This window comes from Gopherus flavomarginatus, chromosome 7, assembly GCF_025201925.1.
Source record: "Gopherus flavomarginatus isolate rGopFla2 chromosome 7, rGopFla2.mat.asm, whole genome shotgun sequence".
Classification (NCBI taxonomy): domain Eukaryota; kingdom Metazoa; phylum Chordata; order Testudines; family Testudinidae; genus Gopherus; species Gopherus flavomarginatus.
In genome coordinates, this window is record NC_066623.1 from 19,890,688 (window position 1) to 20,034,866 (window position 144,179).

The 144,179-nt window shown below is 42.5% G+C and overlaps 3 protein-coding genes and 1 long non-coding RNA gene across 7 annotated transcripts in view; 1 reads left to right on the top strand and 3 right to left on the bottom strand.

Annotated features, from left to right (window-relative positions):
* Positions 1–46,469: 46,469 nt before the first annotated feature.
* NSG2 (neuronal vesicle trafficking associated 2) lies at positions 46,470–92,050 on the bottom strand. The gene is made up of 5 exons (XM_050962870.1): positions 91,854–92,050; positions 90,893–91,043; positions 80,255–80,374; positions 49,992–50,102; positions 46,470–48,425 (listed from the first exon to the last, which is right to left on the bottom strand). Exons 2-5 carry the CDS (start codon positions 91,019–91,021, stop codon positions 48,234–48,236), a joined length of 552 nt encoding a protein of 183 aa, XP_050818827.1. The 5' UTR covers positions 91,022–91,043; positions 91,854–92,050; the 3' UTR covers positions 46,470–48,233.
* A 22,504-nt stretch (positions 92,051–114,554) lies between these two features.
* On the bottom strand, positions 114,555–123,527 carry C7H5orf47 (chromosome 7 C5orf47 homolog). The gene is made up of 5 exons (XM_050962838.1): positions 123,089–123,527; positions 121,546–121,634; positions 119,421–119,523; positions 116,676–116,725; positions 114,555–114,998 (listed from the first exon to the last, which is right to left on the bottom strand). The coding sequence occupies exons 1-5, from the start codon at positions 123,525–123,527 to the stop codon at positions 114,972–114,974; spliced, it is 708 nt and encodes a 235-aa protein (XP_050818795.1). The 3' UTR covers positions 114,555–114,971.
* Positions 123,528–133,909: 10,382 nt separating this feature from the next.
* CPEB4 (cytoplasmic polyadenylation element binding protein 4) overlaps positions 133,910–144,179 on the bottom strand; it is a 193,873-nt gene continuing 183,603 nt past the window's right edge. For all 3 annotated transcript variants that reach the window (XM_050962650.1, XM_050962649.1, XM_050962648.1), the window contains 5 exons: positions 143,209–143,298; positions 142,719–142,837; positions 141,922–142,036; positions 141,434–141,615; positions 133,910–138,332 (listed from right to left, as the gene is read on the bottom strand). In XM_050962650.1, the coding sequence (XP_050818607.1) occupies positions 138,105–138,332; positions 141,434–141,615; positions 141,922–142,036; positions 142,719–142,837; positions 143,209–143,298 (734 nt within the window). In that variant the 3' untranslated portion in view covers positions 133,910–138,104. The remainder of the gene's footprint in view (positions 138,333–141,433; positions 141,616–141,921; positions 142,037–142,718; positions 142,838–143,208; positions 143,299–144,179) is intronic.
* The window catches only part of LOC127055685 (uncharacterized), a 17,588-nt gene continuing 16,700 nt past the window's right edge, over positions 143,292–144,179 (top strand). For both annotated transcript variants that reach the window (XR_007775554.1, XR_007775555.1), the window contains exon 1: positions 143,292–143,387. This is a non-coding gene — a long non-coding RNA (uncharacterized LOC127055685). The remainder of the gene's footprint in view (positions 143,388–144,179) is intronic.

Genomic DNA, 144,179 nt, shown 5'->3' on the forward strand with positions numbered 1-144,179 from the left:
TCAAGAAATGAGATAAGGGAGGGTTCATGGATCTCCACAAAAGGATATAGGAAAAAAGGAAGCCCCCTGACACTACCACCCCCCATAAGCAAGGTGTTCAGATGAGATATAGGCTTTATCAGATTAATACATTCTTATGCATGTACTATGTCAGTAGGCTATTTCTTTCCCCTCCCTTTTGAATGCAGTAAATGTGTCACCTACATCATATAAAATACAGTAGTGCCTCAGTATGCAGTGATGCTGCAGGAGCAATCTACTCTTAAGCTTGCTGGAAAATTGCTGCTTCCTGTAACGTTACCCAGGGGAGCAGTGCTCACTAATATTTGTTTAAGACAAACTGGTGAACATAAAGTAATGACCATGTCCACTTTGTGCATCACAGGATGCTCACTACAATGTTGGGTAAAATAGATTCTCCGCTACAGAATTAAAGATCATAATATAGTTAAAAAGGAGAGATGAACAAAAACGGATATGTTAAATCAGAGTAGACTCGGCTACTCTATCAGCAGTCAGTACCCCTCTGGGATGGAGCATGGCTTCCTGCTGCTTTATATAGATGTTTACATAAATCTTGTCAGTCTAAACAGAGCCTTTTTTTAAAGAAAGAAACATGATCATATGTTAATTTCAGAAAAGGGGTGTGTGCAAGCAGGGACGCAGTCATATGAAATACCAAGTGATTTCAGCTCCCAATAATGTCAACACGGGTTGAAGGCACTTAGCACTTTGGAGATCAACATCTAGATGCCCCTTGGAGAAAGTCCAGAAAGAACTAAGGACACAAGAAAACCCAGGGGAATGAGCTAGCGGCATTGGCAGTCAAGCCTGATATAAAGAGCCACCAGCTGACTTGTCTGGCTCATAACTGTGGCTGTATTAATACAGCAGGAAAAAAATCCTCAGTACCTAGTAACATCTCCTGTAGTGCTGAAATATCACTAGGAGCCTGGCTTTCATTGTCTGTCTTCTGGTTCACAAAAGTGCATTTGGTGAAGGTGATATGTCACATGTGTAGGCAATTTATACTCTTCCACGGAAATTGCCCAAACACTTGTCTCTTGTTTTATACAGCAAACCAAGAGTACTAGTCTATGTAAACAAAGAAAGTGACCTTCAGCAAACTTATTTCTTTTGTTACAGAGAAAAATGACAAGAATTTCCAGAAGAGGAAGTTTATGTGATCTCATTAGCGCTGCTTTGGCGTTTTCCCATTTTTTCTGATATTTATGTGTCAATGCCCAACTCCTGTTCTGCATCAAATTTCAACTCCAGTGGTACCGTGTCACTCAAGGATGAGTTTTCTGAACATATGTCATCCATATTGCATTGTGAAAGCTTCCAGAAGGCAGCATAATAGGGTCTGACCAAAGTTATTTGCCACAATACCCACACTAAGTTACATCAGATCACCCAGAACACTAAGATTTCACAGAGATAGATTTTCTGGTGTCGGCTGGGATTTAGAGGGTTTGGCCTGCTAGTTATAGTAGGGATGGTGGCAGCCACAGCCACCCTTCTTCTAGGAACAGAAGAGACTGGTCTGCTAAATGGCCTGTATTTTTGCCTTGATAGCCACAATTAAATACTGTTTCCAGCCAGGCAAAAATACTGGTAATTTACACAATTCCCATTTCTCAAGCACTCCGAACCAGTCTCCACCATCTTAATGCAAAAAATGGGGCAATCCTGAAATTCTTATTCATAGTTAATATCTGTCACTGACTCATATTATGTTGCACCTTATACTGTAAGTAGCCCCGGATCAATTTCAATGAGAGTAACCTACTACTCAGTGTGAGCAATGGTGGCAAAAATCCAGCCCTTGGAAATTACTCCTGCAAAGTAAAAACTGAGTAAGAACTTCAATGTTTTGAAATCCTAGACTGGAAGGTACTTTGCAGTGAAACAGTTAATATCCTGCCTGGGTCCTTGCAACATTGCTGCTGGTAGCCATGTGACAATGAGTGTCTCTTCCCCTCCCACACTCCACATTTTTCTGTAAAAAGTATGGCTTGCTGGACCCTAGATTATCTGAGTTCAGTTGTAAGGAATATTTTCACTTGCAGCAGGGGTGAAGAAGTATAGTAGAATACAATATAGAATTTTTTGTCACTTGCTTTATATTTATCATTCGCCAGCCACAGTCTGGAGATACAGGGAAAAAATTAAAATCACTCTCCTTGAAAAAGGTGTTGGTTGAAATAATTGGGTATTGTAATTCCCAGAACACATTATTATGTTTATTGTTATCAAAATGGTTCCATGAAACTGCCATGCATATATGCTGCCTTTATATTGGACTTTAATTTCTTGACTGTAATTATTTGGGTTGAATATTTCTCTGTGTCACAATGAATAAAGAAAATCATCTTTAAGCATCTCTCTTTCTCTCCCCTCCCCCTTGAATATTGCAAGAAAGCTTGGATCCAGAAATTCCTTTCATGCTTCACATCGCTTTCATGGATTGTAAGCATCCAATGCTGTACCCATAGGCCATTTGGTGCATGATAGAATTGGATTTTATTAATTTTTATCTTCTGTAACAGAGTCAACAAAACCAACCCCTTGTGGAATTGTCATATTGCTCTGCATTTCTATAGCACCTTCCTAATTAAGATCTCAAAACTACCATTAAAGAGTGAAGCTTTGCCACCCTCCTTTGAGGTAAATAAGTATTATCCCTATTTTACAGATGGGAAAACTGAGACCTAGTTAAGTGGCTTGCCAAAAATCGCATAGGAATTTTCTTGAAGTGGCAGGAATAAAATGAAATCAGTATAACCCAGATGTCCTGATTCTCAGTCCACTGGTTTAACCACAAAGCCCTCTCTCCTTCCCATAGACAGATGCATTGCTGACTGATCTCTTTTTTTCCCCTGTGCCATGTGAACAATGTAAGGGCCATAAGCTGTCCCCAAACCATGCACTGGTAACCCATATGTTGGAGCTCACCCTGGGGGAACTATGTAGCTGCAAAAATGGATCTTCTGTACTTGGCAAAAGCACATTTTTGTAATGTAAGGAAAACCTAATCAGATTTAATTTGTTTACTTTATTTATTTAAGGAGCTGCTCTACCTTTGCTGCCCTGGAGATCTCAGCCACTAGAAAGTAATGACTCTCTGTCAGGCCAATGGAGACTGTTATTCCAACTCTATGTAATTAAGAGCTTGTTTATTTCACTGCAACTGGACTCAATCTATTGGACTTTAATTTCAAAGATCTTTCTTATATGTCCACTTCTTGCTACTCTTTAATTAAGTCTTTATGCTCACTCTTGCAGGCTCTATAATTGACCATGATTTTAGTCTGTTATGTGGCCCAAACCAAAGGCGAGGGTGCATGACTGTGCTGTCAAGGTCAATTATCTTGTGCTAGAGTTCTCCAGCTAAATGAGTCATTGCTGTTAGAACATGCCATTAAACAAGAGCTTATTCCCAGCTAACATTGTTTTAGCTGCACTTTTTCTGAAAGCAGCAATAACAGATGATCAGCATCAAAAGGACCGCAGGATTGCAAACATACAGTAAAGATAGCCAAACCTCTTAGCAGGTACCCAATAAAAATTCAGCAGAAACATACTTATTGAGGGACTTCGTTTTTATCATCACAAATAGCCCTTCTATAGTACCTTTAATCCAAAGATCTCACCATTTTGCAATATTTAATTAAGTCTCCCAACATCCTACTGAACTATTATATCCATTTCCCTGGTAGGTAAACTGAGACATGGAGCAGTTAAGTGACTTGCCCATGTCCAACTAAAAAGTCAGTGGCAAAGGGTCATGAAAATTAGAGATGGGAAAATGTCTGGGACCACTCAGTCCATCTCCCCACCAATGCAAAATTGTTCCCTAAAGTCAATTATCCAGAATCTGTACAGTATATTTTTTTAATCCCAAGTATTAGGGTAATTTTAGTATGATGGCAAATGAGAAGCCAAATCATTAGTGTTGAATTATATCTAAAAGGCACTAGAAAAATAAACGATTTCTATAAACAAGGGAAATTAAGGAACATTTTGATCTGAGAAAGAAATTCTACATGCTACAAAACATTAGAGCTTTCCACAGCTGACAAAAGGGATCCTGAATTTTGTATGGTTTTAAACAGCTCAGGTTTGTCAGAGCTGGCAATCTGCAGTGAACCTTTCAGTTAACACATTCCTAAACGAGATGCATTCCACACTTGCTTTCAGCCTGTCATCTCTCTTTCTGTGACCAGAAAATGTACACAGGATACAACATTTAACGGTGGGCCTGACCAAAACTCCAGATCTGAATATCCCTGATCTTTCAAGATGGTTATAATCTGAACCTACGCCCAAATTTTGTGAGAAGGCCCCTAATCCCTAGAATAGGGGTAACCAAAGCCCCAGATCTAAATATATGGGGCATTCAAATATGGATTTTGATGGACATGAATGAATCAGTACCTACTAATGCACTGACTTTCATTTGGAGTTGGGTGCATAACTCCCCTCATCATTATCAGGGCAAATTCCAAAAGGATCAAGTGCCACACGGATGAATCTCTGGCTAGGTTCTTAAGATGGTCTGGCTGTATATTCAGTTTATGGCCCATCACTAGCAATTTTATCACACCACCGAAGCTTTTGGTGCCCGTGTGACTGCCAGTCACGTAGCAGTATTCCTTAATACAGACTTTGGAGTTCATTAACCTTCCATTCTAATAGTATGTCCATACCAAGAAAGTTGCCAAAACCAACCCTGTGTTGATGGAGGTGGTCACTGGGTTCATCTTAAAAAATCCTTATTTCTGATCTTGTCCTTCACTGGATATGGAGCCTCTGACAAATTAAACAAGAACCAGAAACATCGATCCAGGGTTCTTCAGCCTTCCTCAGCATCCATGTTTCACTTCTCTGTACAAAAGTTGATATAAATGTGATTCTATAGAACTGTAGCTATGTAGCACACTTGATATCACAAAGTCTCCACAGAAGCCACTGAAAGGCCTGAAACGTGGCAGCAGCTCCTGCTATAAAAGCATCCACCTCTTTCAAGCATGCTCCAGCACCGTCTAGGATGATGCCCAGATATTTGACAGTTGCCATCTGTTCAATGTCCCATCTGGATGGGTTAATATTAAGCTGGCTGTACTCTGGAACTGGAGGCTGCTTGATGGTAATGGCCAGGGTTTAGTTTTATCCTGATTAATAACCAAACCAATGCATGCTGTTTCTTGCCCAGCCACATTGGCCATCAGCTCCAGCGATCCACGAAACTGAGCCAACATGACAATGCCACCGGTGCATTAGAGACTTCAAAGCCGCATGGTGTTCAGCTCAATGCCACCAACAGCTGCCTCCTTAAGCCTATCCATCAACCAATCAATGCCAATATTTAACAGTGGTTGCAGAACACAGCCTGGCCAAACTCCCATGGAAATAGGAAACCATCTTGTGTATCTGCCATCAACTCCAACTCAGCTTTCAGTTCCGTTACAGGGCTGGAGTGTCATGAAATGCTCTTCCCATCGACACAACTGATCTTGCAGATGCTGGCTGATGCTGCCATCCCAATTCTTTACTGGAGAAGCTGGTGCCACCTTTCCCTAAAAACACAAAGTTGAATAAGAGACAGAGAACCTGCTTGCCAGCAGCCTTTTCTAAATTGACTGGCTGAGTCAACCACCAGGATTCCTTTTATTAATTATTATTATTAAACAAAACGACTTCATGATGTTCCAAAGTCAAACCCATTCAGCCTTTACTTTTGCTCCCAGTAAACACATCTTTGAAGACTCAAACTGTAGCCTTGTTTTGTTCTTAGTTCCATTACTGAGAATCTCTTCTCATTGATCCATGAATGGCATTTGAAGGGCTGAGGTCCCATCTCTGAGCTGGCTGTGGTCAGCTCTCATTACTTGAAACAATGCCGATCCACACCAGAGTCTGAGGGAGTGAGACTTAAGCCTCTAATGGTTTGATGGCCTTAAGCAATTTATGGAAAGCTCACTGATGGCTTTCTTGTTCCAGCTCATTAACTGGCTCTCTTCAAAGTTATAGGTGCACTTTTGTCAGGAAAAGAAGGTAGTCAATGTCAAGTTCAGCACTTCTTGGAACTGTATAACTGTTTGTAGTGTTATAGATGCTTCTGTTACATATTAACAATTAACTATTCACATATGCTACATTGTTGTGTGTGCCCAAGGAATACTGCTGGATATCTGTTTGGAGCACTTGCACAATACAAATGTGTTTCACGTTCAGCAGCATTTTGCTGTCCTCTGAAATATTACTTGGACTTTTAATAAATCACATGCATAAAAAGCCACCACTGGAAAATGTGTCTGTTCTCATTTACATTGTATAATACAGTCACATTTTAAAGGCGAGATAAAGAAATTGTACTAGTGTGTCAAGACTGAACCCGGTAATGGAATCAGAAAATAATCACCATTTAAGAGAGAAATAGTTCAAATTTCAGGTGAAAATGGGTTCCTGATTATGAGCTGAAAGTCAATCCATTCTCTGGAATCTGCCGAGGATTCAATGGGAAAGCTGTCGTTGCATTTCCTTTATACTTGCTGACATTCAATTTCACTTTGGATGCTTGCTTGACGTTAATACATGGATGTTTACATCACTACTATACACAGATGCCAGAACTGGTAATGGGAAGAGAGTAAAATGCAACTAACATCAAAATTAGGAGGAAAAAAAAAGTCCTTGAGGAGATTTATAGCTCCCAATTACTCGCTGATGTGGTGTTGTTTTCTACTGTCTGGGAATTCAATCTTACTTTTAAACAGCTCTGAACAGAGAGTGATCTGATTTAGATCTTGATTAAAAAATATTCAGCCTGTCCTTTTCTTTTTCATTTCCCTGAAGTAAATATTTGTGTTTGGGAGAGGTCAGGGATTGGTAATGCTAGGAAGTGGCATCCTTCAATCAAAGACAGCGTTTTTGACATGGTGAAGCCATTTTCTTTTAAGGAGATGAAGGGTAATTCAGTTTCTGTACAAACTGGATTCAAACTTTCCTCTAGTTCTCAAACTGCCCACCAGCCATAATGGAGCATGATAGCTCCACAATCAAGATAAAGTCCCCTGCTGACTGAACTCGACCAAATTCATTTTATTTATAACCTCAGGTTGGATTCCAAATTGAGTCCCAAAGGGATAAAGCCAACTCTTTCTTAATGCATAGCAACGATGAATTTAAAGAGGACAGTCTCTACCATTGCATGGATAGGTACTGGGAGATACTATTAGTCAATACTCACAAAAGGTACTGAGAGAAAGTGTAAAACACTGCAACAGTGACTTGAAAACTGTCATCATGATACCTGGATTTCTGGATCCTGACTTGTGCCAACATGCTCTCCCCCGTGCTCTGAGACTGTCAAAATAGAGTAAATACAAAAAGAATGCTCTGATGCTTGGGTGAAGATACTTCACACCTTCATCTTTCAACTGGCCTCCTCCATAACCTCTCTGAGGGGGCTGACTAATGTGCAGAGCAGACCTTTTCACACCTCAGACTCTCCTGGCAGAGAAGAGAGGAAAAGATGATGGCAGAAGTCCATTTCCTAAATTCTAACATCCCATTGAACGACCTACATAGATAATGCTGAGGTGTCTTAAGCCTGAGAGGGCTAGCACACAAATAAGAGAGGGAACCTGAAACCTTCAACCTTCTATGTACACTGCGGTTTCCCTGGTTTCATTAGTACCAATCCATTCTCCAAAGAAATCTAACAAAGAAGAATTCAACAAGTCTTTTAGGTTTATTTGTTTCCAGTCTTCCAGCACACCCATAGGTCAGCCATTACAATAGCCAAATTAAAAACAGATTTATGAAGGCATTGATTTTAGGGATGGAAGGGACCATAAGAATCTAATTTCCCCTCCTGCATAGGACAGGCCATAGAATTTCACCCCGGACTTGTGTATAGATCCCAGCTATTTGTGGTTGAATAGTATTATTGTTGTTTGTTTATTTGTATTGTGGCAACCCCTGGGGGGGAGGAGCATTCATGGGTCAGGGTTCCTCTGTGTTAGACACTGTAAGAACAAATAACAAAAAGATGGCTCCAACGAGTTTATAATCTAAGAGTAAGATGAGAAAGAACACGAATATAGTGAGGGGTTTTTTGTTGGTTTGTTTTATAGAACATAATCTGGATTTAAAGACTCCAAATGATGGAGAATTTATCACATCCCTTTATAACTTGTTCCAAACGTAAATTATCCTTGCTGTTAAAAAAAGTATCTTATTTCTAATTACATCTTTGCTGAATTAAACTTCCAGCTATGTTATGCCTCTAGTATTAAGAATCCTCTAGTATCAAATCTTCTCCCTATATAGGCACTTATAGATCATGATTAAATTGCCTCTTTACCTTCTTTTCCATAAGCTTAACTGAAAATCATAACATCAATGGAGGTTCAAAAAGTGCCATTTCCTGGTGACACTTATTTTCCATAGAATCTTGTTTTCACAGGAACAAATTAAGTGCCCCGTTCACTTGCTTCCTTTGACTCCTTCCCATTTTTTCTAAGGAAAATGTATTTTAAAGAAAATGCTCTGCGCCTTCTTAGGAGAAGCTTGTATTCAAGCAAGGTTGGTTTCATGATAAATCAGAACACTTGAAAGTACTTAAAAAGGTGCATCACAAAACCCTTGGGACTGAACTCAAAACAAATCTGGTTAATGACAAATGAAATAAAACTAGGGATATATGGATTACAAGATACCTTACATACTATAGAGGAAGGATGATCCTGTGGTTGAAGCACAAGACTGGGAGATCTGGATCCAATCTTTAACTGCTGCAGATTTAGTGTGTGATAATGAAAAATTCATTTAAACATTCTGTACTTCAGTTTACCCATTTGGAAATTGGAGATAAAATCCTCCTCGAATGAATGCTGTGAGGATGAATTAATTAATTAGTGTTGGCAAAGTACTTTGAGATCTTAAAGTGGAAGGTGCTATAAAAAAATAGTTACTACGTTGATCCATAATAGATAGCTCTATCCACCCATCCTGCTGTCATCGCTCACAAAGTTCTCTCTTCTTCCTTCCCTTCAGCTTGCCATTTCCTGCTAGCAGGAGCTTATCAGACTCTCCTTCAATACAACGGGCCAGATTCTGATCTCTCATACAACAGTTTTACCCTGGCCGAGTTCTCCCAACATAAGTAAGATGGGTCAGAATCAGGGCCAATGTCCTAGAGGAGAATGCTGAGCTTTACAATATGACAGAGCTAATACCTGATACTTTATCTCCCCTTTCTGATACTGAGTCAGGCACTGGAAAGTACTTAAGCTGTTTTGCCTGTTGAGAATTCTGCAAAACCTCCTTTTTTGTTCTCATTAAGGGCAATGCCAGGCCATTAAACACTAGATACTCTTGCCTCTGTGGAATCCCTCTAAGTGTGCAGCACCATCTTGGTGTTCACCCACAGTTATTCCTCATGGCTCAATGAAAAAGCTTCCATTTCCAAGACAACTAAAAGCCCAGAACACTGCTTTTCCCCCTGAGATGATCCATCTGCTCTAAAACCTAGAATATATTTTATTAGCATCTTAGAGATATTGGAGTTAACTGGCAGCTACTTACTGAGTCATTCCACTGGCAGTCCTACATCTCATTGACCAAATAGTCCATGACAACTAACACTACAAGAAGAGTCCTTAGCTTGAATGTAGGACAATATAAGCATCAACATTTTGTTTCTTACGTCCCTCTGACTGCCTAAAATGTCCTATTGATGTTACCTTAGTCATTTTCTACTAAAGGCTCTTACCTCAATAAGTGCAACGCCAAAGAAACTTATGCAATAGTTTTAGCAGCAGATCGAGGACCAAGTCACCATTGATTGTCCTGCACTATGTATAGTCATCTACTCCAGCGTGAATGAATGCAAGGTGGGTGTAAAATGCCATCAAATTATTTAATCTGCACCATTGTAAATGACTACACCAGGTGCAGTGGAATGGTGGATTAGACCAGGGAGTCAGGGTCTATTCCCTTATCTGCCATCAACTTCCTCTGTGAACCTGGGGCAAGTCATTGTTAAAGTACATGCATAAAAGTATGCATCCCTCAGTGCCATTCACTGCATGTCTGAGGGGCACATTTGCTGTGCAGATTTGCGCATGTACACGTCAAGATATGCACAGCACAGAATTAAACATCTGTGTTAGGCACTTAGCCGAGTGGAAGAGGTCTCAGGGGAATCCCTCAACACTTAGCATACTCAGTTCCAGCATGAACGCTTTTAAATATATAATCAACTTTATTGTGCCTCAGTCTTCCTATCCGTAAAATGGGGATAACAATGGCCCCTCTAAAAGGCAAAGGGCTGTGAGATTTAAATAATTGGGAAGGGTCTTCCAAAGCCTAGGTGCTGTCATAATACAAACAAAGCCTTCTGTATTTAATTTTCATGAGGTTCCTACAGCTTTTATGAGATAAACAGGAATTTAGATAAAAAAGAGTCCACAGTCTGATCAGAAATAGATAGTCTCTGGGAATACAGCTATATTTGGGTTTTTTTTTTAAAAAAAAAAACAGCATTTTTTCCTATTATTCTTTCAACTCTAGTCAGAGGCATGATATGAAATGAAATCTAGATAATAACTCTGAATAGGTGGAGAATATCAATTTCAGTGTCTCAGGCACAGTAGCTGTTGAGCCTAATCATATTCCCAATGGCTATGTGTCATGATTTCTAGAGTTGGTACTAAATCCCCTCATTAAGTGCTCAATGTAAACTTACAGGCGTTCTCAGATTTTGTGTTCCTAGCTCTGCAGATAATTACTTAAAGTAATTTGTTCACTGTATTTATTGGTTGGTTGGTTTTCCTTTGACTTCCCAACATTAAGTCTCTAACACAAATTCCTCCAAAAAAGACCAAACAAATCTCTCTTGATCCACCACTGTCATTATCATGCACTGCCACAGGGCAAGCTGCAGGCCCCTGATGAAATAATACATGAATTTCAAGTATATATTTTCAATGCAAAAGTCACAGAAATCTACCTCTTGGTGAAGACTGCAGAACTTCATATTTTCCTGTCCTTAGATCAGTGGTTCTCAAACTTTTGTGCTGGTGACCCCTTTCACATAGCAAGCCTCTGAGTGCAACTTACTCCTTATAAACTAAAAACACTTTTTATATATTTAACACCATTATAAATCCTGGAGGCAAAATGGGATTTGGGGTGGTAATTGACAGCTCATGACCCCCCCCACACACATAATAACCTCTCAGCCCCCTGAGGGGTCCCAACCCCCAGTTTGAGAATCCCTGCCTTATATAGAAAGGAGCTTCGATTGATTAACCAGAGAATTTACACACACACACCAGAATATACTGGCATGTATTACTTCTGCAGCTGTGGCTTATCTTTAGTATTTAGCAAATGTGTAACTAAGTAGCTCAACTAACCAATTACTCAAGTGCTTAAAATTATGCACATGCGTAAGTAATTTACTGGATCCAGGCATGAACTGGGAAGACCTGAAGACAGCTATAAACATTTGACAAATTCTTAGAATAATCTAAGACGGCTTAAAACAAGTTCTAGGAACTTCTGGTCACTCAGCACTGGTTCCCTTCTATTCTTGCTAATGTGTTCCTTGCTGAGTACACCGTTTATGATTAATAGACACAGCGGGGTAAAAATCATTGTTTGCAGGAGTTCTATATAGACATCTATAAGTATAGAACTGGAAACTTAGTTCAGTTCTGTATTTCAGCTATTTCCCATACTCTAGCAGCCAACTAGACATCCCTGGAAAATGTCACTATTAACACCAACAATAACCACCAACTTTTATCTAGAGCTTTTCACCAGTACATCTCACAGCAAAGCCAGTATCATTATCCCCATTTTACAGATGGGGAAACTGTGGAACAAAATGGTGAAGGGACTTGCCCAAAGTGTCCCAGCAGGCCAGTAGCAGAGCTGGGAATAGAGCCCAGGTCTTCAGAGTCCAGTGCTGTATTAGCCAGTCTGCTCCGTAAAGTTTTTACCAGTCTCTCTGTTTTCTATAATCTTTAATTTGTTCATGTTGTGCCTCACTGGACTGTTGAACCTGGCAGGAGACTGTTAAGACTTTGCCACTTAGCTTCATTTAGGACGGATTATTTATATCACATCTGTCTTAAAAAGGAGAGAGAAGCAGTATCACCAGTAGAATGGCTGAAACTGGTCTGGCCCATTACTGCAATGCACAAGGGCTCCCATTCAGACAAGCACTTAATCAAATGCTTAAATCCATTCCTAGTCAGGAGAAGCAAAAGGTTTACTTTGAAGTCAGTGGGAATTACACACATATTTAAAGTTAAGCATGTGCTTAAGTGTTTTGCTGAATAGGAATGATTTCCAGAATTGCAGCCCAGAGCTTTTGGGAGTCTCTGCAGGAAGGGAAGCTGGGAGGAAAGCTAACAACAGTGAGAAGTCTGCAAAAGAGAGAGTCTAGGGAATAAATAGGGCAAGGAATGCATGCAAAGCTGAAAGCAGGCATGAAAAGACCTATATTTAAAGAGGGAGAAAGTGTCTGGGGATTGCAGAATTAAAATTAAGACATGAGCCCTGTAAAATGGAGAGAGGGGATTGGGGCATGAAAAGCAAAGGCTTTATTTTTTCTTTTTCTTAAGTGTGAGTTAATTCCCCAATCAGTCAAAACAGGCTTGTAATCTACAACCTGCTTCTTGTTTCCCTAACTTGCAAATGGAAATGAGTTTTTATTAATTATTATTATTATTATGTAGCAGAAGTAACTGTTCTTTGTGGGAGCACAAGCCTCTTCTCCTCTTATCGCTTCTCCTTCATGCTCTGCCATGTGTGATGAATGCTAATGAGATCAGACTTTTTCAAACCCCATGCAGCCATGCTTTTGGCATCACAACAGTACACCCAAGCTGTAGCTCTTTGGAATACTATACTAAGTGGGATATCTCATTATCCATAGTGTATTTTGATAGCATCAAGTCAGGTATCAACACCCATCTACGTCTAATATGCAGCATTCATGGATGGGCAGTATGTGTTCCATTCTGAGTCTGTGCATCTCCTGTTCTTTCAAATCAACATAGAGGTTAAGAAAAAATAGTATCAGACAGGAAGTATTCATGCCCTGTAACACGTTACAGGGTTCATATATTCCATGCCAGAACATATTGGGGTAGCTATTTCATACCATACCTATATTGTTGCAGGAATGATACATTCACATGTGTTAATAAAAGTTACAGGAATAGCAAATGTAATACAACAACACATGCTACGGGGTTAATATATTTTATGCTATAATACATTTCAAGGTAGTCTATTGCATGGGGCAATGAAAATTGCAGGGAGAGTACTTTCTATGCTATAGCAGCCGACAGAGATAGTACATTCCATCCCATACTGAAGCATGCTTTTCACCTGTCCTTCATTACAAGGAGTAACTGCAATTTACAGCTTAAATTCTCCACACACATGCTCTATTCATTCAATTTTTATTACTGTAGGTTTCTGACATCAGAAACATTAAGTGAGGATAGGGAAAAATTATTTATGGTAAAATAAATAAACCCTGCCAGCCTTCCATGTTTCCTACACTGGTAATATGCATTTTCTTCTAGCTGCTTCTCATATTTAAAGTCCATGGCTGCTAGACTGTCCTCTCCAGGGGATTTAACACCTCTAGCTACTTTAAAAACTCAAAAGGCAACATATTTACTGGTCAAGTGATCCACAGATGCTGATTAGCACATTTCCTTTATCCCTGTGAATAGTCCTGAGGAGAAGGATGTTCCTGGACACAACAGATGAAATTGACCCTGTGCTGAGAGCTGAAGAGTGAGAACAGGGTCTTGCTGACTGAGTGGAGGAAGCAGAAAATGGGGGCCCCTCAAAAGAGCACAGAGCAGAGCATGTTTCAGGGAGCCTTCACAGGCTGAGCAAATTACAGGTTAGTTGTGAGGTTTGGCATGAAATAGAGGCAGTTCTCTGCAGACGGGGAGTAATGTATGAGCTTCTATTGATAGGCTGAAGGCTGGAGAGCACAGGTAGTGTAACAGCAAGGGAGCTAAGTCTAATCAGTTATTAGTCAAAGACCCCTGCAGCAGAGCAGACTGCAGTGCTGCAGTCAGTGAGCTGCCAGCAGAAAACAGAGGGGAGTGAGAGCTGGGACATGGCAGGGTATCCAAGAAAAACACTGAACTCCCGAGAAGTCTGAAAGAACAGGGTACCTTAATATTTGATGATGAGCTGCGCATTTGTGTTCTAAAGAGCAAAACCCAATCAGCAAATGGGAGTTGGCAGGGGGGCCACAATAAACAAGGAGACTTTCCCAAAGGGATCCTGGTCTCTGTGTCTCTCCACCTCTTATACCTCAAAATCTTGATGTGGGCTGCCTGGCTCCCCCAACAACCACTGCCAGGGAAGGAGCGGAGAAGACCAAGGAACAGTGTTTCTCTAAAACATGTCAATCAGCAGCCAAGAATTTAATTACTTGCCTTATCAAGAGTCTGTTTCACATTTTGTTCCCTTTGATTTCTTCCCTCATTTAAAAGAATCAGTTTCACCTTGTTTGCATTTGTTAACTCCCTTAGATGCCCATGTGCCTTGCTCAAATTGTCCCTTTCTGGAAGGTTCCCCCAGTACTGGTCACACAGGCTCATCTCCCCCAGCTACAGCATTGCATTCTGCTACGATGTCATTGCATTCCAACAGCACACGTTTTATATACAGAAGAATCCTGATGATTGAAATCACTCAGATGACACCAAGTCTGGGTGACTCATTAAGCAATTGGCTAAGTGGGAGTTAAGCAACAGGGCTATACCAGAAAAGACAATGGGATAGCTTATTAGAAAAGGGGGTTCCGATCACTGGGAATCTATCGGAGCATCTTTCTTACCACAGTATCCACTAACTGTGGGTGAAACCTTGCGCTTAACACAGAAAGTCATGCATAGTGGTACCATCCATTCATGTGAACAGGAGTCACCCTGCCAGAGCTGCTTATGACAGATCAGGACAAGCCAGGGGAATAGCACCACCAAATGCATTTTGTGCCTCCTTAATAAAAGGAGATCCCAGCCTTCCCCTGCTGTCTCATAACACATCCTGTACATAACCTATATGTGCGTGTCAACACAGAATATCTTCTAATGCCACTGATCTCGCCATTAAGGTTTTGCACTATAGTTCGAGGGAGATGAATGTGTTGTGTGCAGTGTTTCCTTCTCCACTGGAGACAGAAGGACATACCTTGGAGAGGCCCACAGTTTCCCACGGACTATGGAAATGTGCTGACAGTGATTGAGCGTATGGTTAAGAGACAGCCCTTAATTTGGCATTTCCTTGCTTGGCAGGATTTGCACTGTGGGAACATCACCTTTAAACAACTTCAGCTGGTTTCAAACGAAGTTTTTTGCTAATGGAAATATACATGTGAATGCTCTTGGTAACAGCTGCTGTAATGGGACTTGGCCTTTGTTTTTGGTAGCACTGACAGGCTTTGACTTTTATTGTACAGCTCAAAGGACGCAGAGGGTACAGTGGCAGCAGCTAGGAAGAGGGAGCATTGGCTGCCCTGCCTTTGGCATTTTACACTAAATTTCTCCTCCCTCACTGTGCAGCAGGAAGAAGCATGAAGGCCTTTGCCGGTTACCAGCCCCCTTGGTCTCTCTTTAACCTGCTGTGCTAAGCTACCGTGACTGAGCATTTTGCTCTCTAACAGGCTCTTTCCTGGCTAATCAAACATGTAGCTTGGCCCTGAACCCTGTTTGTGTTCCAAACGGTGAGAGCTGGGAAATAGAATAATTACATGAATAGACAAGAACATGTCTGAAAAGCTGGCCTGGTTCTTTGATGGAATAGTTAGTTGCAGACTAGATGGAAATGGCTGCAGAGATCTGCTGGAGGCCAGAATAGTTGTTTCCTGGTTCATTATGTCAGGATTCCTTGACTACCCACCCTTGAGACAGACGATTGCAAGGGGAGGAGTCAATGTGGCTCATCCAGTGGCTCATGTGGGCTGCCTGTGGATCGGTGGTCCATACTGAGCACCTGCTACATTCAACACAGAGCTTGTTGGTTGTCAGCCCCCACCAGATCTGACAGCAATTCCAATGAGGGGCGCTAAAAGTTCCAGAAGCATGATACAGGCACTGATTAAACATCCAGCTCCAAAAGCATGGTGCACACAGCCAGTGAAGCCATTGTAAAGGGATGGGAATAATACTCCCCAATAACAGCTCTCTTCTTTTCTTGTTCTCTTTTTTGCTGTCTCCCTACTTGTGTGTTGTACTTAAAAGTCCAAAAAGGGGGTGAGAGATTCATGATTATTGTAGTGACTAGTGCATGACTGATGAACTCAAGACTGTAGCATGTGCATGACATAGAAGGGTGCACAGAGATTAAATAGAATTGCACTATTCCAGGGGATTGGCCTGCGGCACAGACGCTGGTTCTGAATCTGTACTTCCCCTAATTTAGGGTTCCATTACATAGATTGGACTAGGCTGTAAAGCTCAGATCAAAAACTGAGTTTTCCTAAAGTTCAGGGGTCATCAAAAGGGTTTGGATTCAGTGTTCTGGTCGTAATATTAATCTCTGGATCAGGGTTTGAACACCCCTAAAGTTCAAGGGAAGTTGGGTTTGAGATTCTGGCTGTTTTCAAACATTTATTTGATTGCAGTAAATGTAGTGGGTTTGATTCAGAAGCCCTCCTGGGAAGGCTTTTTTTGGGGGGCTTTGACCCATGTGGAGTTTTCATCCTGTGAGTTTCGTTTTGAGCTTTAAATGAACCCAAATAAGCAAAATGCAATTCAGCCAAAATGGCCACATTTGTCCTGGTTTCTGGTTGAAACTAGAAACTTCTTACACCCCAACATTTGGGGATGATCAGCCCCAGGGTTTTAGTTAAAGAAATGAGCCATTTTCAAAATTCAGATCTAGAGCGTAATTTGTATTGTGAACTCCTCCCCAGCTGTGGCTTAATCTGAAGTTTTGATTTGGCCTCTTATGTAGTTGACAGTACTATGCAAAATCAGTTTAGTCTTGCATATTATCCACTGGACCTGAACCCACGAATTATCCCAAATTCACTGTAAATTCACCCCAGTGTCATTCAAAATGCAGCCTTCATTCACCACTTTCCTTTAGTTTCAGGCTTCTAATGAATTCCAAAAAGTAAGGACAGGGTACAAAGATGACATGCATGTCTGAGGGTGTGTACGTGACCCCTTCATCTCTCACAGCACTTAGATTTTCAAGTGTTGTTCAGCATCCTTCATATGGGGCTAATGCATTCCACGAGCACACAAAAATAAAATAATTGAATAGCCACTTCTTTAAAGCCGTACCAAATTCATCACTTAATGTCACGTTTCATCATAATCTAACCACCACAGAGCAAGGAAAATCATCATACGGGAATGTGCTTGTCTCCATCAATAAGCCAGTGATTATTCAGACAATAACTAGGTTTATTCTCTTCATTTCTTAAAATGTTTGGAGTCTTATGAAGATACTCTACAGAAGGGATTATTTATATTGGCTTCTGGATACTAAAATAAATGATGGAAGCATTAGAAAAGCCTAAGAGATGTTCATTTGAAAAATATAAAACTCTTAATGATTTTCATACTGCAGAAGGAAATGGAAATGTTAGGTTATTTATCAGATTAAATGTGCATTGCTCATTCCATCTTGTTACATCCAGGTCCTGTATGTAATGCCATAGCTGGAACTTAAATACCAAGACAGTAAAAATAAAAATCAAAGCAAAAATTTTGAAGTTGGTTGTAGAGGGGCAATGCTAACTGGCCATTATTTCATTGCTCATTCTTGGAAACTCAGTTCCATACATAGAACCAGATCCTTAGATGGTGTAAATCAGAGTAGCTCCACTGACTCTAACAAAGCAATATCAGCTGATACCAGCTGAGGATCTGGCCCTGAATCTCTAGTAAAATATATATAGTTCATCCTCACATGTATGACAAAATGTCCATTAATGGAGAGACAGAGTAAATCCAAATGACACCTGCGTGCACTCACATTCCAGGAGACAAGTGCGTGCTGTAGCATTTCATGCAAACAGATGTCTTCACTGAATGCACCAAGGTTGCCAGAGCATCTGATAAGAAAACAGAGATGTCAGGAAAGAAAACTAATTTCCTCTATGATCCAGTTGCCCTCCTAGTTATTCATCACACCTCCAGATTTAAGTGTACATGTGTAAAGACCACTCATGCAGCAGAGGTTCTGGCTGTGTGAGGATAAAGTGATTCTGCGGAGTAACAGAAAAATATTTCCATGGCACAAACAATTCAACATTTATGAATTACTGATAACAAAAATGCAGGGCCAAGTCTTTCTCACCTCACTCTGGTGAAACTGCCATTGACATCAATGGGGAGTTTTGCCCAGACGCTCTGACCTATAATTATGATGGAGGCATAGTAATGACTTCATAATTAGTCCCAAATAGAGATCTTGGTGCTGTGGAGCTGAATCCCCTTTGAAATACAGGGGAGTCCAGATTAAGAATTTCATAACTTGCACCTATTTTAGCAATGAGTGTGGGGGACAATGGGATGAAATCAGGGAAGGACAAGATGCCCTTTTGCTTAAGACCCTGGATTAGGAGTCAGGAGATCTGGCTTCAATTCTTGTCTCTATCACAAAGTTCCTGCATGACTTGGAACAAATCACTTAAGTTCTTTGTGCTTGAGTTCACCATTTGCAAAATGGGGATAATATCTCCTTTCCTCTGCCCTTTGTCTGTCTCCTTTGTTTAGACTGTAAGCTTATTGGCTTATCATAGAATCATAGAATATCAGGGTTGGAAGGGACCTCAGAAGGTCATCTAGCCCAACCCCCTGCTCAAAGCAGGACCAATTCCCAACTAAATCAGACTTGTGTCTTTGTACTGCACTACCTAACACAAAAGAGCTTGACTGGAGTTTCTAAAGGCTACTGTAATATAAATAAAATAAAAATAAATAAATTAAATAAATTAATAACAACCACCAATTTTAGTAGAGTTGCTGTATTTTCTGCTAAAGCCTCATTTAATATTCCATAATCAGCCCTGGCTTTTTTTATTGTCTTTAAGAGAGGTCCTAGCAGAAACTTAACTCCTTACTTGCTGTAAAACACGCAGAGCCTCTGGACCTTTTCAAAAGACTGAACCAGAACATCCTAAAAACTTTGGGGAAAGTCGTAATTTGGATACAGGTCAGGATCTGAACTTCAGGACTTGGATCCATGGCTGCCAGAGAGACTGCCTAAGAAAAATCCTTTAGCCCACTTTAAAACATTGACAACAAATCTCCTTTTGGCTTGACATTTTTGTAATAGGTTGTTGCAAAATGTCCCCATAACAGCTGCAGGCAGCTTGTGCCATCTCAGTGACCTTGTGCAGCAACGGTGCAAAAACTCTGAATGCCTGGAATGATTCTACTTTCTTACAGTGTGGTTGGTAGGAAGGCATATGGGGGAAATATCAGCAAGAGGCAATACAAAGTAAAGTGGGGTGGGGGAAGGAGATTGGGGAACTAGCTTGGGGAAAGGATAAATAAGGGGCAATCCCTACTTGCATGGCGGGAGGCAAAATATATAGTAATACGCCAGGCCGCCCTGGGAACCTGGTGGCATATGGACTCACGCCCTGCTTTCCTGTTTGTGCTCAAACACATTGCTATGGGTAGATCAGGGCAGTTCTCCTCTAGGGCTTGTGGAAATAGACTATAGTGTTGCTACAGGGTGCCTGTGCACTAGAATAGCACCTACCTCAGCCACTGAGTAGCTAGAAATGCCACATCACTTATCTGCATAGGGTACCATGATATCATCAGAATCCCTCAGGTGGAACTATGGCTATGTGTTGCAATGCAAAGTTGGGCTCCTTTACAATTTCAACAAGCTACTTTTATTGCAAAATAACGAAAATTATTATTATTACAATAATGCCAAGAAGGCCCAATGGAGATCAGAGCTCTGTTGGGCTGCACACTGTACATTCACATAGTAAGAGAGGTCCCCACCCAATCTAAATAAGGCAGGACAAAGGATGGGAGAATTTCTCTTTTCTCTTTCAATATTTTCATGCACAGTGAGCCTAGCATAAATTTAAGTTTTCTAGTGAACAATCAAAATCAGAGAAAGCCAGCAGATGCTTTCTTCCTGCCCTGTGCAGTTATTCTATTCAAGTATTTTAAACAGCATATATGAAATACTTCCAAAAGGTTTCCTGGCACATTGCACATCCTAGACTTATTTGGACTTGGTAGGAACCAAACAATCAAAAAGAAAGAAAAATCTCTAGGTTAATAAGATTTCTGAAGGTAGGGAAAAAAGATTGCACAGAGGTATTGTGTGAGAGACTGTAAACCCATTTGCTATTCTCAGTTCTTATTTTAATGCACCAGATTTATGTTAGACATGGCTGAATTTAGAGCCCTTTGGCCTATCAGGTACTTTGAGCTTTTAATTCGTAAGAGGTCCTATGATCTGTCAATTACCTTGTAAGGCTATTTCTCTATAAGAATTCTATAAAATGTCAAAATTAGTACTATGGAACCTCATTATGTGTGTTTTAGCATCTCCTCTGCTTCTACCAGCTTCACTGGAAGTTTAAGACCCTCAGTTCCTAGCAGAATGCACTCAGCACCTCACAGGATTGGGTGTTCTAAAGAAAACAGTCAAAGTGACCATGAGATAAACACATATGCTCCTAGTTCAGCATCCTGAAAGCTTCAGGGGAATGGTTTACATTTTCATTTTGAAATTCCAAGCTCCTCTCTTAACTTTGATGCTTAGTGTCTTTGCAAGTACAATCCTGGTGCTTGGCTCTGATAGGCTGAACAGATTGTAACGACTGAACTGAGGAGGGAAAAGATCGTATTGTTTCTTTCTAACACATGGAAATTGTCATGGGCAGGAAGAGGGTTAGAGTGAATTATATTTCACCGAGGGAAGATATTGTTCAAAGGCCCTGTCCACACCAGCTGAAAAGGCACCACAACAAACTATTGCTTAGAGTGCTTTGAGCTTACAATGCTTGTACAATAACTTCTCTTCATACAGCAACTGTCCAGACTATTTTATAAGCACTGGTTGGCTGCAATGAAGCCTTCCGCTCAAGTCTTTCTGAGATGTTCATCTCAAGTCTTGCTATGCTCTCCTATACTGTAGACCAGAAGCCACAAGCATGGCAGCTCCTCTGGTTCAGACAGTATTCCTTCTTCCTAAGTTCATCCCAGCATGGGATGTCTCAAATTTAGAATCTATCCAAAAGCCCCTATTCATTAAACAATGGTGGGCATCTGCTCCCAGAGTCTCTGGGTGCATGGCTGCAAAGGGTGCCAGCTATGGACACAGCAAAATGGCTCTGCCAGAAAAATTGTTTCTACATGGATGAAATCAACCATTTCAAGGACAATATGACAATCATTTCCTCAGTGGTAACAATTTTTCAATATGACACTCAGGTGTTCTAAGCAGTGAGTTGTGCCGCCTGACTGATGGAGAGATGGGACACCCTAAATGTCAACTATGTCTGCTAATTTTGTTTCAGATCCTCTCCACTTTTGTTACAGCTGTGTTAATAGCTCTGTTACTTAATTATTAGGCTTGATAGTCAGGAAACTTGAGTTCTATTCCCAGTTCTGCCTTTGTCCTGCTGTGACACGTTGGGCAAGTTACTTAAACTGTCTCAGTTTCCCTCTCCATCTTGTATGTTTAGACTGAGCACTTTGGAGCAGGGAATCTCTACTACTGTGTGTTTGCACAGCACCTAGGCCATTGGGACCTCGAACCTGTTTGGGGCCTCTAGATGCTGCCATAATACAAACAAGCACAAATATCAGTGTGGACATTCCCTGCATACTTATGGATCTCAGTCACCTCTGGGTTTTTACTGATTTCAGTTAACATAAATAACTTTTTGTTACTCTGTTGCTTTTGCTTGCATTTCATGCTGCCCATGGCTGCAGATGGGAAATATGGAGTAAAGAAAGACTTCTGCAGGGGCGTTCTTTGGGGTAGCTTATCTGCGCATCCTGTGCAACTTTCTTCCCAGTCACCAAACAAGCAGGCCCTTATAGACAAGTCTGGACTGTTTCCTGGGCTCCCCTTTGCATCATCCGCGAATGGCATGACACTGTTGCTCTGAAACATTCTGCTGCTTCCCAGATCTCTGCTTCACTTCTGGTCCCACAATGCTTTCCTGATTGCATGGCTCTGCCCTGTATTTAATCATGCAAGGTGAGGCTCAACACAGCACTACCCAAGTGGTTTGCCTCAGGTCTGGAGCTCTATCTCAGCTCCCATTTCCTTACAGCAGTGTTTCTCAAACCTGGGACATCGCTTGTGTAGGGAAAGTCCCTGGAGGGCCAGGCCGGTTTGTTTACCTGCCACATCCGCAGGTCCGGCCAATTGCGGATCACTGCTCCAGGCCAATGGGGGCTGCAGGAAGCAGCACAGGCCTAGGGACATGCTGGCCGTCACTAGAAACTACGCCCCCCCCCCCCCAGGCCTCTGAGTAATTATATTCTGTGCATCAGTATCGCCTTCCCTGTGCAGAGCTCAAAGCATTTTACAAATTATACTTAACTAATCCCCAAAGAACCCTTCTTAAGTTAGGAGAACTCACTTATGTCATCTGAATTAGGGGACCGATTCTGCAAAGCATTTAAACGTGTTAAATGGACTCCAGGATGATGTAAGCACATGGTTAATGCTTTGTTGAATCGGGGCCAAAAGAGGACACCTTTTTAAAAAATGATCATTTTATTTAAATAGTGAAAAAATGACTGAGTAAATTACATAATATTTTATATAGGAACAAAAATAATCCCACATTTCATCTTAATTTCTTAGTCCTTTAAAAATCAGCCTGGAGATCTGTCGCTCAGCTTTTGGAGTGGGTGGGCTACTCTGACTTATTTTTAACATTTTGTGTGGTGTTGTTTATTGTATAGTGCTTAGATGCCACATGACAGGCATCCAAAAATGATGTGAAATAAGTGTGAGAATCTGTGCCTTGGTCCTTTATTTAACAAGTGGCTAAACACCATTTAAACAACATGGCACTATCCAAATATGTCCTTGCAAAGTGGAATTTGTTAGTGGTGTCCAAAGAGCATAACGCTCATTACCATTCACAATTATTTAGGCTAAATCAGTTCCCAGAGAAAATCCTAATGAAGAGGCCAGCTCTGTTAAGCCATGTATACATTATCAGATTACAAATGGGTAAAGAAAGGCACAGGCAGTTTGAGTGGTTTGGTAATGTTCACACTGCAAATCAGTGGCAGAGATTGAAATGAAATCAGGATTCCTGGGTTCTCAGCCCCTAGTTCTAATCACTAGATGCACTGCCATGAAATGCATGTACATACGCTTTCTTATTTTTGTTATCTTATTATGGTGTTCATTACACTAGCCCCCATGCCAATCACTTAAAAGTGTATTCATCCAAGACTATTTGGGAACTATTTAAATGGTGCAATTATTATGAATGGGCCGGGGGAGGGGGGGAAGAGAGTCTTTTTGTTCTCCATAAAATAAAAATATAATAATTCTGCTTTATGGTTATGTAATATTAATGTTATAGATTTGAATCAGAAGAAATCAGGAAAAGCAAATATGCAGGTCTCATGGGAATAATAATTTTCCCGTGTTGCCAATTTATGATAATCCCACTTTCTAATGCCTGATTTTCAAAGGCCAGAAGGCCAGTGCCATGCTCAAAAACGCACATCGCACTTGCTAGTGCAATTAGTGCAGCACACGTCCAAATCCATATTTAGCAGCCATTAGATGTGAACAAATACCTGATTTATAACTATAGGTCCAATAACAGTGCATGCAAATTAGATGAACAGTGTCAGTGCCTGTCCACATGTGTCCCAGACTTCCCAACCAAAGGCATTTTCATTCTGAAAAGTAACTACACAAATGGGTCCTTGCATAAGTTAGGAGATGTACAGAGAATATTGAGGATAAATATAAGGGTTTTATCTACACACAGACACTCAGGAAAATCTAAATTAACTAAAGGTGAATTAATCCAAATTAATCAAAGTGAATTAAACTAAACCAAAGTAAGGTCACTTTAATTTTGAATGAGTGTCCACACTGGGACTTAATGGAGTTTAAGTAATCCACTTCAAATTCACATCTTTACTTAATTCAGATTTACTTTCCTAAGTATCCCTGCATAGAGAAGCCCTAAATATTGACCAGCTACCTCATTTACTGTGCACCATCTAGCCTGCACACTGAAAGAGATCGGGGGCGGTAGAGGGGAATAAAATGCACTCAAAGGTTGTATTGTTCTGCATAGGCAGTAAGTAGAGGCTGTGCAGGATCTTGTCTTGGGCACTTCCTGGTTTTTGAGGGCTTTACTTAGCATCCTTATTGCACTTCCACACAGCTGTGTCATATTGACTGCAGGATATAGCATGTGCAGTGCTGGTGTTTGACTACAGCACGGAGGAGTAGGATGGTCCTGTGGCTAAGGTACTAGTCTGAGACAAAGAGACTGTGTTCAGTTCATGCCTTTGCTACAGGCTTTCTACATAACTTTGCAAAAGTCACTTAACCTCTCTGTCTCTCCGCTTCCCATCTTAAAATGGTTATAACAGGACTTCCTTTGTCTGTCTATTAAGACTGTAAGCCCTTTGGGTCAGTTGCTTTGTGCGTGTGTGTGCGCGCACTGTGAGGATATGATCTCAGTCAGGGCATAGATGCTGGAACTAGGGGTGCAAGAGTGGTTTCCCATCACATACAGCGTTTACAGGTTGGTTCAAAGGTTCTCAGCACCCGCACTATATAAATTCTTCCAGCATCACTGAGTCAGGGTCTCTAGCTGCTACCATAATGTAATCATTTTTTCATTTCCTGGGGTGGGTTCTGAGTGTGTTTTTCCATAGCTGTACGTCATGGATATATTTTGTCCCTTGTATGTATGAGACAAATCTTTCAATTTCACATGAGCGATTTGGAGGATTAGATGCGAGTTGTGGCACACTTCCTCTTCTCTCCTTTAAGTTCCAACTCCCGTGGCCATTTTATTGTAGCATGTGTTGCGACACCCCCATTGCTTTTCCATGGGGTGATTCAAGTATGGATGGGCTACAATAGCACCCCAGAGACAAGGCCACTTGAAGCCAACTTCTTTGTCAGCCTCAAAGGCAGAGCCAGTCTTGGGCAGGAAGTCCCTTGCTTTCTTTGGCAAGAATTGATAGTGAAGAGGGCAACGGATACAGCATGGCTGCCTTTTCTAGTCCTCTGCTGCACCAGCCTCACAGCACAGAGCTCAATGGAATGGGCTTCCTTACTCCATAACCTTTGTGACCCACTGAATCAGTTGGCTATCCTGGAATAGAAATACTGTATGCACATAGTTTCTCTTGAGTCTAATTGGAAAAGACAGCGGCCCGAGTGCATTTGGAGCCTCCTGCAGTTAACAGCAGCACAAATGGTCTTTCATATCCTGTATATCATTTTGATTAACAGCTGGAAGATATTAAGTCTTATATCAGTCATGTGGCACACCAACTAAGAACAAAGGCAACAAAAAAAAAAAAATCTTTCACTCTTTTCTAAACCCCTCCGGGGGTGGGTGGAAGTGTTAAACTTTTCTGAACTTGGAAAAAGTGATGTGAAAAGGATACTGTCAAAGCAGCTTCCTTAATTTTAAAATCCTATTTTTCCTCCACTGTTCATACTGATCTTTAGGAAGCTTCAGACTGAAAATGAAAGCTTCTTACCCAAAGGTGTCTTCCATCTCACAGTTATTATAGCTATGCTAGGGAAGGCTAAGCTGCACACAGTTTTGTTAATGTAGGACTGTTCACGAATGCTTGGCTACTTGAACTGGGATTATCCTCCCTCAGGAATCAAGTATCAGAGGGGTAGCCGTGTTAGTCTGGATCTGTAAAAGCAGCAAAGAATCCTGTGGCACCTTATAGACTAACAGACGTTTTGGAGCATGAGCTTTCATGGGTGAATACCCACTTCTTCAGATGCATGTGGTGGAAATTTCCAGGATATATATGCTAGCAAGCAAGCTAGAGATAACAAGGTCAGTTCAATCAGGGAGGATGAGGCCCTGTTCTAGCAGTTGAGGTGTGAAAACCAAGAGAGGAGAAACTGGTTCTGTAGTTGGCAAGCCATTCACAGTCTTTGTTCAATCCTGAGCTGATGGTGTCAAATTTGCAGATGAACTGAAGCTCAGCAGTTTCTCTTTGAAGTCTGGTCCTGAAGTTTTTTTGCTGCAGGATGGTCACCTTAAGGTCTGCAATAGTGTGGCCAGGGAGGTTGAAGTGCTCTCCTACAGGTTTTTAGGAATGGCAATATACAAAAACCTGTAGGAGAGCACTTCAACCTCCCTGGCCACACTATAGCAGACCTTAAGGTGGCCATCCTGCAGCAAAAAAACTTCAGGACCAGACTTCAAAGAGAAACTGCTGAGCTTCAGTTCATCTGCAAATTTGACACCATCAGCTCAGGATTGAACAAAGACTGTGAATGGCTTGCCAACTACAGAACCAGTTTCTCCTCTCTTGGTTTTCACACCTCAACTGCTAGAACAGGGCCTCATCCTCCCTGATTGAACTGACCTCGTTATCTCTAGCTTGCTTGCTAGCATATATATCCTGGAAATTTCCACCACATGCATCTGAAGAAGTGGGTATTCACCCATGAAAGCTCATGCTCCAAAACGTCTGTTAGTCTATAAGGTGCCACAGGATTCTTTGCTGCTCCCTCAGGAATGAAACTTGGGATGGTGGACTCAAAAGTCACGTGAACTTAGCAAACAGATACAAGATCAGGGGAAACAAGATCATTTTTCAGGCCTCATCAATGTTCCTTTAATCCATTCTAATCTTTAGAGCATCACAGATTTAAACTTAAACATTAGAATAATTGGCAGGGGATAAAAATGTCCATTCCAGTATCTCTCATGGATATTTGGACAAAATTTAAATACTGGCAGCAGAAAAATATATTAATGGACACTAGAAATACAGTTACTCTGTATTCTATGCCTCACTAAATTATATCATTTTCTTTCAGTTTGCTCAGCTGCCAGAGTGGGAAAATTGCTGAAAATGGACAAGACTATTAATGAGTTTTATAACTGGCATAAACAGTTCCCGTTCTCTCCAAGAAAGAAATACAATAGAGTAGCATTAAAATAATAGCTCTTACTACAGTCTAGTGAAGAAATTGTTCAGAGTTTACACTGTAATTTGAGAAACCTGCAGGCGACTATAAGAATGCAGAGTCAATGTAAGAAACAAAACATAACATAGTGATGTGAATTATTAAAACATATAGGGCCAGATCCTCCATTAATGCCTGGCCTATTATGCCTGTGTGATGCAGATCGTTATAGATATGGTGGGAGAGACAAATAGATATGCAAGGTGGTACAAAAGTTTATCACCATGAATGGGTGTATTACTCAGTACGGGTGAGAAGGGAGTTATTCAAAACTTAGGCTGATGATACCTTTACACCACCTTACTCTATCATGTATCTTGGATATGCTACCCATTTTACAGAAAAACAAATCTGAAAAATGTATTCGAGAGTTAAAAATATTCTTGGTACTATTTATTTTTATCCCTGTATCTGTAAAGCCAGGTTTCTTAGTTACCACAAGCACAGTCTCACAGGACTCAGAGGGAGCCATTGAGACATCTAATAATGATTTAAAATAAACTCTGTTCTAAAGACATCATGAGTGAAATGGTGACTTGTCACCGAGTTCAGTGGGGCCAGGACTTCACCCCGACAAAAGATCATGATTTAGGGCCCTTCCAGGGTTAGACGGGAACGCCATGTGTTCCACGGGGAAGCTGAGAATATTCTCTTTCCAGTGGGATAGAGCTACTGGGCTTGATTTTCAAAAGAGCTCAGCTCCCATATAGAACCTGACCCCATTATTGGATGCTGACCCCTTTTGAAAATCTGGCCACTGATTTCCAAACCCAGTAGAGCTGAGAAATCATGAGCTTTAAAGCCAGGAGGATTTTTTTCTGTATCACAAAGGTGCCATTGGTACAGGGCTAAGCCCTGCCCAAGTTCTCCTTGCAGCCTTGCTCATGAAGGTAAATCGATTTGAGCAGGCCTGTAAATGGGATTATACTGAGTGTGAAATGAACGTCCTTCCCAAACTAGTTATAGAGAAACACACTAGCTGTATCCAGGAGTCCTGTGGCACCTTATAGACTAACAGACATATTGGAGCATAAGTTTTCGCGTCTGACGAAGTGGGTATTTACCCACAAAAGCCTATGCTCCAATAAGTCTGTTAGTCTATAAGGTGCCACAGGACTCTTAGTTGCTTTTTACAGATCCAGACTAACATGGCTACCCCTCTGATACTAGCTGTATCTGTTCATCTCAGGAAACTTTATGTGCTAATTCCATATGCAGCATGAGGCAGCAAACAGCTGATCTGAAATGCTTTTCTTTCAACCCTCCTAGAAACTGCCAAACCAAATTTAAGGTTGCAAAAAGGAGAACAGCACCAGCTGATGACATATGGCATGGGTGTTGTCTCTTCAGAGCACTGGATACCAGAGCTCCGGATACCAGAGCTCCATTCCCTTCTGTATTCCTGACCAGTCCTAATTTTCCATTACAGCAGTCTCAGGTAGGATTACTTTTGGAGAAATCTGATAGCCTTGGTGTGCCCTGCATTAAGGGGATCAGACACTAACATCCTTTTATTTCTGAATACAGCCATTTGTCAGCAGATGCTCACAGTCATTCTGAGTTATATAGTAGCTGGTGCTTTTTATAGTACAGATTCAGTCAACTAATCCAATAATGTCCATACATCTCCTGTTATCTCACAGTAACATGGAACCTGAGCAGTGAACGGGGAAGTTTGTTAACCATACATTGTCTTTATAGTTGCCACAAAAGCTTCAGTGAACGTCACTACGTTTCTTTCCAACCAAATCTGGATTTAAACTAGGGGTGAAATTCTAAGTGGTCAAATAAAAAGAAATGGCCCTTTTATTAGGAAGATGGGTTTTGTAACTCCTCCTCCTGCAGGTGGCATTACCAGAAATATAGAATCCAAGAGAGAGATTGCTTCTTTGGAGAAGATCTCCTCCAATGAGAGCATAAACTCCATCCCCTCCCTTTTTATCCTAAGGTGGGAGCAGAGTTGGGACTCCAGGACCTCTAGCCAGGAGATGGACCAGTGCAAACATATGGAAAAAGACCTACAGAAATCCTGTTTGATTTGAGGGCTGGAAAACTGCTAATAAAAGGTAACCTGCATGGAACTTAGAATGCAGCCTACATGTCTCAATCAAGGTACTGAAAATAAACATTAGGCTGGGTCCTAGGCCCAGCACTGAGTGAGATCTTTGCACAGAGACATTATAGGCCAGATCCTCAGCTGGTAAAATTGGAATAGCTCCATCTGGCCCTATGTAAGCTGACGAGCATGCTCCCCTTCCAGGTGAGGGTGCTCAGCACCTCTCAAGATCATTTGTCCCAGAGGTGGAAGGACTTTTTTTCTCCACAGATTCCAGGCTTTTGCTTCCTCATTTCCATATCTCTGAAGGAATCCGCAATTGGCTGGAGTGTCTGTTTGCTTTTGAAATGTTATTTGCCTTGAGCTCCTTGTGTTATTACAAAACACCAACACAGAAAAAGAAAATAAAGAACAGACCTTAGAAACAAGTGGAAATGGTTTCTGCCTGGGCAAATGAACACATGCTGTAAACAGAAAAAAGGACTATTTCATCTCAATTACAATGCTCTTCTCTCTAGTGGAAGCTGAATCTAATGGCTTTCAAACAGTCCAGAGATGAGAATTCAAACTGAAATTTTATATCACGCGCTAGCACCCTGCAGGCAATACGCTATAGACGCTGTAGTAAAAATAACACAGACCCTCTACCAGCAGTGAGAGACACTCTGCACATGCCCCTTTCCCCACACCCATTGCAACTGACTAGGTTCATGGAGTTCATATCGGCACATTGCTGAGTATGTCCTGCAGCCCCCCTGGAAATAAGCAATGCTCCCTCAGAGGGTCACCTTTCATTTCCATTTCCTTTTCCACCCCAGATGTCCTTTTTTCATCAGACCACAGTAAAGCATGTGGCATCAGACTGTCACTGAAGTGACTGTGACACCTTTTATTCACACAGCATGTATATCCCTGACACAAAATATGTTACATACACAAATAATCATGAATCCTCATCCAGCACTTTAACAACAAGATCAAACTCTCCTCCCCAATCCTTCTACTCAATTATGTGCTGAAAAAGGCTCTCTCTGCAAGTAATGAGGCTGTTTTCATTTAGTCCCTATACAAGTTGTTATGGATTGACTCTCACTATTGAAAATAACAGTAATACCTGCAGCAGATAAATCCAACATGAAAGGGCGGCCCTGATACAATAGTATCATAACTGAAGATTTTGTTTTCGCCTTCTGGTTTTAAATGCACGCCAGACAGTAAATTGACTTGTTTTAAATGCCTAAGTCCATCCTGCAGAAACTTTCCTTATTCATTACATTTTATACAGTAGAAGGAAAGGTGCAACTGACATTAAGCAATCAAAAATTTGCCAGTTAAATATCAATGTTATTTTCCAGTCAAGGAACTTTGAAAAATTTTAAATTGTTTTGAGGAAGATTTTGTTCACACTTGGAGGTGTGATAAATCAGATAACTGGCATTCCCTGGCAATGCAACAATCTTAAGACATCATCTTCACCAGTCATACTTGAGCTGTCACACATGAGTTTCTTCCCATCACTAATTCATATTTTTGACTCATGAATTCATACCAGGTTAGGGAGATCAATCAACAAACCCATTTTTGAAAGATTATGAATGTATAACCCCTCTGCCACCTGTTGTCGGCAGCAAAAAGTGCCAAGTTCAATTATCTATGGGTTCCTTCTGAAAACACCAACAGCTTGTGCCCCATCCAGAAACCTGGGAAAACTAACTTACCTCTCCTACACACACTTGCTAGGCAATGCTTTCCCCTCACAAGCACTGAGTCCAAAACAAATAACTTCATGGGGGGAAGGGTTAAGATAGAGAAGGCACAGAATAAACTTGGGAAAGCCAGCAATTAATAAACCAACAATATCTATTACAGAAGGTCTCCCCCCCCCCACCACGGGTGTCTTATCAATAGTCTTCACTTCCACCCCTCTCTCATGGCTGTGAGCGGCTACTGAAGCAATGCAGTCTCACATTAGCCATTTCTTCCACCCCTACTCCCCACTCACAGTTTGTTGTCCAGGATTGACAGAGTCCAAACTTCAGGCAGGCCCATCTCCTGCCCCTAAGGGAAGTGTTGCTTAGCTTGCTCCAGGAATTCTTATCACCTGACCCAGTTCAAGTGATTTCATTGTTGGTCCTGTTGGTAAGGAAGGTCCTCACCAGAGTTCTTCAAGCTAGGCAGCTGCTACTGCTACTGCTTCAGCCCAAACCACCTCAGCACTATTACTCAGCTTGAAACCCTCTCTTTGTTATATATCACTTCACTCTATCCCCTACCATGCTCCCCTGACTCTTCAAAGAGAAATTAATACCATATCTAAACCTCAGCAATATTATTGCCTGTAGAGAAACTCTTCCTACAGCCAACAACCACCACTTTTTACCTCTTTCTAGCATTACCCAGGCTTTTCTACCCATTTGAGCCAGACAGTGGTTTTGCTCAGAGCGACCTCTCACCCTGGGCATGTTAGGTACAGTTCTTTTATCCTTTCATTACCCAGCAGAGATAATAATGTTTTACTGCTCCCAAACTTAAAACTTAACTGAATTTTCACCAGAATTCCCCAAACTGTCACATCACAGATATGCAAATGAGGCTTGGCCCATTCAGCTATTTCCATTTGCCCAATAACAGATGGCAACAGACAGCTCCCTTCCCTATGGGCCCCTCTCCACCTGAGTTCTCAAGCAGCTCTGTGCTGTTCTTCTCACTGTCCACCAACAGGTGTCACTAGGAGCTCCTTATGCTCAGGCTTCAAGCCACAGGGCTTATGTAGCCAAAGAACCTCTGTCAGGCTGCTCTTACTTATGGTTCTTGTCAGTATCCCCAAGGGTAACAGGGACACAGCCGTAATGGCAATTTGGGCTCTCCAGGGAGTGGGGGAACACCAACCACAGTCCCTGCACTCACACAGGAGCACTGGGAAGGGCCTCCAGGGGCTGGGGAGCCAGCTCTGGGGCGCCAGCTCTGGGGCATCTTAGTTCTGGTGAAGCGGTGCACAGCTGCCTTAATATGAGATGGGTCTAGCCCTAAAGATGTGTCATTTAGGAACTGAAATGTGGACTTGGGCATCCTGATTTAAGTTCTCAAATCTGAAAGCTGGCCCCTCAGGGAACTGAAATTGGAACAAAAACAGCACCGTGAAATACAAACAGCAGCCAGATAGGCCTGCACCCAGTGTATCAGGCTATTCCTTTGCCTTGTATAACTATAAGATTCAGTATATTTATTCCTGACTTGGGACTGCTACACATACACACACACACTTACAGAATCAATAGAGCGTTAACTACCCAAGGTTTACCGATAGCAGCAGCATTTCCGGCTTTGTAGCGGTAAAGGTTTGTGTGTAATTGTTTCTAAGTAAGCGCAGTAAAGAGACCATTTGTTTTGTTGAACTAGAATTCTCAGTAGACTGGTTCTGCTTCTTTTTCAATTGCTTTCTCTCCCTCTCTCTCTCCCCCTTCCTTCTTCCCCAACTACCCAAATTCACCCTCTTTGTCTCAAGGCAGTTTTAAGGTGCTATCTCTGCAGTCGTTTTATTGTATGCAGCAGCAGGCAGGAAGATTTATATACACTTGGGTAGGGGTTAAAACAACGAGGAGTACTTGTGGAACCGTAGAGACTAACAAATTTATTTGGGCATGAGGTTTCGTAGGCTAAAACCCACCTCATCGGATGCATGGAGTGGAAAATACAGTAGGAAGATATATATATATACATAGTACATGAAAAGATGGGAGATTCCCTTACCAATTCTAAGGAGACAATTCAATTAAAGTGGGATATTATCAGCAGAAGGAAAAATCACTTTTGTAGTGGTAATCTTGGTGGCACATTTCAAACAGTTGACAAGAAGGTGCGAGTAACAATAGGGGGAAAAATTAACATGGGGAAATTAGTTTTTAGTTTGTGTAATGACCCATCCACTCCCAGTCTTTATTCAGGCCTAATTTGATGGTGTCCAGTTTGCAAATTAATTCCAGTTCTGCAGTTTCTCGTTGGACTCTGTTTTGGAAGTTTTTTTTGTTGAAGAATTGCCACTTCTAAGTCTGTTACTAAGTTTCCAGGGAGATTGAAGTGTCTCCTACTTGTTTTTGAATGTTATAATTCTTGATGTCTGATTTGTCTCCATCTATTCTTTTGCATAGAGACTGTCCGGTTTGGCCAATGTACATGGCAGAGAGGCATTGCTGGCACATGATGGTATATATCACATTGGTAGATGTGCAGGTGAATGAGCCCCTGATGGTGTGACTGATGTGGTTAGGTCCTATGATGAGGTCCCTTGAATAGATATGTGGACAGAGTTGGCAATGAGGTTTGTTGCAGGGATAGGTTCCTGAGTTAGTGTTTTTGTTGTGTGGTGTGCAGTTGCTGGTGAGTATTTGCTTCAGGTTGGGAAGTTGTCTGTAAGTGAGGACTGGCCTGTCTCCCAAGGTCTGTATGAGTGAGGGATCGTCCTTCAGGATAGGTTATAGATCCTTGATGATGCACTGGAGAGGTTTTAGTTGGGGGCTGAAGGTGACAGATAGTGGCATTCTGTTACTTTCTTTGTTGGGCCTGTCCTGTAGTAGGAGACTTCCGGGTACTCTTCTGGCTCTGTCAATCTGTTTTTTCACTTCAGCATGTGGGTATTGTACTTTTAAGACTGCTTGATAGAGATCCTGTAGGTATTTGTCTCTGTCTGTGGGATTGGAGCAAGTGCAGTTGTATTACAGCTTGGCTGTAGACAGTGGATCGTGTGATGTGGTCTGGAGAAAAGCTGGAGGCATGTAGGAAAGTATAGTGATCAGTAGGTTTCAGGTATAGGGTGGTGTTTATGTAATAATCACTTATTTGTACTGTAGTGCCCAGGAAATGGATCTGTTGTGTGGACTGGTCCAGGCTGAGGTTGATGGTGGGATGGAAATTGTTGAAATTCTAGTGGAATTCCCCAAGGGCCTCCTTCCCATGGGTCCAGATGATGAAGATGTCATCAACGTAGCGCAAGTAGAGTAGGAGCGCTAGGGGACGAGAGCTGAGGAAGCATTGTTCTATGTCAGCCAACAAATGTTGGCATACTGTGGGGCCATACGGGTACCCATAGCAGTGTCACTGACTTAAAGATATACATTGTCCCCAAATGTGAAATAGTTGTGGGTGAGGAAAAAGTCCAGCCACCAGATTGGGTAATATGAGCGACAACCCCTAACAGTCTTCCACAGGACTGGCAGGGTTGTTTGCACAGGTTTCCCTAATGACACAGGTTTGTTTGGTTTTTTGGTGGGGGAGGGGAGATAACTGTGGGTTACTGTCTTAGGCAACATAGGACTCCAGATTCTTAGCACTTCCGGTTTGTAATGCCTACAGACCCCAGTCATTGCTGGGTGGTATCGAACCTGGGGCTTCTGCAATGTAGTGCATGAGCCTCTACTGCATGAGCTAAAAGCCATATGGCCCTTAGCGAAGGCTGTAGAGCAGATTCATTAATCTCTCTCTAAGTGGTCTCAGTGCCACTAGATGGGACAGAACACCACTCCCAGGAGGAGTGTGGGTTACACATTGTCCTTGTCATAGAACCTTAGAAATTAGAGTGTGGGGTGGAGGGGAGGAGAACATTATGTTAGCTCAGCCAGATCATGCAGAGTTGTTCCTCAGAATCTCTCTCTTGCACACACAGACAACCCCTCACTTCACTGTGTGTCACTGTGAGTTCATGGTATGTTTCTTTTCGGACGGCTGTTACCATGTTATATGTACTACAAGACAGAAGACAGGTTTAGCAGATCCTCCAATCATTGGGCTCCAGCCCTTGGTGGGATCCCAATAAACAGCTACTAGTAAAGGGGCAATCTTCACTAGGGCTAGGAAACAAAGGGTAATATTACCCTAGGAAAAAAGATTGAGTGGGTAGTTATTGAACGTACAGAATAATTCCTCATTAAGCCCCTAGATAGGATACCCAATAGGAAAGTACAAAGTTGCCATTGTCCTTAAGGGTGCCACTTCAAGTTCACTCCTCTTGGGCGGTGGGGAGGGGAGGAAACATTAAGCCCTAGGCATGAGCTTGGATCTGCCTCTGGCATCATGGGTCTCCCTATTGTCTGTCAGCCTCCCCTTTGCCTTATGGGCCTACATCCGCTGCTATACAGCCTGTGCTGCTTCTTAGGTCACAAACCAGAAGCCCCTGTCCCCTAGGCCCAGTGTCTTGCCAAGTATAGCTGTGTAGCTCACAGGTTGCTGCCCCCATCCTGCTGCTTACATACCTTACCCTCTGTCAATTCCCCCTATGAAAAAGTCCTGTAGAACTGAACAGGGAACAAAACAATTAGCTTAAATGAAAGTTACAATACAAACCTACTCAACTAAATAAATAATCTCTTCTGTCTATACATTTTTGAGCCACCCTACAAAACCCTGTGTGAGGAGATATAATTTTCGGTTACATTCTATAGGATGGTCCAAAACACCTGTAGAAAAGGGTTTTTTTCTTATATTCTATAGAACTTTCCTATACAAATGTGTGTCCCATTGTGCACACTTCTGGGCATGCAATAATCTGGTCCCTGACCCTGCTAAAATGACCTATGTCCCAGTTATTTCATTCCACCTTAAGGTGGCATCCAGTGAAGTGCTACCAAGCTCACTACACTACATTTTCTGTTTTTTTATTCATCTTCATAACATTTTATATATTTATTAACCCTTCTTATGAATCCTATGTGGAAGATGAGAATAGTTATCTTGATACTTCACGTAACTGAGGCAGAGAAGTTAAAGATAACATGAGGATTGAGTGTCATAACCAGGATTAGAACTCAGAAGTTCCTGGATGCAGTCCTGGGGTCTGGCCACCACACCAGGCCTCTCTCCTTAGCCCTGTTTGGTTTTAAGTCTCACAACAGAATTTTTATTTGTCAGAAGAAAAAAACCCTCATAGCTGTATTTAGATTCTCCCTCATTATTGTTGAGAGTGGGGGGAATGCATCTTGTTGTTAATTACTGTAATGTTGAGTGATGTTCTGCTGTTGAGGACTGGCTGCAACACCAGAGTACATGTGCAATACAGGCTTGCTGGTTGTCAGACAGTAGCATACCAAAACAATTCCCAGCAACTCAGAACCAATTAACAGGCTACTCCATCTCCTCTGTCCTCTTTTATTTATTTACTTTAATAAACAAAGCAATTGTTACAGGTAATTAAGCTCTATGTATTCTAATCAGGTGGAATATTGGTTGGGATAAGTGGGAGTAAGCAGCAAGGTAAAATGTTTCAGAATGTCATCTACCTTCTGAACTGATGCATCAGTTCAGTTATTGTAAAGGCCTTGTTCTGACCTTAGTTACATTATGTTTATGCTCCATTGACTTCAATGGAGCTTACTTCTGATTTACCATGCAGTGACATTGCAGTCAAGTGCAAGCTGTTTTAAGGAGAAGGCAGCAGAATATTGGATCCCCAATTATACAAAGGACTAAAGCAAAATAACTCTCTCAGCCATGTTTTCTGGGATATATTCTACCTGCTAGCCCCCAGGTAAGGAGGTCCCCAGACTTAGAGAAATGGGTACAGTTCCTCCTTATGCAGAAAGACAAGGGATGGATTTGGGGAGGATGCTCAGTCAATCAGCAATGTTTGCTTCCATCACCCTAGCATTCTACATTACTCCACCAGCCACTACCTTGAGCAGAGCGGGAAGATGCAGGCACCAATCCCTTCCATGACAGTCTGGTTCAATCCAGGATTTAGGAAGACCCTATATGGGAACATTAATCAGCCCAGGCCATCAGTCAGGGAACTAGCAAACCACAGTCCAGCAGCCTCAGTGAAGGAAACCCCTTATTATTCATTTCAACCAAGTCCTATGTCTACCACAGGAGACACTGTTCTAGCAGACAGGGAGAAGATCAAGGAGCAAGAGTCTTCCTTCCAGTCTCACAGAGAACCCTGGCATCCCACCTGGCTATTGGAGCTGATTTCCAAGATTCAGCCTTTTCTGAATAATCCACATTATTAATGGAGAACATTCTGAGCATCTAAATGCCAGAAGCGAGATTCTCACCCCTGCTCTGGCCCTTTTACACTGAGTAAAAAAGGCTGGAGAGGAGCCAAGGGGCCCTAAAAGCTGTGGTTCCAGATGGGGGAGGATTCCCCTGCACGTGCACTCCAGGGACAGCCATATGGCTGTTGTCCAAGAAGGACCCCGCTTTCCAGGCCCTGGGCTGGGCTGGAGCACAAAATGCTTTGGAAATTACAGGCAGCCTCCAAGGCTGTCCTACCCAAGGAGGCTCTGCAGCCTTTTGAACAATCCTGGCTCGGAAGGGCACAAAGGTGGCTTGAAGCCGCCACAGCCTCCCTTCTGAGTTCTGGGCTTAGAGGCACAGCACAGCATTCCACCCCGACATCCTCTTACAGCAAACAGGGAGATAATGAAGCCATTTCTACTCCTGCCATTCTGCCTCCTTCTGGCCGGTTCCTAAGCGCACAGCAAAGAACATATACATCAACAAAGGGACAACTCCAGCATCGTCACGCATCATTAGCACAGGGGTGAGCTGCACTTTGAAACAGATTTGCTGGCACAAAGCCCAGCCTCCCATGATGGTTCAAAAGATGAACTGACAGGGCATCTGCACATTCAGCACCATGGCTCAGCTGGGGGCATTCCCGCCTGTGGAAGAGAATAACAATACTTAGCACTTTTCATCCTCAAAGCCCTTTAAGTCTGCTAATAAATGAACCCTCTCTACCTCTACCCCCCCCCCCCACAGTCCCGAAAGGCAGAGGGATGTTGCGAGACTTGTTTTACAGCTGGGGGGGAGGTGGAAACACATTTGCCCAAAGCCCCACAGCAAATCAGTTGGCAAAGGAAGGCTTATAACTCATGGGCCTGATGCTGATCATACTCACACCAGCATAGTAATTACTGAGCTCTGTGTGTTATTCCATTGTAGAAATGGTAAGAGATGAGAAACAGGCCCATGGATTCCTAACCCCATGTAAACCACATTGGCTTTTGTGTTCAAGTGCCACTAAAGACTCAGGCACATATTCCCTGCACACATTCCATAACAAAACATATGGGGAATAGGTGTTTGGATACCAAGGTAATTGGGCAGTTAAATAGCTCATAGATACCTATTTCTTGTTTAAACAGTCGTATACTTTAGAGAGGCAGTGTTTTCTAGTGGATAGATTTGTGAACTACAACTGCAGGCTTCTATTCCTGACTCTGCCACTACCCTGGCGTATGACCTTGAGCAATCATGTCCCCTTCTTGTGCCTCAGTTTCCCCTCATACAGCTGTCTTGTCTATTTCGAATGTCAGCTCCTTGGGGCAGGGATCTCTCTTACAATGTGTTTGTATAGCACCTAGCACAGTGGGGCCCACCCTGATCTCAGCTGGGGCCTCTAGGTATTATTGTTACATATGGTAATGCCATATATGGGGCCCCAGGGAATGAAACATTAAAATGCCTGCTGCTTTAAAATCAATACCATAAAAATAGCTGTAAGATTCCCTAGTAACAGGAAATCCATTTCAGAGACTTGGCTGTAGCACTCTGCAAATGGCCCAATATCTTCCAATATAATAATGGGGGTGGGTGTTTTCTTCAGATGTCTCCTTTCAATTTAGCATGCACGTTTGTGTGTGTGAGACAAATGGATCAGTAACAGATTGGCCAAATGCCCTTTCATACGTTATCCAAGGAAAGTAGGCCACCCTTAATTTATTTCTGCTGGACTAACTGATAGAATACTCCAGGACTCCCAATCCTGCTGCATTTTAAATGGGACTCAAGAAAACTTCTTACACTAGCAGCCTCCGATACCTACTAATATCAGCTGTTGCAAGGATCTGAATGCTTTATTTCTCTCTCCCCTGCTCTGTCTGTCTGTCAAATTATTAATATGGCTCCAGATGAAAGTCAACAACCTTCTTCTTGGAACACAAATAATCCAAAATGTTACTGGAAAGAGAAGAAGAAAAAATATATATCCCTCTTAATATTATAGACCATCACCACTGGGCCACAGAGATTGAATTTGGCAGGGGGAAAAAAATCCAGAAAACAATGGTGCAGCATGAAAAACAGATATTTCCCCCCTTTGTTTACTTAGTCTGAAGAGAAGAAGGTGCCGTCTCTTTTGAAAGGTTAGGCGAGACATTTTTAAACAAGCTCTTTGTTAACCCATTGGGAGAGGGTTAGATTAGATTTGCAGTTTTTGAAGAATAAAAATGAGTTATATACACTTTACAATCTAGCTTATGCCTTTATTGGTTGAGCTCTGTTATATGATTTCTACTGTACTACTTTATCAACTCATTGTCAGTTGAAACATCGTGATAGTGAAGAATGATCTTTGATGTTTCATGGGGATATAATAATATTGGGATCTGGGAGACCCAAGTGCTATTCCTAGCTCTACTACTTGCTGTGCATCAGAGTGTGGTCACAGTGAGTAGCACTTTGCTTTACAAGTTCATTGACTGACTTCTAAGGGGCTACTTGTGGCATTAGTTATTTAGTCTGTAAATCTCTTGGGCTGGGACCATCTTTTAGTTCTGTGTTTGTACCACATCTAGCACAATGGGGTCTTGGTCCATGACTGGCACTCTTAGGCGCTACTGCAGTACAAATAATAAATTATAATATCAGTGTGAGCAAAGGGAGCCAAATCTGGCCTGTACTGAGCCTCAATTTACCCATCTGTAAATGGGAATAATATTTATCCACTGTTGTAAGAACCTCAGATGACAGGCACTGTATGGGTACAAACAGGACCGGTGCTAGGCGTTTTAGCGCCCAAGGCGCACGGCAATTTCGCCGCCCTGCGCGCTGGACCCATGGCTCCGGTGAAGCTGCCACAGTCGTGGCTGCAGACGGTCAGCTGCTCCCGCAGCTCTGGTGGAGCTGCCGCAGTCGTGGCTGCGGACGGTCCACCGGAGCCGCGCGAGCAGCCGACCGTCCGCAGCCACGACTGTGGCAGCTCCACCGGAGCCACCTGCCGCCTGCTCCGGCAAAACGCCGCCCACCAATAATCCTGGCGCCCTAGGTGATTGCATAGGCTGCCTAAATGTAAGCGCCAGCCCTGGGTACAAAACATCATCATCATGGGGCCAGAGCTTCAGCTGGCATAAGCTAATGTAGCTCCATTGAGCTATGACAATTTACACCAGCTAAGGTTGTGGCCTACTATCACCATACATTTAAACGATGGCATGTGACAAGCATAAATAGTATAAACCAATGCTATCATGGTTTTCATGCACTGGCATATCTTAACTCTCCAATGATTATGAAAACTAATTTAAAGTGAAAGCAAAATGTCTTCTAAAGGATTCGCATGAAGTTTTTTGTCTACAAAAAGCAAAATACTTTCCAAGTCCCTACCAACCTGAGGTAAAACACAGCTAACCAACACTGACTGCAGTTGCCAGAGATTGAAATGTGGGAGAAGCCAAGTTCCACCCACTTGAGATAGTAAAACGAAATGCCACTCACAGCAGAGCGGGTGGATGGTGAACATGTGATCATGCATATTCTGTTGGGCTACTCAGGTGTGGTTCTCTGTTTCAGCAGGGTCCCCATACACCCTTAGGCAGGGCTGGATTCAAGCCTAGACAGAACAAAGCCCCAGTTCCCAGAGTCATGTGCTGATGTAACCTCAGTTTTCATTTAAAACATAACAACAACAAAAGTTTCCAGCCATCATGGTTGCCAAGAAAAGCTTAAAACTAGACCTAAGTGTCATGAAAGCAGCAATGTCTGCCTGAATCTGCAGACAGACTTCAGCAAGAGCAGGAGCAGCAGCTACTACAGAAGTCATTTAACCCCACAGCCACAACCAGAGCCAACCTGATCCCAGGTGCTCTAAGGTGATGGTGCTAGTTAAGACTCTTTGGCATGTTACTTCCCTTTGTAGGATTGGCTCCCCCTTGGTGTGGCTCAGATGCTCCCCACACTCTCTGCATCCTCTTTGGCTCCATGGGTCAGACTAAGAAAAAAAATAATACACTTCCGGTACCAAAATGAGATGCAATTCATTGTACATTATGCAGATCTGTGACACTCCCTCTCGTTTCTAACATCCTTTGATTAACAATGAAACAGTTAATAAAAGTTGCTATTTAAAATATCATCATGAGGCATCTGAGTTGACCCCACTGAGATGGCCAGAGCAGTTCCCATCTCAGCGCTATTGTTTCTGGTGCTTTGCAGATGCCGACAGATCTCTCTGCATTGGTTACACTTGCTTTACTTTTCCAAGGCTTTCTTGGAAATCATGCCAGCTAGAGATTTTTCCTTTTAAACGAAGGTCCAGGTTCTGGAGAACAAGATGGCAGTCACAAATAAAGTGTTGGGTCACTGCCCTGATGTGACCTTACCTAGTTCAAACCCTGGGAGTTGTAACCTTGAATGGGAACTAATTGGGTCAAGTACTTGTAAGCCCTACTATAAAAATAGCCTTTTCTTCCCAATGGATTAGTGATCTTGTTCACATGACAAGCTGGTCCATTAACCCTGTCAAACGCTATATTTATATTTCCAAAAGAGAAGCTGTTTCTAATACATTTCCATAGGGTATTTTTGACCCTTTGCATTTATTGATAATGGTCTTATGTTTATGTAATTGCCTTTCATCCCAAAGGACCCCAAAGTGCTTTAATAATGTGGCATACAAACTTATACACAGAACTCACTTTTCCTACTATTGAAATGCAGCCATCGCTGGGGTGAAACTCAGTGACCGTTTTCAACTGTACTGTAAGATTGTGCAATAGTTTAAGGCAGGACATGAAGTATAACATCATTTCCATTTGAAACTGTGAGGAGGAGGTAATCACCTGAGTTGGTAGTTAGCCAGGATAAAACCCATACTTCTGTGAAAAGTGCCTTGTGATCTTTATGACCTTGGTTATATAGGTCACTCAAAAGACATCACAGCCCCCACAAAGCATCCTGGAGCAGTAGCTGAATACTCACTCTGGGGGGAAATTGCCAGTGACTGAATAACCATCCCCGGTTCCTGCAGGAGCAAGGTGTTCTCTGGAGGTCTTGCACTGAAGTACTTACCCGTGTCTGGTGAGGTCTGGCAACACAAGCTGGTATGACTGATTGCCACAGCACAGTGCATGTATTTGGCAGGCAGTGTTAATCTTTGTTATTATAATGTATTTATATTGTGTTAACATCTCAGAGCCCTAATCAAGGACCAGGACCCACACTGTGCTGCTATTTGCTGTATGAACACAGAACAGGGGTCCTTGCTCCAAAAAGCCTATTGTCTTGCTGAACCACTACCTCCACCCATTCATATAAGGTTGGCTTTGGTACCAGGGATAGTGTGCGCTACAATGAAGCACATGTCAAATGAAAGCTTATTGTATAATAACTTTACTAGACAGCCAGGTTTAGTGGAGCGTCACAATTACTGACAGCATAAACTCTGCTCTTTGAACCCTGTAAGTTTGGGAAGGTACTTGGCAGATTCTAATAGAATTTATTTTTCAATGACTTTTCACATCCAGGGCAAGGCAGATTGTGCTTGGAGACCAGTCGTTACATGATATACATGCAGGAAAGGGGTAATAATTTTATCATCATTCATAGTAGTCTCAGTAGAAGCCTCATCACTTGAGTCACTGAAAATTAGGTGAGCAAAATGCTATAAACAGTTTAAGAATGGCCACCTAAATCTTCAGGGTTTTCATTAGGGCGCATACCATGGCCATTTGCATCTTTACAATATCGGTGCACATGGATTCTTGTGCTCCAGATCCACAGGTCTCAGCCACTTGCACTAGTGAAGAATTTCTGTTAGCTCACTAGGTCCTATGACAAACCCTTCACACAGCTGGGAAGTTCTCATCAGCATCAGTAGAAGGCAATTGTGCAGGTCCACCCTAGCCACTTCATTACAACATAAAGGGATCCCTTTACTTACTGCTGAAATGCAGTCATCTCTGGAGTGGAACAACAGGCACTGGCATGGCAAAGATAGACTGAATGACCTACTGTAATAGATTGTGCCTTTTCTATCTCCTTTGATTTTACCATTAATATTCAGTCTACTGCAGGACAAAAGCCTCTTCAGCACTAATCCTGTCCATCCTCTTGAAAACACTGGCCAGTGAGTGTGGGTTAGGACATAATGCTATTAACTGAGTTCACTTCCTTCACATGGATTTCTCATCAGTGACAGTCCTGATGAAAGTAACATCCAACTTCTTTAGCAGAAGGATAATTTTACCTTAACCTGTCTGCCAGAAGCCCAAGTGTGGAGGCAGGGGAGAGAATAAAAGGACTCTTTGAAGGACACTTGCCCACAGCAGCAGGTGAGATGAATACTAAGGAACACTAACTTTATTACATAGCCATGAAATACAGCTGAAAGGAATAGAATTCAGCATCACTGACAGTGCAAGGTGTTTAAAAATTACTGAGGCCAAAAGAAGGATAGAGGATTTTTCCTTTGTCATTGTGTCTTTCCATTTTGTAAAAACAAAACTCTAGTCTATAAGCAGTCTAATCCAATTTGACTATAATACTTCAGGTGTTTTTAAAACACTAATCATATAAAGTGCGACTATAGAAATTTCAGTGTAGGCCCCTTAAGCTTAGTATTTGGGATATTATTGCAAACTAGGAAAAGCTTTCAAGGGCAGACATGCAAAACAAATGAGAAGAAGAAGGGTCGGTGGGAAATTTTCATTTTTAAAGGTAGATCTGATTTTCCTCCACCTTTTCTGGTTTCCATGCAAGATACTGCAAACAGCTTTTGCTATCAAATGAGGTACTTGTCTCTAAGTTCCCTCTGGAAAACAGTAACCAGCAGCTTTCCCCAGAACTGCAGATGCAGCCACTTTCTTGTTTCTCCAGGCGAGAGTAGGAGCCCTGCTAGCCAAAATCTAGAAGCTTCACTGGAAATTGGGCTTACGCTAAACCTGAGCCTACCTTCTGCTGATTGAGCCTGTGCTCACTGGGGTCAGCAAACAGCTATCAGACTTGGCTGATGGCCCACACAGAGGAAGCTTTTTGTTTGAGGATTTGACCCTCCCCCAGCAGTAGCCAGCAAGGTGCCTGGGGACATAGAGCAAAGAGGGCCCAGAAATGAGGATGAGCGTTTTGTGTAGAAATCAACACAAAGAAAAGTAATAGTCAAATGGAGGAAGCAGCAGGAAGGGGAGTATATTGAGCAGCTGACTTAGCCAGGAGGCAATTAGTCCAGGTTTATTGATAAGAGTAATTGCAGTGCTACTTTGGTAGCATCAGATATGCTGATAATATGCCCCAGGTAAATAACTGAGTGTAAATACAACAGTGGAGGTTACCATAATGAATTAAAGTAGGCCTAGTCCTTTCATAGGAGGTCTTCCCCAGAACAAAGCACCCTTCTACAGAGACACTGGGTGTATGCCAGGAACTCTGGATTTCATGAAAGGCAGCAAGCAGTGTGGTGCTGAGAGCCCATTGACCCCAGCTGAGCAAGATGCTCTAACCAGCCCCTGAAAATAAAAGAGTGGCAGCTTTTAAACATTTTGTTTAAAACACTAGAGAATAGGTGCTGCAACAGCAATCAAGTCTCTTCCCATTCCTGGGACTAAAATAAGTGGCTGAACTTTGAATTTATATTCAGCTTGAACATAGACCATGTCAATGGCAATGAGCTGAACGATCAAACTTTTAGCTGTAGTTGTCTTTTACTGCCCTGTGTCTCCCTTGAGCCCTTTTTTGTTCTGTTCCATATACAATTTTGGTTCTTCTTTTATTAAATAAAAACCTTTTATTGCCACTGACTCAGTTTATCCAATTATACCTTCCACCCAAGAATACAAATAATTTGATTCCTGGGATTTTGATCAAAGTAAACAGTGGACTAAGGTATTACCATGAGAGATGCAATAGAAATACCAGTCATTACAATGTGACTCAGTTTGGAAGAGAGCACTATATCCTTTTTAATGCACTTCACAGGTTCTCTGTGGTGACCTATAATAGCAGTGATGCCTCTTCTACAGTGGCTCAATTTCACAACCGAGCTTTTCAAAAAGGGAAATCATCCATAAGTTTTATTGGAACATTATAAAGCATTTCATGAGCCTGCAGAAACTAGCAACTTTAAAGACAGTGTCATTCCATTTCAAAGAGCTACTGGGTGAATTAAAGGAAATGTTTTTGCTAGAAACCAAGCCACGAAGTTTGGCTATAGATCCAAAGTTCAAGGGTGGCCAGATCCAGGCTCTTGGTACAGCCCACCTCTAGTTTTTGTAATGTGTGTATATATGGTTTTGTGTACCATTCTCTTGTAACATTGCTCATTATTATTGAGCCCAGTAAATACATAGACAACACTCACTGGTGTCCCTGGAAAGGTGGTCAAAGTACACTACTGACAAAGTTTCCTTGAAAGATTCTACCAATCTTAGAAACATTCTCCGTACTTAAAATGGGGGTAATATTTTTAAAACCTGTAGAGATTGTTGCACTCTATCCTCAGTTCCCTCCTTTCTGTGTTTGGGGCAGAAATTAGAGGGACAGGGTGAGTGGGATGGAGGTTGTTTATGCTTTTGTGCTCTCCTTCCCTGAACTTGAAGCAGTTGGCAGCATACCCAGCCCAGGTGTAAATTAGAGTAACCACAGGGCTACTCTAAGGTACACTATCCTTCCCAGGGCCCAGCAAAGAATAGCCATAGCACAGTGTACTCTGGCTATAACCCCTCTTTGCTCCCTCCCCTTCTATTCCCCACCTCCAGCCTATACTCCCTGACTTGCCCCCTACACTAGGATCAGGGATGGCATTGAACCCGTATGCCAGCTCCATGCAGGCTGCAGCAGTCCTCTGCGATATTTCTGTCCTTTTATTTTGCCAGAGCAGTGAAAAGGGGGCCTTATGTAACTGAGAATCAGATGATCCAGTAGATGCACCCACACTAAAGCCTCTTGTTTTGAAGGGTTTTTTCCAGCTGAAAAACAAGCAAACAAACAAATAAAAGTGTTTGAGGTTCCCCCCACCAGCAATAAATGCAAGCGAGTTCTGAACAACCTCTGAAGCTTCCAAACATTTCCATTTCCACCAATACAGAGTAGACATCTCTGCCACCACCACACTCAGCAGTTCCATGCACACAAACATTCCCACTGCTCCCTCTTCACAACATGACAGCAGGACACAGACAAAAGAAACCCTTCAGGGGAGTTGAGACTCTCAGACACATCTAGCTTTATTTTTCCTGTCAGAAAAGTTCAAGAATTACACCAAAAAATACTTCAGTCTCTGCTACTTACTGACAAAACGCACACCACAAAATTATAAATTGTTCAGTCATTTGTCGGAGTTTTGATTTTTCTGTGGTGGGGTTTGTACATTTCAAGTGAAAAATGAATTTACAGGTGAAATATGGAGGGAGGGGAATCAGACGATGGGGTTTGGCACTACAGTTTTAGCTATACTATACAATTGCTTATCATGACTCCTGTCAGCTCAGTCCTGCCCCCACTTACACCAGGCTAGTCCCATTCAAACCCCTAGCAGCTGTGTGTGCATAATGAAGAACAAAACTCTGCCCAGTGGGTTTGGCTCCCAGTTTCTAGCCTGCAACACCCACAAATCTGATCAGCAGGCTTGGTGAAATGCAAACCTTAAACTCCAAACCCAAACATCTGTCTTGTCCTACTCCTGGTGCTTATTCTTTTGAACTCAAGCTGACTGCGATCACAAGTATTTTAACTGTCACACTGCAATGTTTTGGGTGGCAGCTCTGGAAAAGAAAATTCCTTTTACTCAAGTCTTACAAAACAGACATGCTTGCTCAGATCAGTTTGCAAGCTAGATACTGGGCTGTGTTTGAACACTGTACAAGGCTGGACTCGGCTTGGGGTTTGTTTTTACATTCACGGGTTTATAAGTCAACTCAAACTTTGAATTTTGATAGCACTGTCTATCATTAACTCTCCAAATATTTTACACACCAACAGACAAACCCTCACAATCCCCACATAAGTAGTGTCCATGAAATAAGGACAAGGGGGAAATGAGGCACAGAGGGGGCTTGATCCTTTAAGGTACTAACCCTCTCCTGTGAGGTACTAAGCATCCTAGACTTACAATGAAGTTATTTGTTTCTTTGCTCTCCAAAGAAGTGCTCAGCATCTCAAAGGATCAGGCCCCATGTGACTTATCCAAGATCACACAGGTAATCTGTGGCAGAACTGGGAATAGAGCCTGACTCCCGGTCCTGTGCTGAAGAGATTTAAACACAACAGCTTCCTTCTCCTACTCTATGTCCAAAACATTTAATCCTGACAAACCCACTGAAGATCTCCAATACCATGACTGTGTATTCCAAATCCCTCGATCTTTCTGTTTTTAATTCAGGCCTCAGACTGAACACACATGCGTGTGTACTTCTCTGGCCACAAACTAATGCTGATACCGTATTCTGCGCAGCTCAGTTTGTCAGTAGAAGGACCCTGCTCTGGCAAGTTTAACTACCCAGTGACATGATTCGTAAAAGACTTCCCCCTACCCCTGCATGTCAAACAAGGTATTCAAACGTTCTTCCGTTACATACTGCTCTAGGGTCACACCTTTCTGCCAAAGATACAGTTTCTGGGAGATTCTCTTTGTTTGATTCCATCCTCTCTGGTTGTTTTCTGAATTTGCTTTTTTTGTTTTTTCATTTATTTTTCTAACAAATATTTAAGCAATGATTTTAAAAATATTTTTACATCGTAAAGTTACAGTCAACATCAAACATGCCTTTGTACAAGAGCCTGGCTCGGTTACAAATCCACGAGAACAATGCACGAAAAGAAATATCAATTAAGATGTCTCCTGCACTTGAGTTTCATTTCTTCTTCTTGTGCTGTTAGCACTGCGCCCTCCTTGAGGCAGAGCGATACTTCATAGATACGGTGTTGTTTCCCTACTCCCAACCCCTCCCGTCACCACTGAGTAGTTTTAATGGCCTTCTGTCTTGGCAGCCTTGGCTTCATGGTTTACCGATCCCGAAGAAAGCCAGGGCGATACAGACCGTGAGCTGGTTTGCTTAGCCATGCTGTAATGGCTTATGACAGTATAGAATCTGCCCCGGGAATTGGAATCCTGTGCTGAGTAATAGGCATCCAGGGAGGCTGGGATACATCTCTTATGCTAGAGAGAGGGAAAAAGCAGGACAAGTAAGTAGCAGTCACATCACTTAACATTTATTTTAAACTCCCAGTTCGTTCTCACGTGGATGACCGACTCAACTCACTGGTTCATAGCAATTGGGCTTCTTGCACCAATGGAAACATATGTGCTCCTCCATTGACAAATAGCTTGGGGGATGCCAAGAAACATTAGATAGCACGGGGCTCTGAGACAGGTTCAACAGATGTCAAAACCTGCTGGAATTGGCAGCCTTGATTAAGACTGATTTCATTCTGTGAAACAGAACCAGAATTACAGAATAGGGATCTTGCTGCTCTGGCACAGCACTGGAACGCACCAAGATCAGGCACCTGCTAGCGGTACTGGGAAAGGACGTTGCTTAGCTCACAAAGTGTTGCATTGACAGCCCTGCAGACTGACGTTCTCTATTAATCTGTAGAACAGATACAGGCCAGGCAGAAGCAATGTAAGCTGCTTATATGCTACCCTGCTACCATGCCTTATCTCTGACCTGCAGGAAGACCAGCCCTAGAGATAGGTGGCCAGTTCAGTCTCCATGGCCCTTTCTGTGCTTCTTCTCTGTGCTGAGGCTGCCAACTAGTCTCTACTGCTGTAACGTGGACCCTTGTCCACTAAGAACTGTACTGAGAAAACCAGTTTGCTTTGTATAGGCCACAGAAGAGCCAACAAATAGTAAGAACCTTTGGTCCAACCTGCTCAGATTGATAGTGGTGACCTGGAGGTGAAGGGCCCCATTTATAATTAGCATGCCCTTTAGCCATCCAGTTCTCCCCCACCCCATTCCAGTGTGATTAAAGACCAGAGCAGAACACTAAATGCAAAGTGCATGAATTCTGAGGAAATTCACATTTAGAATTCAAAAGTCATGACTCATCTCCTCTCTGATTTTATGTACACTAAGGGAATAATTTACAACAAACAATATATCGAATAACTGAGCCTCTTTTCCTGTTCATAGAATATCCCCAAAGAATTAAGATCTTTATGAATTTATTCGCTGTAAATAGTCAACGATGTGTTTTGCAAACTTTTTTAACTCTGTGGACTGAGCAAACAGTTCTCAATGACTATCTGATATTCAAACTCTGTTGATTAGCTGTGATTGGTCAAACAAGTTACATGGTTTTGTTTCTGTTGGCCTACTGGACAAGGTGCAAAATCATGCCTCTCAAATACTTGCACATGCGAATTTCAAAATCAGTATCAGTGAACGCTCGTGCATGCAGCATTGAAATTTCCCTTGCATGAACATTTATGCCAGAAAAACTTGATCATTTGAATGTTTGTGGGAAGCAAACCCAAAATTCAACTGCAGTGCATTCATTCCAAAACATGAGGGATTATTTAGGGACATTTGTTTGTGGCATTCACAGAGATCTAATCCTGACGATTACAATATAAAATGATGGAAGCAGATGGAAGTTCACATTTTCCAAAACATTGATCACTTTTCAACATATTCTTGTAAATGCTCTGTTAGACTCTGACCATGAAGTCAATTGAATTGTCAGAGACAATAGAATCTATCTGGCTGGAATCTCTTACCTTATAAACAAATCCATCTGGGCAACTGTGATCATAAGTAAAGGCTTTGTATACCACAAGAAAGACTATGCAGGCAAGGAACGCAAGAGCCAGACTTATGAGAATAGTGACCTACAAAAGAGGGATAATATTACTCTACATATGTCAAAATGGCATATAAGCAATCTCACAATTAAATGACATATATTAACAAGCGTTCTAGTGGCCTGCAGTCTTCACTCCCCTGTGCTGTACTTAACTAAGCGTAGTCATTGAATGAGTGCTACATCCAATATCCCTGAATTTTGACATGCTTCCCCCCTCGACCCAAGACCTTTGATGTTGCATTTTCCACGTTTAATCCCTTACACGTTTCTAGATATTCACTAGGAGATTTAGTGCTCTAAAAGGCTTTGCGTTCTCACACTCTGATCTTGGCATCAATAGAAAGTATTTTCATACAGGCCCGCTGGTGTCAATCAGAGGTCACAAACTGGGGGAATAGTCATTGTCTAACCAGCTGTAGCCAAAGTTGCCTCCTGGCCCTGGTAAGATCCTATTTTTTCCCATTTACCAAGGGCAGGTGAGTGGGTAACAAGAATAAAGTCTCCGTGACACACTATACTTCTATGCCTTCTAAGTTACATCCAGCTTGATGTTACATGGTTAAATTCTGCCTAGGTTTCCTGGTGGGAAGGAAAGGGGTGTCTTCCCCTACCATACATAGCTGCAGAATGGTGACCCAGCCTTTTGTTTTAAGAGCCAGGCAAAGGACCAGCTAACACGTCCTGTATAGTGATGATCACAGGCAGTGTGCTCAGGCAGATTGAGGGCCTGGTGATGATCAGGCCAATGCTTCTCTTCCCCTTGTGTGGCTGCTGGCTCCTGGCTAGCTCACTGATAATAGCACACACAATGCTCCTTTTTGGACCCAACTCAGTGTTCTGTCCCCTCATGCCTGAATGTACTGCCCCGCCTGAGCCATTCTGCTTGACTGGTGCAATTTCATTTTCTCCAAACCACCCAGGTTCTCTTAAATGGAGTTACCGGCTTCATTCGGAGGACCTGATCCTGCTGTCTTAAATCAGGCAAATCTCCCACTGAGACCTCGATTGGGCCCTGAAATGCTCCCCGATCTTCTGACGAATCTGATGTGAGTTTCAAGTTTGTAATGAAACCCAAAATCAGGGGAAATTCTTGTGGTTTCAGGTTTCACTGTGAACATCCAGCTCAGCAATAGCACTAATCTCCCGAAGGTTTTGCTTATCCTAGCAGGTGTTCAGCAGGTGGGCAGCAGAAAGCGAAACAAGGCTTCAGCACTGCAATCTGCCTTTGTGCTGCCAATACGATGACTACCCAGTTCTGTCAAGGCTGTTGCATCATGCTGACTGGATTGGCATTAAAAAATAATCATCCCTGGGGCTCAGACGTAGCCCATTGCACTACTATGGAGAGCAGAGGTCACATTCTTGCTCTGTGGGATGACAGGCATGAGGAGTGCAATGAAGTTAAAGCTTAAAACCCCTAGCAGGCAGAGCATTTATGGCCACTTCCCCCACCAGCTTGGCTGGCTGGAAAGGGCAGGAGCAGCTTCTCAAACAGGGCCTAATGCTTGTCCAAGGTTGCAGGGTGGCTGCCTGCACTGGTGAGGGATTGTAAGGCTCTTGCTGCAGGAACAGATTCTTTGTTCTGTGAAGCAAGTGTGGGACCCTATGGCAAGGAAATTGCTGAAACAAAGGGTTAAGGCAGTAATTAGCTTTGTTCTGCCCTCCTGCTTACTACTATGGCAAAGGGAGACGCAGAGACATATTCAGATCTCTCTCTTTCAATGATGCAAGTTGTATATTTTATTATTATTTGGAGGACAGGGCCCCCACTAATTATACATACCCATAGCATCTACTCCTAGAAGCTGCTCCCTTAACCTATTCACAGTAGCCTGGTGATGTTAAGAAAAGAGAAAAAACAGAACTATGGCAAAGCAGACAGAATTGTCAGGAAAGGTAACTAGTCTATGCAATAAAGCACAGACTTGTGCAATTCAGAATCTATAGTAGCACCATCCATTTCAATTAAAAAAGCTGACTCTTGGATCACACTGTATTCTGCTTTAATTCTCTAGCAGTTCTAAGGGTCAGTATGATAGGAATCCATACCTGGGCTCAGACAGGCTGTTTGAATTGCTTGTAAACCAGGAACAGATCTGGCCTAGTAAATATTCCAGAAAGATGTGCCACATGGTGAGGTATATTCCCAAGCACACAGTGTCTGGTCCATTACTTATACTACATGCTGCTACAGTAAACCTGGCAATGCTACCTACGATGGCCAAGACATACAAAGCGTCACTTTCAAAGGATATTGTAAGAATGTTGAATGGAAAGAGTACAGCTAATGTCACATGTCCCCTGCGGAATCTACCTCCAGAAGGTCCACTCCAAATCAAAGGGGAGAAAGGGGAGGAAAAGAATACTCTCATCTGCAGTGATTAATTAGCCCTTTGTTAAATTAGAGAGTTTTAGAATGAAATGTAGAGAGATCATGAGGGCAGGCGAGATAGAGGCTAGAGTGACTGTTTGGTGACTCAAACACAAGGATTGCAGTGAATTCTGCAACCTTCTCTGGCATCCTAATCTAGTTAAGCCATAGCCCCTTCCAGAATGAACCTTTCAAACTAAGCTTCCCCTTAAGGCCTGATGTGCTGAAAAGAGTGTCACGTAAGCACAGGGTATCTGCAGGGGTGAGATTCAGATATTTATTGCCAGCCCTAATCAAATATAACTTGTAGAGAATTCAGTACTGCACCGGGGGTGGTTGGTAGAAACACAGCACATTTGCATGAAAAATACTACCCACAGCTATGAAGATGTTGGCTCTTTTTACTATATGATTAATTGGATTTGCAGGTGAATTTCAATGGGTATTTATTTAATATTTATATTCTGGTAGCCCAAAGGTTCTCAGCCTGGAGGAAACAGCCACCCTGCCCTTTTCATATTGCTAAATAGGATGGGGTCTGGGTTACATCCCAGCTAGAAGGAAGTGGGTGGACAAGGAAGACGCAGCATAAAAAAGCTTGACATCATAGTAGCCAATCAGGATAAAGGTCCCATGGTGCTACATGCTGTGCAAACACAGAGGCAGGCATGGTCTCTGCCCCAAAGTTTACTATCTAATCTGTTTAACTGGCTCTTTCAATTGCCTGTCAGATTCTGCAGGTGCAATGTAAAAGTACTACTGGTACTTTGAAACAAAAACACATCCAAATAAATACTCAAGAGATGCGTATCCTGAGAAAAACTCTCATTTACTAAAGATCTGCAACCAGTGACGAGCTGCCAGAATGTTAAAAACCGGTTCCCTACCAGGTCTTCGGCAGCACTTCGGCAGCGGATCCTTCACTTGCTCCGAGTTTTCGGCTGCACTTCGGCCGCAGGTCCTTCAGTGCTGCCGAAGACCAGGAGCGAGTGAACGACCCGCCACCGAAGTGCGGCCGCCGACCCAGTAGAGAACCAGTTATTAAGCGCCGCCTGGTGAGTACAAGCCCAAGACCCCCCACCTCCTACCCAACTCGTCCCATTCCATCCACTGCCCTGACCCCATCCACCACCACCCCAACAGACCCCCGGAACTCCCACACCTACCCAACTCCCCTCCCCCCGTTCCTCATCCCCTGACCGCCCCGCCAGAACCTCTGCCCCTTCCAACTGCTCCCTGCCCCTTATCTAACCCCTCCTCCCAGCCCTGGCCCAGCCCCCTTACCATGCTGCTCAGGGCAGCGTGTATCGATGCTGCGCGGCCTGCTGGAGCTCACAGGCCCCCCCTTACCTTGCCACTCAAAGCGGCAGGAGCTGCAAAGCTGCCCAGGAGCAGTCCAGAGCACTGGCACTGGGCTCTGCGAGAGGAGGGAAGGTGGGGGAGAGGCCAGGGGAGCCTCCCAGCTGGAAGCTCAGGCGGGCCGGACAGGATGGTCCCGCGGGCTGGAGTTTGCCCACCCCTTTAACAACCGGTTCTAAACCAGCTTCTAAATTTAACAACCGGTTCACATGAACCGGCTCCAGCTCTCCACTGTCTGCAACCCACCACTTTCCCTTCACTCACCACTCCAGCAAGAGGCTTGGGAAAACATTTGTCTTATAGCATGTCCTGAAAAACCACTGAATCCCAGCTCTGGCAAGCTACGGCAGAAAAACAGCTCCTGCCACCGGCTCCATCTCATTTAATACAGGAAATTATGAGCTCGCACACTTCTGATGATCACAACTGTCAGTGTGTTGAGGGTGGGTAGTTTGATAATGATGGTGACCGAGTTCCCTTGCAAGCTGGCAAGATGGCACTATGGCAAGACGTATATGTTGCTATGCTAATATGAGTGTTTGGAGGGCAGCCCTTGATGCTGGTTAGAAGACCTGAGAATGAAGTGTTGAACTATATGATGCTGTTGCTCTGCACTATTTACAGTATATAGCACAGGAATCTTGCCAGGCCTGTTACTCTGGGTTGATTGGAGGAGACTGATGGGGGATCAGGGTAAGTGTAAGATCAAAGAAGGACATGAAGTTACACTGAATATGTGCATCAATACACCTAAGACAACCATACTTGTCAAAAAAACCACCTGCTGTTTCTGCATAGCAAGAGGTTACTCATCCTCTGACCTATTTTTCAGTTCCCACAACCTTCCCACACCAGCGATATGGTATAATTCATTGGACTTTCACTACATCAAAGCCCATTCAGTCTCTGCCTCCCATGTGTACAGCACAATATCCTGCTTTTACAGGGCAGACCAACCAGGCTCTCTCAAGCCCAGTCCTAGCATCTGGGCTAATTTGCCGCTTGAGAAGAGAATGGGAGTGGGGGGATAGTCCCAAAACTGTGAGATTATCATCTCCCAAGTCTAGAGACTAACACTGGAAACTGGCCATAAGGATGGCAGAGGCAAAGTCCCTCTCTAACTTTCTAAGCCAGCTAAGGTGGTCAAATTACTTGTTTTTCTTAAGGGTGAAAGACCAGTCTCAGTACTTGAGCTCTTTGGGGCCACAGGAATATCCCTTACACTGCTAAGTCCCATGTTAATGTTCATGCTATATGAGAAATCATTAATAATCTGACATTACCAGTCCCTTTCCTCTCTAACAACTGAGCCTCTCATGACAATAGGCTCTCCTTAGACACGTTCTACTGTAGCAGCAAAATGCTAACACCCAATTCATAACCTCCTAGAATCAGGCAGTTGTATTAGCCTTTTTCTCCCTCCCTTGTGTAAATGAGCCCACTTTCCTCTCTGCTGCAGTTTCATGCACTTGCAAAATTACAGCATGGCACAATATTATACATGATGATACATAATGTAAAATTGATCTGGGATGAAATGTCACATAAGGTTTTAAAACCTATGGGGAAAAGAGAAGAAAAAATCCACCCACAAATATATTGCCAAGCCTGAGCTGAGATCCGGCTCCCTAGTTATTCCAGAAAATACAAAGTTTCATTAACATTCAAATACCAAAGACTCACATCGCTGCTATAACTATTAAACCTCCACATTCTAAAAAAAAAATGAATACTATGAACCTCAGCAGTCTCAAAGCAATATAAACACTCACTTAGGGGAAATAAAATGTACTCAGATGACAAAACCTACAAGCACCGCAGGCATGAATCTGTCGTGTGTGGCAGCAGGATTGGGCTAATGGGAGAAGTTTTTGACCAGCGGTGAAACAGTCTACACCATTATGGTCACTGCTTTTACCAAATTATGATACATCTTGTGCAACGTATGCCCGGTGAGGTCTCATTGGAAAAGTCATAATCTAGTGACCATTACTGTCCTGTTGAAATGTATCATCAGTGTCAATGCAGTTATGAGATTTTGCTACATGTTTGTTACTGAAATGCTGTGAGGCTGGGAAACACCCACAGATTAGCCCCTCAGAGACGACAAAAAAACTGTAAACACGGAGGCCTTATGTACCAAACCCCATGTTGCCCAAAGGTGCAAGCAAAAATTTGCAATTCATAATGAAGGATGGTCAGCAACTCAGATATACCATGAGGGCTGCCTAACCCCATGGCACAGCATGGATTTTTCCAGCACCTGGAGAAAAGTATAAATGAGGGACAGTGACATCACCATGGGGCCTCTCTCTCCTCTCCCATCTCAACACAAGATCATTTGGAAGACAAAGAAAAGTCTCGAATTGTGGGGGTGGGAGGACTAGAAGGCTTTCTAATTAGTATGAACTGTGAACTGAAAACTGCCTGCAATGTCCAGTAGGGTGAGAAAAACTGTTTAATTCAAATCTTGTTTAGCCTAATAAAGTTTAGGATTTAGAATGAGTGTTTACTTTTTATTTCTTATGTTACCAACTCTAACCTTTATGCATCCCACTTATAATCACTTAAAATCTATCTTTCGCTAGTTAATAAACTTATTTTGATGTTTAATCTCAACCAGTTTGTTTGTCTAAAGTGCTTGTGGAGTCTGCTCAGGTTACAGACGCTGGTGCATGTCTGCTACCCTTTGAGTGGTGAACTAATTAATGAGCTTGCATTGATCAAGAAGCAGTGTAAGATGTACATTTTTGGGATGCAAGGCTGGGTGAATTTCTGGGGGTGTCCCTGTATTCCGTTCATGAGTGGCTTGGGAGAGTATTCGTGTAACTTTGAGTATGCCTTCACATGCTAAGGACTGAAGAGGCTTCTTGTCACTAGCAAAGCAGTGTGAGAGGTACCCTGAGTCAGAGAATTAAAAAGGCACAGTAATTCCACAGTCCAGGTTGTACCCCAGGGCATGTCACACACCTCACATGTGTATCCCAAAAATCTGTTGGAAAGGGGGTCCTTGCCAGAAGATCACTCTAGTGGAATAGAAGTAGGAGAAAACACGCGCGCAAACACACGCACACACAGAATTCCCCTGGAAACTAAGAGCTTGATCCAAAGCCACTGAAATCAATGAAAGGATTCCCATCAACTTCAATAGGCTTTGGATTAATGTCTAAATTCACTTTCTCCCTCCTCCCTTTCCAAATACAAAACAAATGCTTCGTTTTCCCAAAATCCTGTGTAAAAGCTAAAGAATGCCAATCCTCCAAATACAAACAAGCCATTCTAGATTTTCATTGGGTTTACTGCAGTGAGATGACAGCTAATTGTGGTGGTGTTTCTGGTAACCTGGCTCTCATACCATGAGTCTGAGCATTCTTTGTACTGTGTCTGGTCTCCATGGCTGGCTGCGCATGATTTTTCACCAAAAATTCCCTTTGTCTCTCTTTAGTCACAGTGCAAAGCCTTATTTAAAAGCAAAACCCAGAATAATACTGGATTTAAACAGCAGGGCATTCTGTTAATAACCAGTTACATTTCAAGATGTCTTACATTTTTATTCCTTGCTTTTTCCTCAGTGGCTTCTTCCATCTTTTGGCCTGATTTTCAGAGGTGCTAAGCTCCTGCAGCCCCAACTGAGGTCAACAGGAGCTGAGTGTGCTCAGCATCTCTGAAAATCAGGCTACTTATCTTTTGCTTTTGAATAGGCGCGGGGGTTTGAGAGTCATCCTGGCATCTTATATAGGCCCTGATTCTGCAATGGCTCTTGCGGATTGGCCCCTGGGCTGGTGCAGAACCCCACGGAAGGCAATGGGGCTCCAGCTGGGCACAGCTGTTCACCTGCATGGAGTTCATTACATGATCAGGGTCTTAGAGACTTAGGAAATTAGAGCTCACTGGAAATACCAAGTATGGGCTGAATCCTGCTCACCTTACTCCAGTCAGTAACTTCATGGAACCTGGTAGGATTACTAGCATGTAGAGCTGTGCAGATATTCACAACAAAGAATTTGTTCAGACAATTTAGTTTTCTCTCCATATGAATTTCCCTCAAACGCACGTGCTGTTTGAATTGATCCAGCAAATATTTGTTGAATGTTGTTTTTACTCTATGGATTGGACACAGACTGTTCACTACTACCATTTCACATCCAAGCTGTGTTGGAGTTACAGATTTTTCACACAAGTTGTGTAACAAAGATTGTGTTCCCGAATGGATGACTATAACTCTTACAGAGACAAGGTGGGGAAGGTAATATCTGTTATTGGACCAACTTCTGTTGGTGAGAGAGACAAGTTTTTGTGCTTACACAGAGCTCCTCTTGTAACCTGAAGAAGAGCTCTATGTAAGCTCAAAAGCTTCTCTCTTTCACCAACAGAAGTTGATCCAATAAAAGGCATTACTTCCCCCACCTTGTCTCTCTAATATCCTGGGACCAACACAGCTACAACACCACTGCATGCAGCTCTTATAGTCAGGTTTCAAATGCACTTTCTTTAATATTTTTTTTAATCAGCATGAGTAGAGATACAAAATAACTAATGGTCCAGTGACATGGGAAGGCTACAATTTTTAAAAAACTAAAGGAAATTCTTATTACCCAACATGTAAATACTTACAGAACTCACACCACAAGATATCACTGGTGTATGCTTAGTAAGATTTCAAAAAAGATTAGACATTGATATGGATAATATCCACAATGGCATAAACTAGGATCAAGAAAATATAATGGGTAAAATAACATGTTTTAGGGCCTAAACCAGTAATTAACTGTATTCAGGTTGTTATATAATTGTCCATTATGGAGCTTCTCCCACCTTCCTCAGAAGCATCTGGCACTGGCCACCAAAAGAGTATTCTGGTTTAAGTGGACACTGGTTTGATTTGTATGGCCAATCCTATGCTCCTCTAGTAAAACATGATAACATAGTTTAAACGTGATTGAAGCAAATTCACTGTTAAATCTGAACAAAAATGTGCAGTAAAATGTATTCACTCATCTCCACTCGTGTGAGGAAGGTATGGCCTTTATTAACACCTGTTCTGCCATTTGATATACCTACCAGGACAGCTTTTTTCTAAACCTTGCAAACAGATATCCTACTTCCTACACCGGGGTAGGCAACCTATGGCACGCGTGCTGCCTTCGGCATGCGAGCTGATTTTTAGTGGCACTCACACATCCCAGGTCCTGGCCACCGGTCCGGGGGGCTCTGCATTTTAATTTAATTTTAAATAAAGCTTCTTAACATTTTAAAAACCTTATTTACTTTACATACAACAATAGCTTAGTTAATATATTATAGATTTACAGAAAGAGACCATCTAAAAGTGTTAAAATGTATTACTGGCATGCGAAACCTTAAATTAGAGTGAATAAATGAAGACTCGGCACAGCACTTCTGAAAGGTTGCCGACGCTGCCCTATACCTTTCCAGATGTTCAGAATCTTGTGTTTACGAAAGCCCAGAGATTAGTCAGATTAGGAAGGAACAATGGCCATTAACAGAAGTTGCCACCTATAGAATTAATCAGCCTTTGAAGCATCACAGATAAATGAGTTAACACCAGCACAGTGCACAGAGCTTTGTGTTGCTATGCAGAAGACCAAAATTCAGTTCTTGGGGAAAGATCAACATTCCTCCATGGAAGAGTCGCTGGGAGGGGGATAAGTGGGAAGGAAAATTCTGCACGTTTTTTCCTGGTACTGGCAGCCACGGTGGAAATGATTTGGGAACAGTGGGTTATGGAGGCCACACGCCTCTTGTGAACCCTTACAGAATAGTTCCTAGTATTACTAGTCTGTACCCTGCTCTGAATCTCTCTCTTCACATCCACTTTTCCAGGGAATGAGGCCACCACAGAAGCAGAGCGTTCAACTCTTCAAGACACTGAGTATATGACATTACTCAGCGGTAGGCAATTAATGTGACATTTCACATGAAATCTCAGCAGTGAAAAGTTAATGTTTTTTTGAGAATCTCCCTTTATGCAAGAACAAAGAATCTACATAGGGGAACTTTCAGCACTTAGATCTGCAGGATTTCTGCCAAGATAATTTTAACAGAAGGGGCATAATGCCAATAAAAAACAAGTCTCTTCCCATATGAGAGTTTTGGATAAATTAATGTCATTCCATTTGGAAACCCATGAAGTCAATTGACAACCTTGATCACTGCACAAACACACACAAAAAATTGTTAATCAATTGTTGCCAATCCCCAGAGCTTCTGCTAGTCAGTAGGAAGTTTTTGGCTATGAAGACATCTCACTATAAACTCAGGATGATTTCATTAGAAGGATTTACAGTCAATGCTGAGAAAAATTTTAGGAGTGTAATATTTTCCCTTCATCCCATAACTTCTCCAAGCCGATAATTAGATTTTAATACAATATTTAGTCCAATCATGTAGAAACCACCTACCCCATGGCCAGCATCATGCTCTGGTCACATGATCTGAGTGGCTCTGTAAGCAAAAACAGATCTGGCTGCATTTATCAGGATTTTAAAAAAGCTGCATTTTACTCCTGCTTTATATGAAGTCTCTGGGAAGGAAAGGAAGAAAGGATCAGACTAAAAAGATAAATAAGAAGGGGCACAATTGATTCTTCCTATTTACTTGGGTGCTGTTTAGGAATATACAGTTCAGTATACAGAATCAGCCTCTGGTCCAGCCTCTGGTTCCAGCTCATTCAAATCAGGGAAAAATTCCCCAAAATGAATCTAACCAATTTTCAGTGCAAGGGGGAAAATAGCCCTATGGCAGTCAACTTATGTCATGAAACGTAAGATTTGATTATCTTTACCGTCTCTTTGGCTTCTGTGAGCAGAGAGGACACAGGGCTATGCAAGAGGATGGGAAAATGTGCCATGTTTATTCCATCATTCTTCCACATCCCTTGAGATCCTGTGGAAGCCCCTCAGCAAATGCTCCACAGAAATCAGGTTCCATAGGTCCTATGGGGTGGGGCCAACAAAAGAGGAGGAGACTATGTCCATGACATTATCCCCTAAAATAGCAAGTATATCTACTTGAAGCAACATCAACCATCTCTGTAACAATTTTCCATCTCAGTCAAGTCCCCTCTGACTCCTTTCCTGGCTCCACCACTCTGGTTTCCACAATCTCTAATGCTGCCATACCTCTATTTTGTAATTTAAGAAAGAAGCACCCATCTACTGAGATATGTGTTCCCACCAACAACTAACTGCCCGTGCCCTGTGCCTTGTAATATTGTGAGCACAGCAAGGGTTTTGGAACAAGAATGCCATGATTCCAAGCAATTTGTCAAATAATTAAATTATGTATACAATAACTAGCTGGCTCAATTACATTAGCTAGTCTTCATCATGTAACATGATTTCTAGTGCCTGTTTAGGCACTAATAGCCTCAGATCTCTTTAGATATGCATGGTGCCAGCTGCCGTCTGTATGACATATTTCTGTGCCAAGTCAAAGGCCCTGAACGGAAAATATGCTGCTCAGTTTGCAAGCCCCTGTTTCTTATGGAAGTTCTAAAATGATGTTTTCTATGGAGAGGCTTGAAATGTTGAACACTAATTAATTTCCATTGAGTGCCTTAGACAGTTCCTCCTCTGTTACCCATAAGAAATAGCTTACTGCAGGTACATCAGACAGGAAATAACTAATTTTTTTCCTTCCAACAAAAATGAGTCCTTTCTGCCATCTTATCAACCCAGCAATGGCACCAAGATGCTGCAAATCCCACTGATGTGCAGAAGCTTACCAGTCACTGTTAGATGGTTTCAATCTTGGCCTTCCATATGGCTGAAGCACGCAGTAACATATCCTATGCCATGTGTCAAGTGCCAGTGCTGATTTGCTAAGATACATGGTGATATGTGCAGAGGACAGGATGATTTCAATGCAAGCTACACATGTACAGCCAAGGTCAGATTCAGGATGCTTAATGATCAAACAGTGAAGTTCTCCTCTTAAATTTAACTCCGTTTTCCAGTCTCACATGCTGGTTGCTCAGGAATGCCAACTGTAATGACTTTATTTTCTAATCCAAATTCCCAGTTAACACATGGCATACAATTTTTACAAATGGACCTTCAGAAAAAGGTGCTGAGCAAGAGTGGAAGTGACTTCTTTCTAAATCACTAATATGAGTAGGTTATTCAATTAATGGACTATTGTACAAGGACACTTCCTTCCATTATCAGCATCTTATAACATCCCATCATGTTGTGCAATGTCTAATCCATGACATTTCATTCCCTTTATTGCACGTGGGACTTGACTGTAGAAGCCTCAGCTCACCAAAGGCAGTGGGAAGGCAAGAGAGAATGTGATGTGTCACCAACAAAATGTCTCTCCCCCAACCCTTTGACTGACAGAACTCAATCTCTCACTGGACGCTCTCCAGAATTTAATCTTCTCTCTGGTTTCCCTGTTTATAGTGTGTTGGATTGTGCATGGTGAAGCTGTCAGCAGCATTCATTACTGTAGACATGGAGGTCATACTCCCACTCATATACCTCATTCACTGAGGACTCAAGCCTACCAGGGATCTGCTAACATGAATAAGGGCTGCAGGATCAGGTCTATAAAACAGAATCACCATTTTCAATTCCAAACCCATTCGGTAAGGAGCTCCTCCCAGTTAGCAGTTGAGGAATAGTAAGAGAACAACATTAATTTGATCAGGTGAAAGAATTTGATGAATACATAATCTACTGGTTAGTATGTTTTACAGGTCCCCCTCTGTTCCCAGTCCACAGAGGATCTTAGTCTGTTACAGCCTCATCAAGGGAGTCTTGCCTTTTTAGATCAAAATCTAGCAGCTCAGGCATTTAATTCTTGTTGTCCTTAGTTCAATCCTCAGTGTGTCAGCCAAGATGGTGGCTATCACATACGGAGGAAGAATGGTCTAGTGGTCAGGGCACTGGCCTAAGACTCTGCCATAGATGGCCTGTGTGATCTTGGGTAAGTTACTTAGCCTCTCTGTGCCTCCACTTTCCATCTGTAAAATGGGATAATAGTACTTCCTCACCACAGAGGGTTACTGTAGGTGCTCAAACACTACAGTGAGTGGGACCATATGTACCTAAGATAGATTGACGTGCACAGCTAAACAGCACCTAGATGGTGTTTGGGCTTTGGGACAATCCTATTGGATGCTAATTTTGTTCTCCCCATAAAACACCAGGATCCACTTCATAGAGGACTGGAGAAGAAAAAACATTGAACCTTTTAAAAGGGGAACATAGAGGACCTGGGGAATTATAGACCAGTCAATCTAACTTTGATATATGGAAAGATACTGGAATAAGCTATTAAACAATCAGTACACCTAGAGCACAAAGAGTCATAAGTAAAAAGGAACATGGATTTGTCAAGAACAAATCATGCCAACCCAACCTAATTTTCTTTTTTGACAGGGATATTGGCCTAGTCAATGGGGAGAGCAGTAAATGTGATATATCTTGATTTTAGTAAGGCTTTTAACATAGTCCCACATGACATTTTCATAAGCAAACTAAGGAAATGTGGTCTAGACGAAATTAGTATAAGGCGAGTGTAAAACTGGTTGAAAGATAACACTTAGAGAAATTTAATCAATGGTTCACTGTCAAATTAGGAGAATGTATCTAGTGGAGTTCTCCAGGAGTCTGTCCTGACAATGGTACTATTCTATATTTTCATTAATGACTTGGATAATGCAATGGAAAATATGTTGACAACAGTTTTCAAATATGTTAAGGGCTCTTATAAAGAGGATGGTGATCAGTTATTCTCCTTGTCCACTGAAGGTAGGGCAAGAAGTCATCATCTTAATTTGCACAAAGGGGACTGAGCTTAGATATTAGGAAAAGCTTTCTAACTATAAGGGTATTTAAGCACTGGAATAGACTTCCAAAGGAGGTTGTGGGATCCATGTTGTGGCAGGTTTTTAAGAATAGGTTGGACAAACACCTGTAGGGGATGGTCTAGGTTTACAAGATCTTGCCTCAGTGCAGGGGGCCAGGCCCCTTTCAGCCTAATGTGTGTATGATTTGATATTAGTAGGCAGTGTCCAGATTTTCTAAGATGCTGAGAACCTGCAATTCCCACTGGCCTAATGGAATTTTTGGGAGCTCCACAATGCTGAAAACCAGGTCATAACCTGTAAATTTGTTGGTGATACTCAGCAAAACTAAACTAAATAACTAAGTGGGAAAGTCATACAGAAGCATTCACTGGATTAAAAGTCATGGGGACTGGGCGCGGAGGTGTGCAGGGTAGGAAGAGAACACAAGAAGCCACCCCACAACAACCTGGCACACCCAGCACAAAGGACAAGGGACAACCACAGTTCTGGAGCTGGCCAACACTGCTGGGAGCATGCATTTAATGACAGCCTGGCTTAGAAGAGTGCAAGAGCTCTCTTGTTCCCAGAGAGAAATGATGCCAGAGCTGCATGGACCTTTCGATGCTGGGGAAGTTTTCTAACTGCTGTTAAAACCTGATCAGCTAAACTGATTTTTAAAATGGTTAGAGACAACAAACCAGCTTCTCTCCTGAGATTTGAATCCTTTGTGCAATTCAGACATGCCAACGGGCTGGATTCTGTCCACAAATTGCCAGTCGAGAAGGCTCTACTCAGAGAGGAACTCCCTACTGACACAAATGAACCATACCCAAGCCTGGTGCCTCTGCCCCCACCCCTTTACAGGAGTAGGAGCACAATACAAGTGGTAGAGAGCCTGGTGGGGGAGCAGCAGAGATCCACTCCGCCACCAATGGCAAATCTCAGAGCGGGGCACTAGCACCTGCTCCCTGATGCTGCCTCCTCCTCTCCTGCACTGAGTGAAGCTTTGGCAAAAGACAGAATCTGCCCCACTCTTTAGACTCAGTTTAAGGTGTTCTGATCAGGTATCCTTAAACTAGCTAAAAGCAGCTTTACATCAAGGCTATAACCAGTTTTAAAAAAATTCCCCTAGTTTAAGCAAACCCTCTGAGGCATAATCCTTGCTTGATTATTCCCTCTGGAACAATGAACCTAGCACTACCCCTTATTTGGGGCGGTGTCTAAATGCCTCAAATCAGTTTAATCTGACTGCTCCACTGCTTCATGCACCGTTTTTTTGGGTTGAGAAATTGCAACCTCACACAACTTACCTGCTGAAGCCATGTGTGGACAGTGTAATTACCTAAGCAGGGTTTGCAGCCTCAGTATTGTTTCACTGGGCTGAACCACAAAGTGATACTCTTCTAAGCTTCTTTTCCTGTTTATTTGTGCTCCCGTCACTTTTTACATTTCCATTTTGCATGCAACTCTGACATTTAGCACATCCTCCATAGCAACAGAGGTCTTGATTTAACGATTTAAATATCCTTGGAACAATCGAGCTGTTACATTTAAATGCATGAGATGACTTTCCTCACCCCAAGCCAGCGGACTTTTCACTTGAAATCAAAGGCCACTCTTGCATATTTTAAAGCGCCTTTGTTTGGGGCGCCCTGGTGGTTTAAAAAAATCAATTGCTAGTTTTTTCCTTTGAGAAGGCTGAGGTACTAAAATGTATTTCCATATCTGTATGTGTCATCGTGGGTCAGGAAATAAAAATACAGCACCAGCATTCATGGTCCAATACATCCATTTCTCTCACAAAACTATGTTTATTATGTGGGCACATCACACTAGTACATAGTGTAGAGACATTCCTGCATTTACTACAAATTGGCTGGGCCACAAATGCGTCCCCTGGGCAATAGGAGAATTTAAAGTTCTTTTCTTTTAAATGAGTACAGTATTACTGTATGAAAATACAAATGTTACTTCAAAAAATTTCAGCTGGTGTCTTCAAAGGAACTTCACCAATTTACACCTACTGAGGATCTGGTCCAACATGTTTAATATGCCTGCAAGTGTTAACAGGAGAGATCTCAGTTCTATTCCAGGCTCAGTCAGCAGCCTGTGCTGCTTTATGATAAGTAGAATGAAATTGTACAGAAAAGCTAGGGTGACGTGTCCAATTTTGAGCATTCTGACGTTTGGATACAGCACTTGAAATGCACTTTGCGAGAGTTAACAAACTTTGCCTTGGCTTCGGGTCAACAAACATCTCTGCGCCTTTCATTATGTTAGTTCTCACTGGCTAAAAACTAAGCCAGCCTCAAATATATTTTATTCCACCCTAGCTACCGACAAGAAAATTACCCTATAAATAGGGGCCATAACCAGGGGAAGATACCAGAAGGAAATATTACATTTGGTTGTTAAAGACAAAGAGACCCCATCTAATGAAATTATTCAAACTAAACTGAAGCTGCTATTATGTTCTACAATTTGTGCCCTGTGTGGGCTCCCATCTAGTCTCAGAAACCCTTGCCTTTAACATAAACCCATTCAGGAATTGTACTGTATTTGTGACACTGTCGTGAAGGGTCAATTGAGATTTCCATTGTTTCTGCAGAGAATACAGATTCAGGGAACCAAATCAGCAAACTCTTACTCATGCAAATAGCACTTACTCGTGTGAGTAGTCCCACTGATCTCAGTGGTTGTCAATTTACATACATGTTTTCTGAACAGAAATTGCATTCTCCCCCACAAAATTCCGCTAACAAACAAACAAAAACAAAAAAACCTTCAGCTAAATCTGCTCAGCTGATTAATTTGTTCATGTTTACTGAAAGCAGGAAATACATCTGAGGTACTTAACTATTACTTTGGTACAAGAGAATTTATGTGCAGAATATGGGCATGAAAATGAGGTATACTCCTGTGTTTGGGTTTTTACTTTTGATACAAGGACCTATGTTTCTTTTGTCTGTAAGGTGGCCTCCAATTATTTCTATCCAAGAAATAATCCAGTCAAATCAAAATGTGTTTATTTTGTGTATTTTACTCTCAGAACCTTTATGGAGGTGTTCCTGGCTTGGCTTTTTTGTAACACGAAGCTAGGTGTTAGCTGGAAGTGTTCATATGTAACTCAGACTTTTGCATATGCAGAAAAATGAAAAGTTGCCTGACTGATAGTACTATATAAGGCTAACATATCTGAGCATATGAAAAATGGTGCTATTTACTTTTTAGTGAGTGAGTCACAAACACCCATTCAACTCATCTTCAAAGCTTAGAATTGTCACTGTCACAACTGGCTAAACCATTCTGCCTCTGTGCATGGTGTGAGAATGACTGGGACAAGGGTGACCAGGTATACGGTTTTCAATCAGAACACGCAGTCGAAAAGGGACCCTGGTGGCTGTGGTTAGCACCGCCAACCAGGCCAATAAAAGTCTGGTCAGCGGTGCTGCAGGGCTAAGGCAGGCTAGTTCCTACCTGTCCTTGCATCGCACTATGCAACATCAGCATGTCCAGCTCCTAGGTTGGGGAGGAGTATGGGGCTCCACAGGCTGCCCCTGCCCTGAGCACTGGCTCCGCACTCCCATTGGCTGGTTCCTGACCAATGGGAGCTGGAGAGGCAGTACCTGTGGCCGAGAGTAGCTCACCGAGCTTCTTGCTCCCACGCCTACGCGCCAGACCTGCTGCTGGCTGCTTCCAGGGCGCAGCGCGGTGTCAGGGCAAGGGCAGGCAGGCAGCCTGCCTTAGCCCCGCTGCACCACTGACCAGGACCCTGTCCAAGTAAGCCTGCGCCCCAACCCTGAGCGCCTCCCAAAACCCGGAGCCCTCTCCTGCACCCCAAACCCCCTCATATGCAGCCCCATCCCACAGCCTGCACCCCAGCCCAGAGCCCTCAGCCTCCCTGCACCCCAACTCCCTGCCCTAGCCCAGAGCCCCCTCCAACACCCTGAATCCTTCATTTCTGGCCCCACCCCAAAACGCACACCCCCAGTTAGAGCCCTCACCCCCTCCCGCACGCCACCCCCCTTCCCCAGCCCAGAGAAAGTGAGTAAGGGTGGGGAAGAGTGAGCCACTGCAGGAGGGGCAATGTAGTGAGCAGGGGTGGGGCCTCGGGGAAGTGGCAGGGCTAGGATGTTCAGTTTTGTGCGATTAGAAAATTGGCAGCCCTAACTGGGACACATATGCCAGTCTTCTTCTGTCCCCCTCACAGTCAGGGGAAAAGGGGGGGAAGAATGGTGGCTGGTCTCAGGCAAAAAGGAGATCAGCAACATTTCTTATTTTCTTGTACATGTGCCTTGAGTGTGAGTGTAAGTTCATCCCAGAGCTGCACGGGATCTAGTTTGCACTAGCTTAAAGTGGATCAGAGGCCACTAAACCATAAGTGATGGAATCAGCCAACTCACTAAGGAGGCACCGTAACCCATCACACCGAAGTGGAAGAGAATTCCTCCTGGCCATCCTAGAAGAAAGCCTAAGGCTGGAGCCCCAGGGAAAAGGCTACCCAGTCACCTTCTTCAGAAGACTCAGATTCGTTGGGGGCCACCCCATCACAAAGAATATGCCAGAGGGAGTGAACAGGCAACCATCCAATTCCCCTCAGACAACACCATGTCAGATGGAGTAGAAGGGAGTCAGAGCCTGCTGAGGAAGGAGATTTATCTGCAAAGGTAGGGAGCTAAGTCTGGTAGTAGATGAATACTCCTAAAGAACATGGATAAGCAGCGAAACCTTCTAACATTTCAAGTTTTTCACCTCAGATTAAAAGAGAAACATCCTGAAGCTGAATGAGACCCAGGACATTCTACACAGTCTGAGCAACCAGGAAAGCACATTGCCACACTACCTATGCTGGATGTACCCCGAGTAACAAGAAGTTTTCACTACAGCTTGCATTTCACTCCTATCACACTCACTCCGGCAGTTCCCCTGTCTCCATGTTACCCATTCACTTCCACTTGTAACTCTTCATTTTGCCCCTGGCTTTCCTGGAAGATAAAGAACATTAGAGCACCATGCGTAGAGTGTAGCCCGGAAAGAATAACCCAGTTGCATTAACAGTTATCACTAAAATGAGAAAAATCTCTGTTTATTAGAGCATGTTCCCTCCCCGAAGCACCATTGGCATTAGGGACCGTAATATGATCTTTCAGCAGCATCCTGCATCTCAAAGATATCTGATACATGATGTGGCAGTTGCTATGGTAACACTGTTCTTATTATTATTAATTATTAATTGTTATTATTATTATTAAAAAGAAGTAGGGAAAACTGCATAACTCCTGCACACAAGCTTTGCCCCCACCCCCATCAGTAACTGTGCCCTGTGGCAACTTAGTAATTGAAGGATCCTTTTATTTAAAAATACAGATCTACAGTGAATGGGTACAAGGACACATACCAGACTCTTTTCTTTTAAGTAAGTATCTGTCTGCAGGTTAGTGATTGGAATATCAGCACAGAGCAGAGTCCTACAGGGAAATGTGGAAAAGCAGTGCCTTACATGGAAGAGTGGGAGACCAGCACCCTGTGGGCAGGCATGGGAGAACAGCAACTTATGGAGAAGCAGAGCACATTCATTCCCCTCCTATGGAGACACATATGGAGAGCATGGCAGGTCAATATCTTACTGGGAGTGTTGCAGAACAGCACCCAGGGGCAGGGGAGGTGGAAGAATGACATGCTTGCGGGGGAGGGCAATGAGGGAGCATGGCAGAGCAGAATATCACCGGGGAGAACAATAGAGTACCATGCTTGGTATCCCAGATGCAATGGCGATGTGCCCTTTTAAAAATGCGTGGATGGATGTGTAGCTGATCCATCCATCTGTCCATGTTACAGTGCAACATGTTACAAAATCAATATACAAATCAAGGTGCAATAATTTGGACATGCCTTTGGCAGGCAAAAATTCACACAGCAAACTCTTTACACCATGCAGTGTAAGAAACTCTTGGTGGCATCTCAGCAGATTTCAGCTACAGAAATACATAAATAAAGATTCTGGACCCAAATGTGCCGCTACTAAAGTCAATGGCAAAACTCCCCTAATCACTCCAATAGGAGAATGAGCCAAGCACTCTTTCTTTCCTTAAGAAATGCAGTGCCTACAAGATGAGTGTGCTTGCATTGCAAAATCTATCTAAGTAACCTCTTGGACAAGGAGGGGCCAAATGTTCTACTGGTGTAAGTAGATGAAACGCCTTTGATGTCAATGGACCTGCCCCCATTTATACTAGCAGAATGTTTGGCGCTGCCCCATCATCAATCCATAATATAAAGCCATTCTTAATTCTGAGACAAAGGCATTAAATATATGCACGCTTTTGATCAGCAAGAGATTATCACATTGTCTGCCGTGCAGGGTTTGGCTTGAGGCAACCAGGCTCTCTCCTTTGGAGGGAAAAGCTTTTATTGCAATTTACTTTTTAGTGAATAAACATGACTCTGAAATAGACTCTGTGGTTTAATTTCGCTTCTTTGACTCTGGGTCAGAGGAAGCTTATTGCTTTGGTATGTGTATTCAGGTAACAGGCATATTTAAATGGGTTCCATTGCACTTTGGGAACCTGCTGAAAAGTGAGTTGAATCATTAATCCCACTGCATATTAGAAATACCTTCCTCCAAGCAATCTCTGGATTTTTTCTGATTTGGAGTGATAAGAAATGCATTGTGATTGCATTCTCAAAAGGAAAGGATTACACAGCCAGTGATTCTGAAAATAGATCTGGCTACCTTATAGCAAAGGGTGAAATTTCCAATCTTGTTTAGTGAAGCAATGATCAATACGTGCAACTGATTTTCCAGCTAGATAAATTGCTCACAAGAAAACAACATCTGAAATATCTTCATTTCTCCCCTATCCATCCACTCTCAACCTTGTTCTGTTAGATACAAGAGTGTGGTTTTATTACTTCAATGTCCAGAAACCAATGAATTTAGCTTTCTCAAGAGGAGGATCCATAAAAAGCAAAGAAATGTGGAAGTCTTGCAATAGATGGTATCTACAGTCCATCCCCGCATCTGATGCACTAAACTACTCAGCTATGAAGGCCAGTGCTCCACAGCTTTCAAAGAGTTTAGTGATTACTGAAGTCACACTGGTCACACAGGGAAATTACTTGCTTGTATAAGGGGGAGAGGAGATGGGGAACAAAGAGTAACTGAATCAGAGGCTTCTATATTAACTGGAAGGTTGAAAAGGTAGAAAGGCAAAGGGAACCATTGGAGACACTGCTCTTCCAAATAGCCAAAAACCTTCAAAGAATAATGTGCCTTGAAACCAGAAAAGCATTTGACATGTCCTGAGTTTGACAGAAAGATGCTAACATGGCCACTTCAGAATTGCCGTACAATATTAGCACATCACCAGCTTGTTCTCAGAAGCCATCATCTGCAATGTCATAGGCTATAGAAGAGGTGAGCCTCACCTGATATAGGTAAGCCTGGATCCATTCTGACTCTCCAGAAAGCAATACACTGTCTTGGCAGGGCTGTAAGGCACCTCGATGATCATGCATTTAACTACCAGCTCTTATCTACTGCACCACGGCTTTGTTACCTAACAAAAGGGATAGTAATAAGCACAGCCCTGACAGCATGGCAAATAACTGCTATGTATTTCAAAGTAATCTCTATATCCTCACCCTGCCCCTTGTTGATGGACCTGTGGGATCTCATGGAGGGCTGAGAATACCTCAGTATCACAGAGTGAGAGGAAAACAGCCAAAGCCAGTTCAAAAACCTCCTAGAGAGGCACTCTATAAATGTATATCAGCCCAGAAGGGATAAAACACACAAACCACTGCCAACTGGCTTAGAAACATTTTGTCATTTCTTCTCTGGAGGGGCAAGGGATAAAAAAAGGAAAGAAATTCCTTCTGTGTATAGACGGCTCCACCTTAATGCTATTTTAACATCATTTTCTTGTAACCTGTCTACACACAGCTATTTAAACATTTGTCAAACTATGGATGAGATGACTCAACTAGCTGAAAAATAAGCCTAATTGGTCAAAGTTCCAGGACACACTGTGCTGAGCTGTAAAGAAACACAATGTCATATATTAGAAGTGACAAGCTGCAGAAACTATCTAAAATTCCAGGAAGAGGCAAGACTGAAATAAGAATCATTGCCTGGGGACAGTTGCTGCTGTCAGACTTTATGATAATTAAAGAGATCAGATCTGTAGTGTTCTAGATGGATGAAAGAGACACATATATAAGCTTCGATTCTTACTTTGGCAGCCTCATGTTAAAAGGCTGTCTAATAATTTATTAGCATCTTCAATAAAAGATATCCAGTACAGCAAAATAAAGGGCATCTGAGGATTTGACTGTCGTGTACATATGGCCTTGAAACTTCCCCAGAGAAGGAAAAGAGTTCTCTGTGATGTAACTACATGGCTTGGAAAAAATGAAAACCTTCAGAAAACCTCCTCCTTTCCCTGTGAACTTTCCTGTACCAAAGTGACCAAAGGCAGAGAGGAATTTAGAGGGCTGCCCAGAGGACTCAGGGGACCTGGGGCAAAGTGGGGAAACTGTGGTGCTTGTACTCACCCAGCAGTGGACCGGGCCTTTGGAGGCATTTTGGCGGTGGGGGGGCCTTCACTCACTCAATGTCTTTGGCAGCACTGAAGGGCCCTCTGCCACCAAAATGCCACCGAAGACCCAGAGTGACTGAAGGACTTCTGGCTGCTGAAATGCCACCGAAGACCCAGACCACCGCAGGGCCAGGGCTTGTGGGGCCCCTGCGGGGCCTGGGGCAAATTGCCCCACTTGCCCTTGCAGCCCCCCCCCCAGATGGCCCTGGGAATTTAACACAGAGAAAAGAGTTGACAAACTAGATCAGTGTTTCTCAAATGCAACCACTGTGGCCGCATGTGGCCACCAGGACCTTTCTTTGAGGCCCCAGTCATCTGGGCTTTGATGGGGTGGGGGAGCAAAGCAGTGGCCCCTCTTCCAGGGCCACCAGCAGCAGTTGGGCCCTGCCCCCCTCCAAAGACAAAAACTCTGAAGGTGCAGACAGATAATGAATTCCCCACTTTTCCAGGGGTAGGGGAGGCATGCTTCCGCCACGGGGCTTTGGGCTCCGTCCACGCGCTGACAGGCTCAGGTTCCAGGCTCCGGCCTCAGGCTCACCACCCCTGCCATTGTCCCCAGAGCCTGCTGCCTCCCTGCTCACCTCCCCATTCGGGACTTAAACTTGTCCCAGGGCTTGCCTGGGCTGAATAAGTCTGCTGTGAAAAGTGATATTAACAAACATACAAATATTACTTTTCACAGCGGAAGACCTACCAGCTAGCAAGTCTTAGAAGAAAAAAAAGTGCAACCAAAAAAGCAAAAGAAACAACAACAACAAGACAAGAACATGCAAAGCGCCTTATTTATGTTTCTATTCTGTTTAGGTCCAGTAAAGAATAGAGACAACTGTAAATTATTTTTATTACTGAGTCTGAATATCTTTTAAGAAAGGAAAAAAAAAAGTGATCCAGGCAACTACAGACCTGTCATTTTGACATCTGTAGAATGCAAGGTCTTGGGAAAAAAATTTGAAGGAAAAAGTAGTCAAGGACATTGAGGTCAAGGTAACTGGCACAAAATACAACATGGTTTTACAAAAGGTAGATCGTGCCAAACCAACCTGATCTCCTTCTTTGAGAAGGTAACAGATTTTTTAGACAAAGGAAACACAGTGGATCTAAATTACCTCAATTTCAGTAAGATAGGGTTCCACATGGGGAATTATTAGCTAAATTGGAAAAGATGGGAATCAATAAGAAAACTGAAAGGTGGATAAGGAACTGGTTAAAGGGGAGACTACAACGGGTCATACTGAAAGGTGAATTGTCAGGCTGGACGGAAGTTACTAGTGGAGTTCCTCAGGGATCAGTTTTGGGACCAATCTTATTTGATCTTTTTATTACTGACGTTGGCACAAAAAGTGGGAATATGCTAATAAAGTTTGAGGATGACACAAAGCTGGGAGGTATTGCCAATACAGAGAAGGACCGGGATATCATACAGGAAGATCTGGATGACCTTGTAAACTGGAGTAATAGTAACAGGATGAAATTTAATAGTGAAAAGTGCAAGGTCATGCATTTAGGGATTAATAACAAGAACTGTTGTTATAAACTGGGGAGGCATCAGTTGGAAATAACAGAGGAGGAGAAGGACCTCAGAGTATTGGTTGATCACAGGATGACTGAGCCGCCAATGTGATATGGCCATGAAAAAAGCTAATGAAGTCTTGGAATGCATCAGGCAAGGTATTTCCAGTAGAGATAAGGTGTTAGTAGCATTATACAAGGCACTGGTGAGACCTCATCTGGAATACTGTGTGCAATTCTGGTCTCCCATGTTTAAGAAGGATGAATTCAAACTGGAACAGGTTCAGAGAAGGGCTACTAGGCATGGGTGGCAAGTCTGTAGAAATTTTGGTGGTGCCCAGAACCCGCCCCCCAACTCCGCCCCCCCCAAACTCTGCCCCCACCTGCCTAAGGCTCTGGGAGGGGTTGGGGGGGAGGTCTGGGGTGCAGGTCCCGGGCTGGGGATTAGGGTGCAGGAGGGGTGCAGGGTGCAGGCTTTGGGATGGATTTTGGGTGCTGGGTGCAGGCTTCGGGCTGGGGCCCGGGGTGGGTGTGCAGGAGGGGGTGAGGGTTGCAGGCTTTGGGACAGAGTTTGGATGCAGGCTCTGGGTTGGGGGTGGGGGCATAGGAAGGAGTGAGAGGTGCAGCCTCTGGGAGGGAGTTTGGGGGTGGGAAGGGGTGTGTGGGAAGGGGGAGGAAGTGCACCCTCTGGGAGGGAGTTTGGGGACAGGAGGGAGTGCAGGGATGAGGGCTGTGGGGCTGAGGATGAGAGATTCATGATGCAGGAGGGGGCTCAGGGCTGGGGCTGAGGATTAGGGTGTGGGGGGATGAGGGCTCTGGCTGGTGCTGAGGGGTTCACGATGCAGGAGGGGGCTCAGGGCAGAGGGTTGGGGTGTGAGGTGAGGGCTGTGGGGCTGAGGATGAGGTGTTCATGATGTGGGGGGGGCTCAGGGCTGGGGCAGAGGATTAGGGTGCAGGGGGATGAGGGCTCCGGCTGGGGCTGAGGATTAGGGTGCAGGGGGATGAGGGCTCTGGAGATGAGGATTAGGGTGCGGAGGGACAAGGGTTCTGGCTGGGGATGAGGATTAGGGTGCAGGGGGACGAGGGCTCTGGCTGGGGATGAGGGTTTGGGATGTTGGAGAGGCTCAGGGGCAGGACAAGGTAAGGGAGCCTGCCTTGCCATTATGGAGGGCAGGCACTATGACCCTGGGGCAACAGACAGCAGTTCTGCCAGGAGCCGCTCTCTGGCAGCACGAGCAGGCAGGGGAGAGGCGTGCGCTGCTTTCTCTCAGGCAGGGACGCGGCGGGGGGGACACACAGGGGGAGGGGTGGCAGGGCGGGGGCTGGGACCTGCTCCAGGCAGGGACGCGGCGGGGCGAGGCCTGGTGGGGGGACCCGCGGGGGACGGGGCCCGATCCAGGCAGGGCCAGGGGAGAGACCCAGCTCCAAATATTGCTGGAGCAGAGCCCCCAGCCCTGAATATTCCTGGAGCCCGGGCACCTCGATCCCATATAACCTGCCGCCTATGCTACTAGGATGATCCGAGGAATGGAAAACCCATCATATGAAAGGAGACTCAAAGAGCTTGGCTTGTTTAGCCTAACCAAAATAAGGCTGAGGGGAGATATGATTGCTCTCTATAAATATATCAGAGGGATAAATACCAGGGAGGGAGAGGAATTATTTAAGCTCAGTACCAATGTGGACACAAAAACAAATGGATATAAACTGGCCATCAGGAAGTTTAGACTTGAAATTAGATGAAAGTTTCTAACCATCAGAGGAGTGAAGTTCTGGAACAGCCTTCCAAGGGGAGCAGTGGGGGCAAAAGACATATCTGGCTTCAAGATTAAGGCTAGGTCTACAGTGGGCAGAGGGGGTGGGGGGGTTGACCTAAGATACACAACTTCAGGTAGGCAAATAGCGTAGCTGAAGTCGGCATATTTTAGGTCGACTCACCTGGCTGTGAGGACAGTGGCGAGTCAAGCGCTGCCGCTCCCCCGTCGACTCCGCTTCCGCCTCTCGCCACGGTGGAGTTCCGGAGTCGACGGCAGAGCGATCGAGGGATTGACTTTATCACGTCTATACTAGACACAATAAATTGATTCCCGACAGATCGATCACTACCCGCCAATCCGGCGGGTAGTGTAGACGTACCCTAAGTTTGATAAGTTTATGGAAGGGATGGTATAATGGGATAGCCTAATTTTGTCAATTAATTTGTCTTTGACTACTAGCGATAAATATGCCAATGGCTTGTGATGGGATATTAGATGGGGTGAGATCTGAGTTACTACAGAGAATTCTTTCCTGAGTGTCTGGCTGGTGAGTCTTGCCCACATGCTCAGGGTTTAGCTGATCGCCATATTTGGCGTCGGGAAGGAATCTTCCTCCAGGGCAGATTGGCAGAAGCCCTGGGGGGGTTTTGCCTTCCTCTGCAGCGTGGGGCATGGGTCACTTGTTGGAAGATTCTCTGAACCTTAAAGTCTTTAAACCATGATTTGAGGACTTCAGTGGCTCAGACACAGGTTTGATACAGGAGTGGGTGGGTGAGATTCTGTGGCCTGCATTGGCAGGAGGTCAGACTAGATGATCATAATGGTCCCCTCTGACCTTAAAATCTATGAGTCTATGATTAAATCCTACATAAATAAATTACAATGATTTGGACATGTATATGTGGATATTTATTTGTTTTTCCTAAAGTTAATTCAGTATTTTAGGAAAAATTGTCAGCACAGCCATCAGCGAGTGTTGGTGGCCGCACTCTGAGGCCACCAAAAAATTTATTGTGAGAACCCTTGCACTAGATAAGGAACATTGACAGGCGGAGGGAGAAGCAGCAGCAGGTGGGTAACAATCATACATGGAATTCCAGCAGCTTCTTTCCACCCATGGTTATTAATGATAGTCTCACTTTGCCTTATTATCAAAACATTTATTTCTGGCTGAACTGATGATAATACTGCCCTTAGCGGGGAAAGCAGGAAGCAAGACACCTCATTTCTTATCCTTTAAGGATGACACTTGATTTACCGAGTGCCTAATCCAACAGTAAAATGACATGTACATGAGCATTAGAAAATCAATCTCCTGGTTACCTTCTTGCCTGTTTCCTCACCTCCACCCCACATCAGCTGTTGACCCACAGCTCGCTCTCCTTCCCTACCCTATTCATCCTGTTGAAATCAATGGGATGACTCATCTGGCCTAGGATACATATGGCCAGATTCTGCTCCAGTTTTACAACTGAGGATCTGATTCACGTGTATACAAATACTCTAATTTTAATTGGCCCATTAATGAGAACATGTGGATGATATTTCCAAGATATCACTCACTGGATTGCTGTACAGAGCAACTAGCCAGTAACAGAAAATTATGATCTCATTTATATGGTCTTTAAAAATAAAATAAAAAATAAATAAAAAGGAAGAAGGAGGAAGGAGGGAAAAAAGCTTTTAAAAATTTAGCCCAAACTGAGATAATAAAAGTTAAGCATTTACTGTGCTTTCCTCTTACAGAAAGCAAATGCAAAATGATTTAATCAGTATCAGATAATAGACCTGCCTATAACCAGAGGGAGGTATTTTTAATAACTTTCCTAAAACATGCATCCATGTAAAAATGAAGCATAATAGAAAAAAATCCAGTACAAAAGCAATAAAATATAATCTATTATCTCAGCTCAATTTGGTTAGGAAATAATACCACAGACCTAATACAATACATGGAAGCCTCATGAAAAACAGGCAGGTAGAGATTTATAGTCTTATCCACTGAGTGATTAATAAGTGACAGTGAAAAGTACAGAATGAAAATCATATGGGTTTAGGGGAAAGGAAACAGCTTTAAAAAGAAACGGTTGCGCTGCCAGGCTGCATGGGAAGAGCTGTGGGTCCACAGCAGCCCTCCAATGCAGCAAAAGGAAAGCCAATTTAAACATTTACACATTGATGTGTCTGACATGGGCTTTGGCATCACAGCCTGTTTCCCCATGGCCAGTCTCTTGGCCAGGCTACTTACACTATGTGTGGGGAAGAGATCAAGAGTAGATGGCAAGGGGAGGGAAAGAGATGGACTAGAAATATAAAGATGAGAGCACAAAAAATTCAAGAGGAGGATCTGAGCTATAGAAGCAGGCTGGGGGACTGAGTAATTGGAAAAATAAGAAACTCATAACAGGAGAAGATGAAACAAGACTTATACACTTAGGCGGACTATATTTTTAACCATATATTATAATAAATCATGGGCCTCCAACATGTGTAAAACAGAAGGATCAAATGTTCTTGGCTTCTTTTTAAATAACAGGGCCAGATCCTTGGATGGAATTAAAATCTGATCTTGCATTGTCTGTTTCCAGATTGAGGACTACAGGATTGAGCTCTAAATAGATGGTAGTACATAGTTACGGTAATGACAACAATTCCATTTATTGGGTGCCTCTAGCACAATGATTCTCAACTAATTTACCATTGTGGACCGCATATGTTGCTCACAATGTGTTATGTGGGCCGCATCCAATACTACCTGTATGGTCCTGAGGGTGTCACATGGGCCACAGCATTGTGCTGATTGGGCTGCAAGGGGCCCACAGGTCGCAGGTTGAGAACCACTGCTCTGGCACAATGCACATCTTGAAAATAGCATGATGTATTTTATTCCTCTGTAAATCTGTTTCCCAGGTACAGTATCTAGTTCTACTGTTGGTTTGCATAATACACACTGGGATATGTATGCTGTGGTTTCCATGACCCGGGATTACAGTTTATAGTAGCATTTACACTGTTGCTGAGACATCTGCAGTGGCACTATTGGTGGAAAATGGGTATGAAAAGTTCTAGGCAATTGTGTCATTGATAATATCAATGCAGTAAAAATCAATAGCATGATATGGCCCCATGTAACTAACTGAGATCAAAGCACAACATGCCTCCTGAAAAAATGAGACCACTAACATTTATTCATAGACCACTTGAAAATGAGTCACGGATTTAAATGTCCCAGATCAAATCAATGGAGTTACCCACATGTGCTACTTGGTGAATTGATTAAAAGCAGAAATTAAACAATTCAACAGTGTTTTACAAAAATGCTGTTAAAAAAAATTGAACATTCTAGAAAGCTGAACCGTCAAGTCTCAAACTGCAATAAAGACCAATTAAACTGATTTGTACTGGATCGTGGTTTTGTGTATTACATTTTGACATACTAGGGTGTCCAAAGTGATGTTTGTCTCCTGAGGTAGTGAGGATAGCTGTAACAAAATTGTGTTTCTACTTGTAGTCTGCATTGTTCTTAGTTTCAGACTTTGCTGAGACATTCATGTCTCAATGTCTTATACAGAAACAAGAGCAATTGGGCAAAATAATGGACTGCAAAGTGTGCATGTGACGTAACATCCAGAAATCTACAGCAAGGAATTGAACCAAGTCTTACATTATTACAAGCCCAGTCCTAGCTTTTCAGGGACAAGGACTGTTGGACCAGACACAAGTCTTCTCCCTTTGGGGCCGGATCCTGTTCCCATTTAAGTTAATGACAAAATTGTAATTGACCTTACTATATGACTACTATAGACACAGGATCAGACCTTACTAAATGCTACTATAGACACAGGATCAGACCTTATAAGATTGCATTCCATATTGTGTATTGCTTAATTCAAATATTTCCTCTGAGCAGCTCTAATGTTTTTTGTGCCACATTTTGGGTCTGATTTTAGGAGGAGCTAAGCCTCCCCAGTTCAGCTGCAGTCAAGAAAAGTTGAGCGCACTCATTACCTCACCAGACAGGGCTCTTTTTTGGCTGTGAGTAGAGCTGGTTGGTAATTTTTTTGAAAAGATTTTTTTTCACTGGAAAATGTCAATTCGCTGAAAGGGTCAGTTTTGACAAATCTCTTGGTTTATACAAATTTTGGGGAAAAAGTTTCAAAAGTGTTGAAACATTAAAATTAATCTTTTTCGGTTCAAAGTGATTTGTTTCAAAAGGTAAGCTAGTTATAGTTTTTTAAAGTATTAATTTAAAAGATACAGATCAAAACAAAATATTTAGAAAATGTAAAACCAAAATGTTTCAATTGACCTGAACCCAAAATATTTTGGGGTTGTCAGTTGGCAAAAATTTTTGAGATTTTCACATTTAGTCATGATTCAAGAGGGGGAAAATGTTTGAAATATCAAATTTTTTCCCAGGATAGGAAAACTCTTTCTCTGGGATATTTCTGTGTTCTTTCCTAAAATAACAGCCTAAATTGAGACCTAGAGAAGAGCTCTTTGAAAGCCAAAGGTTTGTCTCTCTCACCAACAGAAGCTGGTCCAATAAAAGATATTATCTCACCCACCTTGTCTCTCTACTATGCTGGGATCAACATGCTACAACAACACTGCAAAGCCCAGTCCTTATAAAGGCAAAACTCTCTTTGACCCCAGCAGTGAGTACAGCATTAAGTTTTGAGATTTTCACTGTTGCATTGTATCAGTTATTCTGCAATATATAATGCTGACATCTCAAGGTAGCAGGCAACAACCATTTCTTACCTTTAATCTTTCTGTTACGCCATCAGTGAAACTGACTGTGAATTCAGCAATTTTTGGCACCCTGAGTTTTCCTTTGTTCTTCTGGTCAGGCTGATATTCTGTTCTTGTTTTCACAATCACCTGAAAAATGTCAACGCTTTTAAGCTTTAAGTGCAAAGCAGGCATTTTTGTTATCTTAAATAAATTGCTTTTCTATATGCCATTTCACTGGCCACTCTCAAATGTATTATAAATATTAATACAATTGGAGAACGAGATAAAATAGATTAGATTAGATAAAATAACTTCATCCATCATTGAAATGCAGCCACCTCTGAGATGAAACATTAGCTATTTAACTGCAGCACTACACAACAGTAAAGAATATGGCATCCAATTGAATCTGCAAAAGGCGTTCCAATAGACTATATATAATTACTTATGTTGTGCTAGGACATTGAGATTATTACTTCTGCTCTTTAATAGCTACAGGACCAAAGACATAACTTTTATATCCCACCCAAATGACAGAACTTGCAACAGCACAGCCCATTAGCCCCTCTAAAGAAAGAGCATAATTTATTAAAAGCCCAATTCTGTGAGATGCTGAGAACTCCCAATCAGGCCCTGAGCACCCATACCACTTTCCACCTTTTCCTGAAAAGTTTTCACATAAAGTGCTGACCAATCCTGTTCCTATTTAGCTTTTAAGAATGATGAGGCATAATCCAAGGTGCTACAGCTACAGGTTTTTAGAGGGACAATGTCAAATTATTAACACTACAACTTTGAGCTATATGGAACCGTTTTATAAATCTAGGCAGAATAACTAGATAAAGTATTTTGTATTAAACCCACCAAAATAAATGTTACACACTGAACACATGACTATACCTAGAGTTGGCTAGTAGAAGATCAGATAGACATACTCAGAAACCTAACAGCTGAGAGATGTCAACTCCATCCCTTAAAAAAAAAAAATACCACTATTGGAGAGAGAAATGGAACATAAAGTTTCTAAAATGAGGGCTTCGACAAAAAGGCAAAAGACCCACGTGAGGAACAAAATTCTGGAACTCTGAGGAACTTGGTCATTCAAAGTATGGGAATTTCTTGGCAATCCCTAAAAAGCTGTTGAAGAAAGTTGGCCAGTAATTGTAAAATGAAGAATATCAAGCCTGATTTGGAGCAGGAAGTGTCCCTAGGATTCTCCTTCTGCACTTAAATCATGTGAAACTTGGAGAAGGAGGAAACCACCCTGTGGGTTCAAATGCAAAGCACGTAGCTAATAGCTAATATTTATACCCTTGAATAATATCCCTTTCCATATTATCTGTTACAGTAGTAATCACAACAGCCTTAAAAGAGAGTCAGAAGAAGTGATTCAAACACATTTCTATTAAAATAGCCTTTTAGACTATAGTAAGCCCAAACTGAGTCCTGGCAGCACTACACTAACATTGGTGACATTGGTGAAGCTAGTCCTCAATTATCAGAGAAACTATGTGAGCCCCCTTTGCTAGTTGCTCTAGCATTGTGTGGGTGGGGTCCTAATTGCTCCACTGATCAGATTAATTTGCAGGGGTGTGATAGAGCTGTAACAGAGGCATTTAGGAGTGCTCTTCTATTACATACAACCTGGTACAGTCCAAAGGCCAAATATTTGCTCTCCAAAAGTATCTTGATTAGGCAGCTGGTGAAATGACTGGGCAGAAAAAAGACAGGCTGAGTGTGGATCCTATAGCTGTAAGGGTAATCTCCCCACTTTATTGCTGAACAGTCATTGTTAAAGCCAATGCAAGGGGTGCTGAGTGTTGAGCTGAAGTTAACCCCTTGTTCACCAAGTGCCCAGTCACATGGGTAAAAAATCACCCAGTTGGGGTTAGATTAGCAGTATTCAGCAATAGGAATGAGCTCCATCAGGTGGTAGAGAATGTGATGTTGTACTCTAAATGATTTTATAAAAGTATGCTAATGAGTGTGAATATAATGTAACTAAAATATGCTTTATGCAAAAGGTCTCTTGTAAAGTATCATTACAAAGCTTATAATCTACTGAGTGTGGTCATCCTATTTGTATCAATGTATCACTCTTGTAACTGAAACTAGAAATATGAAATCTCTCTCTGATGGCCTCTTGTAATTATGCAAAGTGTGGGCTGTTAATGGTGGTTTGAAATCTTGAGGGCTCCCATCAACCAGGACAATTGACTATGGATGGCTCTGTTGGCAGGCAGGCCTTCCTGTGAGTCAGGCTGGGAGGAATGAAAGCTTGGGGTCTCACAGTACATGTGACCATGTCACCTGGTACTGAAATCCAACTTAAACCTGGTGCTTTTCCATTTAGAAGGGTCGGGGGGGGGGGAGGGTTGGGAATCCAGAGAGACAAAAGATTCCCACCTTGTGTCAAAATCATATAAGGGGGTGTAACAGAACAAAGGGGGCTGCAATCATGAGAAATCCCCTAGCTACCACCTGAGCTGGAACAAGGGCTGTACCAGGGGAAAGGATTGTGCCCAGACTAGGAAAGTGTCCAGTCTGTGACAGAAGCTTATTGAAACATCTGAGGGTGAGGTTTTATCTGTGTTCAGTTTTCTTACTGTATTAGGTTTAGACTTGCATGTTTTATTTCATTTTGTTTAGTAATTTACTTTGTTCTGTCTGTTACTACTTGGACTACTTAAATCCTACTTTATGTATTTAATAAAATCACTTTTTACTTATTAATTAACCCAGAGTATGTATTAATACCTGGGGGAAGGGGTAAATAGCTGTGCATATCTCTCTATCAATGTTATAGAGGGTGAACAATTTATGAGTTTACCCCGTATAAGCTTTATACAGGGCAAAATGGATTTATTTGGGGTTTGAACCCCAATCGGAGCTGGGCATCTAAATGTTAAAAACAGGAACACTTCTTAAGCTGCTTTCAGCTACGCCTACAGCTGTTAGGGGACGTGGTTCAGACCTGGATCTGGGTTTGCAGCAGGCTAGCGAGTCTACTTCAAACCAGGCAGGGCACTGAAGTCCAAAGGTGCCAGGGGAGGAAAGCAGGGGCAGAAGTAGTCTTGGCACATCAGTTGGCAGCCCCAAGGGGGCTTCTGTGATCCCGTCACAGGGAAATCCTCCCACAGACTATACCAAGTTCTGCCTAATATGGCTCTCTCTGTATCTATCTCTATAGTGATGTCTTTGGAACAGGTCTCAACTACAGCTGGTCAAAACATGGTACCAATTGTTCACAAAGAAATGGAAAATCATTTTCATTCTGCCAGTTTAGCAATGGAGTGATTTTTGTTTATGCAAAATTCTTAGTGATTTTTTTTAATAATTTTTTTTTTGAACACGCACCCACTCTTTCTTTCTCTCTCTCTCTAAATGGCAGTAGACTTTATAAGAATCTACAGCCGAATGGCTGTAGAACTATGTAATAATAAAAAAATCCCCACAGTGGAACCTCCACAATCAATACTGTGATCAGAGATAATTTATTTGTACATGTCCTTGAAGCAGTTCCATCATAAGACCAGGATCCCATTGTCTGAATTAAAAATAAGGCACCATATATCTCACCAGTTATTTGTTATAAAACACAGAAGGCCTCATTCTCCCCTCACTCATTTTACAACAGTGTGACTCCACTGACTCCAACAGTTACTCCTAACTGACACCAGGAATAGAGAATTGGGCACCAAAGTGTATTAGATCTCAATACAAAATGAAGCAAAAGAAATTCCCAGGCTCCCTGCTTGCTTCTTTCTGGTGAAGTTACAGTGGAAATGATCTGTTATGAGGAAGGCAACTTCCCTAGAGAGCATTGCCCTGCATGGGGTTCCCACTCTTTTAGGAGGTTTCTTAAATATGGCCCTTTGTGCATTTATAATACAAGCAATCATTCACTCAAAATCTCATTTAGCTAGAGAAATAAATAAGGTCTTCACTGCACCCTGTCAGCATGCATTAGTCTCCCCAGTGACCCATAAAGCCACACAGTCCTGTCTCTCATTTTTCTTTGCACATGCCTCCCTATGTTCTCATCTCCTCCTGTCATTCTGGCCTCGACTTCAGTAGGATTCAGCATGGTCACGAGGGTCTGTGCTAGCAGCTCAGCATCTTAGACTAAGGCTCAGATTCCCAAAGGCATTTAGGCACTTAATTCCCATTTAAATCAATGGGAATCAACGGGAGTTAGGCACCTAAGCTCCTTTGAGGATCTGGGCTTAAGCTGTTTGTGACAGAGGATCCATGTTTATCCATTTTGTAAAGCAACATGCACATCAATGTCATGCTGAAAAATAATTTTCAGTCTATCAATCAGTGGGATCAGTTTAGCCTCTGTGATTGCTGAATAAGAACCATTTAACACTTGTCAGCTTTTGTATGTGTTCACCTAGGCCCCGATCTAGCAAAGACTTACGAACGGGCTTAACTTCACACATGGTGTTCATCCTACCGAAATCTTTCAGCATGTAGCTTTACTGCTGGCTAGACCTTTATCTACAGACTTTGTGACCCTTTCAAGCTCTGTGCCCTAGTGGTCTAGACAAATGCCAACTCAGAGAATCTTTAGGCAAAATGATATTGCTGCTATAACTTGTTTACAAACTCCTTACTACATTTCCCAGCCAGGCCCCACCTTTCATCTAAACAGGGATGATGCTGTTTATAGCAAAGGCAATAAAGGGGACAGAAATAAAGTATTCTGTGTTTGCTTCACTTCGTGTCCATGGTAGAACTGTCCTGTGAAAGCTGCTTCCAAAATGAAGTTTTAAATAGGTTGTAAGACATTTTAGGAAGAGGAGAAAGCTGCCAAACCCAACATGGAAGCACTTCTCTTTCTTTGGATCCCGTCTGCCATACCCCACCCCCTTCTCCAGAAACAAGCCTAGCTATCTCTTGCAGTCTTTAAGGCCCCACTCTAGCAAAGTACTTAAACATGTGCTTGCCACATAGAAGTAGCCCTATTAATGTCAGGGGGGTTACTCAAATGTACAAAGTTAAACATATCCTTAAGTGCTTTGATGGACCAGAGCCTAAGACTATTGCTTCAGTCACCTTCACTCAGCTATTTATAATAATAATGCTTACCAGACCTGTCATGCTCTTCATCCATAGAGCTTTACATAACAGCACATCAATCGTTCTCCTTATCATACAGATCGGGAATCAGAAACAGAAATGGGGAAGTGCTTTGCTGAGTCATACCAGCAAGTCAATGGCTGAGACAGGAATAGAAACCAGCTCTCAGGCCCATGCTCTACCTCCTTGACCACAGTGCTACTCTAAACACCCCATGTTCTCTCAGGTTCCCCCACTACAGAAAGCTAAGTGGAGCAGAGCTCGGACAGTGGCACATTATGGGATAGCAATGGCTCCAAGGCACACTCCATCTGAGCACATGGAAGCCTTTAGTATGCTGTGGAATCAGGAACTAGGAAGTCAGACCAGGAAAACAGAGGATCTCCATAGCTTGGCCCCCCCTTAAGCTGATTGGGGTACTACAGTGTAAGATCACCCTCCACACATTGAAATAAAGGGGGATTTTATGGCAAGAACAAGGTGGGATTATGGCTACTGCCCACCATGGATCACCATCAGAGATTAAACCCAGGAACTCTCCCACTAAAAGCATGAACCTCTGCCTCTGAGCTAAAGAACCAAGTCCACTGGCTGGCAGCTGCAGCATCCTCATTAGCCTCTTATAAAGATCAGCCTCTAGAAGGGGATAAAGAGTCTCACTTGGGCATATGAGTTACAGGGGCTCATGGGATCACAATTCCTAATGAATCTATTCTGTATGTGGAGGGGAAGACTTGGAAGCAGGGGGGGAGGGGGTATTGAGACATCATTGCCAATGACCCATCTCTCCAAAGATGGCCCAAGATCCATTCTCTGCAGACATCACGCAGTCTGTGGCTTCAGAAGGCCAAGTCTCCTGCCCATTCCAGAAGCAATAAATTCTGCTCCTCAAATGGAACACTGTTTAGAGAATTCTGTGAGCTCAAACTCACTGATTTTCCAGGCCCTATTTCTATGTATAGGACAAATGGCCATTATTCCATAGAAACCTTTGTGTAATTTAGTTCATCATAAATTCCCTATTTCCATCTCATTTCCTAATATTGGAATTATTTTCCTCTAATTTTTGACATCTTGACCAGTATGAAAAATGTCACCTCTCAATCGCTTCAATAATCTGAAACCTCTGAGTCTGCTCTTTTTCTCTGGTTTCCTATCACCTTTCACATCTTGTTCAAGCATTGCAATGTCTCCTGCACCTGCTCCTGTCCTGCAACAGACAGTTCCCACAGACATCTCTCCCCTCTGCTTTTCCTACTCTGCCTCTCGTACTCCTCTTCCTGCTACCCAAGTTCTGCCAAAACCTCCTTCCTAAATGACTCTTCTCCCTGCTCTTATCTTTGTGCATCCTTTCATGAAGCATACATGTTTGGATACAGTGCATGAATACCAATCACACTCTCACTCTTCATTCAAATCCCTCCTTAAAACACATTTCTTCTGTGAGACCTATCAATAATAACCCTCTAGAATGGGTTTTTATTAGGCTTTTAAAAGTAGTGACAATGTAGGTAGGCATGAGCCATATATGCTATGCATTTCCATTTCCTGTAGGTAATATTCATCCTTGCATACAAGCAGAATTTTGGCTGATGAGGTCTTTTATTAAAACAGTCACAGAGGTCTATAACTAAATGCACCAGCTATGTTGGGCCTAATCCCAGGGCTGCCCAGAGGATTCAGGGAGCCCTGGGGCAAAGCAATTTCAGGGGCCTCTTCCAATAAAAAAAAGTTGCAATATTATAGAATACTATATTCTCACGGGGGCCTCTGCACGGCCTGGGGCAAATTGCCCAACTTGCCCCCCCTTCTGGGTGGCCCTGCCTAATCCTCATCCCACTGGAGTCAAAAGCAAAATTATCTTTGTCAGCAATATATCCAGAATCAAGCCCTTTGTGCGTAACGGTGTATTGGCTTTGGCAGATTATGGGTATATTGAGGTGAGGAACAACAGATCAGATGCTATGTGTGCATGTTAAAAACTATGACCTATATCCTGGGCGGGAAATAAACAGCAGAGAGAATGTTGGCAATTCCAAATGTTCAACTGATGAAGGAGAAAGAAAGAAAGAAAGAAAGAAAGAAAGAAAGAAGAAAGAAAGAAAGAAAGAAAGAAAGAAAGAAAGAAAGAAAGAAAGAAAGAAAGAAAGAAAAATTTAAAACCATTTGTTTTAAGCAGGGGTGGGGTAAATGTGAAATGTAACAAGGAACAATATTACATTTATTACTGAAACTTTTAAAAATCTGATTTTCCTGTAAAAGGATGAAGTAGGAGATTCAGAAAATGAACTGATACGAATTCCAAGTCTTTTTTTTTGCCTGGCTAATGTAATATCATTTATTGTCACTTTATATTTGCGCTTAAGTTCTGCATTTTCCCCAAAGAAATGAGTAATAACATTTAACATAACTGGCATTGTGAAAACTTTAAATTATTTGTTTAGAAAAGGGGACACAGCCCTCATGTAATTCCCACTTCACTGCCAAGGCACATGTAATATATTACAGTTCAGGTGGTGCAAAGTGCAAATCATGAAAATTTAAAATACTTCTTCCCAGGATTATTAGTAATGGAGAGTCTCTCACTCTGAGAGGCCTTGGTATTGGCAAGACAGATAAAATGTACTGCTCCTGCCAAGGAGAGAGGTTTCTTCCAGCATCAGAGCTGATCTATGTAGTCCCACAAAATCATGATCTCCTTGAATTTGGGAGGGAAAGAAATTCATGGAGTTACAGATTTTAGGCCAGAAGGGACTATTAGATCATCAAATCTGACCTCCTGTGTCACACAGGCCATAGGATTTCATCCAGTTAGCCCTCTATTGAGCCCAATAACTTGTGCCTGGCTAATGCATGTCTTCCAGGAAGACATCCAGCCTTGGTCTGAACAGGATTGGGTGCCGAAATCCCATCACCTTTGAAAATAACCTCAATTTCCTGCAAGCTGTGCACAGTGACCTGAATTCAGGGCCAGCCTTAGAATTTGTGGTGCCCTGTAGTACCCTAAGTAAGCTCAGGAGGAGAACTTATAGCAGGCGAGCTTACTAACCAAAGAGGTTTTACAGGACTTCACTTAAAGGAAAGATGCCAAAACATATCTTTCTCTGTTACACTGGCAACAGAGCAGTGATTGATGACACTGATGGGCAAACATAAAAAAGGCAGAGGTCTAGAACACTGCTCTTTGTGATTAAAAATAAGCAGCAACTGATTTACATTTAAGAAGAGGAGAGCAGTGACTTTTTGTCTGTTAATGCACAACCCTCACTGCACACTAGTTTTGACCCCTTTGACCACTCATTTAAGAGGCATCAAAAGCCAGCCTGGCTCATGTTCTTACTCTCAGAAGCCATAATCCACAGCTGGCAGCACTGCGTCTGTTACAGACAGAAAGTAAAATTCCCTTGAAAATAAAATCGAAAACATTCCTGCTCCCTGATTGCAAAACAAATTCAAACACAAATAGGCCAACCCACGGTCCTTCCTCAGAGTCAATGTCTCACTGAAGTCAGTGAGAGTTTTGCTTGCGCAAACACTGAGTAAGGTGAAATTCTCTTTACCTTAGGTTCAGCTGATTAATAGGGCCTTACAAAGGCCCTCTGCTATGGAGTGACTTTCACCCTTCAGGATTTGTCCTATAAATAATAAAGTAACAAAGATTGTTGGGGATTTTTAGCACCTTCTCCTTTTTTATAACAGATTTTCTGTTACTGCTAACTCCTGCTATAATGCACCTAAAAGCTGTCTCAAGGTCCATAGAAGTCAACAGCATTGATTTCAATGGGCTTTGGATCAGGGCCTTTGTCCTTTGGCAGCTGTTCCAGCCCTCAGGCAAGGGTAGGACAAAAGACATAGGGGTATGAGCCACAACTAACAAGTGTAGTAACTACATGTGCATGGAGAGGAATACACATTATTGGCACATTCATTTAAACAGAAAGAGTGCCTGGGAATCCATTTAGACCAATGCATTACAATGGGTTTTCACCAACAGATAATTGTAATATGGTAATCATCAGTGTCTTCATTATCAATCCATCAGTTTTAATGTTGTTTTTTAATTTTACAGGTGGTAGCCACTACCCGAGCGATTTAAACCCCACACTGTATGAAAATTAGTGCCTGAACTTGACTGGCTGCTTTGTGGTAGCATCAAAATGAGTTGCTCTTATGCATCCTTGATTTCCCCTAGTGCCTCTCAGACATTTCTGATAAATCATGTTAATCTTTTTTAGTTATTTTTTTATTAATTTTCAGATTGTTTATCAGAACTAGAGGTAAAGAGCCAGTTTATCCTCTCATTTACACCAGTTCAGATCAGCATCACTTTATTTATTTCATTTTTGTTACTCTTACTTGACACCGGTGCATTGACGCTGGCACAAGTGGAAGGAAAATCATGCCCATTATCCTTATTTTGGCATGGAGCTGGTTTCCGCCAGTTAATCGGTGTCAGTTAATTTGATTCTGAGATATATATATATACACATATATAGTTCTTTATTTATAGAAAATAAATAATAATCTGTTTATATGTATATCAAATATATATAATCACACAAATATGAACACGTAGCATATGTGTGTATATTAGAAATATATGCACACACATTGATATGTATTTTCTATATATAATTTTGCTGTCATTATCCCATGAGATTTACTCCTTCACTCTGTCTTTTGTATCGACATGGCATTTATTGCTGTGGTATCCAGGCACCACACTGCAGCAATCCTTTTTTTTTTATTTTTTCCCCAAAAGGAGCAGTGACAGTGGAATCTCTTGGACATTTGATCTCATTGTGAATATCCTAATGGTATCCCACATTATCTCCTTGTAACATTGTTGACATATATCATCACTGTATATAAACAGACAAAATGATTTCATAGTACATATCGTACCTTAAAAAAAAACAGCTGATAAACACCATCCAATCACTGGTGCCCATTTTTGAACATTTTAGTGCAGCACTTAAATTCTGTGAGTGTTGATTGGCTAGGAGAAAAAGCTGCTCCCTCACAGAAGCCAATGGGGAAAAAAGAATACATGGAATGACCCATTACCACATTTTCTGTAGGGGAATTCAGTTGTTCTAGTCAGAAAGATCACACTGAATTAAAAATCAAATGGACCTTGAAAGGCCACAGTTAAGAACACAAATCTTGATTTGCGTAATTAAAATGAGATACCCTTCAACTTTTGTTTATTACACAAGAGTCATCTCATCACTCTCAATGCAGGTGCACCCTCACTTGCTCACATGATGCCTCTTTTGTTGTTCAGATACATTCTAAGCTTTTTCCTATTTAATTTTATTGCCATTTTTAGGAAAAATATATTAAGCCTTTTTCCAACCTGTAATCATGAGGAAACATTTTCTAGTTTGCATGTGTCAGTCTGCTGTGTTAAAAATTTTTTTTAAAAAATCCTTTTTTATTATGTTGCATTGATACGGTAGAAGGATTGCATTTTAATGCCTGTTGGAGACCAATAATGGAACATGGCAGTGAAAAGCAGAGACCTGGTTGCTCTCTATGAGGTTTTTTGTGTTTATTTGGGCTGGGGTGGGGGGTTACCTTTTCTGGAGCTGGGAACTGCAGATGATTTACTTCCAAGGGTGTGATCAAAGGAACTGTCTGAAAACCATCTTCACTGGATGGTTGTTTGCTGTTCTTGTCACTCAAATTACTCCCCAGCTTCACCATTCTTGGACCTCACTTTCCAGACCTAAAACAAATCAAGATGACTGATGTTACAAGGGGATGGAAGTGGGCGAAGGGGAAAGGAAATGGAGAAGAGGATTCTGTCTGACACTGCTCTGTTGAATTCTGCCTATCAGTCATTACTCATTTGGGCTTTTTTACTGGATTGCTAGAGACAAAGCATATCAAATCTGGAACAACTTCACTTTAAGGTACATTAAACAAATAAAAACTCCTCAAAAGGTCCAAAGTGAGTCCAAATAAAACCTCTCACAATCCCACTAACACAGGAAATATTGTCGCAGATCAGGAACATGTTGCAAAAAGCCCTCGCACACGGGCCAAATGCATCCCTACTGTAAATCCACTGATGCCTATGGACTTCTACCAGGGATAAACTTGGCCCAGTATTTGTTTGATCACATATATTGTTGGTGTCTGGAGCTATGAAAATCCTTGTTAAAAAGTGCACTGAAAAGAATGCGGCTGAAACTGGCATGTTGCTCCTTGTCCTGTGGTTAATCAGATGATGGGGCTGCTATTACAGGCTGGTCTCTGCTCTCCTATAGGCTATTTTTGTTTAAAGAAGACAAAATAGTAATACAAGAATGGGGTTTTGATTTCCAATATAACCACCGCAAGCTTGATCCCCTGTCAGAGCGGGACAGGCACCCCCCCAAACTGTGGCACAATGCAACTCAGGCTGAGCTCTCATTGTCTGCTGTTGGTGGTGAAGCAATACAGGCACACCGGGGATGTTGTACAACACACACACAAAACACACCAGCAACAAACACCTCCCCTCCCCCATAGCCACAAATCTCCCTGCACTTACTGCAAACCACGCTTTTATTGGGGCGGATCGGGCCGAGCTGTGCAGGACTGGGCTTTTCCTAGCGCAGGAAGGTGGTGCTGAAAGGACAGCGCTTCGGTCTGCAGCCGCCTGGCTCCAAACGCTACTGACGGCGAAGCGGGGAATGGAGTGCTGAGAGCAGCGCCAGCCTGCAGCGCACACACACACACACACACACACACACACAAATACTAGGGTAGTGGCTTCCATGTGGAATCTGGCACCACCTGCTGTTTCAGTGCATGGCCACAAGTGCTGCAGAAAACAATCCGCTGGAGTCAGATAGGGCAGCCGGGAACGCGCTTACCCACCACCGCCACCTGGAGCCTGCTCAGGGAACCAGAGGGGGGTTTTCAGATACAATCGGGAGCAACGATTCTGCCCTGATGCTGCGCGGCGGTACCTAAGCCCGGAAACTCCTGTTTGTGCAGCTGTGATTTCATTTATGATACGCCAACAATAAGGAGTTTTCCTAGACAGGGCCAAATTCTGCAGCCCTCAGTCCTGACTTAATTAGGGGAAACGTCTATTGGCTCCAATTAGTAAATCTTGAGTGAAGGTTGCAGGATTTAGCCCCCTAAAAAAACAAGAAAGGGACTAGTGCTGGGATGCACCACCTCTCACTTCTTAGTGCTTGGATCGAATCCAGTCAGGGCTGGTACTGAGTGAAAGTTATAACTGCCGCTGGCTTTTTGGTTGAGCCTTTTGTGAAATGAGACGATGGGAGGTCTCATTCAGCTTCCAGAGGACAAGTTTCTATATTGCATAACCACCCCTCATCTGGTACTAGCAGGCACAAAGACTAACTTACTGAGCTCAGACACTGAACTCTATCTATCTACATTTCAAATACACCCATCACCACAATATCTAGATCATAAGAAGTGGCCTTTGTAGGACAGGGCTGAAGCATTTTGCTTAGGAGCAGAAATTAACATGGGGCAATCTAACCCTATTACTGGACATGCCCTATCAGATTGGTTATAAATATAAAGCTTTGTCTCCAGGGCTCTCAATCCGGCATCTTTTACAAGCACTAAATTTACTTCTAAAAGCTGTGAACTGTTTGTGTAGAGAAGGCCTTTTGGAGCCCAGTTGTGATAACGCTGTTAAGTGATACCTTGGCACAGGCAAGACAAAGTCTTTCATTACAGTTCGGTGAGTTCATTCCAAGTGCTAAGTATGGCTGTTGAGTGCAAGAAGCCCTGGGGGAGGAATTATTATAGACAAGGCTGTTCGCACTATTATTAAGGTGCCCAACACTTTCCATGATAGGAGCCTGTTTTCAGTTGCTTATAACTTTACCAAACTTTAACTGTTTTGGCTCAAATTTTTCAAGCACGGTGTCTGCCTCAGGTTGAATAATTTTTTGTATTGTATTGTATTTTATTTTTATTTCAGTTTCTGAGAAACATGCAATGGCAAATACATTATTTTGCCTGTGATGAAAAATTCTGGCCTCCTTTACTTCAAAAAGTTGTAATGCCCCTATGCTTTGGAGCAGGGACTTGACATTTGACAGGAGGTAGCCTTCATGTCCAAACTGTGCTTTTTGCTCTCCTTGTGAAAAAAATCACCTAAATATGGCAAAAATAAGTTTTTGAAAAATCGAATTTCACATATTTTCTGTAGACAATTCTTGGATTTTAGCAGCTAAATTCCTAGAGGATTCCATCTACAGGGGGCATTCTCAAGCCTAGGACTGAGCAGGACTTTCCTTGCAAGTGTAGCTCTGGGGTGCTGCAAGGCTTGCTGGGTCCAGACACTTCCCCTGAGAGTAGGGAGCCTGTCTCACCTGTGCTATCAATGATTCCTACAGAGAAGACAAGAGCCAGAACTGTTGGGGAGATGACCAGGGTAGATTGGAACAGGGAGACTGAGACTGGAGGCTGAGGGTGGGGGAAAGGGAAATTGAGGCTGGCTGAGCAAGGACACTTGGACTGGGAGCTGGGGAAGGAAATATGGAGGGAAACTGAGAGCCAGTAGGTGGGGAAAGGCTGAGATCAGAGGGAGATCTTCGGGGACTGGTTGAGCAAGGAGACTGAGACTGGGAACCAGTGAGGCAGGGGGAAGATGAGTGGGGATCTGATGAAGAACCAGAATGCAGGGGAAGAACTGGGATTGGCTGAACTAAGAGATTGGGACAAGGAGCTGGGGTGGAGGGGGAAGAGGGGCACAAATCCTGAGATTGGGTGAGGAGCCTGGAGAAGGAGATTGGGACAGGGAGACAGTGGGATAAGGGAACAGGGGCCAGGAGGGGTCCAACTGGAGGCTAACGGAGAGAGACAAATTGGATGAAAAGCCAGAAAGGGACAAATGGGACTGGCTGGGCAAGGAGACTGGGACAAAGAGCTGGAGGGCTGGTTAGGGCAACTGGGAAGGAATCTGGGACTGGAAAGCTGTGGGGAGACTGAGATTGAGGCAGAGAGTATGTAAAGGAAAGACTAAGACTTGCTGAGCAAGAAGGTGCAGACTAGGATGAGCAGTCCAAGGAGTGAAGACCAAGGCCAGTTAGGTGAAGAGACTGGGACTGGAGTGAGGAGTCAGGTGTGGTGAAGAGAGAGGATTGGAACAGGGACCAGGTTGGAGGGGAGTGGGCAGAAAAGGGAATGCTTGGGAAGAAAGAAGAAAAGATCAATGCCCACTACAGCACTCTGCTTTGCAGACACTGAAATGAAATCCAAATTCCTGAATCTCACTATTCTTCTGCTGATAGCAAATATCTGTGAAACCCAGTGGCAATGTCCCATTTGCATCTAGTTCTGGTCCACACAGAGGATGACAACCTACTACTGCTATCAGCCACTCCATTAGCTCAAGAGTCAGAAGTTCATGTGGTGGATCTAAAGGTTCCAAACCTGCTGATGGCCCATGTGGCAGTCAATAAGATGCCACATGATGGAATTTCTGTTTTTCTCAGTTTGCTTTTATTAAAAGAAAAACAACAACAAAAACAGGAAACTATGCACACATAAAAGACGGTTACTCACCGTTGTAACTGTTGTTCTTCAAGATATGTTGCTCATATCCATTCCAGGTAGGTGTGCACGCCGCGCGTGCACGCTTGCTGGAAACTTTTTACCTTAGCAACTCCAGTGGGCCGGCAGGTCGCCCCCTAGAGTGGCGCCACTATGGCACCGGATATATACCCCTGCCAGCCCGCCCGCTCCTCAGTTCCTTCTTGCCGGCCACTCCGACAGTGGGGAAGGAGGGCGGGTGTGGAATGGATATGAGCAACACATCTCGAAGAACAACAGTTACAACGGTGAGTAACCGTCTTTTCTTCTTCGAGTGATTGCTCATATCCATTCCAGGTAGGTGAATCCCAAGCCTTACTTAGGCGGTGGGGTTGGAGTGAGAGGTCGCGGCCTGGAGCACTGCAGAGCCAAAGGCCGCATCATCTCTGGACTGCTGAACCAGGGCGTAATGGGAAGCGAATGTGTGGACCGATGACCAGGTCGCCGCCCTACAAATCTCTTGGATTGGCACACGGGCAAGGAAAGCCAGCGATGATGCCTGTGCTCTGGTGGAGTGAGCAGTCACACAGCCCGTCGGAACGTGGGCCAGCTCATAACAGGTCCTGATACAGGAGGTAACCCAGGAAGATATCCTCTGCGAGGAAATCGGCAGTCCCTTGACCCGGTCCGCTACTGCCACGAATAACTGGGGGGACTTGCGGAATGGTTTGGTCCTGTCCACATAAAATGTTAGCGCTCGACGGACATCTAACGAGTGGAGCTGTTGCTCCCGGCGAGACGAATGGGGCTTTGGGAAAAAGACTGGGAGGAAGATCTCCTGGTTAATGTGGAAAGCTCAGACCACCTTGGGGAGGAAGGCCGGGTGTGGTCTCAGCTGCACCTTGTCTTTATGGAAGACCGTATACGGGGGATCTACTGTGAGGGCCCGTAGTTCCGACACCCGTCTAGCTGAGGTGATGGCTACTAGGAAGGCGGTCTTCCATGAGAGATAAAGCAGGGAGCAAGTAGCTAACGGCTCGAACGGAGGACCCATGAGCCGAGCTAGGACCAGGTTGAGATCCCATGAAGGGGCAGGGGGGCGGATCTGTGGATAGAGACGCTCCAGTCCCTTCAGGAATCTTGCCACCATAGGGTGGGAGAAGACGGAACATCCGTCCCCTCCAGCATGAAAAGCGGAGATAGCCGCTAGGTGGACCTGGAGGGACGACAACGCCAGACCCTGGGCCTTAAGGGACCTGATGTAGTCTAGAATAGTGGGGACGGGAGTCCCCCTAGGGAGAAGACCTTTCTCCGCACACCAACAGGAGAAACGCTTCCACTTAGCCAAGTAAGTAGCCCTGGTGGAGGGCTTTCTACTGCCCAGGAGAACCTCCCGAACTGGGGTAGAGCAGTGTAACTCGGAGCCCGTCAACCACGCAGGAGCCATGCCGTAAGGTGCAGAGATGGAAGGTCCGGGTGACAGAGCCTGCCGTGGTCCTGGGTGATCAGGTCCAGATGTAGGGGCAGGGCAACTGGGTTGGCTACTGAGAGGTCCAGCAACATAGGGTACCAATGTTGTCTGGCCCATGCTGGAGCTATGAGAATCACCCGAGCTCTGTCTCTGCGCACCTTGAGGAGAACCCTGTGTATCAGCGGAACGGGAGGGAACGCATAAAACAGGTGGGTTGCCCATGGGATCAGGAAGGCATCCGCTATAGACCCGGGCTCCCGACCCTGGAAGGAGCAGAATGCTCGACATTTCCTGTTCTTCCTGGATGCGAAGAGGTACATCCGGGGACGACCTCACCTCTGGAAGAGTGAGAGGGTGACGTCTGGACAGAGGGACCACTCGCGGGAGCGGAAGGATCTGCTCAGTCGGTCCGCTAAAGTGTTCCGCACTCCCGGGAGATAGGAGGCGGAAAGGTGAACGGCATGGGCTATGCAAAACTCCCAGAGACGCATCGCCTCGAGACATAGGGGAAAGGACCTGGTACCGCCCTGCTTGTTGATATAAAACATGGTCGTCATGTTGTCGGTGAACACCGCGACACAACGACCTTGAAGGAGATGGACAAACGCTTGACAAGCAAGAGGGACCGCTCTCAACTCTTGTATGTTGATGTGGAGGTCCATCTCCTGAGGGGTCCACAAGCCCTGAGTTCTTTGGGCGCCGCAGTGCACCCTCCAGCCCAGATCTGAGGCGTCCGTAGTCAGGGATGCCGAGGGCTGGGGCAGATGAAACAGGAGCCCCGCACAGACTACGGACTGGTCCAGCCACCACCGAAGGGAGTCCAGTACCCTTTGAGGAACGGTGACGACTGTGTCCAACGAATGTCTGGCCGGCCGGTACTGCACAATGCGCCAAGATTGAAGAGGCCTCATACGGAGTCAGGCATACGCCGTCACGAACGTACAGGCTGCCATATGGGCCAGGAGGGCCAGACATGTTCGTAGAGAGGTCAGCGGGGCCGCCTGCAAGCGCAGAATGATGGCTGACAGCGACTGGAACCTGGGCAAGGGTAGCAAGGCCCTGGCCAGGGTAGAGTCCAGAACGGCCCCGATGAACTCTATCCGCTGCGTGGGGAGCAGAGTAGACTTGTCCACATTGATCACAAGGCCCAGGGCAGCAAAGAGGCTGCTGATCCTGCGGACATGGTAGCGGACTTGCAGCTCCGACGTGCCCCGGATCAGCCAATCGTCGAGATAGGGAAACACGTGAATGCGGCAATGCCGAAGGTGTGCGACGACGACTGCCATGCATTTCGTGAACACCCTTGGGGCCGTGGAGAGGCCAAACGTGAGGACCGCAAATTGATAATGTAGGCGGTCGACCACAAAGCGGAGGAAACGCCTGTGCTGGGGGGATATGGAGATATGGAAGTAAGCGTCCTGCATGTCGAGGGCGGCGTACCAGTCTCCGGGATCCAGGGATGGGATGATGGTTCCAAGGGATACCATACGGAACTTCAACTTCACCATATACTTGTTGAGTTCCCGCAGGTCGAGGATGGGTCTGAGGCCCCCCTTGGACTTGGGGATTAGAAAGTAGCGGGAATAAAACCCCTTACCCTTCTCGCTCTCTGGAACCTCCTCTATGGCTCCCTTGACGAGGAGCGTGTGCACCTCCTGACGGAGGAATTGCTCGTGAGAGGGGTCCCTGAAGAGGGACGAGGATGGTGGGTGGGTGGGAGGCGATGAAAACTGCAGGCAATAACCGGCCTGCACCGTACGCAAGACCCAACGGTCCGATGTTATTTGGGTCCACGCTGGGAGGAAAAAAGAAAGACGGTTGGAAAACTGTGGGGAAGGATCCGGAAGGGAAACTGGTACTGCGCCCTCGGGCGCACCTTCAAAATGAAGGCTTAGGTCCAGGAGGGACCTTGGCAGAGTCTCGGTTCTGCCCCGTTTGGCCACCTGACTGCCTGCGTCGGTTGTTCCTGCCGCGGTGCCTAGTGAGGTCCTGCCGCGGACGGAACTGAGGATACGGCCGACGCTGCTGCTGCTGGTTCTGCTGCCGGAATGGCCTGCGCAGTGTCGCAGGCGTATGCATCCCCAGCGACCGTATTATGACCCTATTGTCCTTAAGGTCCTTTTGTCTGGGGTCTGTTTTAGCGGAAAACAGGCCCTGGCCTTCGAAGGGGAGGTCCTGGATAGTATGTTGGAGCTCCGGTGGAAGGCCAGAGACCTGCAGCCAGGAAATTCGGCGCATCGTGAGCCCCGAGGCAAGGGTCCGAGCGGCTGAGTCCACAGCACCTAAAGAGGCTTGTAGCGATGTCCTCGCTACTTTCTTGCCCTCATCCAGGATGGTGGTAAACTCCTGGCGGGCATCCTGTGGTAACAGCTCTGCAAATTTCCCCGCCTCTACCCAAGAGTTAAAGGAGTAGCGGCTAAGGAGGGCCTGCTGGTTCGAGACCCTGAGCTGCAGCGCCCCCGCTGAATAGACCTTGCGGCCCAGGAGGTCCATCCGTCTCGCTTCCTTCGACTTGGGTGCCGGGGCCTCTTGACCGTGGCGCTCCCTGTCGTTCACCGACTGGACCACAAGGGAACAGGGTGTCGGGTGAACGTGCAGGTATTCATAGCCCTTGGAGGGGTCCATGTACTTCCTTTCCACCCCTCGAGCGGTCGGAGGGATGGAGGCCGGTGACTGCCAAATAGTAGCAGCGTTGGCCTGAATAGTCTTGATAAAAGGCAGGGCCACTCTGGTGGGCGCATCGGCGGAGAGGATGCTCACCACCGGGTCCTCGATTTCAGAGACCTCCTCTGCTTGAATGTCCAGGTTTTGTGCCACTCGTCGGAGGAGGTCCTGGTGTGCCCTAAGGTCTAGAGGGGGAGGGCTGGAGGACGAGGTACCCGCCACTGCCTCATCCGGGGAAGACGACGAGGAAACCCCCAGCAACAGAGCATCCACGGGGGGTTCTGTCTGGGGCTGCACCTCCGTCACTGGAGGGAGCTCTGGGTCCTGGTGGCTGGACCTGTCTTCAGCTTCCGGGGAGGGAGGGGGTCTAGACACCGTTGCCTCTGGTGGCCTGCGCTCCGCCGCAGGGCGGGGAGTAATATGTTGTGGACCCTGGGCTTGGCGGTACGCCCATGGGGTCCAAAACCCCCACTGTTGAGGCCCTCGTTCCTGAGGCGGAGGGTCCTGAAACAGGGCCGAGTGTCTGTCCTGGCCCAATGCATAGGCGCTCTCTGCCTGAGAGGACACAGATGGTTCCCTTGAAGGCCACGGAGGCGCTGAGCCAGTTTGATAGGCCTCTCCATATGCCGATGCCGACGCTCTCCTCGGTGCCGAGGATCGGTGCCGCGACCCGTATCGGTGCCGGGATCGGGATTGGGACCGGGAGCGGTGTGGCAGTCGGTGCCGGGATCCGGATCAGGATCTGCCTCGAGGTCGGTGCCGAGAGCGGGATCGTGACCTTCGTTCAGCGCGGTGCCGAGATGGCAGTGGGGACCGGGACTTGCCACCGACGCGGTGCCGGGAGGTCAACCAGGATCGGGACCTACCACCGGCTCGGTGCCGGGAGGTCGACTGAGGAGCCGAACGCCAAGGTGAACGGCTCCTAGAGTCTCGGTGCCGGTGGTAAACGGAGCCAGAGCGGGACCGTGCAGAAGCTGATCGGCACCGCGAGTGCGACCGGTACCGCTGTGGAGAACGGTGCCGGGACTGCGAGCGGCGTCCCGAGCGCTCACGTCTCTGGGGCGATCAGTGCCGAGACTCCGGAGACAGCGCTCTCAGCATCGGCTTGCCTCTGGAGGTTACCCGTCTCAGGGGTGCCGTGGTCTGAGGCTGCGATGGCTCCGTGAGCGCTATCAAGTCCCGTGCCGAGGCGAAGGTCTCCGGCGTCGATGGGACTAACAGCTTGACCCCTGATCTCACGGGGGAGCTAGGAGGGGTTGGACTCGATGGACCGTCCGGGCCCGGAGTCGACAGCAGCCCTGCAGGCGGTGCCACGGCCAAGGTAGATGCCGGGCGTTCCATTCGAGCCTGCCTCGATGGTGTTGCAGACGTCGATGGATCTGCTCCCGTTGCCGGGGATGGACTGTGCCGGGGAGTCTTGCCGGTGCCGGCACGGTCCGGTGCCGAGGTAGAAGCGGCCGGTTGCGGCGCCGGTGCCGGAGTCAGTGCCGCTTCCATAAGGAGAGCGCGAAGTCTTTGATCCCTCTCCTTTGTGCGAGGCTTAAAGGCCTTGCATATACGACACTTCTCGCTGATGTGCGATTCCCCCAGGCACTTGAGGCACGCGTCGTGGGGATCGCTAGTCGGCATCAGCTTCTTGCATGCCGCGCACTGCTTGAAGCCCGGTGAACCAGGCATGAGCCCGGTGCCAGGCGCCGGGAAGGGCAACGGCCCACCCGCGAACAAGTTAAACAACTATATATAATAAACAACTAACTAATATACTACTTAAAACTATCGATAAAACTATCTACAATGACGATATGAACAGAGTACAGGAGAGCTAGATACGTGGAGGACAGCAAGCCGCACTCCACAGTTCCAGCAACCGACACAGCGGTAAGAAGGAACTGAGGAGCGGGCCGGCAGGGGTATATATCCGGTGCCATAGTGGCGCCACTCTAGGGGGCGACCTGCCGGCCCACTGGAGTTGCTAGGGTAAAAAGTTTCCAGCAAACGTTCACGCGCAGCGCGCACACCTACCTGGAATGGATATGAGCAATCACTTGAAGAAGAACCCTACATTAGAAGAACATTATTAGGGTTGCAAAGTCAAGCACTCATAAATCAGGGTCCACCAAATTCAAAGCTATGAAAATTGCATCATGGACTGTGAAATCTGGTCTTCAGCCATTCAGTTGTGGAGGCGGAGTAGAGAGTGGCAGCTGGTGCCCAGACACCCAGCTCTGAAGGCAATGCCACCCATCAGCAGCAGAGAAGTAAGGGTGGCAATAACGTGACCTCCTATAGGCTTGCAATCCCTGAGGAGAAATCACACATTTTGGGGGGTTGGACGTGGCATAAATAGAAAATGTTGCGGCTGTGTAACACATCCGTGAAATATGCTATTTATGCCATGACCAACCTGTGAAAATTGTGTGATTTCTCAGCAATTTAAGTGGTCCCTTACTCCTCAGTTAGATTGTCTGTGCAACCCCAGTTCAGCTCTTTGTGTATATGTATTATGATGCAGTTTTAAATACATGATCATATCTGTTTTTTCCACAGGATGCCAACCTCATTCAGTGCACAAGATGGACCTGCTTTGAGGATGAATCAGGATTATGTAGTGAAGATGACTAGGGTCTGTGAGACCCCTCCATTTGTTGCAGAAGTTGGAAGGTGCATAGTGAATAAGGCAGATTGAAGGAAGAGAAAAGACAGTGAAATAAGTGAAGCAATCTGAATGCTTCCCTGGAGAATTGGATTCTATTCCTGTCGGTGCCACAGTGTTCCTGTGTGAATTTAGTTAAGTCACTTAAATCAAACTTTTCAGAGGTGGTCACTAACGGTATTTCCTTCATTTCCTTGGACTTTGGGCACTGATGTGCAGAAGTATTGAGAACTCACAGCTGCAGCTGAAGTCTGTGGGAGCTATGCTTCAAACATATGAAGTGCTATATAATGATCCATGTATTTTGAAAAATCAGATCCTAGGGTGTCTCAAATTAGACACCTAAAATAGTGAATACTTTTTACCTTAATCTCTCTGTACCTCAGGTCCCCATCTGTAAAATGAGGATAATAATACCTCCTCCTCTCACATTTTGTGAAGATAAACTGTTTATGAAGCACTCAGATACCATAGTGATAAGTACCACGGACAAACCCATGAAAAAATTAATATTTTTGTCTTCAGAACATGGTTTAAATAGTGTGCATGAACAAGGCATGGGGCAAAAGGAAAAAATCTCTCATGCTGACAGATTATGCCCCTTTTTTGACCTAGTGGTAAGAGTTATAATTTTTTTAAAAAATTGGTCATTTCTTTTCCTTAATTTTGAATTCATGTTAATCCTGAATATTTTGCATACCTGGGCCTGATCCAAAGCCCACTGAAATTTTTCTCCAGACCTGAACATATAAGAAGATACCTTGTATCTCATTATATTACTAAAGATGCTTAGTGTAATTATCTGCTGCTGAGTACACACTGGAATTATATAGCTCCTTCTACCAGAGAGATGACTGTCACTCCACGTACTCAGGTGAATGGTTATGAAACAACGTAATCACTTTGTGCCAACTTTTGTGCACTTCTACTATGAGAAGTAATTCCTTTAAACTGGCATCATGGCTTTCCATGTTTAGTGTCAGTGATTTCCAGATAAGAGTACTATGAAGCAAATGGGTGTTTTTCTAACTTCCAGGCTTGCAAATTCACCCTGTGATCTTAAAGTCAAACCTCGCTTTCAAATATATCAGCATAGGTGAGGGAACTAGGGGTATGGCAGAACCCCTGGCTTGAAGTGGTTTCCATCATATACAGGAAGGGCTGGCTCCAGCTTTTTTGCCGCCTCAAGTGTCAGGAAAAAAAAGAAAAAGAAAAAAGAAAAACCCGATTGAGCTGCCCCCGAAGTGCCGCCGAAAAGGACGAGAGGGAGTGAGGGCTTTGCAGCCAAATTACTGCCGAAGACTGAAGCGGAGTTGAGCTGCCGCCAAAGTGCCTCCGAAGACCAAATTGCTGAAGGACTCACCTCCGAAGTCCTGCTGCAGAATGGATGTGCCGCCCCAATGAGAGACAGAGTGCCGCCCCTTTCTATTGGCCGCCCCAGGCACCTGCTTCCTTCGCTGGTGCCTGGAGCCGGCCCTGATTACAGGGTTTACAGTTTGGTTCAATGGCTCTCAGCACTCCCACTACATAAAATGTTCCAGCACCACTGTATATCAACACCAGTAAAGATCTTGCAAGCCAAATTATGTGCTCGGTGACACCTGAGCAGCCCCACTGCCTTCAAATGATGTCATTAGTGACATTTGTGCATATCCATGCCTTTCAAATTGTGCCTTCAGCACCACCTCTGCAAACCCATTGAGACTGTGTTTGTGCTATGAAGAATGCACATACAAAAATGAAACCTGCTTACTCACCATACTGACTCTCTTTATATATTCAAACTTATTTTAGTATTAACATTTTTTTTCTGATTGTTACTCCCATTACCCCTTCAGGGCCAACACAGATAAGGGGCAGCATACTGTACTCCATTCCTTCTTGTGCATTTACTAATAGTTTTGTTTATTAAATTCCATGAAGTTATACCTTGCAATACCATAGGTAACTGACTGGAACTAAACAAAGAATTATGCTGAGGATACATGAGACAGAATAGAAACCCTCATTCTGCCTTAGCTCTCCAGGACTGGCAGATGTAAAAACATCTTTGTCACTAAAAATAAACAGGTATGGTTGTGAATATACACAGAGAATGCACCTACTGAAATTGCACAGTGCCATCATCTGAAAAATGTGGAAACCTGATAAAGAGAAATTGCAGAATTTCCTCCGAAAAGACAGAGGAAATCTCTGTGGCTACTTTAGAAAGTGTAAAAGCCTCATTTTCATTTGAGAATGTTTCCTTGAAAATCAGCAACTCTGATCTGCACAAATAGATATGAAATAGCAGTAATAAGCTTATAAAACTGAGTGCTTCATAGAAAATTGACATTTTAAAGCTGTCAGCAAGATTAAGGCAGTATAAGGGAAAGCAAACTGAAAACAACAAAGCAAACAGATTTTACTACAGAGTGAATACAATGTCTAACATTTCTACCCACACAAAGCAGATCAATGACTGGCAACAAGAGAAAGCTGCAATATGATCAGCAGGAAATTCCATGTGTACACAAGACATTTCTTCTGTCAATAGAAAATGTGCCTCTTTTTATTTCTTTAATAAGAGACCTAGTGTCTATTGTTTTCTATTTCCAGCTAAACAAATCAGAATAGAATTACTGCTTTCATTACCAATTAACACTAAAGAGGCCTACAATTTGTAACTGGGTCTCAGATGTAGCATTTTACTACATTTTTAATTTCTGCAACTTGTCAACAAGTTTGTGATAGCTACAAAATAGCCCAACTTCTACACAGTTTAAGAGTCCCAAGCTATAAATCATTCTACTCTCAATCTCCATCTTCCCCCATGGTCTATGATATTAATGTTTAAGCACATTTTCTTTTTCATTAAATGTATTTCATGCACAAATGCATTTTCTTCACAGTTGTGCACACTACTTTATGTAGCAACATTATTTCCATCAAATATATATTGGAAATCTGGGAGCAGAAGAGACCAATGGAAGAGTTTGGAGGTGTGTGGACAGGCAACAGGAATTACTGAGAGGAAAAGGAAACACAACTGTAGCACTCAGAGGTGAAGAACCACAATTCTGCATGCCAAGGATAGTATCTTGAAAAAGTAGAGCAACTTCAGACAAGCCAGAACATGACAGTTCATAGGGAAAAGTGAGAGCATTCTGCTGAATTATTAGTTTTGCTTCTAAATCATCCACACAGAATAATTTTGAAAGGGATTCAAGAGGCTAGGTGAAACAAGGTGAGAAATACAGAACTTCTGGAGGCAGATGTATCCCTTCCCTGTTCTGATTCCACTGAAGTCAACGGATTTATGCCAGGTATGAAACTGGCCCTCTGTCTGAAATAAGTGGTAATTCAGCATGTAAGCAAAACAATAATCCCAGAACAGATGAATGTTTCTGCTAAAATGATCTCATCGACCACAAATGTTATAGATGGAAAAAGCTTTGCTAAGAAATTGTTCCCTATTGCACATTTCCCCGTGTTTTGTCCAGTCTAGTGTAACCATTCCAAGTTATGGAGCTTCTACCATTTTTCTTGGCAGTTTGTTCCACAGCCTACTCAGTTTTATAGTCAGGAAGATTTACTTTGTAATTAGTTTAAGGGACACCGCTAGTTTAAATGCAGTGTAACAAGTAAAGTAAAAAGTAGATATATACCTCTACCCCGATATAACATGAATTTGGCTATAACGTGGTGAAACAGGGCTCCGGAGGTGTGGGGGTGTGCACTCCAGTGGATCAAAGCAAGTTCGATATAACACGGTTTCACCTATAACGCGGTAAGATTTTTTGCCTCCTGAGGACAGCGTTATATCAGGGTAGAGGTGTACATGTTTTAAACTAAGGCTTTTCTAGTGGTGGTCCCAACTATGGAGCATTTCATCCAGCATGCAAAATTACAGCAACAGTGCTGACTTCTTGTCACACACATAATGACACCAAGGAAAAACACAAAGCAGAAATAGAAGCCATTTTAAATGTTCATTTAGTGGTTTCAGCATTGGCCTGCTAAACCCAGGGTTGTGAGTTCAAGCTGGGGGAGGGGGAATTAAGGGATTTGGGGGAAAAAAAAAAAAAGAAAACGTTGAGGATTAGTCCTGCTTTGAGCAGGGGGTTGGACTAGATGACCTCCTGAGGTCCCTTCCAACCCTGATATTCTATGATTAACTTTAAAATATAGATGACAACATTCTGGAAGAGAAGCAGCATTTCTCAGTGCTTTGATGAACCTCTGAGCAACAGTTCTGTTCTTGTAATCTCTCTCCATTATTTGTCTGTACAATAATGCCAAATGTGCGGTAATTTCCACACTTTCATAGTTAAAATTTATTCATTCTCATCATGAACACCAATAACATGCACAAATCAGCCATGTTCATAATCAACCCAGGAATGTTCACAATTGAGCAAAACCACTTATTTTACTCAGACACACTTAGCGCAATACAACAGAGCATCTCATTGACATGCCACATACACTGTGGAAGAAGCAAAAGGGCCCAGTTCTAAGAAGCGCTGAAATCAATGGGAAGTGAAAGCACTCAGAATTTCTCAGGCCTAAGGAGGCACTCTGCATCTCTCAGGATCAAGGCATAATAATTCCCTTTTCCTCAGAGGTATCCTTATCTTTTGCCACTGCCAAATGAAAATGTAAACATATGTATTGATTTTTACAGGCTACAATGGCAGCAGTAAAACTGTCATACATGCATTGTCTTCATCAGATCGAATCTCCATGGCACTGTCACCAACTGGTTAGTGATTGCTTGTGAATACTTATGAAAAAATCTTACTGAGTTTAATGCTCTTCCAGAGATTTTTCTCTTTTCCCCAGAATATAAGCTTCCATTTAAAAACAGTTTCATTTGCTACTATAGTTTGGTGCAAAACCTATTCTGCTCAACAAATCAAGGCAATGCTGTCCTGGTTACTGTGCAAACAGTATCCTATCATCATAGCTACATAAATACTTAACGCAATTACAATACTAGCCAAAATACAAACTTTGTTTATGTCATTGCAAATATATTTATGAGAACTATAAATAGTTGGTTCCTGTTTTCTTTCATACTTACAGGACCTATCCATACACAAAAAATTACATACACTGCTAAATCAGCTTTAAGCCACCTCTGAAAGGAGCAACAAAACTCAATCGCTTGCTAAACTAGAGGTCATACAAAATGTACTGGAAGCCTTGAGGATATACTTAAAAGTTAAAACAGGGAGGTTGCCTACTGGAGGTTTCCCTAAATGCACGGTTCACTGTATATTAATGTCCAGGGTAGCTGAAAATCACCTTGCTATTCTAGTCAAGCTCTGCCTAATATCGCAAGCTCTGCTCACAGTCCTAAAGTCTGCTCAAAAACCCATAACAGCTGAATGCTTCTGCTGAAATAATCAGCAAACAGCTAACAATGTTCATTTTTAACTAACATCATTATGGCTAAGTGTTAATATCCTGACTGGGTTTCAGGCTGTAGAATCATGTATGGAGGTGCAGAGGAATCCTGCTGACTGACCCTAGTAGCCAGAACAGACATGTACCTCTAACTTCACTCAGGAATGCAAAAGACTGATCCATTGCTCTGTAACTATTGTAATCATTTGCACTAGTATAAACTGAATGCAAAGGGGTTCCTGCTCAGACCAACCCCTGAATTATACCACCTTAAGACAAATTGCTAACTTTTACAAAGCATCAAGCTTCTCAATACACAAATATGGATAATTACCCACAATTTCATATATCACCTTGCACTGCGCACACGCCAATCTAGATTTCTTATTAAAAAATCTAAGTAACTGATTTGTAGTTTGAAAAGAAAACTGAAAAATACTATTCCTATCCAGAAACAGCAAGATGAAATGGCATTTGCTTCTCTTTTCTGGGGTAACTGTTAAGGGATCTCAGGGGAGGGTTATTTGATTTCTGAACTCTGATCTGCTGCCCTGAGGTTTCACTGTTTATTCCTTGTTCCTTTTAATGAATCTATTTTAAATAACTTATTTCTTGTGGGTGGCAACTCTTTTTTCTTGTTGAAGATGTCATTTGCCTGGTTCACATGGGTATGTTATTACTCAACACAATAGACACTCTCTCATCTACAGTTTACGTTTAGCACTTCAAATTAAGAAACATAAAATACTGTAACTGGAATATTGTTCACTGTGCTTTAGGTGTTTTGAGTTGATGTTCATGGTGTGGATTTCACTTTGCATTGGGTCTACATACTGGAGCTGATTCTTCTTTAAATCTGTTCTTCAGAAGTTTAACTTCTTTGATTTCAGTAGAATTACTCCTGTTTACACCAGTGTATATGAAATCAGGCCACTACTGTCAGAAGCTAGATTCATTACTGCTCCCATACTGGGCCATACTCAGCACTGCCTTGCAATCCCTTTGTGCCAGCCAAGCTGACACAAAGAGGCTGTAGAACAAGCATAAAGTGCCCCAGAGAATACTCTCAGTGCAAAGGTGCTCTACAACCACATACCACCCTGGGCATAATGGGCATTCTGGAGTGATCTAGGAGCAGAGTGGAGGCAGAGCACAGGCATGCCAGAGAAGGGAGAGAGGCTGTTTAGTGTCACTGTAAAGATCCACAGAAGCCACACTAAAACTGGGATATAATACTGGGTGCTAACTAGCTCACCCCAACAGCCCCTGAATAGGGCAGGTTCAAACTACATTCCCCCGGTCCCTGAATTGACACTTGTGCCAGCAAATGGCTCGATCTGTCTCATTGGGCCTGATTCTCCCCAACAATGCACCCTGTGTGGTCATTTACATGTGTGCCCAATGAGTGCAATATGGGGATAACAACAGCAGCTATTTACACCCACTTCAGGCAGGTATAAATGACTACACAAAGTGCAAAATAGTGAAGACTCAGGTCCATTGTTATGTAGTGTAATTTCTTCCTTTTAAAGTCAATTTAGCACAGCTGTGGAGAGTGATGCCTGTATTCATTATCCAAAGAACATGAATAGTATGGGCATTCTTCCTTCACATTACCAGGCTAATATATTTCTCTCCTCCCCAAGAAAGACCAATCATAAAGGTGAAAAGAGTGGTTTAATCTCCAGGGCCCATTCAGTCTGGGCCACTAAGAATGCTGTTAGTAGTAGTTTACTCAGAAATAACCTCAACTCTAGAGCTCACAATCTGGGATTTATTTACATTAAAGCAGCTTCATACAGCTTTTCATATTATCATGTTATACCAATTATATTAGACCAGTAAAAACCAGCAGGATCTTATTAAAGGGGACAAGACAAAGATGCCACATTTATGATAATTTGATTTATGACTAATAACTAATATCTTAATTCTTATACACACACATTATACCTTATACCTATACACACACACACACATATCCATCAGATGTTCTGCAGCTGCTACATAGTTACCAGTCCTCAAGATAGCTTAAGTTCATAGCTTGATTTTGTAGCTTGGGTTCGTAGCTTGTAGCAGCTAACTGGCCAGGAAAGCCAGGCACAAGGACAAGCTGGATCTCTGCTGGGCAGGCACTGATGTCCTTCCATGTTGGCAGCAGAATGTTACCCAGAGTCTCTCATCTCACCCTTCTTTTTTATAGGCTTTTAGTTTGGATTCAAAGTCTATAGGTCTTGCTGTGTCACGCTGCCTCTGGGTTTAGATTGATCACCCATCAATCGCAGGCGTGACTTTCAGCCTTGAACCTGGCTTTGATCTTCCTTCTGTTGTTCTGTTGTCCTTTTCTTTTTAGGGTGGATGCGTCTTACTTTGTTTAGGGATGTTGTCTAGGTCTTCAGCCGTTGGTATTTGAACTTTATCTCATCAGGACAGGCTGGAGCTGGAGGTTGATTCCGTCATCCATACATACCTCATTCACACATCTAAACTAAACTAATAAGATTACAGCAGGGTTTGCAAAAATGAAGGTTGGAGGAAGCTTTTACAAAATGGAGTGAGTGTTTTAAAATGGGGTTTGAATTACAATATGGAACAGAAGTTACAGTGTAGGCAAGTGTAGTGAATGGTGAACAGAAGTTACATTAATAAAGTGAACAATTAAAAACAATTTCATTTATCAGTTCTACATTGTCCCCCTTTTGACCCTTCAATCCAGGGGTATTGAATGGGTCACACTTTATGTAATTGTTTTAAGGCAGAACCAGCATAACAGTTAGGGTTACTAATAGGACAATGAGGAGATGAAAAAATTATATTTAGAACTGCTGACCAGGTGGGCTGCTTCTACAATACTTTGCCCCTTGAGATATGACCATTACAGTAGTTGTTGACATTGTAGGGCAAGGTGATCTGTTGCAAACAAACCAAATAATTATAACTAGGTGAATGTAACTAAACCTATTACAATTGACTAAACACCAGATATAACTTATACATAAATGAAAACAATTATAGTTATAATAAATGGGAATATAATAAAACCATTACAATTATTGGGTACATTTACAAATAAAATGAGGACCAAGTTTGATGCAGCAATAGCCATCAAACAATAAAAGTTACTGAAGTCAGGACCTTTTTAAGCACACACAGCAAATAAGATTTTGTAGGAGGACCACAGCTGTCATGCAAGGTTAAGCTGATTTGGACTTAAACTAACATTTTGTTGCTAAAATGTTGCAGAATCCCCTATTTTTAACAGTTGTTCTCAAGAAGTTTCTGGGGACCTGAAAGATGGGGCCCTACAATTATGGGCCAAGATTTTACAAGTTATGAGGGCCCAAGAACTACCCTTTTGGGTTTGGGAAAGTAGAACTAGAGTGCATAGAAGAAAGTGTGAAATTAACAATATAAGCAAATGTAACTAACAATACAAATGTATCAATAACAAAATTAACAACAAAATGACTATTAGAGAATCTAACAAAAAATAAACCTGATGCACTGGGGACCAAAGTTTTTTTTTTTTTTTTTGGACACAAGTGGTGATTGCTAAGTTGGATGGACTTGGGGGAAGTAGAGAGAGGAAATGACATTTGTCCTGTCTAGTGTAGTATTTCTTATTTTTTTTCTGGACCCAATGCTAGCACAGGACACCACTAGAGACAGACACAGAACATGCAACACAGAACACTGAACACAGACTTTGTCGCGACACTATAACCATGGTATTTTATAACTCTTCAGCTGGTACCAGCTCTCCTGATGTTCTGGTTCAGAGCCTGAAAAATAGAAGCTTAGAAACAAATTAGCACAGTGCTCTCACATGGCAGACCATGCTCAGTCTTTGCCACAGTGTTTTTGGTACTTGGGGCTGCATAAATGCTAATTAGGTGGTTCATTTCTTTGTGACTTTAGATTTTTTTATTTTAAAATCTCCAGCCACTTTACCATGGCCTGGAGGTCTGAGGCAGAAGCAGGACTGTTGCTACTGTTGCAATGGCATTCTGGCCCTGGGAGGAGGAATCTACCCAAATATTCCGTTTTCCATTCTCCAGAGGGGTCCCAAAAATTTGCCCCTTCTGAGGTCTCAAATGTTCCTTTTTTTTTTTTTTTTTTGGAAGTTTCTCTTTTAGAGATATTTTTTTCTTTTTACAGGCTGGTAGGTGGAGGTAGCTGTCATTACAAGCCTCCCACAGCAGCCAGATCCCTGCAGCATCTCTTTTTGTTGCATTTGGGGGTTTACATATGAGAATACATTGGGCCTGTCATAACATTTTTCCCAGATCTGGACCTTAGCGTCCAAAATATGGGTGTTAGCATGAAAACCTCCAAGCTTAGTTACCAGCTTGGACCTGGTAAAGCTGCCACCAGCCAGGAATCTATGCAGTGTCTGGCACACTGTGGTCTCCCCAAAACCTTCCCTGGGGGACCCCCAGACTCAGATTCCTTGAGTCTCACAACAAAGGGGACTAAACCATTTCCCTTCCCCACTCCAGGTGTTCCCTCCCTGGGTTCCTGGAGAGATATACAGAAGCAAGCTCCGTGAATCTAAACAGAGGGACTCCACCCTCCCTGTTTCCAGTCCTGGAAAACACAAGTACTTCCCCCCCTCACCCACAGGGTATGCAAAGTCAGGCTTAGTAAATCTAACACCAAGAGATTTTTCCCCTGACTTCTTCCTTCCACCAATTCCCTGGTGAGCTGCAGACTCAATTTCCTGGAGTCCCGACTAAAGAAAAACTTCAACAGGTCTTAAAAAGAAAGCTTTATATAAAAAAGAAAGAAAAGGACATAAAAATGGTCTCTCTGTGACAAATACAGGGTCATTTGCTTAAAAGAAAAAAAAATGTATCAACAGCCTTATTCAAAAAGAATACAATTTAACACATTCCAGCAACTACACCCATGTAAATACAAAAGAAAACAATATAAACCTATGCTCTTCCTATCTTTGTACTTACAACTTGGAAACAGAAGATTAGAAAGCCAGGAGACAGAAAGATCACTCTCAGAGCCGAGAGGGTCAGACACAAGACAAAGAACAAAGAACTCACACACAAACTTCCCTCCACCCAGATTTGAAAAAGTCTTGTTTCCTGATTGGTCCTCTGGTTAGGTGTTTCAGGTTACTGGTGTTACCCCTTTACACGTAAAAGAACATTAACCCTTAGCTATCTGTTTGACAGGGCCAACCTATCCTCTAGGTCTGAAATGGTGCAGATATCTGCAAGGGCTTGTTCAGTCTAAGGACTGTGCCCATATCTCTGAAGGATTTGTTTAGAAGACATTATCTCTTTAATAAAAAGTGAGGTAGAAGCTACTTTTGACTCCATTCCTCCCTCTGAGACTGTTTTCCCTTGCCTTTTCTTAAACATTTTTAATTTTGTTCAGCAAGCAGCACTCCTGGCCCCTGGGACCCTCTTGCTCCCCTGATTTTTCTTTCTTTTCCTGCTACCTATCCGGAGGCCAGCAGGTTTTGTTAACAATTTTAAGTTTTCTACTACCTCTTTGGAGGCCAGCAGGTTTTGGTTAACCAAGAATAGAACTGTGCTCTGTAGAGCCGGTTGTGTGCACACAGATTGGTTTACAATAAGTGAGGCAAAAATACCAATAATCCCCCTTTCGCTATTCTCCACCAAAATGTTATACCAATTATATTAGACCAGTAAAAACCAGCAGGATCTTATTAAAGGGGACAAGACAAAGATGCCACATTTATTATGATAATTTGATTTATGACTAATAACTAATATCTTCTTATATACACACATTATACCTAATATCCACACACACATATCCATCAGATGTTCTGCAGCTGCTACATAGTTACCAGTCCTCAAGATAGCTTAAGTTCATAGCTTGATTTTGTAGCTTGGGTTCATAGCTTGTGGCGGCTAACTGGCCAGGAAAGCCAGGCAAAAGGACAAGCTGGATCTCTGTTGGGCAGGCACTGATGTCCTTCCATGTTGGCAGCAGAATGTTACCCAGAGTCTCTCATCTCACCCTTCTTTTTTATAGGCTTTTAGTTCGGATTCAAAGTCTATAGGTCTTGCTGTGTCACGCTGCCTCTGGGTTTAGATTGATCACCCATCAATCGCAGGCGTGACTTTCAGCCTTGAACCTGGCTTTGATCTTCCTTCTGTTGTTCTGTTGTCCTTTTCTTTTTAGGGTGGATGCGTCTTACTTTGTTTAGGGATGTTGTCTAGGTCTCCAGCCGTTGGTATTTGAACTTTATCTCATCAGGACAGGCTGGGGCTGGAGGCTGATTCCGTCATCCATACATACCTCATTCACACATCTAAACTAAACTAATAAGATTACAGTAGGGTTTGCAAAAATGAAGGTTGGAGGAAGCTTTTACAAAATGGAGTGAGTGTTTTAAAATGGGGTTTGAATTACAATATGGAACAGAAGTTACAGTGTAGGCAAGTGTAGTGAATGGTGAACAGAAGTTACATTAATAAAGTGAACAATTAAAAATAATTTCATTTATCAGTTCTACATTGTGAACTGCAGATACAGAATGACCAACTCATAAACAATAAAAAAAAAAATTCTGACCCTGCCTGTCTATTAAGCAAATAGAGAGAAAGGTGGGTGAGGTAATATCTTTTATTGGACCAACTTCTGTTGGTGAGAGAGGAAAGCTTTCAAGCTCCGTGTAAGCTCATAAGCTTGCCTCAGTCACCAACAGAAGTTGGTCCAATAAAAGGTATTACCTCACCAACCTTGTCTCTCTCTAATATCCTGGGATCAACACAGCTACAACACCAATGCGTAATTAGCAAATATCAAAGGACTTACAAACTTTTACTCTTCCTGAAAAAATGATCATGTGCTCATCTGAATATTTTTCTTTCCCCAAGCTGAAATGTCAATTATTTTGAGTAACATTAAAATATTTTTCTACAAGAAATCACTGTTCATAATGAGAACTTTAATGCCAGAGTACTCAATCAAAAAGGTACAGTCTAGTTATTTACTTGCAGTTTATCATTAGGAAAACTGAGCTTAAACCCTCCCAAGTGCTTTGCTGCTTGATGATACAACCACTAGCATGCTATTAAGCTCAGTGCTGCTGAAATTCTAGTCATTACATCTGCAAATGCTGAGACATTTTGAAATGAAAAACTGTTCTTTCATAAGAACAAGAAAGATCTAAGAACAACAGATAAATGTTTTAACTATAGAGAGGAAATACATATACAGAAAAATTATTTTTGCAATCTCCTTGTTCCATTTACACAATTCACCAATTAAAAAGGCTTCACTAGTCAATCAAAACTTCAAGTTTCAGGTTCTATAACACAGGAAAATCACCTCATGTTACTATTAAGTACACCCAGATAAACAATACATTTATGTGGTTGATGATGAATGATGAGGCTGAGAGGATTCACCTGGATTCTTATTTGAAATAATTGCTGAGGTTCGTGTATTAATGAATGAATGAAAAGAAGGGTGATTGTATGTTATTTTAATATAATACCATAAAAATATTTAAATCAATAGAATGCAAGTGGTTCATTCATTTTAGACAGATATCATGTATGAAATTTTATTTTACTAAACACGTTTGTTAATAATTCTGACAAGCTGCTGATTATGCAATATATATATTCATAATATAATTAACATAAAATATTACTATTCTTTTGAATGCAAACCATCACACTATAATGTTCATTAAAAAGCCTGCAAAAATGAACAATGACTAAGTGATATATTATGCTTAATAAGGATTTCAACAAAACAATACTCTGTAACTGAAAAGTTTAACTGAACCCATATTAAAATGTAGCTCTCCAAGCTAAAATACTAGACAAACTATATACTCTGATCCAACACTCACTGAAATCATTGTCAGTCTTTTCATTAATGTCAGATGGATGTTAGATCAGATCTAAAATGAACACTAATTCAATGCAACACTTGAAACTGAATCTTCATTTACTTCTTTGCTACACCCATCCAAAGATGGACTCATCCTAAAGAAAAAAAGATGACAAAACTTAAGCAATTTCTTTTAATATAAAAATACACGCAACAGTTAGATTAGTTATATAGTATATGACAAATGCTAACAGCTTTATTCAGATTCCTTTAATTTACACTTGAGAATTCTAAAAATGCTGCAGTTCAATAAAGAGACTTATCACATACATATTGGTTCTGATCCCTAGCCCCATTGTGTCTCATTTGCAATGCTCCAGCAGCACAAAACATATTTAAATATGGTTTAAGTGGCCTGCTGAGGTCTCCCCTGGTATTAAAATCCTCCAGTGCTATAAAACCAGCATAGCTATCCCTATACTTCACTCTTTCACAGCCCCCAAAGTAGGGGTTGTATTTGGAGAAACATAGCATGGCCGGAGTGCTGCTATGCTCCTGTAATCATTGGCTACTGGAATGATCCCTTGAAGCTGTTATAGACAGATGAAAATTAGAACAACTCTGAGGCTGCTCAAAATTGCAGCACAGCCAAACTGACCTCTGGGCATTCCCAGGATTAAGAATAGATTATTAGAGGGGTGTAGTGATATGGTAAAGTCATTGTGCATCCCCTCCAATCACACCCTGCACTACACAGAGCTAGATCAGACCAACAGTCTAGTCCACTGTGTTTAGAATTATATCTATTTAACTGATGACCCAAATATTATGACTAAAACAAACATACATCTTTATATGACACTGCACTTATGTTATTCAAAATACTGATACTACATACTGTGGCATTTGGTAATGTTTAACTTTTATATTTATATATACCAGGTAACTCCTTGAAGAGAGCAACAAAGAGTCCTGTGGCACCTTAGACTAACAGATGTATTGGAGCATAAGCTTTTGTGGGTGAATACCCACTTCGTCAGATGCATGTCAGATGGATTTCCACTCCATATGGCTACATGCGTCTGAAGCAGTGGCTATTCACTCACAAAAGCTTATGCTCCAATATGTCTGTTAGTCTATAACGTGCCACAGGACTCTCTGTTCCTTCTTACAGAGCCAGACTAACACGGCTACCCCTCTGATCCTTGAAGAGAGGACTCATATTAATTTAGTGAGCCTAAATATGTAAAACAAAGTAATTCCAAAATGTCTACAATTCTGGCTTCTGCACTTCAATTATCTATTTAAAATATGTGCTTCAGCAGATCTTTAAAAAGTACAATGACCCATATTTATTACACATTATAGCTAACTCTATCGGTGCACTAAAGGAGAAAGAGTTCAATGAAACCTTTCCCATGCTCCTGCACAGGGGCATGTATAAACAGCATCAGAGAGCTGGGTGGCTGCAAACACCACCGGCAAACTAGAAGTCTCAGAGAGGGTTTGAGCAGAATGGGTCACAGCCACACACCCACACACACTGGCAGAAATGAACCAGGCAGTAAAAGGTATAGCAAGAGCTGCTTCCCAGTCTTTCAGAGGTATAAAGCACTGCTGCTGATGGTAGCTGATACTCGTACTCCTCTTCCCAAGCATGGTTCAGGCCCTTAAAATATTTATATTTGAGCTTTATATTTAATAGACTACAGTATTTTATAAAAATGTCATGCTTTTGTATCTTCTAACAATATCTTTATGCATATATTTTTCATTTTACTAAAAACTTATTTATTTTTTGAACTTGTTTGGCATTTTAACTGACTACTTACTCCGTCCATGCAGGAAGCCTCATTCTGTGAGCTTTGGTTCACATTATTGCCTATGGAAGAATACAATGTGTAGGCACAGTGATATCATTTTCATCTGTACTGTATCTGATTCTGATTGCTAGTTTTCCACTGAAGAAATATGTAGCATTAAAACTGCAAAATACTTTCATCTTTCAACAAAACTAACCACAGAGATAATAAAATGCAAGATTAATTTGTTAGTTGTATTAATCTAGTTTAAAAAATTGTAAAGCAAAAGTGAAGCTAGTTGAGTCAGAGTTATTTCAATGTATATTTGCTATTTGTTTAATGAAAAATTTAGATCAATGGGAGACTTATTACTCTGAGGCAATATTGTGCAAAATCTGCTAGTTTAAAATGAGGTATTAGGGTTAAGGAATTTCAGCTAAATATGGCTTAATGAGAATCACAATTAAAGCTTAAGAAAAACAAGTTGCAGTTAGGACTGAGGATAGTATAAAGTTTGTTTTGGTAGATGCAAATTATACCTAAAGATAATTGATGTTATCTAACCCCGGATGATAAAAGAGACCGGCAACTGAAAACATAGGTGAGAAGTAAACAGACCATGTCCCTTCATTCCTGAAATAAACACAACCCTCTTGGGGTCAAGTATCAGAGGGGTAGCCGTGTTAGTCTGGATCTGTAAAAGCAGCAAAGAATCCTGTGGCACCTTATAGACTAACAGACGTTTTGGAGCATGAGCTTTCGTGGGTGAATACCCACTTTCTCAGATGCATGTAATGGAAATTTCCAGGGGCAGGTATATATATGCTAGCAAGCAAGCTAGAGATAATGAGGTCAGTTCAATCAGGGAGGATGAGGCCCTGTTCTAGCAGTTGAGGTGTGAAAACCAAGAAAGGAGCAAAAAAACTTCAGGACCAGACTTCAAAGAGAAACTGCTGAACTTCAGTTCATCTGCAAATTTGACACCATCAGCTCAGGATTGAACAAAGACTGTGAATGGCTTGCCAATTACAGAACCAGTTTCTCCTCTCTTGGTTTTCACACCTCAACTGCTAGAACAGGACCTCATCCTCCCTGATTGAACTGACCTCGTTATCTCTAGCTTGCTTGCTAGCATATATATACCTGCCCCTGGAAATTTCCATTACATGCATCTGAGGAAGTGGGTATTCACCCACGAAAGCTCATGCTCCAAAACGTCTGTTAGTCTATAAGGTGCCACAGGATTCTTTGCTGCTTTTACAAACCCTCTTGGGAAAGCTCATAGCACCATCCCCTTAACAAATAGAAGACTAAATTAGCAGCCCTAATTTTAAAAGGTTCTAAATCCAACAAGATCTTTCTCTAACATATGACTGTGTCCCAAAGCTCTACTGCATGCTCAGTTTCTCCTTCTCTCTGGTTATGTAAGACATCTTTTAAAAAAATTAAACTAGGAAAGTTATTTTTCTTGTATAAGTGCCAAATCCTTCTGCCCAAATAAAGGCTGTGCAAATGAACATCCACAATGATTCAGGTGAGAAAAGGAGGGATAAACTGTGGAAAAGCTATGTATGGGGTCCACAGCTTTACACTGGCCTTGAGGGAAAGTCTACAGAAGATGGAGATATCACAGACATGGCCAATGGAACAACAATAAATATCTTCCAGCCAAAACCCCTCCCACAGAAAGGGAATGCAAAGGCCAGAAAAGAGGATTCTATGCCTGACCTCTGTCCAACTCCCATATTCAACATGTGTTTGCAAAGAGGAGAGAGAGTGGGCATAAGTCAAATACAATCCTACAGTTGTATATTTACTGTGTACATTATATTAAGGCAAACAAATAAGCAACAAACATATATTGGAACCATATATGTGTAAAATTCATATAGATAAAATATACAAAGGTTTACTAACAGAAGCCACTAACAATGGCTTATAACTATTTTAGTATATACCCTGTCCTCAGAGCATGAGAAAAACTTCTATTAATACTAATGTGAGCTAAGCAGACACACTGAGAGAATATGCCACTTTTAATTTAACTGATAATATTTAATGGATTGGTAAATTCTCTTTCCTAAAACTAATCAAATTGACAAGCCAGAAATTCCAATTTTGTTTGTTAAGCATATACTGTATTGCCTTAAATTGTAGTAGCAGCTACAAGAACTCTAACTGAAGTTGCATCTACTCAGCGTGTCAGCTTTAATTCCTGACTCATTTTCCACTAATGAAATAGCTGTGGTCAGGCCACAACTTGAGGATGAAGGTTGTTAGTTATGTTAAATTAGGTTACAATTCACATATGTGGGAGCTAATTTACTTATGAGTTACATGAAGTCAAACTATTTCCAATTTTACACTGACAGGTGAAAAAAAATTATTCATCTTCAAGTATTTCCATTAACGAGTACAGGCATCTGTGAACGATAGTTTCATTACATATTTTACATGGTCAGAAAAATGTGCAGACTCCACTTGCTTTTACATTCATGTTTTTCCTATTGTACAGTGTAGTAAAGAGCTACTGCCACCACTCCCTTCCAATTACACACACTTACTACAAGACTCTCAATGGAACCAGAGGGAAGTTCAAACACAAGTAACAATGACCAAGTATGCAATAAAATCCATAATTTGTGAGTTGTGAAAGCATATCACCCAAAAGTAACAATTTAATGGACCCCAAATCTGGAGCTCTTAAGTCAATGCATATGTATTAAGAACCTATTTGTCATCTCTAATGCAATACATTATTGGTTCATTACCTACCTTCAGTATTAAACTGACGGCAAGTCAACAGTCTGCCTCTAAATTTTTCATTTTCTTCAAGCATTTTTGAAATTACTTTCAACACTCCACGAAAGACTTCAGACTAAAAATAAAGGAAGAACATCCTCAATGAAGAGTGTCAAAAAGTTTGTTTTTAAAATCTCCTCTCAAATAGGATTTTGAATTTTCCAGTGCTGAACATTCAAGGGCAGTCAATCTGCTTTGTTTGCAACTCTAGTAATTGACTAGATGTATGAACATAAATACATTTAACAAGTCTAAAATCAGTGTTTGAAAAATACAGAGGAATAATCCATTCGCCCTTTCTTCCCTGGATCTCTCATTACCCAGCACCTGTGATCCTGTGCTTCCAGAGGAGAACTGGATGTGACTCCCTCTGGGGCCATTAAAAAGTCTCTTCAGGGTCAGCCATAAGGGGAATACATGAGAGAGATGCAAGATGATCCTTTTCCCCAGTAGGGGTCAAGCACATTCCCTTCCAGTCCCTTGCTTGAAGTACAATTTAGACCTAGCACTCAGATTCCAGCACGACAATGACCTGACCTGTTCTGATATATCAATATTAATTACTTTTATGTTATCTATTGACCTTTTCAGTTGAAAAATGTACAAAATTCCCTCTGTAACTGGCATTTTTCAAACTGGCATCATAACAAATACCAAAACTGAAGTACTAACAAATTCAGATTTGCTAACACATCAAAAATAGGAGATTACAGGATCTAAATTGCTATAACATGCAAAAGTTATGGTGATATTTGGACCATGCACTGTGAAACTGGTTTAAATCTAATAATTTCTTCTTCATCAAGCTTCACTGCTAAAATGTAAAATATATAACTTGTTCTTCTTGGAGACTATTTAATGAACTAGAAGAGACAGTGTAGCAAGTGTTAACTGCACCTTTGAAGTCAGTTTTCTCCTTATTTTAAATCATGTATCTGTGACATTACTGTATTATATTATAGCTGGTTATTTGTACCTCACATACGGTAAATCTCATGAGTTACCATTTTAAAAAATGTCTCTTTAACGTCAAGCATTGGCTGAACTAGTCAACACTACCAGAAATACATTTGTGAAACAGAATGTAATTTTGCACTTCTACTAATATAATATTAATAGCCAAATGTTGCTCTCACTTATCTCTTCCCTAAGCAACCCCATTATCTAAAATATGTAAGTAGGGACAGAATTTGGCCCTTATGGGCTTAATCCAGCAAGGTGTGGTGCATTCTGACCCTGACGCAGCAAAGCATTGCTGGGTCCATGGGCAGTGAGTTCTATGGGTCTGTGGTGACTGGGCACCAGGCCTCAGCCCCACCTTCTGCCCTAGGGCGCCCCCCCATCGCCTGCACCATTTAAAATCTCCCAGGGTCCCCACTCGCCACCAGCAGCACAGAGGAGCTGAGCGGCTTCCTACCTGCTCGCTCCACATGGCTGGCGGCCCCCTACCAGCTCGCTCCACGTGGCTGGCGGCTCCTGGGCGGGGTGGGTGTGTCCCACCCCAAGCGCCCCTGTAGCCAATAGGAAGCTGCAGGGGCAGTGCCTGGGGGCAGCACAACACAGAAGCCCCCTGGCCCACCCTGCCTAGAAGCCTCAGATAAGCATTGCAACTCCCACTCTGCCCTCCGGTCCCAAACCTCCCTCCCCAAAATTTCCTCCCAGAGCCTGAACCTCCACCCCTTTCTCACACACACCCCTCCCATTCCCAAACTCCCTCCCAGAGCCTTGGCAGGTGGGGGGTGGAGCTTGGGGGGGGGGCAGGCTCTGGGCATTCTGGGCACCACCAAAATTTCTACAAACCTGCCACCCCTGGCTGGGTCAGGGTCATTTAAATCAAAGGAACTACTGGTGTTCAAGTTAAGCACATGCTGAAGTGCTTTCCTGGACTGGGGCCAGAATTCTCAGATTTAAACTCTAAAGAGGTGAAGATAATGCTATTTTTCATTCCTACAAGTGAAACTTCCTATAATATTAGAGTATTGTTTCATCCTTTTGCATCTCTCACACACACTCTTTCTTACACACATATATAGTGCAAGCAGGAGTTTATCTTTTAAAATGCTAATGCTTTCATTCATTTTAGTCCCATATTTTATACCTTTTCCTTTTTCCGTTTTATTACTTTATTAACAACTTTAGAAGTGAAAGGGAATCCAAACTTATCAGCCTGATTCATTTGAAGCCCACCTAAAAGAAAAATTAAAAGAGCCTGAATGTATCAAACTAGTGAGGATTCTCCATCCTTCCATGTTAAACAGTATTCATTTCAGGCACTGGAAGACTTTCATATCACATAATTCTGATTATCACCTTGTTTTTTCTTCCATTACAATTACTAGCATCTGATATCTCAAGCTGCTTAAGAGAGATTAATACTCTATAACAATTGAAAGTGTAGAAAGGCATTCAGGTGACATACCATTGGTTCTCATTTTTCTTGATAGTATCCACTAAAATCCTGTTTGAGCTGAAGTGAAGATGGTAATCAGTACTGTGATACTGAAGTCTGATATCTCACTTGCTCCTAATACTAAAACTATTTTGGCAGACCAGTACAAATATATTCAATGAAGATTTCACCTTTGTACTCAACTTATTTTGAGCTTTCTCACAAATGCTATTAACTGCTCTTACTGGTGATAAGTGATATCAAATAATAGACTAGATAATAAACTAGTAGAACTGTTGTCTTTATTTCTGAAATACAAAGTAATGGATAATCTGGATCTATCATCCTTAAAGGTTAACAACTTCCTAGGGTTAACAGTTCTGTACAATTAAGAAACATCCTCCTAGTTCTTCCTCAAGGTCCATGCTCTCATCTTGAGAGCTGAGACAAGTTCTCAATTGCCATTCCAATTTATTTTGTGCAGCAAAACTGATCTTTTTAGCAACACATCAGGAATTTTTTTTTTTTAAAGTGAATAAAGGGATACCTATCCCCATCTCATTTGGGCACAGACACAAAGAAAAATAACACTGAGACATGCATGGAGGTGAGCTTGAGTATTCCAACCGCACTATTCCATCTGGGGTCTACCAGGCAGGGTCGGAGAGGATCCAGGAGCTGAAGACAGATCACACTAACTTCTAGGGATGGATTTCAGTGACTCTGGTCCCTGTTCTGCTGGGTGAGGCTGAACAGCGAGGACAAAGCTGCCTTCACCCCTGACAGGGGGCAGGAGCTTCGCCATTCATCAGTGCACGGGGTATGACACAAAAGCGTGTTTGGGGGTTGTCACTTTCCATTCACCTGCCAGGAACGTTATTCTCCCTCCCAGGGTCCTAAGGTGACCAGACTGCAAGTGTGAAAAGTAGGGACGGGGGTGGGGGGTAATAAGAGCCTATATAAGAAAAAGACCCCAAAATCGGGACATCTGCTCACCCTACTCCCATCCCCCTAGTACCAAGTTTTGTTGCGCCTGGCGCAGGGTGAAGGTCCCTCGGTGCGTGTGGAAGACCCGGGCAGTTACCAGCCACACAACGGGGTGGGGGACACTGGCGCCTCCCGACCCAGCCAAAGAGCCAGAGGCGCTGACCCCCCATCGCCACGTAGCTCGAGGGGACAACCCACGGGCACGCGGGGCAGCGCCGCCTGGGCACCTGCGCTCAGCCCGTCCCGTCTCCAGGGGGGCGCGTACCGTATCGCTGGCTGGCGCGGGGCGCGAGGGCAGGGCTGCCGGGTGCCTGCGCGCAGCCGCCGGCTCTGCTCTGTGTGCACCGCAGCCCCAGCCCGCTCTCCCGGAGACTGGGGGCTCCCCCTGCCTGGCCACCCTGGCTTGGTCCCTGGGCGGCAACACACGACGCAGCTCTCCCCGGACCGGTGCCAGGCGGGATTGGGAACCAGGGGCTTCCGCGACCTTCCCTGGGAACCGCACCCGCCTCGCCCCTCAGCACCCCCCGTCTCCGGCTCAAAGCGGAAGTAGAGGACATATCTCTGTCAACGACACCGGAAGTGGCGGCCTTCTCCTCACGGCGCCTGTGGCCGCCGCCATATTGGATCACGGAGCCGCAGCGGTGGGTGCCGAAGCTGTTCACGTAAACTATTTGCATGCGCTCCCGGCCAGAACGGGGTTTCATCCTCGAGGGGTTCTGAGGCGGGGGCGCTTGCTCTTCTAACGCGCGGCTCGGGGACGGCTCTAGGCCAAACCAACCGAGAAGAGCGTGCGACAGACCATTGGGGGAGAGTAACCCGCTTGGAAGAGCCCACTGGGTTTGGGCGGGAGAGCTGTTTGGGCGAGCCCACTAGGATTGGAAGTGAGAGACCATTGGGATTGGCGGGGGGGTGTAGGTCGCTGGGTTTGGGAGTGACTCGTTTAGAAGAACCCATTGGGAGTGGGGGGGGAGACCATTGGGAGTGGTAGTGTCCCCTTCAGAGGGGGAAGCTGGAATTCTGGGGAGTCCGTTACAAATTGAGGGATGGCCTTGAGAAAGCCCATTCAGATGGGTGGGGAGAGGCAGGGTAGCTATACTGTGCACTTACCTGGGGTCTACAGCTGCTTCCTGCGCTGAGCCAGGTCTCAGCTCTGTGGCCTGCAGTAGGACATGGTGAACTGGAGTCTGTATTTTGCTACTGGGGGGGACTGGACAATGAGCTTATCAGTTGCATACAGGACTCAATTCTAAGTTCTGTGCTATGGCTTGCAGATTCGCAAGACAATAAACCATTTTCTTAACTGTATGTGGGTAACAAGTGTGTTAGCATGTAATAACAGGTCGCAGTTGAATCACGGTGACTAAGGGAAGAATTCAGTGCAAGCGGTATTGCAAAACTGCCATGAAAACTTGACAGAACAGCAACAAAATCCACACACCCACCTTTGCCATGATGCTGCTGTTGATGGAAAAGCTAGTCATAATTTACTCGCTTGTCAAAATATTGCTCACCGATAGAATCAGATTCTGCAAGGTTGAATCTGATCCACGTTATTTAAGGCTTTGTTCAAAGTTTATCACCACCTCCAGTCTCGTTCTTACCACCACGTGGAGCCATTCTGTTTTATTTTGTGTACATATTTTGATTTATAATGGTATCAACTGACATTTTTTTGCTGTGGATGCATTTATAGAATGTTAAAATTCACCAGTATAATCCAATAAACTTGAACCTAGCCTGCTGTGATTGTTAATTAGTGCAGTTTTCATTTGCCCAAGCTACAAGTGGAAATACAGATTTAACCTGTGTGTGTAGGTTTCTGCCCAAATTTGTTTTAAAGTGTGGTATTCCCAGTGCAACCATGGTCAAAAGGTTGCATGATGAAGTATTGAGAAGATTACCATTCAATTCTGAATCTCTTACATTTGAAAATGTTCTAATATGCAGTTGTGGGTTTTGCCACTTATCAGACTTTTCCAGAACAGATGGGATTTTCAACAGCACATAAAAGCACTTTTGCTTAGTCATGTAAGCATTTTGAAAATAGCAATGAATATTATTTATTAGAGAGTTGAGGCATTTAATTGGTCACAAGAACAAAAAAATTACAAGTTAAACTGAATAATATTGGGTAAACTCTTCCATAGTATTTTTAATGTGACATGAGACTTATAATGTAAAATATGCTGAAAATGTATTGGTATTTCTTGCAGCCTGATCCATGGCCCAGTGAAGTTAAAGGTCATTATATTGACTTCAGTGGATTTTGGATGAGACCTATGATTCCTAAGTTTTAAAGGCCATTTTAATAGCACCTGGACTGTCAAAATAAACAGTACAGTTGAAAGGAAAGTGTTAGTCAGAAATATTCCACAAGATGGCAGCCTTACCTCTGTAAAAGACACCATTTAAATTAAATCAGCGTTGCTGTGGGAACCAGAGGATGAAATAATTAAAGACAATAAATCCTTCCCCAAGGTATCCAGGATTTTCTGCTATTTTATACATTGTAGATAAAGGACATTTTGTGCATGTGTGTACGTGTGCATGAAAAAGAGGAAACAACCTGTGGAAACAGCCTATTTTGCCCAAAATATTTATTTTCACATGATAATTGCAGTTATTATGGCCTCCAGATACACATACAATAAAAATGAGATCATGTGCTTGCAGTACAATTATCAGCTGAACTACTATCAATAAATTTTAAAAAACAACCTCCCCATCACATCAGACAGACAGGTAGGGCTAGTAAAGTTCCTGATGAGTTAACAAACTTGCGTTTGTCAATTCCAAATTTGAGGGCTGCTCCATTAAGAATGCTCTGATCTCAGAGAGCAAATCTAGGACTGTCTGGTGAGAGAGTATAAGGAGGGATTCTGATATACAAGGGTCCAAAGCCACGTAAGCAGGCATTTCTCCCAACTGATAAACATTAGTAGCACCCATTTTGATTGTAAAACTGTTTTACACTTAACATGAAAACTTGATGATGCATATTTGTGCCTATGAGTTCAGTTTGCCAGCTGGCACTCAACATCCCTCCTATGGTCCCTTCAGTAGCTCTGTGGATGACAGTTATAAGAGGCTTGCCAAATGGATGGTATGGTCAGCATCTGTGCTTTATGCTGTTCTTTCATCTTCGCTGATTCCAATGCATATCCTTCATGTGACAAGTTCTATCCATCCTTCCCACCAACATGTTGCAGGAAGCAAACTTGATTTTGATAGAAATCTCGATCCAGCACCCCATTTTGCATCTTGTGTTTTTTCTAGGCAAAACTGATGCCATATAAAGTCTTTACAGTTTTGCAGCTGAAAAATGGGAGTATGCTTCCCAATCTCTCTGGAAGTGGGAAAACTAATCTGTTTTTAGCTATTCATATTTCTTCCTTCTTCACAAGGGGCTTTGTTAGTTATTAACCATTGTTTTTCCATCCTAAGTTTCCAGTACAGCATAGGTTTTCACTAACCTTTTTGCTAATGTATATGGGAGCAGTGCAAACTTCCATGTTTTGTGATCACTATTTCTCAGCCAGAAAATTTCAGTGAAGTAATTTCCATCTAATTATTTACCATTTGACAGTGTTTGCGGGGAAAGCCCACAGCTAAGATTACAGGATCTTTCTTCTGCAGGAGTCATAGCAGTGTGGAGAGTTGTTTAACACATGCATGCAAACTGCAGCCATGATAGACTCCATGTAGCATGATGGCTGCATCCAGCTGGGAGACAGTTGCTCTGGTGAGCTCTTTCATCCTCTTTTAGTTGGAGGCTGCATTATCAACTTAGCTGAAGCAGCAGCAGAGCAGAGCACTGTTTATAAGCACCCGTGATGCAGCTTTGTTTAGGGTCTGAGGCTTAGGTTTGCTGCCACTTACATATATTCCATAGAGTGAATAGCAATAGCCACATTAGTTTTGAGCTTGGTCAGTGGTGTTGGTCTAATAATTATTTCTATAGGAACAAATGTAAGAAAGTGTTTTATCAACCCATACAACACAGGAAATTTATATCTGAATAGAATCATAAGACTGGAAGGAACCTTGAGAGGCCATTTAGTACAGTCCCCTTCCCTCATGGCAAGACTAAGTATTATCTAGACCAGCGGTTCTCAAACAGTGGGTTGGGACCCCATTTTAATAAGGTCACTAGGACTGGCTTGGACTTGCTCCGGCTTGGGACCAAAGCCTTAGGGCTTCAGCCCTGGACATCAGGACTCAGGGACCCTGCCTGTGGCTGAAGCCCATGGGCTTCAGCTTTGGTCCCCCCAACCAGGGGCTCAGGCTTTGCTCCTGGGGTTGTGTAGTAATTTTTATTGTCTGAAAGGAGTCCCAGTCCAATGAAGTTTGAGAACTCCGATCTAAACCATCGCTGATGGGTGTTGGTCTAACCTGCTCTTAATCTCCAATGATGGGAGATTTCACTCCCTAGGCAATATTGTCTCATTTGTTCCCCTGTACTCCCCTATTCTCTCTATCCATCTGCTATCTCTTGTCTTAGATTTAGATTGTAAAATCGTTGGGAGCAGGGACTGCATGTTTACATGGACCCTAGCATGATGGGGTCCTAGTCCATTACCAGGGCTCCTAGGCACTTCAGTAATACAAATAATAATTATAATGTTATACACAGATTCTGGAGAATCTCAGCTTTAATTTTTTTGAAGTAAATTTCTAGCACACATGGTTGTGAAGGAAGCCTTCCATATTGGAACCATGTGTAAACCAGTGCAGTGTTGCCAGTCTAAAACAGTAGTTTTGAGAGGTGAGAACACACCCATGCATGCACGTGCGCACCCCTCCCTCCTTTTCTGGTTTATTTTGTTACAGCATGAACTAATATCTTTTCTACATGCAAAAGTTGTACTATTTTAACTATACCAGCTAAAGCAGTACAAACTCCTAGTGTAGGTGGAGTTACGTTTTATACTGGTATAGCATTCCCGTACGGGTAGGGGAATGATCTATTGCAGTATGAGGCACCTTTGTACCGGTATAACTGCATCCACACTAGGGGGGCTACTGGTATAACTATATTGGTTAAAAAAAGAAATATCGCTCCCTTAACCAAAATAGCTGCACTGCTACAAAATGGGTGTGTAGACAAGGCCTTCAGCCTAATAAAGACACTGATGCTCAGCCTTGCCTCTTTCAGTTCTATTCATGGAACGGGAAAGGGCGACTGTGAATCCAAAGGGGCAGGAATTAGGAGGAGTTGTGGGAAAGGAAAAGCAATGGGTATAAAAGAAAGACAACAACAGAAAAGAAAGAGAGGAAACAACAGAGAAAGAAGAGAAAGGGCAGAACTAGCAGTTGGCCAAAGGGAGGTAAGGGTATATTTTCCCACTAAGTGATGCTGAACATGACAAAGGTACTGAACAAATAAACATTGTTTATTAAGTATGTAAAAGCCTGAACCTCCCCTGGATCTTTCTGCAAATCTCCTATTAAATAAATGGGCCCATGGACTATAACCGAAACTAGAATTCAGCCCTCACCTCACAAGAAGTTTAACACCTCTGGTTTAGAAGTTTATGGGTAGGCTTAGAGGGATTAGATTATTGGTCAATGTTGATTTCACCAAACACACACAAACTGACAAAAAATATTTCCATCGCTAATCTAAACATACAGATAGGCAAAGAAAAATATTGCTTGAAAACTTGGTTTGATTTAAGGCTATTTACTTGGTATATTTTGTCATGATTTTGAGTTTGTGTTTTAATGGTTATAAAGCTTGAAGTTTTTGAATCGCAACATCTACTGTAATTAAACAACTGTCCAGACTGCCATAAATTTTTCATAACTGTGGAAATTGAAATCAATAAAAATTGGTAAAATGCTTAAAAATGAACATAGATATTTTTAAAAAATATCAAATTCTGCCAAGCCTGCCTATCAGTAATATAATAAGGGAAGAATACCAAAGTGAAACAGCAGGGGAATTTAGACAGACAAAATGATCACCAAAACTGAATATATCTAAGGCAGTGTTTCTCAACTTTTTTGATACTAGGAACCAGCTTGCTGCCTTCCTAAATTGTCAGGGAGCTCTCAGGGTCCATGGCCCAGTCATTGAGAGATACTGATCTAGAGCACCACAGTTAACATTTTAGGGAACTAGCTGTGGTCCATTAGTTAAAGCAGAAGACAGAGTCAGGACTACAGTTCTGTTCCCAATTTTATCATAGACTTTGTGACACCTTGGTTAAATTACTGGTATTTAACCTCTCTCTGCTTTAGTTTCCAAATTTCCAAAGTGAGGATAATGATGCTTTCCCTCCATTTACATCTGTGGGGGCTGGAGTGCTAAGATTTATTACTGTTTGTCTTGGAAAAAATGTGATGAGATCTTCAGTGACCTCACAAGTGGTCAAATTAATTTTTACAAGAGGCACAACACTGCACTGCTATTCTTAACACTATCCTGGGAGCAGTGCTTGGCTATAGATTCAGAATGTGAATCACTAAATCACCAGCTCTACGTTTGGCAGTATACTGGGTATTCCAGGGCCTTCTGTTCAAGTACCAAAAGTCTTGAGTTTTCTTAGCTTGTGAGATCTGACATGATCACAGCCCCAAACTTGGCTGCTGGCTAATGTTGTATAGAAACCTGTGCCATCAATACATTTGACTGGATATGTGAGATGATTTCATCTGAGAACAGTAATAAATGTCAGTGAGTATACTTGTTCCTTAGCCCCACATACACCTTGTTTAACCATGAAAAGCCTTCCCAGTACTGTTTCAAATTCTTACAGTCACATATTTCTAAGATGACATAAGGATGATGCCAAAAGAGAACAGAGTGGAGCATCTGTGTCGGGAGCTAGCTCTGCAAAGAAAATTACAGCAATCGCAGCTTTGTTCTGCCGTCAACATCTAGTCAAAAAGACACCGCCTTGAAAAACTGACCTTTGAGCAAATTTTCTTGCTATTGATTGGAGAACTGAGTTGATTCTGCCAATGTGTACAGAGCAGCATCTGCCTGTGAACAGCTGGTCCTGCTGAAGCAAAGCTGGGGGCAATTCTATGCTGCTTATACTATGAACATTCCTAGAAGTGCCAGATATACAGTGAGCACTGCAAAACTAAAATTTGAGTTTCAAATATAAATCCAATACAAGGACATTTTTAGGCCCCAATCCAAGAAAGCACTTAAAAGCATATGCACCTATTCATCTACAGGACAGCACTTAAGCACATGCTTAAAATGAAGTAGGGCCCTGAATAAGGGTGCTTTTAAACCAGAGCTTTAATTATTTCACCTGTATAATGGTATATATCACAAAGGCAAGGCAGCCCTTAGACATGTTGATTATACACCCACTAGCTGTGTTATTCTGGATCTGCTCTGTGGCCAGAGGACTTCAGTCTCACAGATCATCAAGCCAGTATCTTTCACAACCACTAAAATTACTTTAAAAAAGAAAAAATCAACCCGTGTTTTGTCAGGAAAAACAAACATTTTCATGTTTTGCAGAGACAGCTAAAGTGGCCCACTGGAAGTTTACCGTCTTATGTTAACATATTTGAACCAGTATCATAAATTTAGCCCTGCATCTTAGTAGAATACTACCATAAAGCCAGCAGGCGAGCACAAAATTGTCATCAATTCCATAGCCGGTGGGTACTGGGGTTTCTCAATCTTCTCAGTGATGGATTTAAAAAATAAATAAATAAAATACTTAGAATTCAGAGGACTTCCCATTCCAAGCAAAAGTAAGTACATAAAAGTTACAATTTGCCTTGAAAGCAAGTGATATTTGACAGCATTAAAGAGTGGTTAGTTTCAGTTAGATTCTCTTCAGAACCACCTCTAAATGGGGATTTAGGATGTAATCTGTTTAAATAATCAATTCAGTCTTTTTTCCAAATTAAATTTCTACAACTGAAGACAGCTGCATGTATAGTCTCACCCTGGAGAATGCTTATATATCAATCAGCTTATTTTACACCTTGGAAGAGATGTCAGTGTTTTTCCCTCATCTGTCCTTTCTGATGCTATTTATCTTTGATTTCCAGTAGGGAAGCAGTGTGCTTTTTGGACTGTGGTCTGAGCAGGCTTTCATAACACTGAATAAATAGCAGCTGAAGATTCATGACAGACATTTGCTAAACAGTTTCTTCTGAGCAATCAGTCTGGCAGCAAAAAGTCTTTTTTTAAAGGTATACCATTTGATGAAAATCTACACTATAGGTTTGTCTTCCCCTCCAAAATGAATCTCTCTCAACTGATGTGGAAAAATATCAGTTGTCAGTGAATGTGGTATCCCAGAGAAAAATGTGATTTACTGTTGTGTTCAATGAACAGTCTGTGTGAAGGAAAATACTTTCCAAAGATTTACGTGCTGAGGTGGTGTTGGAGTTCTACCCATCATCAAGTGCATCTCCACCTTCTAATGCCTGCCCATGATATTTCATTTTAATTGTTTCAGGAGATAATCAGTTTCAAAGGGACCTTGATATATCTGCTTCCCTAGAAAGCTGCTTCTGAGCAAGTCAACTTCTGCAACAGATAGCAAAAGCGACAACTTTCCTTTTGCAAGGTGTATGATCTTTGAGCAATCACTTCAACTCATTGTGCCAGCTTCCTTATAATGGAGGTAATAGTGCGTATGTACCACATCTGAGTGCTATGAGGTGTAGTTCAGCAAGTTTATAAAGTAATTGAAGATGCTCAGATGGAAGGAGCTAAAGACAAAGTTTAACATCACAACTAAAATATCCCCCCCCCCCCCAGTCAGTTTAGTTCAGTGTTTCCATTTTAGTCAATAACTTTTTGCATCTGGCTTTGCCATATGAATTCCTATGAAACAGACTGTTTGGGAAGGAAGACTACTGATACAGCATCAGAAGATACCAGAAGTTCACATTCAGGGACTAAGCTTCCTTTAAGTTCATTATACAATTTTTTTAAAATTACTTGCAGATAAAGCATCCCCCCCGTCACCCCCCAACACACACACTTTCTAAAAGATTATTTTCTCTTGAAAGTGGGTGTTAGGCTGTTGTGCTAATTTTTTCTTTTGGTTAGTCAAACCACCTCTAGTCCATAACAAAACAGTAACAAAGGAAAAGAAGCTATAATTAATACTTATGTAAAGAGCCAAGTCACATGCCAGAGCACGGTTGATGCTGTCTGGGACTATTTGACTGGCATGAAATGCTGTAATGAAGAATTCATTACTAAGGAGACATTCAAATTTTTCTGTAAATTTGTGCTTATGACCCAATTAGACGGCTGACTGTTGTCTTTAAAGTATCTGTTTTGAGGGGATGGGTGACAAACCAGTTCGTTGAGGGTCTCTCAGTATTAAGTCTATTAATGAAAACTTTGCTTAAATAGTACATTGCTTAAAAGCATTAACTTTTCCCTATGTACACATCATCTCAAGCCAACGTGAGTGGACCTCAATCCTGCAAGGTGTTGAGCAGCCTCAGCTGCCAATGGAAATTAAAGTTGCCCAGTACCTCATACGAGATGCTCAGCACTTGGCAGGACAGAGCCTCTTAAATTGAAACCTATATACCGAAATCATGGTATAGGAAATTAATTGCTCAGATGAGCAGCTTATTTACATGCAGTGATTAGGATTGTGGGGAACAGAGCTATCACAAAAGGCATGGCTTTGATTCTTTTGCTGGCAAAATAGTCTCTTATTTTGGGGAGTTTCTGTATTTTCTTGGGAGGCATGCACACATATTCCAATGCATGGTTCCACCAGGTGGAAAGCAACTTCCTTACTGGACAATTCAGATTCTCCAAAGTTTGGATATTCTTAGCACAGTAAGAATGCTTAAGCTATTTGGGGGATCCAGGGCGCTGAAATGGTGCCAATTAAAATCCCTTGTGAGGCTCCTTCAGAATGTTCCTTGTGAGACAGAGATAATAGAAGCTACAGCCCTACATGTCTAAATTTTAGGGCAGGTCTACACTATTGGGGGAAAGTCGATCTAAGCTACACAATTTGAGTTACCTTAGTAGCATAACAAGTCGACATAGCTTAGATCTCCTTACCACGGGGTCCACACTAAACTATGTCCATAGGAGATGCTCTCCTGTTGACTCCTCTTACTCTTCTCATTCTGGTGGAGTACTCGAGTCAATGGGAGAGCGATCTGTGGTCAATTTAGCGGGTCTTCACTAGACCTGCTAAATTGACCCCAGTGGATCGATTGCCGCAGTGTCTAAAGCTTTTTATAAAAAGCTTTAGTCTTTTTCCCCTCAAGGAGCTCCAAAGCAGGTTAGGGGTTGAGGTGAATCTACAAGGGCCTTTGTCTGTCCATTCCACGACTGGCTCTAGCCCAGATTTGGCCAAGCCTTTTTGACATGGTCCGCACAGTCGCTTCTGAGGCTCTGCATTGCCAATGGCTCAGGGCTGTTCTCATTAGATGTGTTGCCTGCCCACTTAGGTTTAATTTTCAGCAAACATTCCATTATTTCTGCTTTGTCCTGGGCTTGTCTTTGTCCCTGTCCCTGTTAATTACTAGCAGAAGGGCAGCAAGTGGAAGCAGGAGATTGAACATTTGGCTAATACTCTTTGGCCTGGTTTACATGCTGAAGACTGCACAAATAAAAATAGACACTGAGGTGCTGAGTCTGCTTGAGGGTCACTGCAAAGTCACATGAAATTCCAGCCAGTGATCTCACACTTCCACCAACCATCAGATTCACAAAATATAACCACTATTCAGCTCTCAAGACTGTTCTCACAGCACAGTTAGAGGATAACCTGATTCAAAATGGCTCACACCTGCAGTCCTCTTCAGGCAATGCTCCCAAATTATGGGCTTGATTCTGTAGTGTTGAGCAGCCTCTACTCATGCTGATTTCATTGAGGGCACCAGCAGTTTTTACCACCCTATAGCATCAAGCTTTAAGTCCACAGAAGTTTTGACTTGAGTATGGACTGCAAGATTTGGCCCTAAGGATGTAGCACATTGTATACACAGACATGTCTGTGCACTCCATCAAAATCACATTCCAGGCCCTACCCAACTTCAACCAGACAAACAATAAAACAGTGTTTCCACAAATAGCTGCTGCTTTTAGTATTTTAAAATAAAAAAAGTTAAGAAGAAATTTGAATTAAAAGTTTTATTCATTCAACATCTCACATTACAAATATTTAAAAATTATATGCATACTGGTATAAATAGTCATTTGCAAACTATTTAATAACATTAATTTTCCACTAGCACTTCAACAAATGAACTCTTTAAAAAAAAAAGTAACTTGTGTTATATAACTTAGAACAGAACATACAAAAATATGAACTTAAATGTGAAAATTACTTTAATAAAAAATGAATTACCCTTATTTAAAATGCTATAATAAATACTACAACCTCCCCATACACAGTAAAAACTATATGGAAATTCAGCCAAGTAGTACAATTAACTGACATACTTAAATAACTTTTCCTTCTGATAATATGAGCAATACATTGGGGGAAAAACATATTAGGGATTAGTAAAAACTAGACACCCACTTGCTAAAAGTTTCACGTCCAAAAAATATAACAAAAAATCTGATGAAAATTATAAAAACTAATTATACTTTAAAATTTAAAAATATAAAAAATAAAACAGTTGAATACAATATTGTCCCAATTCTTACAATGCTATCAATCACAGTAGCTTTAAAATAAGATAATAAAATAAAGCAAATGACCAAACCTCTTTTATTCCTTTTTTTAAAAATAATCTCAAATTTACATTAGTAGAAAGATTGATTTCTGATTCTTTTCTTTAGAAACACCAGCAAGAAAGAGAATTTACTAGAACAGTAGAAAATGACATTTTTAAATGTCTGCAATTAAAAACAAAGAATTACACTGCAAAGATCTTCCAGAAGTCTGAAATAAGTATTGCACATAACTTGAAGTTAACTTGCCACAATTCATCACATTCAAGTTTTAAATCACCTTTTAAACAGAAGGTTTTAACTCTTCAAAAACAAAAGGGGTGAATTATCAAGTCTTTCCAACAGCATCCTTATAAAACGCTAGATTCATTCACTGCATGTTTCAAATTTGCATTCTGCAGAGGTCTGTGTATGGAGAAGTATATACTATACCAAAAAGCACGGGGCAGTGGGGGTCCTTTACATATAAAGTAATCAGAAACACTTTATTTTACACTGCAAAAATAACCATGTAATTACTCTGTAACTACATTGTAAATACATGGCCAGTGCCATGCTAGCATGATAGAACTACAGGCTTAACCCTTTTGCAAACTGAAGTGATACCCTAAGATTTGTAAAACTAATTGCATGTTAATTATGTTTGGAGTGACATGGTAACTCCAACTACAAATCCCATGTAATCGGAAGGACATGTAATCACTGTCTAAGTACAGAGTAATATATGTAATTGTTTATGCCCTGTAAATTGAAGTGTAACCAAATAATCTGTAAACACGCTTGTCACACAATCACAAGTGAATATTAGTAGAATAACAATTTCTTACATTAGTCATGCATTCTAACATTACATGCCTGCCACATAGCAGGCTTGCTTTTATTTCTTTAAATATAATTTAAAAGAGCAGACACCTTTCTGCATCAAACACCTAACATCAATTTGTTATTAATATTAAAAATGGCTAAACATTCACCAAAAACATCTGCATTTGTGTATAATTTTTAAAAACTTAGTAAGAAGCGGTAGACAATTTTGATGTTACTTTACTTTTAAATTTCTACACTACATTTATGCATTTAATTTTTGAGGGTCTAAAGACTGTCATTTGTCACTTTCATGCTTTTTTTCTTCTTTAGTTCTCAACTTTACATATACTATTTCTTAAATTATATGTACACCAAATACATGGTGCTGGGCTAAGATGTTTAAGCAACATGCTTTCTTTTCTCTGCAGATTCTAAAATAGCATTGCCAGTGCACAACATCCATAATTCAAAATGTATGCAGAGCACTGAAATGTATAAAAAGCAGAATATAAGAAAATAAAATTTATTAAAATTATTTATATTAAAAAATGAAGTATATGAAGATCTCTCAGTAATAAAAGTACAAAAAGCTACTCTTTGCAATATGAAAAATTGAGGTATTGCATAAAGAGATATCCCGTCAGTGAAAAGTGTGCCTAAAAATGCTCACTGTTGGAAAAACAAGATATACAAAAGTAGTGCATAACAAATATACATTATGTGCATGACAAAATAAGTTAGCTACAAAAACACTGTACCGAAATTCAGCAGGTCATGTACAAAGGGAAAATTATTATTCAAAGCTAGTTCTCAAACAGTGTTATTTCTTGTAATGGTAACCCATCTCACCTGTTTACTGGGTAGGATCGGCACAATAGCACACCCCAAGCCATCTAACAAGCATTTAAAAAAATTAAAAGGAACATTCCAACTATAATTATGGACTTCAGAGAAAAAAAAGTCCCTGACAATCTACACAAGAGCACTCTCTATTTGCATTACTGTTGTCAATATTTTCAGGGATTTCATTAAAAGCAGCTCCCTTTCTTTACTTGACTAGTAGACAGCAAATGTCTCCATTTTGACCTTTGGAACTTAAGATATAGTTCATTAAAGCCTGTATTGAAAATAAAAACTGCTTCTCATAAAGATAATTTTGCGGGTTAAGGGGCTCACAGAGTAGATGTTTTCTGCAGCGCTGAGGCAAATCTTTGGTTTGAGAGAATCTAGGATGGTACCATGCCAGTCAGACAATTTAGAAGATTGCCGTTGGATTGGTTTGTTTTGCACACTGCTACACAATCATTTTAAAAGTTGACCAGGGCATTAGTTAAAAATCAAGTCTGGAAGTCTATGCCCCTTCCAGGGCATCAAGAGACTATTTCAAACAAACCCCCCACCTGACCCCTAAGCATTCAGTTACCATGTATTGTGTTAATGCTTCTCCAGCTGGAATTTATTTATAATAAAGCATGCATTAACTTAGCAAAGTTGGCACTTCAGACACCTGTAATTCTTTATTTCCCCATGCTAAGTTCTGAAGAAAAGGATTCTTAGTTAGGATTCTCTCTATAGGAAGAGTAAAATAGGCATATGCCTCTTTGCACAGATTTACCCACTTATTAGTTCAGCAAACAGTGCAAAACAGACTTAGAGACTACTTAGCTTTGTCCTATTTATGCTTTCTACCTTATAGCTAGCTACGTTAGAGGACATTAAAACTGACTTTACATCCAAGAGTAAAACCAATTAGCAGCCAATTTTTAGTCTGTGATACAGTGGAATACCAGAACTTAGATAAAATCATGATATCCTTGAGGTATCTTATTTTTCATGTCAAAATGGAGAGCAAAGGCTGGCCCCTGATGAATGTTAGTATATTAGGATATAGAGTTATATATAACCATCAAAAATAAAATCTATACATTTGTCCTTCAGGATAGGAAATGCCAGTTTACCAGTTGTTATTATTCTAGCTTTGGTAGGATTTCTAGGGCAGTAACCAGACAATTGAGTTCTCTCTCTTCTTAATGAAAAGTAATAAGTGCACCCTCCCCCCCCACTCCACTCAGTAGTAATTTTACCCAACTTTTATATTTGGGAACCTTTAAAAGGTAATTGTTTTGATAAAATATACTATGATCTGCCTATTTGATTAGTACTTTGGATGTGGTTGGAAGTTGGAGACATGGTGAGATATATCCTGTGCTAAAAATTCAGCCTCAATGCCCTTAACATAAGTAAAAATAATTGTTATAATGCTGCTTCAACCCTGCTCATGCATTTTTGTTGCTTTAAACATGCTCTTTCCTAGGCAGTTGCTAGTTTCTTCCATTGCTGTAAAATTTAACTGTAAGAAAAGGCAAAAAACAGGCTTCCCTTGGCGGGGCAAAGGAGGGGAGCGTCCAAACAGACTGATAGTGTTATTGTTGCATGGTTATTTTAATAAAAGTATTCTTATGTTTTTTATTAACAATAATTTAATTAAAAAAACAAAATACTCTATTTCATTTCTCTTTTAACTTTTTTTCACTCCTCTATGAAAACATTGCATGAAGTAAATGTCCTCTTGATACCAAAGACAAGAGGATGTAACTTACATGCAACATGTTATCAATACGAAAAGGAGTTCCCAATACAGTTTTCAATGACAAGATTCTACAAAATACCCATATGATAGGTCATTCTTTCATTATACTATTGTTAAATTACAGACTACTACAAAAGGACATGCTATCTTGAATAAGGGGGATGGTGGGGAGGGGATCAGGATAACAGAAGAGTGCACTTATTTTGAGGCCTGCATATGAGCACTGCAGTAATCTTAGTTCCAGCGGAATGAAATATGTCTTGGGCGATCTCCTCCCTCCTTCACCAGGGGCTTGTGGAATTCCCTGCCAGCGCGTGAATGGATAGCAGCCCAGCAATATTCACAGTAATACTGCAGACAGGTAACATTAGCACAGAAAAATGGAGCAAATTTTCCACCACAACGGGCCCCCTGACATTCATCACACAGCTGATCATCCAAGACATATGGCTTAACTTCCACCTGCATTCAAAAAACAAGAAAGTTTACAATATACTTAGCAACTGTGCAGGTGATACTCTCCATGTATGCTGTTTTTGGTTGAGAGTCAGTTTAAGAAAGGAACTAGCTGCTGAAAATCAATGTTGCACAAGCAGTTGTCAGCACAAAGGTGAATCAACTTGTTTTGTTCGACCACTTGTGTGAACAGATTCATATTAAAATCAAAGGAGGATGCTGGGGATTTATTTTAAATATAGTTACAAGCATTATTGTTCGCAAAATTCCCTTTCAGCCAGGAATGTAAATTATTTACACAACATTAAAATTGCAGCTTAAGCACTCAAACATCTGACAAGTCTTAAGTCCATATTTCCACTTATTTGCGAGTTTCATTCACACCTTTAACAACAAATGCTACATTGAGGTTTTTTTTTTAATCTTTGGTACTTCAACTTAGTCCAGTCAGCAGTAGGAGATGTAACTGATCTACTTGTTTACTATTAGTGAGACTAGAACAGGACAGATTACACAACTGACATCAAGGACAAGATTCTGAGCTGTAATCTAGCCCCTATGTGCCACTTTGGCACAGGAAAAAAATGCAGAAAGCACACAGATCTTCCTAACTAAGGATTCTCTTGCTATAGAAGAGTTCTGACTACTGTATACGTAGTTCCCATGCCAATCCCTATATATGGAACAAGGAGGGGTAGGGAAAGGACCATGGTCAGAGCATGCTACACTCTTGCAATTCCCAGCTAAAGATGACCCACTGGGGATCCACCAGCTGGCATATTTTGTAGTAGCCTAGAGAGGCATCTCTAAAGTACACCGGGGACAGGTCCAAGACAGAATAGGCCCCAGATTCAGGGAGCTGCATCCAGCTCTATTGTGGTTCCTCCTCTCACAAGGAAGCCAGTCACCACCGAGAATTTAATCTCTCTCTCTCGCTAGCCAGCAGAACTGCCAGTTTCATTTTGAGAAAGTAGTACAAGTGAGCATAGAGCCAACAAGCTCCCTTTTGAAGATGTGAAGGGACTATGTGAACTGATGCCAACTATATTCTTGCCACCCTCATTGTTAGACACAGAAAGCTGGGGAAGAAAATCCTATTGACACTCTGTAGCCTCCTTTTTCTTAAGTGAAGGAGTAATGGGGAGAACCTTTCCAGGTTCCAAGAGAAGGTCAAATATGCAATCAGTGTTACCTAGTACTGTATATCTGGAAGAATACGAATGTTTTGATGCTCATCTCTAAAGTCTAGCAGTGCTTAGTTTTATTTAGTAACAATACCATTCAGCATTTATTAACCATTTGTACATTCAAAGTATTCTTCTAATGAATGCTCCCAGCATCTATTATCATCCTATTTCTTTTTAATCACAAATGGGGAAAGTGAGGCAGGGGGGATGGACCTGATTGTAAAATCTTTACTCATAATATCAAGGACTTACTCAGATGAACAGTCCCACGGGCTTCAGTGGGACTACTCACCCACATTCTCACTTATGCAAGCAGAGGTTGCACAACTGGGCCTTAAGTGATTTGTTCAAAACCACAGAAGGAATCCATATCAGAACTAAGATTAGAACAAAGGAGTTCCTGATTCCCATGGCCATTCTCAAATCACTGAAAGACCACCACCTGTCTGCACAGACTTTGAGCCCAGAGTGGAAGGAAAATTATAAGAGCAGTTCTGTCATCCAATGGTAAGGAGAGACTGCTGGAGTTTTAGGGAAAGTTTTTCAAAGAGAAAATGAGAGAATAACCAACTGCAGAAAGAAAAACTTGAGATGTAGCACTAAATGGAGCCAAGAGTGGCGGTAATGACCTGAAAGTCTGTTTCATTTATAGTCCAGAACACGGAAACCTTTCAGACGACCAAACTGGGTTTCTTACATGTGAAGCAGAGACAACAGGCAGAGGTGCACACCGTGTTGATACAACTGGCACACTAATTTCAGGTATGTTAGAGTGAGGACAACTGTGCTCCTTTAATTGTCTCCTTTAAAAAGTTAACTTGACATAACAAAATACGGAAAACTGCTAAGGCAGGTGGGGAGGGTTTTTATGAGGCTATACCAGAATATTGACAGTATGCTGTACTGTGCACTCCTATGATGCTCTTATGAGAACATTCCCAAAATTTCTTGCCTCAGCAGTCACCTACTGGGGTCAGGGAGGGATTTTTCCTTCCCTCAATGTATTTCTGCTGCTGTTGGGTGGGGTGATTTTTTTTTAGTTCTCCTTCCTCTGAAACACCAGAGATGGTCACCGTTGGAGATGGGACACTGGATGAGGTAGGCCAGTGCTCTGAGGTGGCACGGATCAGTCTCTCTCTCAGGTGCTTGGCTAGCTGGTTCTAACTCACATTTGGGGTCAGGAAGGAATCTGCCCCAAATCAGATTCAAAGTGACCTTCCCCTGATGTGTCGGTTGCCAGGACTGTGTCTATGCCACTTACCCTTGCAATGGCAGGGAATTCTCTGGCATTGGCGCATCTTAGACCCTCCTATTCTCTGCCTGTAGTATATAACCAGTCTAGTCTCCTGTGAGTTTTAACACTTTGGTCTAATTTCAGTTTCTGAGTTTAGTGTGCAGGCGATGGTTGGTGTTAGTGGCCAAAGTTATACAGGAGGTCAGACTAGATCATCTGGTGATCCCTTCTTGCCTCTGACTATCTATATCTATATACATACACACACACACACGCGCGCGCACGCACCCACCCAGCAACAGATTCTGCCTATCCTTTATGCTGATGCCCAGTGGAGGTGGGGAAAGAGCAAGAACTGCTCCCTCTTTGAAGAATGCTTCGGTCCATCCCTCTGCTCTAGCCTTTAGAGTCAGATAGCCTCGCAGTGGGAGTATTCTATACCCCTCTGAAGGGGTATGGCACCGGCATGACCCCCCTATCTGCCAGGGAGTTCAAGGAGGCTTTTTACCTCTAGGTTACCTCCCAGTGTACCATGGGCTGTGGTTACATGGCACGATCTAAATCTAAGCATGCAGTACATTTGTATGTAACATTTATAGTCTTCACAATGAAACACTGATATTTACATGGAAACAAGACATTTCTAGACAAGACACTGAACAAACAAAATGTGCTTTAGCCCTTACCCGTTTATCTATCTCTCCATGCTGCAGCTGAACAAAGCGGGCACTGATAGCAGCTATGTAACTTTGTTGATTAGAAAACGCAACCCGCCCAGCTCCTTTGGGGTATTTCAGCTCAGGATCTGTGTCTATTCCAGCATAGCATACCCCTCCATACAGCCGATCCATTATCATCGCAAGCTCCACTAAAGCAGAAAAACAAACACTCAGTTAGGTAGATTTTATTTTCTAAATCCCCTTCCTGCCATTTTAAGCACTGAATATGCATGTTTATTTGTACTCCTGTCTCTACCTACAGTTGCACAGCATCAGCAATACTTACATTTTTTAAACACTAATATATATGTTTATATGCTCTCTCTCTCTCTCTACATACGTGTGTGTGTGCGCGCACACGCGCTGAGATGTCCTGCTAAAATAACTCTCAGTGTTCTCCCAAAACAGTAAGGCTGATGTACAACATGCCAAAGGCTGCAACACATGTACTATACCTGCTCGTAATGGCCGAGGAACACCTCCAACAAAAATAGTTTTTCGTGGATCAAGAGGCTGCGAACCATCCATCACGAAATCACTATCACTGAGATTCCAAGGTCTGATCTGAACCTATGGCCAGAAAACAAACTTTTTTTACTGTTCTTAATTCAGATTAAGAGCTGAGGTAAGAATTTTAGCAATATCAACTGTCAGTTACAATGTGGCCTCTCCGATAATAAAAACTTTAAAATGGTATCAATGACTATACTTTGAATTCACTTTCAAACTGTATACAGCAACTACCAATTAGGAGTTAATGCTAATATGCTCTATTAACAGTGACCTAAGCAGATCAGATTTCACCTTATTATTTAACTGGTATGAGATATACAAGTTTTTCCTGTTAACGTGATGCATTACCACAATCCAATCATGCTATATAAACTTGATAAATACACATGTATCCACGATGTGTGTTATTCTGACAGAATAAGCTGTACTGTAGACATTAGGCTAATCACTATCACAATAACCCAGGTTCAGCATGCAAGGCTATGCATAGTTTATTTACTCAGCAACAATGGCTGCCAATAGAGGGTCTTGACCCAGAGCCCTCTGAAATGACTGGGAGTCACTAGGCTTTGGATCAGGCCCGTAGTCACTGCAGTACCAGTACATAATGCATAACCATACCATCCACTTTGGACACTAATCTGTTTCACTGAAGTCAGCAAATATGCACGACATCTGCAGTGCACAATTTATAGCCTTATTTTATACCAACTCTAAAGTACATGAAAATGTTACCTACCGGTTTGTCTTTGATAGTGGGGCTGGAGACACAAAGGTAGAGTTTTCCATCCTCTTCAATACATGCATCAATTAGAGCCTGTACAGAGCTTTCATCTTGGAACAGCAAGAACGCATATCCTAGGTAAAAGAACAAGATGACTTGCAAGATTCCTGACGAAATTCTCAGAGATTTAGTTTTCTATAGTTTATAATATTCAGTGTCATTATTAAGGGCCAGACTAGCCCTGAGACAGGAAGCAAAGTAAGAGTAATTATTTTAAATGTGTATTCTCATGCACTGCTCTGCAGTCCACCTACTTGCAACATCCTGCAGGATTTGAGTTACATCATGATTTTAGGGGATATTTTCAGCATGGTAAGGGGGGCTGAGGGGGCAGTGAACATGAAGATCTTTTACACAATGAAAATTACACTTCAAATCACACTTAAAAATACAGTCACTGGTTCTGCAATGGTTCTTAAAATAATGTTAACACCATGATCGTTACCTTTAGGAGGAAAATAGGATTTGCTTTCCGCCTTGTGCGGCCAATCCACAATCAAAGGACCAAAGCGACGAAAGCTAGCCGTGATCTCATCTGAGGGATGAGGAACAGAGAGATAAAAAGGAGCATAAACAGAAGTTAAAACCTACTGAACATAAAACCCTGGAGAATCTGGATTTCAGGTAATATTTTTCCTAACCTATGAACAAATATCAGATCGCTGATAATGTTTACTGAGGGAAGGGGACTCTTCATGGCACATCAGAACATACATTAAATAGTGAGGAAAACAGTTCAAAGATCAAGGTTTTGTCTCTTTATTAATGGTTACAAATAAAGGCCTGCAGCCCTGTAAGTCACAGGAATGAAATCAATCTAAATAGCTACTATATCCTAGCTTCAGGCATTCTCCCACAAAGAGTTCAAAGTCCGAATCCCTGACTGACTGCTTAGCAGTAAATTCTGCCAATCTGCCTTGCAATCACAAACGGTTTGGAGAAAAGGACAGGGAATACCCAGGCCCAGTCAAGCGTGTTCACATCACATGCTTGTGCCACATCTGTCTGCATTATCTGAGTTTGACCTCAGACTGACTAACAGTAATGCTTGCAGAATGCAGTTATGTAATAGCTATAGGAAAGACTGCAGAGAACACACAGTAGTGTAAAGGAAGCAACTGCAGCACCCATTTCAAATCCTCCTTCCACGTCAATATTCTGCTAAAATAATTTATATTTGTTAATCCTGTAAAAATATTCCACTAATTATGGCATTTGTTCTTTTTGAGCTTGGGTAATTTTTCTCCCTTAAGTAGAATGGTTGCTAGTAATAAGAAGCTTCTGAACAAGAAACACCTGTGTATAAAGTTCAAGTAGGGATAAAATTTCCTATTACTGAAGAGGCATCTGCAAGTTTTAAGTAGACTATGTTAGCACCTAGGTGCTACAATACATTAAAAATACCTAGAAAAATGT

Coding starts and splice junctions, on each gene's coding strand:
- NSG2 (XM_050962870.1), bottom strand. CDS start 91,021: ATGGTGAAGCTGGGGAGTAATTTGAGTGACAAGAACAGCAAACAACCA. Junction 80,375..90,892: donor AGTTCCCAGCTCCAGAAAAG/GTAACCCCCCAC, acceptor GACATTTTTCAG/GTGATTGTGAAAACAAGAAC. Junction 48,426..49,991: donor CAGATGGATTTGTTTATAAG/GTAAGAGATTCC, acceptor CCCTCTCTCTAG/CATAAGAGATGTATCCCAGC.
- C7H5orf47 (XM_050962838.1), bottom strand. CDS start 123,527: ATGAAACCCCGTTCTGGCCGGGAGCGCATGCAAATAGTTTACGTGAAC. Junction 121,635..123,088: donor CCGCGCCAGCCAGCGATACG/GTACGCGCCCCC, acceptor TTTTTCTTTTAG/GTGGGCTTCAAATGAATCAG. Junction 116,726..119,420: donor CCGTCAGTTTAATACTGAAG/GTAGGTAATGAA, acceptor ATTCTTCCATAG/GCAATAATGTGAACCAAAGC.